The sequence below is a fragment of the Corvus moneduloides genome, chromosome 5, assembly GCF_009650955.1.
Source record: "Corvus moneduloides isolate bCorMon1 chromosome 5, bCorMon1.pri, whole genome shotgun sequence".
In the NCBI taxonomy this organism is placed as follows: domain Eukaryota; kingdom Metazoa; phylum Chordata; class Aves; order Passeriformes; family Corvidae; genus Corvus; species Corvus moneduloides.
The window spans coordinates 43,707,420-43,851,598 of record NC_045480.1 but is presented as its reverse complement, the minus strand read 5'-3'; the positions used below and the strand labels follow the sequence as shown (position 1 = coordinate 43,851,598).

Sequence of the window (144,179 nt, the reverse complement as noted above, 5' to 3'; positions counted from 1 at the left end):
CACACACCTCAAGCCACTGAAGGGCACTACTCAACAGTGAGAGAGAGAAAGCCATGCAAAGATTTCTCAGGACAAGGAAAGTTATTGGGTAGGAAAAGATCCCTGTGCTGCTTCTTTTGCCTTTTCCAAGAAGTTTCCTGCTGTCAGCTGTCTGCAAATTCCAGAGGACTGGAAACAAGCTGATAATTGCACCTCTACCACAACACCTGGGGGAAGACCCTACTCAAAACCTTACTACGATGAAGGAAATCCATTTACCGGTATTGATCGCCAGTACACTAGCAGGTTCTGATTCTCAGTGTGAACAGCATATATTTGAAGGCACACCAGAAATTCTAATAAGCACTTACTTCCAATTTGCTAACCATGCAATGGGGAATAGTAAAAGAATGACTTCTGTAACTGTAAATATGTCTCTCTCTCTCTCTTAAATTTCCCTTTCATTCAACTGATGAGGTTGGTGAAGAATCCTTTTGGCCTCAGAAATGAAGTACTATGACACCGGAAAATTTTTCTTTTTTTACGAAGTGAGCATTAGAGACCCAAATTTCAGAGAGAAAACTACAAAAAAAAAAAGGTAATTTTCGACTGTGATTCTAAGGCAGCTTATAATTTGGAACAATTGGAGCTGGTCATACTGCAACCTGCTGTAAGTGTGTACCATTCTGTATTCAGTCCTCAGGCAGCTGTATCAGTAGGGAGGCATGGTACTGCTTTTATTTATTCTAATCTGCTTTGTTGTTCTCTGTAGCACAGAGATCATTAAGAAGTTTTTCAGATACAGAAAAACATAACCCAAGTTTTTAATGACCTCTATCTCAGTTCCTCCCTGCATATGCAGCTAATTATTTTTATGTTGCACATTTGCTGGGCCTTCCTTTGTTCTGGTCAGTCAAGAACACCTAAGAGCTACTAATAAAAGGTGACCATTTCTCTAAATATTCTGGCAACTGGGGAGAAGGGACACTATGCATCCAACCTTCTTCTGCTCTTAATCTTTGGAAATTTTGAAGACAATGGAACAGAGGTGGCATGTCCTCTAAAATCAGACTTTCCTGTTTGAATTTGGATTCCAAATCAAGGCAAAAAGACCAGAAGCAACTGCTCCTGGGATTTCCCAGCTGCACCTGGCTATATATCTCCCTCGGCATTCATTCCATACACACAAGTGAAGAGGACAGAACATGAGGCAGAGGAGGCTCTTTCGGAGCAGAGGGGAATTTTGCAAGCATTTGGGGGAATAAAAGTCACAAGCATTATAACTCTGTCAATAATGCATTATACTTGAAAGGGTCTGGGTATATCTATCACTTAGCAAGTTACAGTCTCCCTTCTAGGGAGTTTCTGAATATAAAACCCTTACCTGATTTGATGGACCAGTGCTTTCAAGCCAGTCAGCACCTGCTCTCCAACTTGATATACTCTCAAACTGTTTTAAGTGAAGCCAAAGGATCAAAACTTAATTAGCGGTGAAATACTTCTTATACTGATCGGTTTGCACCAGATCTCCTGAGGGACATAGATTTGTCTCTATCTGGAATCCCCACCCTACCCTCAGCTGCTCGTTAGGAGGTTTGTGTTTTGTCATTTGGCAGACGCTCACCTGCCGCACTGCTGCGACGGAAGAGCGCTTTTGGCAGCAGAGGCTGCGTGGCTCTGGGAGCAGGGGAGGCAAGTCGTAGCAGCTTCACCTCTCACAAGCACTGTGGCTCTGCCAAGCCAAACAAGACAAGGTGACATGCTTTTCTTGCTGCTCCTCTGTAGAAAGACTCACGAGTTATTTGTTGGTCCCATGAGAGGGGTTTTATTTCTTTTTCCTGCGGGGATAACAGTCATTCAGGTGTAAGACTTCGATTAAAAGGCTTTCCTTCTCTGGAGCCACAGCAGTGAGAATCACACCTCTGCTTAGGAAAAAGGCTTTGCTTCCAGCAGAAGTGCAGAGGTGAAGGCATTACCAGTGGGATTTTCACAGGTGGTGTCAGATGCCTGGTTCAGTCTCTCATGAGGCCTAAGCAAACGCTTTAGCAACGCAGGCAATACAAAGGTATAATGAGTTGTTGTAAAGAGATGACACTGGCAAGAATTCAGGCCATAAGGGTCTTAACACCTCTGTTGAACAGAGACTGTTACTACCAGAAAGAAGAAAAACTCCAACCACAGCCTAGAACAGCTGGCCCCCGATGGCTTCCTCACTTGCTGCAGCAGTGACTGGCGTTTTTGGTCACTTACACAACAAAAAGCTAACCTTGTCAATCCCTTATTTTTTGCAAATCTCTGAACACATCTGTCTAAATATCCATGACCTAGAGGGGAAAAATAATATATTTAAAATACGAAATTGGTGCCAAATCTAACTCATCAGTCTCTGCTAGAATTCCTGAAAGTCTTGGGAGGTGGGACCTCAAGCAGTTTATTTTGGCATACTTCTCAGCTAGGGAATCTTTTGATTGTAGTCACTCTGGAAGGGACCTGTGCTTCGGAAGAAAGCAGGGTAAGCACTAACATGAGAGCAGAAGAAAGTCTTATAGTGCAAAAGCAGGGAAAAAATGATAAAATCGATCTCAGTGTTTTTCATTCAGGGAGAATAAGAAGGCAAGAAAAGGAATAAAACAGTCCAAAGTTGTGAGAAAGTCCTTTTCATCTAGATAATCCCTCTGACCACACAGGATTGCTCTTGCCACTATTCAGGTGTTTTGTCCCTCCTTCCCTTCAGACTTCAAGGGAAAGGAAACTTTAACAATCTATTGGTACTATCTCTGAGATACATCTCTGATTAAAAATGCTTCCATTGCTAATATCATGCTACTTGCACTGACTCTTCTAGCTGTGCCCCAAGATTCAGCCCCAAACACAAGAAACAAGGGAAATAAATACAAATGTCCTCCTGCAAGTAGAAAGCTCATTTACCTTTTGTCTTCTCTATTCATTTTATAGTCCCAATGTTTTTCATACACTTTCTGATCTGACAAGAAGGCTAGGACCATACTGAAGTTCAGTTTTCCCTTCTTAAGCAAACAACCAAGAAATCAAGGTAACTATTAGTTACCTTTTTCAAGTTGCAGTTGTGACTAGGACATCAAAAAAAGAACCAAGCAAAGGGTTTTTTCAGCTAACTGTGGTTTCTTGTCTTCCCACAGCTATTTTTAACATCAGGCCAATATTTTTAGCTTTGTCTGGTGAAAATTAAAAAGAGAAAGAAAAAGTTGTTGCTACATTTGTAAGTCTTCCAGGGTAGCTGCAGTGCTGTCACTCAGGCACTAGGCTGACCTGGGTACCATCTCTGCTTTGTCTGGACAGTGTTTGAGCCAGAGTCTGCAGGTATTAACCCACCTGCCGGGCTGCCCGTCTGGGCTCACACAGCCACAGTCTCTCCTGCTCAATCTGCATATTTAACATAGAATAAAACTCTGTTCAGGGCCCAGTGAGCAAAACAACTTCATCACTAAAAAGCTAGATGAGTCATGGTGAAAAAAAAGAAAAGGTTTGCAGTCTCTGCTCCAGGAGACATTTACACACTTAAATTAAGTAGTCGGTGTAATGCAGCCAGAAGCACAGATCTTATTCCTCCCAGGTGAGTGCACTAAGCCCCACAATTATTCTCTCAGTGGCCTCCAAAATATTTCAAGTATTTTCCCAATAAAATTACAGCACTAAGAGGAGTTAAGAAGTTCTCTCTCCTCCACTTAAATAATGCCCTTATATCTGAGTGATATCAATTCAAATGTCCTCAAGGTGAGGAAAAAAATGTAATCCAGGCCTCCCACACACAAATTAAGGGTCTTAATCACCAAAATCTTGGATGAAATGGATTGCATTTACTTTGTCATTTCCTCTCCGTAAAGAGGCCATTAAACAAAATGTTACATTTGACACTATTTTATCCTGAATAAGAAAAATCCATTTACATCCTAGTTGAAAAAAAAGATTGTCCTGCAGATGTAAAACTTTTGTTAAAATTTTCAGTTAAGCTGAGCTGAATTTCTTCTCTAATTTTTCCCCATTTAGTTGCCAACCCAACTGGAAATAGCCGTCACTCACATAGGCAGAGACCAAATTTTTGTTAATCAATGAGATGATTTAACTAAAACCTTCTGTAAACAATCTGTTTGAAAAGCTAACACTTTTCTGTGTGGATTATCTAGCCCTCCTTTCTTAGGGACTTCTGTTTGAACATGGGAATTAAAAAAAAAAAAAAAAAGGCAGTTCTTGATTGAGTCTTGTGCAGTCTCAGTTTGCAAGGAATTTTGTTTAATTAATTGGCTATAAATATATATAAATACGTATCTACATGTTGCTTTAAAAGAGAGATCAGCTAGGAGCGCACCTGCCTTCCCTGGTTCCCATTGCTGGAATCAGACTCTCATTTCCATCCTGTCCTTGTATGGACTGCTTACATTTGTTTCACCAGGTTATAAAGCTCTCCTGCCAGCCAGCTGGACTCGTACCATTAACTATACTATGACGAGCAGGAAAGTTTATTTTTTTCAAGACACGTGGGTTACACCCCTTCACATTTTTTTCTCTCATTGTTAGCACTTCCATCATGGCCTCTCACCTGTTCAGAGACCCTACCTAGGGTCTACTTCAATTATTCTCTGTTACTGGCCCATCCAGCAAGACATGGAAATCATAGAATCTTCTAGGCTGGAAAAGGCCTTTAAGATCAAGTTCCTCAGCTCCCAGTTCTAGAATTACCCACTGGAATGGCATCTTCAGAAAGATCATTACTAACTCACGATGAGGCCACAGGCTCTTACTGTAGATATTGACGTTAGACGTTCCATCTCATTAGAAATATTGTCCTTGAATACCAGAAATTGCTAAACATTCCCAGTTATTAAATCAGGAAGGAACAAGGGCTTGGACAATCAGTACCAGTAGAAACATCTGGGGAAATTTGCCTTTTTGTGCCTTGTTTTATATTTCTTCTCCTCTACTAGGGGTAAAAAGAATCTGGAAAGTCTTGAAAATTTTGTGTTCTTTCCCAAAAACAAAGGAGGGTTTCAGAAAGAAGACTGGTATTTTTCTTGCTGTCCTTGGGTAGCCAAAACTAAACTGAGTTATTCAGCACTTAAAACAATTGGCATAGTTCACAACCACTAAAAAGAAAGAACTCGAGCTTGCTGAAAATGGAACTTCCATTCAAAAATGCTTTTGTATTTTAAATGATGAAAAGAGAAAGAAGAAATGAAAAATTTGCCTATTCTTTCAGGTTGGTCGGAGTTCCAGGCAGGGACCTGACACCCCCAGGGGCAAGCTATTGGGAATCTGGGATGCCAGACTGTCAGGAGCAAGCCTTCCTCCCCATCTATCAGCAAACAAAATGGGTTCTTAAAAAACCCAGCCAGCCTGTCCTCGCAGCAAACTGCCAAGTTTGAACATCATTGCTTCACAAATCCCCAGTTCCTTGTTCTTTCTGTATCTGGCTTCTTGTGGCCAAACAAGGCATTACATGGGGCAATTCTGCGTGCTACCTGTACCTTACAATACCACAGAACAATGCAAATGTGGCTCAAGAGGATGCAGGTAGCTCATGCAGAGTATTTGAGTGGAAGAAAAAAATTAGAAAAGTTATTGCATACCTAGTCAATGAATTATATCTTTCCTGGAAGGAATTACCTTATATTTGTCTAGAGACCTCAGTCAATATCTGATTCAGGCTGTGCTTAACATAACAAGTAGCTGTGTGTGTGCAAGCAGATACAGACTTGTTTGTGTGTAAACAGAGCTGCAGCCTCTGCCCTGAAGAGCCCACATTCTTTTAGTGCTTTTAACATCCTTCATCACACCTATCACATAACTCTCCCTCTTAGCATCCTTCTGACCTCTGCAAACTCACAAGAGCTGGCCTGCTTCTTCATACCTTCTTGTTGTAACAGTTTGTCCCCCTAGGACTGTGGTACCAGGCACAGATAGGGATGGCATGCCATGGACCTCAGAAGTGCAAAGAAACCAGTGAGCTTGTGGGTTTATCAGAGAGACCTTTAAAACCCAAAGACAAATCTGCCAAGCCACCTTTTTCCAACCATAGCTTCCTGTGGCCTGTGGTTATTCACCATTTAGGCCCATTCAGCAGCAGAGCTAAAATACAGACGCAGTAAATCCCACTGCCATCATCTCCATATACAACACACTTTATTGTAACAGAATAAGGGGTTCTGCTCTACTGGACCAAATCAAGTTGGTCAGTGTTAAGTATCACATTTTGGATTCAAATCCCTGCTAAACCCTCTGCTTATGCTCGTGGTTAACATTATTTTTATATCTGTCTTCAGAAATGAAAGACAGCAGCAGCTCACACATAGCAGCAACAGCATCAGCAGCTTTTAAAGGCCAACTCTATAGATTAAAGGGTGATACACTGAGCACCAAAATCCCACCACCCCAGTGTCTACTGATTAGGTTGGGAGAAAAGCTGAGTGACAAACATGTTTCCAATCTGCCTAGCCCATGCAGCGAAATGGAGCAATCTGGCCTGAAAAGGGATTTAGACTTTTGTTGTGCACAAGGGGAGAAAAAGCTGATTTAAATCCATCAACAATGCCCTCCCTCTTGGTGATCTCAGAGATAAGGAACAGCGTCTGGACACAGTTCATATCCTACCTCTCACCAGGCCCCACACTTCCACTCAAAGACAAAAGCTGGCAGATGAGGGCAAACGATGCTGCCTTGCTATTGAGCTGCCTGCTCACATAAAAACATGTTGTACAATGCATGGAGCCTGCCCAGGGCATTTGATCTAGCAATTTTTAAAGGGAGAGTGAATCCCCAAGCCTGTAGGAAGAGAAATATACAGCCTTTTAGTTCGTCAAGACCATTGCTATTAATACGTGTATAGCACTGATGTGTAAAAAGGATATTTACAGACACAAAGGTCTTGTTCTAACCTGTTTACAGCCTAAACCAAGCAGGCATTTACATCAGAGAACAACAACATCCTATAGCTGATACAAGTGGGGTAAGCAAAGAAGGGACAACCTAAAAATAAATAAAGAAAAAGGAAATAAGGTTTCTAAAAGAGAGCTATTAGATCCCCTTACAAGGAGAGCAGATCACATGGTTTCCTTTATCCTGGTTGTTTAATATATGCCATCCCTGTGCATTTCACTGTGACTGCCATAAGGAGTGAGCCATTACATTCTCTCTTTATCCCTTGTCATAAGGACTGAGAATGAGGTGATAACCCATTTTTCTGAAACCTTTCCAGACCCTTGGAAAAAAAAAAAAATTTGCCTTGTTTTATCTGAAAGAGATGAAATTATAAAAAAAACCCAACAATTCTGATTGCCTGTAAGTAAATCTTCTCTTTGCACATCTTTAATTATACTCATTTTTCAAAATAAAAGTGAAATGAAACAGCCATGGGGGGATGCATGTGGGGAAAGTCAATCTGTGCAAAAAGCAGAGTCTTGTTTGTTTTGTGACAAAAATATGCCTGACAACAGTTGTGAAGAACACCAACAAAATGGTTGCTAGAAAACAGCAGCAGCAACAGCAGCAGCCATCACCTCCATCACTCTACGGATGCCCCTCGTGATAGACATTAGTGCGGAGCTTCCTCCTTTACAGTGATTAAAACAGACTTCAGCAAGCCCTTATTGCCACCATCTTTGGAGAGCAGTATTCAGATGCAGATTGCCTTAAATCCCATCAACCTATTCAGGCGTTCGTATGCGAGTGTGTCTGCCCCTGAGTGTGTATGTGTGCGAGTGTTTAGATGCATTTATGCACACACACAATTCTCCCTCTGTACACACCTTTTCTCCACCCTCTCACTCAGAGGGAATGAGCTAAAATTGTCAAAGATGAGAATGTGTATTTTCCAGGCTACTTTGTCAGATGTTCATGTGTGCATCTTATAAATATTTCATACCAAATATTTAACATTATTCCTTCCCCAATCGGATCAGCTTTGAAATGCTCCTCAAAGTGAATTCTCCCCTAACAATGGCTTGACGCAAAAGCCTTTTTTCTCTCTTAAGAAGAGAAGGCTGCACATGGTCTGCTACCATAGCAGCATGAATAGTTCTTATTTAATGGAAAATAAAAGATACTTTACATTAATTCAGTGGGGGATGGAAAGCTGGGCACATGCGTACCTTGTGCTTCAAACATGGAGGAAGGAACATCATACCTTGACCTCCCCTCTCCTGGTCCCACGATTATTACCCAGCTTGCATTAGAACCATAATGGGAAGTGACAAGTTTATGTAAATGATCCACACAAGGATTTTGCTCTTGTAAAACAGAGCAGTTACTCTGGGCTTTCTAATTATTTCATGCCTTGTGGTTCTGTGATGGGGCAGAGATGACTATTACTTGAAAAGTATATTGTGATTGACAAGCCACTGTCCCCCTGGAACTCATTAAGGCCTGTGCTTTGCAAGAGCGGGTAAAAAAACCCTACCAGGCACACCATACACACACACACATCCTCACCCCAGTGCCAGCTGTTCCTTCAGATCATTTGTTGGGATTTTTGCACTGATAGAGAAAAGCACAATCTGCATGTATCTCAAACAAGTACCACCTCCTGGCTACAAATTGACCAATTATCCTCTGCTTTCGCATTTTCATTTTTAAATCTGTAAGATTAGAAGCAACATACCTGTCCAACATGCAGCGGTGTTTGGATTTCAACACACTGGATGAAAAAGTCAGTTGTTTCACAAGACACTTTTTAACAGAACAGGGAGGAGAGGGGCTGGGACAGGGGACAAGGGCTACCCTAAAAGCTGCCACCAGTGCATTTCTGCTGCTCTGATTTGTGCCAAGTGCCTTCTAGAAAGGCCATTCTGCTGCCATGACCTGTTTGCTTTTCTGTCTTAATTGATTTTTCTGGCCTTTAAACTTGCGAAGAGAAATGACAATTTCTTTGGCAAAAGTAGAGCCCTTGTCTTTCGAAACATACACTATATGCTGCAACCATGGAGGGAGGAAGAATCCTATTCAGGCAGCTGCATTGTTCCCCAGTGTAGAAGTGGGTTTGAATTCTGCTGCTGGTTTGGGACGTAACACAGTTTGGCATAAAATCAATTCATTGTTAACTCCATTGTGGGTGGATCTTATGGGCATGCAGCATTTCTTACTTTTAGCTGTGTTTGATTTGTGATTGAAAGAAATCCTCTGGAGATACTTATGAAAGGCTCTTGGACCACTTCAATTCTTCCAGTAGAAAACACTGGCACTTTGGTTACTTCAAGCAACCCCAGTCTTTGCAAATAATTAACAAAACCAAAAGACCAATCGGCTTTTCAGGGTTTCAGTTTCAATTTGACTACTTTGGTCCTTAATTCCCAGCAACCACCTGACTATATCTGCAAGTATTCAACAGGGGAAAATTAAGTTTTTAGTATTATGTTCCATAATAGCATTGCATTGAAATAACACTACCCATAATCAGTAATACTTTGTTGTGCCTAATTTATCAATAGATTTCCCCCAAAAAAATCTGAGTCACAGATATTCAACAAACAAGACAAATCCTCAGGATCCAGTTTATCAAGCTTAGGCCAAAACCTGTATGTCATTGATGATCAATCAGCACAATGATAGAAATACAGGGAGAGAAGAATAAAAACAGGGAAAAAAAGAGGTGGGGAGAAGACATAGAAGTGTTTCTGTGCCAGCTACATTTTGGAGCAGTGGAAAGTGAATATGCTGGGGACTAAGGAGGGTGTTCAAACACACTCAGCACTGGTTTGATTTGCCTTCATTGAGGGGGACTCTGTGTTACAAGTCTCATAAGCACAGACATAGGTTAGTGTAAGGATTGTTGGGCTGTGCCTTTTGCGTGTGTGTCGTTTGCAGGCAGCTCAAACACACTCTCAGGCTGAGGATGAATCTATCTCCAGGGACAAAGCTCAGCAATCAAAATTTCTGTGCCAGTCCAAAATGGCATCTGTAGTGGGACATCAGTCAGCAGGGAGGGCACAGGCCAGTATTGCCAAGTTTCTCTGCCATGTGGTTTTATGCCATCCATTCCTGGTTTTGCAGTGAGAGGTCACAATCACGATCATGTAGTGAACTGCATGCGCTGCTTCCCCTTCCTTAGGTCTCCAAGATATAGGCTGGATGGCTCTCAGACACTTGAGAAACTCGGTGTGCAGTTCATTGGGAAAGTTATTCACCTGGTGCATATCTCCATTCAGTCAGACTTCTTGGGAGCGAGAGCAGGAGTGTCATTTGGCATCTGACAGCAGGAAAATACAGTTTTACATGTAATCTGAGGAAGTAAAAACTGCTGGATTCATTTTATGTAAAGCAAAATTGTCCACTAATCATTTAGCACCAGCACAGTACTTTTTCTACCTAGCAAATATTATCTTATCTTTACTCAAGCCATTCAAGTTAACACCCCAGCAATATCTCAGCTCTCTCCTTGAGCGTCCTTCAGAGGCAGCACTGGAGAACTACTGGTTCTTTATTGAAGCATTTGTACAACAGCTGAGAATCTATTGCTTATGCATCTCCAATAGCAGAAAATACGCAGGATGCAGATACACCTTGCGCTGTGATTCCCATCCCCAACTGGATTGTAGGGCAATTCTTGTAAATACCTATTCTGAGACCCAAACTCCTTGAAGGAAGGCTCCTTGAAACTGAATCTTTGTTTCAGGAACTTGGACCCTTCTGGCTCCAGGGCATAAGCGGACACTTTTTCAGTTTTATTGAGAATTGTTTGTCACTTCTATGACCATTAGCCTCTGACCACAGAGATGTAGAAAGAGTGACAAGTACCTTCAACAGAAGATATTTCTGTAGACAAGAGCACTGCAGTCACTTCTAGACACCATCAGAAATTTAACAGGTAGAAAACGAGCTGAACAACAATACAAAGAATCACGGAACCAACAGAACATGCAGAGCTGGAAGGGACCACAAGGATCATTGACTCCAACTCCTGGCCCTGTACAGGACCGTCCCCAAGAGTCACACCATGTGCCTGAGAGCATTGTCCAAATTAATCTTGAGCTCTTTAGGCTTGGTGCTGTGACCACTGCCCTGGGGAGCCTGCTCCAGTGCCCAACCACCCTGTGGGTGCAGAACCTTTTCCTAATATCCAACCTAAACCTCCCCTGACACAGCTTCAGGCCATTCCCTCAGAAGAAGAAGAAAAAAAAAAAAACAAAAACAAAAAAACCTCAACTAAATCAACCAAATTACTTTGAAGAACAGGTAATTTACACTAAAAGGCCAAAATCTATCAATTATGTTTATATTCATCCAGCCTTTATTTTAACACCCTATTGCCCTACAAGTTTTCATTATCATTTTGAAGAAATGTTGTGATCACAAAGACTGAGCTCTGGGAGCTCTTGATCATGAACACGTAGCATCAGCCACAGCCACTAAATGTGTGGAAAAGGGAACAAAGAAACCAGCAGTTCATTCAGAAAACATCTTGGAGAGTTTGACTGTAAAGAGACTCAAAGAGGCTGAAGCATTTTCTTCAGCTCTGGTGGTAATCAGGCCTATTATGCTACACAGGAGCACTGTTGTCAGTGAAAGGCATGGCATAAGTGCCTACAGCCTAGAGTTTACTGAGTTTATATGATTATCTGTGGAAGGAGTTAAGATGGCTCGGTTCATAAAAGTACACTAGTACAAATATTTATGTAAACTGTGCTTGTAATATCTCAGTTCAAATGCAAGCAGTTATACTTCTGGTATGTTTATCTAGTCTCAGTGGAAGTGCCTGACCTTTACCTCGCTTAATGCAGATAATGCAAGCTGCTGTTAATGACATATTTTAAGTTAAATTCAGCTTACTTTGGAATGGAGCAAATCATATGGTGGAAGTTACATCCTATATTTTTTCACACTGGTCAAGCCCAAGGCCCTGGTTTTTACTAGAAAACACTACACTGTTTATTAGGTGCAGCTTCAAATGCATGCATTTTTATACTGTATAAGTATTTTTATGAATAACTATATATTATAGAGGTGTTTATGGTCTTGAGATGTTGCTACTTCAGGTTATGCAAGTTGGATGATCTTCCACAGGTTGTGGAGCTTGGGGGCCTGACTTCTGTTTTTCAATATTTAAGTAAACCCAAGGGCTCACTACCCAGGGAAAACCCCATTCCCTCAATTCCATAAAACTGGGTTTAAAGCCTCCCCATGCCATTTCTACTTGCCTTTTTCTCATGTAAATTTTCTTGTTTCTGAATTCCAAAAGGAAGAATCAGAATGAATATAAAGAAAAGCAGACAGGAGCAGAGCAAATTTTGATTTCAGCTGGGAAGAGCTGCCCCCTCCAAAAACCACAGAGAACATGGCAGTTCTGTGAAGCTCATGTGGTCAAAGCCTGTGCCTCTCTTTGCCTCAGAGAGCTCAAACCATCCACACAGCACAAGGGAACACAGCCAGAGGAACAGTTTTAAGCTTGAACCATCCGATTAGTTTAAATACATTATTAACAGCAGAGGCGACAGCTAAATGCATCAATAACCTAAACCTTACCTAAACATAACAAGAAAAATTCTGTCAGCTTCATTTGCTGAAGGTTACCTGAATTCAGTATGACTTACAACTATATCGTGAAGGTCTCAGTAAAGAACATCCACAAAATACCAGTCTCAAGCGCTTGCAAGCACAACAGACTGTCCCATTTCATCACAGAACAAAAATCATGCAAAATTTCAAACCTAGCTGCAACTAAATAATTCGGATCTAAAATCCATAACCGGCCTTTCCTTATACAACTCTGTTCTTTACCTTGCCCCCATCCTGCTGTGAAATGTGCAATAATTGCACAGCAGATGACTTTTGTTTTCTAAGAACATGACATGGCCATTATTAATGTGGCCTGGTATTAGCCTGTTTTTCTTTTCATCTTTATCAGACATCTATATCTCTCTGAGAGGTCTTGTTTACATAAAACAGTGCACTTGGATGCATGGTGCTTAATGAGTTTCTGTATAACCAGAACAGAGTGAGTAAAGTACACTACTCTTTCTAATTATGAATCATTTGACTGTGTTAAGAGAAAGAGTACTTCAGCAAAAGGTGCAGAAAGCTTCTTTCTGATTTTTTTTGTTGCTATAAAGAACAGCCATAAATTATAAGTTAGGAGAATGTTACAATGTTGCTTTGGCTCCAAGCAGCAGCAGCAGGAAGAGAAAAAACCCCAGCTGTGCTCGTATTTCATGCTCCCTAATCAGTGGTTCCTTCCTCCATTTACTAGTCTCTGCTGAGGATGGTATAATGAAGTTGACCAAACACTGGTCTCAGTGGGTCTGGCTACTCTCAGGGAATCCTAAAAGCACTTTCCACTTCAGATTCACATTTTACCTTGGATGCTGATGAGCCTCAGGCTCACTGTCCACCTGAGGTTGTCCACTGTCCTCCTGCTGTCTATCAAAAGAAAACCCAGGTGAAGGGCAGCAATGGAGTTGTGCTGGGCCCACCACAGTGCAGCCCACCACAGAGCTTGCTGGCCTCAAAGACAGAGGCACACAGGCAATCCATGACATTTGAATGGCCCTTGGCAATTTACTGCACACTCAAAAAACTGAAGGTTTGGTATGCAAACATGCAAGACATGCTCACTATCATCCACACACCTAGTAGAGATGCAGCAAAGCTGACTGGCTCTGTGCCCTTCCCAAAAAGCACAGTTTCCACAAAAACCTACATCAGAGGACATGATTTTTAGTCGCTTTCTCTCAATTTTGCCAAACTAGCTAAAAATGACTGAATTCTTTCCACAGGTAAGGGAGGCAGTGCAATGTTTGCTGGTGCTGATTCCCTCGAATGAGCCCTGCATGGCACAACTACAAGCTGTCGTGTGCAAGCTCCTGTGAAGCCCCAGCACAAACCCATACCACAGGTTGGAGGGGCAGAAGCAAAGTCCACAGTACATGCTCTTAAAGATTCCTCTGGGCCACCTCACTGGGACACAAAGCATCATGAGACACCACAAGAGTGGCAGGAGCAGCAGGAAAACAGAAGGCATGAAGTTGCTTCCAGGCTGCCTTCATCTCCCTCTACCCTCCTTTCCCTTCCCCTACGCTGGGCTGCATCCCACAGGAGAGCCAGCCTAGTTCTGCAGGATCTCTGATGGAGTCCAGCACTACCAGGGTGGCCAGGGGCATACTTTTTTTAGTATATTTTGCAATACAGTAAAATGAATGTGTCAGATTAGTTAAAATTGGCACCCTCAGCCCAGAAGCCCAAATTGGATTTAACAGTGAATAAGAATAGCAATATCATCCAGTAAATAATGGAAAGCCAACTTGCCTGAACCAGAAAATTATTTCAGAGTATTATGTTGATACTTACTTTGGAGTAACAGAAAGCTGCCATTGCAAATCAGCAATAAACTTTGCTTTTGTCATCAAAATAAAGTAGGAAGTTTCTCACATTTTGAATTTTTACATGACTGGTAGGTAAGGCACTCCTTCCTCCAGCATAATTTCCTGTTAAAAATCAAAGCCTTGGCTAGATGTGAGAACAAGGTAGATAAACTATCCTGAATTCCTATTTAACTTGCAGAGCATTATGCCCTTGTTAGGAGGTCAGACTGTTGGGAATATCATAGGTCACGCTACATCTAAGCACTCTGGAGTAAGAGACATACTAAAAGATGTCAGAACAAATAAGGGTCAATAGCAGAGAAGGAGTTAACTCAGTCAGCTGTGAGAGAATTAATATGCTCAGTGTTTTAGGAAATCTCTTTGGATCTGCTTGTAAGTGTAGTTTGGCCAGGACATTGTCAATAACAGGTTAGAGCAGTATCTTTAATAAAAATTATTTTGGTTTATTTCTATGTGTACCATCTTTTTTAGATTAAAAAGTTAATTTTTTAAATTTAGCAATACCCAAGTTTTTTCCCTGTCTGAAGACCAATACTTTGTAAGCATTCAGGATTACAAGGCATGATACATTCTTGATAAAATAAGAACATGTATGCTTTTTATGTATGTTTTTATATTATCAAGATATTTTATCAATTCCAGATAGTCACAAAACATTAAAATTGAACACTATGAGTGCATTTAAAACACTCATCTTGCCTTGCAACCGAGAGTGTCAGCATAGTGGAGATAGTGCTTGATATTCTGACTGAGCAAGGAACACAAAACAGGCAGTTTCCTCTAGAAAAATATTTAGAGGGGTTGGAGCTCTCAATGCCATCAGTCCAAAAGCATGGGAGAAAAAATGCCTGTAATCGCTACCAAAAGTTAGAGCTGATGTAGGGAAAAAAAAGCTGATGGAGGGGAAAAAGAAGCAAAGCAGCAATGAGTTCAGAGGAAAAAAAGTCTTTCAAAAATCAGAAGATTTTTCAGAAATCCAAATTAGTAAAGGAAACATCATAAATAATAAAAATAAACAATAAAATGGTCAATTTTTTTAACCTACAGAAATATTTACTTTGAGTATGAGCTGATGCTTGTGGAACAGGAGAAAGCAGGTTTTTTGTTTAGCTAACAGCTAATTCAAAAGCAAGTAGGAGAGAAAATCCAAAAGCAACTAGAAGAGAAAATCCAAGTGTATTAGGTACTTCACATGTTCATTTTAGATTCAAATACTCCTGAGCAGTGCACTGCCCATTTCAGCACAGAAAAAAATCTTAGGCTTTCTAGTCAAATAGGATATTTATTTCTGCAGCACACAGTCTGATTATTATGGATCTGCTTCCACAGGCTTCATGCAACCCCTTCCTTAAGACTATTTCCTATAGCTCTGTAATCCACAACGCGGTTCCACATAATAGCAGGCTAATCACTGCCCTACTTTTAAAAATGCAAAGTTTTTGACATGCTGTGTAATGGTGCATCCCAAACAGTTCATAAACCTGTCCAGTAGATTCCTCCTCCAGTTCCTTGCTTGCTGTTATCTCCCTAAGCACCTTGTATTGTAGAGTTTCATTCAAATTGCAATGTCTTTGGGCCAGAGGCTGTGCAAATCACCTATGGCACTGCACAGATATTAAGTAACAGCGAAATCTGACTTTGAAGCCATACAATGCCTTCCAAATTTTAAGTCTAAGAAGAAAGCTCACACTTTTAGGCATTCCTAGATGGACAACTCAGAGACCGTACTCCATGGGCTATCAAACAAGTGAGAATAAAAAGGGAGGGAAACAGAAAGCTTTCCACAGCCTTCCTGAGCATTTTTACCACATTGCACAATTAAAGTCTTTGAGCTATAACTGTAAGTTTCTGGTCATATGGATATATATCAGTAACTCAGTTCTCAGCTCCTTTATGAAACTAAAGCTTTATATCCTGCTTCTGCTGAAGTCAAAGTAAATTTTGTACTGTCAGAGTGGGAAGGTTTTGTGTCTAAGTGACACAGGACTCTCACAAAGGGTTGCCACCATGAACTCTCTCGTTAAAGCTACTAATATTCACACACTGAACTTGGCACCTCCTTCACAGTCGCCTTCCTTTACATCATTAGGCTCTATAGGATATCCACATTTATCTGATAAAATTATATATTACATTACAGAAACGGCTACAAGTCCAAATTTTACCAGGGTCTCCAAAGAGTTGTGGCAGGGAAAAAGTAAACTGAAGCAAGGAATTGTAATCCAAATACACAATAAAAGCATTGAGATCCTAGGGAGGAGGAAGTTACTTACACTCCTGCATTACCGTGTGGTACCTGAGTGCCCAGCCACATGAAATAAGGTCCAGGTGAACAGGAAGAGCAAAATGAGGTCATTCCATCTTGAACAAAACATTTGATTGGGGAAAAAAAAAATACATCCTGCAGTGTCCAGACACCTGTTTTACCCATAATGCAATAAAAACTTACTCTAGTAACTCAAGAGGGCATAAGAGGAATAAAAAATTACAGAAGTTAGTTTTGAGAGATTTGTGGAATGCGTGAATTAAGTTTGATCAGCTTTATTCAAAATTTTTCCCTGGCATTAAACAAAGGTGACATTCAGGGATGAACCTCACTGGTCCAGGGCAATATGCAGTGGGGTCTGTAGCTGTGGCAGGAGTTGAAGCCCCCTGGTCCCTTTGTATCAGCTTAACTGAGCTTCTGAACAGCATTTTACTATCTGGAAATGAAATACAAGGATGAAGTTAGGAGTTCAGCCCCTGGCTTTACTTTGCTCTTCAGTCACAGTTAGGTGGTCACCCACCCACACCCCAAGCATGACTCACAGTGCAAATACAACCATTGTTTTAAGCTGTCCTAGGGTCTGGAATTGCAAAGTCCAGATTTGGCTCTGAAGTTTTTTCCCCAAAAAATCAGAGCTGTTTGGACATGGAGTTTAGTTTTGTTTGAAGCCTGTGTAGAAGAGGTCAGTCCTTGTACACCACAAAGACCTCATGTCTCCCTAGGGAGATTTCCACCCTTCAGACTGTAATACCCAGGAAACCAGGAGAAGAGAACTGAGACAAGCAATGTCTTGTGAGGTTGGACATACACAGACTGCTCAGTCCTTGCTGTGCGTTGAACTGCGTCAGTATGGGAGCCCAGTTTCCCAAAATTTTTTACTGCCATGCGAAAAACAAGCAGTGGAGGCTGATACAATGGAAAGAGAACATGGGTTGGGTAATTTACATCCTTCTGCTAGAGCACAAGTGACATTATTAATAATGTGTCTTCTAGGCTCAGCCCATTGTCTTGGGCAGTTCTGCTTAACACAGTCTTATCCCACATAAGCCATTTTTCATCAAAATGCAGTTAGGTTTATCAGCATAAGCTGTATGGATACAGATCAAATAAACCTTGTATAACAGGGTGTCCAACCCCTAAATTCCTTGCTGTGAGATAGAAGTTACGTATTCACCCCAAACACATTAAAGTATTCTATTATAGAGCTCTCCTATTACTAATGAAATATGTACTAGTACCTATTGTTGTTGGAGTGAAAGCTCCTCTGGACTCAGGCCCAGAGGGAAGCCAAAGCACAGGGGTTGAATTAAAACCTTTGGACAAGCTGAGATACATGAAGCCACACCAAAGTGAAATAGAAATACAGAATTTTAACTTTTATTAAAAATATATGCTAAGTGCCTTGAGCATTAAAAAGCTGCAGCAGAGACCTTAAACACAGTTCTTGCTGTAGCAGTGTTACCTTTTCACAGAATTCTTTATTTTAGACAAAATATAGATAGAATTATACTGTTCAGATTTTTTAGATAGAGTGTTCACATAAACAATAAGAGCTGATAGAAACTATATATGCAAATCTGTGTAATACCTATGTAACATGCTACATGCTTGGGGTCTCCAGTTTGAGATAACTGAAAAATGCAGATGTACATGCTGTTTTTTCTTCTTAGCATTTTGGAATTGTCATGGATATTTGGTTCATTTAATGATGCCCCTTAAAGACAAACAGAATTCACCTTGGATACCAGGCCCCTAGAAAGGGGTACATGTAAATGGTGCTCAAAGAGGCGAGTTCTGACATTCAGCTCCATAACTCTGCAAGTAACTGCAATTTTGATCTGCTCTGAAGAGCCGATACCGTGCCTGGCTGTCTCTTTGTTGTAAGAGGCTGGGAATTTCCTGCAAAGCATGTAACATGCTTGAGGCATCAAGTTTTTTACATTTATTTGCCAAAAAATGGGTGTATTATTTGGCATTTTTCCATGGTGACTTAATTCATGGGCTATGAGCAAAATGGAAATGCAAATGGAAAACACCTTTTAGTTACAAAATGCCACTCGCACGCTCTCTGAATCTTGATAGTGTAAACCACAATAAGCACCAAAAGAACCAAGATAAAACCTCAAGGAGATTCCTAGCAGTTAACTAAGCAAGTTAAGCTAAACATCACTTAGCTAAGCACAGCAGATCCTTTAGTTCCGTAGCCAGTGCAACAGAGTGAGGAATAGTGGGGTTTGTCCCCATGCTGTGATCCTGAGAGGAACAGCATGACCGTGCCTTGTCTCAGCTTCTCTGTCACAGGTGAAATATACCTGCCTCATTTCAACCACAGGGTAGAATATAATACATAGTACTGCAATGTTATTTTATCTCAAGTCCTGAACTTGAAGTTTCCTATGGCCTTTTCTGAAGTTACAAGATTGTGTAAAAGATTTCCCAATTAAGAAAGGTTTCAGTCTTCCTTTGTCATAAAGTGTGATGCCATGAGCCTTGAATTTTCAGGCAGGCTAGAGAGGTGGCCATATTAGCTATGAACTAATCTAAGAGCTTGCCTTCCTTTGAATGAAGAGATTGCAATACCACATACAGGAGAATTGGTTTTGAGATTCCTAAATGAAACACTCTAGAATCAGATCTTCTAGATATTTTTTTTTTTACTTGTGATTTTTTTTGTAATAAACTTGAGATACCTGCAAGTATTAAGAAGGCCAGCATCTGAGTGTTTAGCTTTTTTTCCCTTTCATCATCCTTCTTTAAACAGACTCTATAAAAACAGAGGCATTGTTATTGCTAGCAACTTCAAGAAAAGTCTTGGTCACAACCTCAATTCATGTTTTAACAGGCCTAAACACCGCAAATTCAAATCTTATCTACTAGGATAATGTCAAGAATGCCTCCAGTTTGTCAGAGAGCCACCTGTCCACAGTCAAGCCAAATACAAAAGACCCTGTTCCTGAAGCCCTTCAAAGCCCCATTTCCTTTACCTTTTTAATTTTATAAGCAGGGGAAGTTCATTTCTCTCCTTAGAAGGGCTAGTTTTCCTAGACTGCCCAAACAAGTTGCTCTTGAATTTTGTAGCATCCTTGAGGCTGAAATGGAGATATTTCACAGAAGGGTCTGTGAATATGAACAATGTACAGCTGAGTTGATGGTGTCCATCTGCAGCGATAAGACTTCAGCACTATTGGGGAAGCACACCCAAAAAGCAATGTAATGAAAACACGATGCTTCTGCATGCTCCTGGGACCTGCCTATTTGATCTTCAGCCTTGTTCCTATGCTGATGATCGCTTCATGGTCAGAACCACTTATTGGGTCTATGTGAAGTAACATTAATGTAACCAGCTGCTTCTATCTGGAAGAGCTTTCAGCTTAGTGGTGTTTTTAAAAAACCTGTGCAGTGTAAGGAATAGGGTGGTCCCACAATACGCCTTCCCCCTGGAGAACCTGAACTCTCTTGTCTCTTCCAATCTTGTTCCTCAGATTGGGATTTCCTGCAAGTGATGATGAAACCTGCTCAAGTCAGCTACATGGTCTGGTGAAATTTTTGCAGTCAAATTCTCACTTCTGAAACCTCAAGCTTAAAAACTTTGAGCATCCTGGGACAGATACAATGCCCGTAGAAGCAGACAACAATCAAGCTTTTGTAAAACCAGGATTTCTTACATGGTTAATGCCAGAATTTGTTTAAAAGTGACCCTTTCATGCAAATGTTGAGTGCAGATTTCCTTGGGGTGATGTAACATTAAGAGTTCACATGCGGCAGTAGCTAGACCGATGATTAGACAGCAAAGGAGGAAAGAGCATCCTCAGACTTTCTACAAACTAATGCTCTTTTAGTTGTTATTTTTGTTATATTACCTTCATATTGGACATGCTATAGTACCTCATCATACACATAAGTGTCTCAAAACCTTGATTGAGATGCAGTTTTGTAGCAAAATGTTACCGATTTTTAAGTAAACTGTTAAATTGTTGTTGTCATTGTCTTGACTTTCGTTGTCTTGTATTTCATACAGCCAGCTGATGCCCAAATGTGTTTTGTGATTTTAATCTTCTCCCTTAGGCTTACCCACAAAACTCTACCACATACTTATTCAGCAAATTAACTAAATTATTTCCTTCCCAAAGAAAAGCTTAGATCTGCATGGGGAAGGCTGATGGGTTTTGGCAGAAAAGTCTGGAATTATGGAGTCACTGACTAACTGCAAATCAGCTACAACTATGGATCAAGGAAGTGTGGATTCAAAGAAGGCCATAGTGAGACAAATTCTGATTTTTTCATAATTCGTACCTTCAGTGACATGAGCTGAACTACGATCAGACTCCTTCAGTTGCTCATGTCCACAGTACACCTAGTTATACACATACAACACTGGTTATTTTCACCACGATCAACCCATTTGGTCAACTTCTTCCATTTACTACCTATTAAAGGTAGAGATTACAAGTAATATATATTAAAGAAAATACATAACTTCACTATGATTCTTTAGAATAAATTGAAGTTCATTACAACAAAAACGAGAACAAGGTAAATTCTCACTCAACACGTTGGGATTTGAGGTACTGTGGTTAAGTGGTAAGCAACCCTTCCTAGAGCTGTGAGGTGAAGCATGTGAGTCTCAGACAGCCTTGGAAGGACAACACTTTGATGGTCATACATGGTCATGCCAGTTGTTTGCCTGCCTTCCTTACAGGAATGCTTTATGGCCCTTACTTCCTAGGCCCAGCCTCACTGCCTGTCCCACTTACCAAACCTCAGCACAAGCACCTATTCAGTCCTCTAGAAATAACACTGACCCACACTGCCCTCAGGCCAAAGGTGCAGAACCTCTCAAGCTAAGATTGCCTTTCCCCTGAGATTCCCCTTTTCCTCGGGGAGCCAACAGCTCTGGGTAGACCCTGTGGGACTTGATGGGGCCCAGCTGACTGAATGGGGATCACTCTTCTTTTAGCAGTGGTGGGAGAGTTTCCTCACTGCACCTCAGCCATCACACACACACAAGGGAAGAAGAGAAGTGAGAGTGCTGGGTGTCACAGAGCTCACATGACCCCACACAGTGCTAATTTCAGTGCTATTCCAGGGGCTCTTGGATGCTAGTTAAGGCTTGTGCCTTAACCAAAATTTTCAGTGCCTGTTGCTCTTCAAAACTCCACAACTACTGGGTGGCCTTTTAGGCAGATGCTGGAGAACATCCCCCATCACATATATTGGTGGAGAGATTGCCTTCCAGGGCAGGCTGTCTGCACCAGTGCTGGGGATGGTGATGGAAAGGGTCTCTGTTTTCTTCATTTTTAATGTAGGGATTTGAGTGGGAGCCGAATCCTGTCAAGTGTTTCCTGTCCTGCACACACCCTTGTCAAAGTGCTCTTTGGAGAATACAGAAAGAGGATTAATGCTAATAGCTATCTGCCTGTCATTTGAAAATCTCAAGCAGCACTTTCTGGATTTTCCCCATGAATCTCTAACACTCAATGCTGCAATGACACCTGAAAGGAAACTTTGCAGGGAGTACTCTCCCACCAAACAACAAGGTGGACAAATGACCCTGCAGGGTATGGGTGTGGATCGTAGCCTACGCACCAGATGTGCCGAAGCCTTTTGGAGCAGGAAGAAGGCATGCATTTGAAGTCATTTTGCCATCAAAGTAGGTTTGCCCAATTCATTCCATTCAGTCATGTACTATAACTCATTCCACTATGTGTTTTAGACACAGCCCCCTGGGACTGCATTCGTGTAGCATTGTTAGTAACATTGCTACCCAGACAGTCCTCCTTATCCTGCACCAGCACTTGGACTTGAAACCACGTACCAGATATTAATTTTTTTGCATCAGGCTAACAGCTTCATTGGTCAGACCCTAACAAAGGATTCAATCTTAATCCCATAGGAACCCTCTGTAGGAATGATTTCTGTGTTTTGCTTGAATAAATAAGTAAAAAAAAAAAACCAAATCATTGTCATAGCCTTTGAGATGTTTCATATAATCCTTGGAACAAGGAAGCAGGGAAAAAAACAAGGCAGAAAGAATTGATATGATGACCAAGAGGTCACAGATCCAAAACATAGCCCCATACAAGCTTATACAAAGCAAGCTAACTCTATTGCACCTAGCTGCTCTAAACTGTGCTTTTTAACCACAAAAGTAACATTTGTAAAATAAGGATTTGTATTATACTAACAGCAAAGAGTTTCTCTTCATTTCATTTCAGATTTATTTAGAGGTTTTGGGGACAATGTTTTATAATGTTGTTTGGAGATTTTTGTTGTTTGTGAGTTGGGTTTTGTTCAACCTGCAAAAAATAAGACTTTTTTCTTCTCCCTTTTGTCACATGCTTTAAAATCATGAAAAAGGTCTGTTATATTTTCTGCTTAACGTTCTTCAGGATGTATGTTTTAAAATAGAGAAGTCACCAGCCATTGAGGTTCCTCCGCAATTAAAAACTTCCATACATTTTGCATGCCATGCTTTAATTACTTGCATGAATTTTAACAAAGAAATGCAAAAAGTTTTACAAAATTTGCATCTCCACAAATCTCAATGCCAGCCAGACTAGGTGCCAGAAAGAAGCATGTAGATATATTTCTAGAACACTGCTGAAAGCAAACATTTCATGAAGTAATCAATCAGGTACGAAGTGAAAAAAAGTGTCTGAGCCTTAACTGTGAAAAAAACCAGAATATTCCAGCTGCGTCTCTGTGAAAGCAAATAAAATGGCAGAGAGCAGAGAAACTTGCTGGACTTATAGCTGTGAAGGCAAGCATTCCCAGCCAGCCCCAGGCCAGCTGGTTTTTACTCTTTAATGGCTTCATGCCCTCTAATTAAGGTCTCCAAGTACAAGCCCTTTGAACAAATGTTTACATTTGTCTTGCTAATTCCCACTACTTAATAATCAGAGGCCCCTGCAGTTACCTCAACATGGGGAAGATAAACCAAAGACATCATTGTATAAGGGGTTTTGACACTTAAATACCTGATCTACACAAGTGTGAACACTTGCAGGTGTAAGAAATGAGTGAGCAAAACTGACAATGCACTTTTAAACTGCACGTAAAAATCTGAAAACACAACTGGGTGGGATTATAAACTCAGGTATGACATGGTATTCTCACAACATTTAGTGCTTTTTAAAGATACCTCGCTCAAATTTTTCTTTAAAAACAATGAGTAACCCAGAAGAGAAGGAAAGGTGCCTTTTCCTTATGACAGTCATTTGCTGTCTGTGCTGCTCTCCTTTGAGGAAGTCATTACATCTTGTTTGGGCTATCTTTAGTCAAATAAATGGGTCCATGTCACCAGAGTGCTGTAAATGAGCAGGCCCTTCAGCAGATGTGAGCCAGTCAAAGCTGGGTTTAGGGGACTACAAGAGCACCTGGACAGCTGAGATAGAGACAAGAGAGTCAAGCAGATGACAACCAGGGAAAGACCTTCTTGTTCTGAATTACTCCTTTCTCTTGAGAGAGCACATAAAGCCACGCCTCTAAGAAAGAGAGCAGGGAGCTACAGAGAAACAGAGAGGTGTGTGGGAATTGGTAACACTGGTTTGTTGAACATTTCATTTGTGAGTTCTATTGATGCTGAGAAACATCATAAAACAATTCTTGTTTTGCCTACTTTGGAAAAAGAAAACCAAATCAAAAACAAAAGATAAAAGCAGAGGGAAAAGACAAAAGAAGCTAAAGGGGATGGAAAATGTGTCATGTCATCTCAGACAAGAGCTGAGAGTATGGCAATGCAGTGGAGACATGAAATAACTTGGTCAGAGGGCTGTATCACAGCAGATGTGGTAAGCACAGTTCAGCTGAGGGCTAACACACCAAAGTATGCCAAGTACGACTGCCAGCAGCCATTCTGTCCAGGACAGCCAATGTGAGAAGCACACAACCCCACCACCATTCACCAGCAAAGACCCTCCTCTTCCCACTCAGTCAGGAGAACAAGGGTCCCAGCTCTTCTCAACAGCAGGCATACCTTTATTTCCAGTCTACTAGGTAGGGCCAAGCCACAACATTTTCTTCAAAATCATGATGCCCACTTATAACTTAACTTGTAATGGGTATTTGCATTTTTTCCTTCCTGCTATCTTATATATCACATACCTGCCTAGAGCAAGATTTTATGGACAAATATAAAATTTAGATAATGAAGGTTTATTGTAAAAATGCTGGCACACTGTTAGGAACACTGGACAAGCTGGCGCCACCATAATTGAGCAGACATTTAAATTGGCTGTAGCTTGTTCTGTAGGATGGCCATTCGGGTGCACAACACCTAAGCCATTTCTCAACACCTCTTTATCCAGCCACTTTCACAAATTAAGTGCAAAAACTGCTTTTTGTAGTAGCAAAAATGAAATACTAGCGCTCTCACACTCTGCTCACATGCTCCATGCCAGGGGCCACATGTTCACCTCTACTAGAAACAGCCCAGCAAAATAGCTATTGGTCCTTGAATCACAACTTTTAAGGAGTCCTTCCTCTAACTGAAACTTGTGTTATGACTGTGGGAAGATACACCACCCTCTTCTCTGCTCTTTTTCCAAGGGACTTGCTTATGTCTGTTCAGGGCAGTATTTCTCAATTCTGCTGCTTTCAGCAGTGCCAACACCAGTACAGCTGTGCCAGCTGTGACATGCTAGCACTAATACCAAGCTACTCCAGATCCAAACACAAGGAGATCAAGATGGGCTGCTACAGGTCCGCCAAGAAATCCAACTTTTATGTGCACAGCAGGGGCCATGGCTCCTGGGATATCAGGCAGCCAAGCAGCTTGCAGCCCAGTGCTGGCAGCATGGGGAAGATGCATTATTCTGATGCACTTGCTGTACTGGCTGAAAATACTCATTAAAGCCTCTGCTCTCATTTACCAGGTCCAGTTCCCAGCTCTTCCATCAAAGTCAGACCACACCTAGCCAGTGATCAGTCTGACTCCTTTTAAAACAAAATCTGTGGTAGCTTTTTGAGGAGGCAACTTCTAAAGTACTAAACCAACTATTAACAGCTGTACAGACTGATTGCTTGCTGGAAGATCCAAGAGACCTTGCTCCACATAAATCCCCTTATTTTTATTACTGAAGTGAAAAGCAAAGGCAAGCAAAAATCAATTTACTTGCCTGAAACAATGTCTTGCTTGAATTATATTTTCTAAAGCCTTTTGATACAAAATGGCAATGTTTTAAAATTGTCTTAGGAGAAAACATTATTTTACAAATATTTTTTTAAACAGCCAAACAGGACAAAAATAAACTTCTGTAATACTAATTGACATCACTGAATTCCCATTGTAAGGCACACTGTGAAGTACACCCAGCTCTGCAGAGCTGGTATGTCCACTATCTGCCTACATGCTCATTTCCTCCAGACACTAACATGGGTAAGCTCAGTTTGCTCAGACACTGATATTCAGTCTTTTTCCAGATAGGTGCTCTAGGAGTTCAAAGAGCCAGCCATCCCTCTGTCTTGAGATGCTGGACTTTTTTCTCAAATGCCACTTCTGCATTTGCTTGCTCGTTCTTGAGGAGCTCTGTCTCTTTCTTCTTTTGGCATTTCTCCTTATTGCATCTTTTTCTATCACCTATTTCTCTCCATCCCTCTGTATTGAATTAAACAATATCATTATGCAGTAAACAACCCAATAACCCAAGTCAGCATATGGCATTCATAAGTTTTTATTGTGCAGCCCTAAATCTGTGACTGCCTCTGTTGAAATGTCCTGAACTTTGCAAAGGTCTGAACCATGTGATAAAGATAAGACCTCAACAGCAGTAGAAAACCATCCCATTGGAGCTGAATAGTCAGCCAACAGTCAGACACAAACTGTGAAGGGCAGGCAGGAAAGAGGCTGCCCAACTTTTCTGGGTCTACTTGGTATGCATGTAAATTAAGTCATACTCTGCACATGTTCCAAGTCTGCTCACACCACACAGAAAGCAGCCATAAAGTGCAACCACCTTGTAGGTCCAAGCTCATCAGTCCCCCTGGCCAGAACATCTGGGCACAGCTGCTACAGAGCACTAGACACGTAGGACAGCAGCATAACACAGCCTGCTCACCAGGATCACTGTGATCATGGGAGAAATCCTTACTTTTCTCTTCTCACTCATCAGTAATGAAGGAAGAATATTCTTAAACCCTCCCCCCCAAGAATTATGCAAAACATTTTGTTATTGATCATTAGATGCGAAAATCCTCTCTTTAACGTGGCCGTTGAGTCTGACAGCTAATCTAGTTGTAAACACATTGAAAGTGGCAAAAAGAACAAGGAAGAAAAGCAAGGCACAGTCAATTCCTGTTTTATGCTTGGTGGTGCTACACAGGTTACACTGGGAGCTGTATTAGCATATGACCTACATTTTAAAATTAATTTTGTTCTCAAGTTAGGTGTTCAGGGTTTTTTACTCCTGCAGGCGATCGGTGTTATTGTAAGTGTATTAATATATCAGCTCCACCATGTGTTTCCCCTCCTCTCCAGTGTTTGCAAGGGAGATTTTAAGTAGCAGGGGGAGGGTCTTTTCATAATCAAGGTCCAAGCATTGCTGACTCTCCTGTTTTGCACACTGCAACACTCATGTCAGCAAAGCAGCAGTAACAACAGATGAGTGTTCACATGGGACCACTTAAAGCTCCAAGGACAAAGAATAATCTGTATTGGAAATAGAGGAGGAGGAAGAAACTAAATGAGAAGGCAGAACCAGTTAAGGTTTGCAAGGTAAAAAAAAAAAAAAAAAAAACCTACAAAAAAATCAAAAGGAGTAAAGATGAGAGTTGGAGGAGGGTTAGAAGAAAGGTTTCAGCAAGTCTTTGAAAGAGGTGAAGCACAAATTTTGAGAGGAAGTTGATATGCATAGCTAAAACTATTACCATAATAGATGTCTTTTTGAAATACTCTAATGAGAAACAAACTTTGCGTAAGTGGGACCTAGTACTTGATTTCTGTTCAGTTATTTTACAGGCAAGGTTACATATGGAAGTGTTAAAAGTCAGAATGACATTTATTTTCATAAATAAATGGTTTGGGGGATTATGACATAAAGACAATTAGACAATCTCTCAGAAGCACTTTTAAAGACCCCTCAGGAAGTATGAAAATATCAGGAGGAAAACACAGATAAACCAATTTTGAAACCTAGAAGAATGAGTGATTATAGCAGCTGTCACCCAGCAGAGCACTTAAACATGACTTTCACTTCAGACACTGAGAAAAAAATTACAGAAATTAATACCAGTGACCAATCATCAGAGACAACACCATACTCACTGAATCAGTACTTCATAGGACGTTAGAGGAGCTAATACAAACTGAAATAGGACCCTTCCACAACAAGTAAGTCTTTTCTCTGAAGAAGAAACCCCTTCCTTCCCTATCTGGGAAACTTTGCTCCATCTACTATGCATGTTTCATTGCACATTGTAGTATTTGCATTACTTGTAACCAGCTCTAGAAAGTTTCTGTTCCTCATGTTAGGGAATTACTACCTCAGGTGTTAAATAGATGCTAAAATTATGTCCCTGGCCAACATGGCATCCTTGTCATTAAACTGGAGAGATACGGGTTTGACAGATGGACCACTCGATGGATAAGAAATTGGTTGCACGGCAGCTGTGATCAATGGCTCAAGGTCCAAGTGGAGAGCAGCAATGAATGGCATTCTGCAGGGGTTTGTTTCTTGCAAAATTAAATCAAGGATTTTTATTTTGCATTTGTAAGTTTACACTACGGTTTTTCTCTCTGTGGAGGAAATAGACCATAATATTAATGCCCTATTATCATAAATGCTGAATTTAGTGGCTAAACTATATTCAAAGTGGATAACTTGTTGATGCATACTGGCTGTCATATTTGTGGCATCTACAGCAGGACACATTCCCTGTGGTGTAACCAGAGGTGTAGTACCCAATTAGAGGTATTCCCTAGGCAGAGACAGTAAGGACTGTCAGGCAACTCGGATCAGGCAACCTAACACAGAAGAACACGTTCCATCATATGGCACCACAAGAGCTCCTCATTTGAGCAATGTTGTTCATTGTGCATCTTGTTCAAAGTGCAGGAGCAGATCCCCTAGCTCACGTGACAGGAGGGGATTTGCACAGTTCTAAAGTTGGGGCAATAGGGAATAGATAAGCATGACCAGGGGACTGCTCAACAGGGAGCTCCAGCAAGCCATACTCACCCACAGGCACTGGGAGGATTTTTCCACTCTATACAATATTCTGTAAGATGGGATGCCCTCTTAATCTACATGGTAAAATTATTTATCATCTTCATTCTTCTCTTGCCTTTTTTTCCCTCCCAATAAAGCTTGAATAATCTCTATGCCTTTTGTGGGAACTATGGGTATTCTTTAATTTTCTTTTCTAAGTTTGCATAACTCCAAGATAAATTTAGCAAGAAACTCCTTCTGTAATGCCCTCAGGACAAAAAGAAGAAAAGTGAGATTTAAAAGTAAATGAAAGATGACAGCTGAATCTTTAAAATCATAGAAACACTAATCCTTGTTAACTACAGCATCTCCAAATCACATGAGTTCACTGATCAGAGCATACTATTTGTCCTTCTAGGTAGAGAGATGTATTTTGAAAAGCTCCAGTGTGAGCCAGTAGTATTGGACTTAGAGGAAATAATTAAAATAACTGTAATCACTACCCAGAAATACTTACAATTTAATTAAAGGCAAGGTTCCTTTGTCAGTGTCTAACTACAGCTCTCTGTGGATGCAATTTTCAGAAGCACTGAAATTTCAGAGGGAATAAAGTAATTTTGGTCATTTTCTTTGCCAAGCTTCCAATTCATGAGAAATGCTGACTATATACAAGTATATCTTGTTCTCAAATGGTTTTTTAGGTCATTAAATCCAGTCCCTTGTTCCAGAAGTTAAACACATAATTCAACATTTTTTACAGATATGTACTGAAGCCAGTGCCAGCTACAGAGGTGTCCTTCAGCAGCAGCAGAGAAGGTGCCTGCAGCCAGGTGGTGATGCTGGGTCACACTCGGTCAGCTCTGTAAGCACCTAGTGCCACAGAAGTGAGAAGGTGAAGCTTGACTCTGAAAATGCTCCTTCAGAGGTTTGAAACAAATGCCTTTCCCTGCTTTTAAATATCATGCTCGGCAATGCAAACCAAAGCAAGCAACACTGCTGCTCTCACCCATTATCACAGCTGCTCTTGTCAAAAGATGATCATTATCATTGTATATGGGAAGCCAAATGAGCATTAAACAAATTCAAGCTTAGGGCTCTCTTTTTTCGAAGATAACATCAGATATTAGCCACCATTTCTCGCCTCATCACATGCTGATCTACTCAGTAATCAGGATTTTAATTACAGAAATCTGTCTCTGGGTATTTTCTTGCATAACTACTGAAAGGCATGAGCACACTGAACTTGACTAGAGTAGGGATGTGTTATTGACAAAATCCAAATCAGTATAAGGTTTTCAAACTCTCCAAAGTTCATGTGTGCTGAGATCCTTAGGTTTATATCGAGGTGTTTAAAAATACAGGTTTGTGGCTTTCTTTTTACTCTGACCCTGAAAAGATTTTTGGTAATTGGAGACATATGCAAATATCTGCATATGCAGACACTTGCCAGCATTATATGAAAGGAGATGTTTATGTTGGCAGTTTGCAAAGCGCTGGCTCTCACCTTTGAAAGCTTTTTGCAGGGAAAGCTGATGAAGGATCTGACCTGTGACCTTCAGCTCCTCACAGAACAACTTCAAGCAGTTCCGAAGTCTGCTTACTTCAGATAAACACTCTCCAACTTGATGGCTTAATAACCTCTGTCTGGTGAGCCTTCAGCCTGAACCAGGCAACCCCTTGGGTTCAGGCCCTCTCATAGGTTTCAGCATTTTCCCATTCACGCTTCCAGTCCCAAACAACCAAAAAGAGCCTGACATTATAAAGATTAAAAACACAGATAAACTCAGTTCTGCTGCAGCAGGGAGCAGAGGCAGTGGTTTAATCTTGCTCAAGCATAAGGATCTTGCAAACCTCTCTACAGTGTCCATGTTCCTGTCTCTCCAAGGTACTGGTTTTCACAGTGATACACGGGCAGCAGCTACTTAGCTTTCAGCAGAGTATCCAAAATCAAAACTTGGACTTCTTTTCTCAAAACCCAAAGTCTTTACCTGATATTTTGACAGCCTATGTGAAAACACTACTGTTTCCATGCTTCAGCACCAGTTAACATGATGCTGTCAAAATGCTTGCTTCTTCTACTTCTGTTCCATGAGTAGATGCTGTACTAAGTCATTTTCTCTTACATTAAGTACTTTGTTAATTTGCATTAATTTTTGCACAGGCTTAAGTTACGATGGAAAAAAATTAAATAATGTTTGCTAAGGTTGGAGCCAAAACAGTTTCAGTCCTTGAGATGCATAAGGCTTACTAGCATACCACATGAGCAGCTGACAGCACCCTAATCTAGGAAAAGCTTGGAACAGAGCTAGACTCTGAATGACCCAGTCCAAGAAAACATGATGTGACACCAAGCCCTTCCCACTGCACAAAAATTAGTTCAGTTTAACTTCTTCATTAGCCAGCTTTTACTACCAAATACAATATACAGATTGAATTAAGATCTTCAACAAGGTGATTAAAAGATAGATTCAAAGAACGTGGGGAGGAAAAAGCAGACAGTGACAATTAATAGACAAATACCCATGGAGACAACTGAGGAACAGTTTTTGTGATACAGCATAGTGAGTTTGGAAGGCAGAATGTTGTGACACAGGGAAAACAAAAGTTCCCAAGCTAATTATTCTCTGCAATTTGCAATATTTTACACTTTATTAGCTTCCATTATTTCTCTCCTCAGTGCCATCTCCCATCTCTTTCAGTAGTTTCACAAACAGGAGTTTTTCAGGTCTTAATATATTTAGGAACATTGTTCCAGATGCTGTAATTCCAAAATGCAAAAAAAATTTGCAAGAGATGAGCTTCTAGTGTAGGCTCTCTGAGTCTCTCCTTTGAGGAGTCTGTCCCTGCATTCACTGCAAGGGAGGTTAAGCTCCTAGTCAGTACAATTCCAGTGCCTGAAGCCAGCTGATGCAAAGCCTCCCTGCTCCAGCACCACTCCCGTTCTCTTTAGCACATCCCATGCACAGCACTCCACATGCCAACTTGGAAGGTCACAAGGAAGACTTTCAGTTCACATCCAAAGACATGACTTAGAGCAATGCTGAGCACTTGCCAGCTTACATCTCTGATGGCAAGGCAGAGGGACTGTTGGAGATAATTCAAAGACAAAATTATAAACAAAGTTCAGAAGTCTTTTGCAGCAATACCTTGCTGATGCAACTGCATCTTTCAAAACTGACTGAATGACATCCCCACTTCCATACTGGGAGAGCCAAGCAGCAAGCAGGCAGAAAACACAACTCCCATCAAAGCCAACTTCTCTGCAGTAGAGCAGAACTCACAGAAAAAGCCAACAGTCTTGGCTTGCTTTTAATTTTTATAACATACAGCTTGTCCTAGTTTATACAGGCTGCAACATTAGACAATTAGACATGCTGAAGTATCATTATTCGCCTGACTTAGAACTGAACATCCTCTGTCTTGCTCCCCTTCCCCCACCAAGTGTGGGCCCTTATCCTCATTTTTGCAACTCTCACAGAATAGCTGCCCCACAAGGATAATTATTCCTCTGTTTATTTGTTTTAATAGCTGTATTTTCTAAATTAAAAATGACATTATTTCTCAACAATCTTATTTGCAAATTTTTGCCTAGCAGATTTCTTTCATTCAGTCTTCTTCTATTTTCCCTCTTTGTAGGGAAAGGAATTACTTGAAGTTAAGATTGCCAACTTAAACCTCACAAGCTAAATATACCATAGAATTATGATGTTTCTTGAAAGTTACTAACCTTTTGAAGAAAGTGTCAAAAAACAGGAGAAAGGGGGGGTTGGAGAAAAATCAACAGCTGCAAATACTTTATAAAGAAACCCTACTAGAAGGTTTACAGCTTTTTCCCAAGGCATAGAAACAATGCTTCCCCTGTGACCTTGAATAAAATTAATATAACGGAAGGATCACAAACCACCAGATACTTGTAAAATGTCTAACTCTTGATGAACTTCGCCAGAAAGACTGCACTTGTGAAACTACACAATATCTAGCCAAGCACTGAAATGCTGTACATACAGAATACTTGAGAATGCACATTGGAAAACCTTTTTCTTTAAGTTATTTTAAATTATATGCTTTAAGGCAACATGAGTATCCCATACTCATGCCAATGAATCAGGTCATGTGATCATGTGTTCCTATTTATTTACAATATCAGATAATGTTGGAAAGACTTTAAAATTGCTTTGCTGTGACTTTTTGTCTAAACCTACACTGCATTAGTTACCATTAATACTGCTCTGTAGCACCAAATGGCAAGAAAAATAGCCACTTATTTTGAAAAATGCCTAAAAATGACAGTACTTTAACATCCATCATCTTGCTCCTTGAAGCCCTAAGGAGTTCTTAGCCTGCTTTGGGAGGCTTAGAACAGCTGTCACTAATAGCAGATATACCCTATTTTTAGATCCACCTGTTTGTGACATATAGCTTCCTAAAACTAGTTTCAGTTTATCCTTAAATTTTTTTCTTTTTTGAACATCAGGCATTTGTAGTAGAGGGGCAGGTATGAGAAAGAAGAAATCACCCAGGGTACAATTTCTGAGCTAGGTTCTTTTCCTTAAGATGCACAGGTAAGTTTTGGGGACTTTGTTAATGTAATTGCAAAAGCAAAGCAAGTGAAATAAACCTAAATGTGATTTACCACATGAAGTTTATTATGCTAAACACTGGAATCCGTGGAGCATTAAAACAGAGAAGTTACTTAGCCTGCAAATTTAGTATGTTTTCCTATACATTAAATAATACTAACTGGCAACTAGTTTATGAGCAACCCTTGTGCTAGGATGAGCCTAATCAAGGTACACCTTTTCTGACACGACCTGTGCATTAGGGCTCTATCACTGCTGAGGATCAGTATCCCTGAAACTGAACACGTGTTTCCAAGCTGCCCAGACTAGAAAAAGTGAAGAGTTCAGCATATCCAGCCCAGACAACTTCAAGTTCTGCTCAGGGCCCTTACAATTACTCCAGAACTGGATTAAACTATGGATTTATTTGGAAAGTTCACAGCTTTCCTGTCTCAAGGGAGACTAAATAGCTCATGCTCACTGTATAGCTCAAGAAGCAGTATCTTCTCAGGCAAAAGCTGGTGAGTCTGCTGCAGCTGAGCTTAGCATTTCAGAGCCTCCTTATTTCTTTATTCCATCCACCCAGACAAGGCACAGTAGTATTTGGAGTTGAAATCTTCAGGGATTTCTTCTCCAGGTTGAACAATTGTGTTGCTTTGAAGATCTGCTATATTTTTACTCACATTTGTCCAGTAGAATAATCACATTTGAGCAGAGATATGGTCACAAGGGACCTACTTTTCTCCAAAAAGCCATAAAAATTTCAGACCATGAGTTAAAATGGCCAACCTCAGAAAACTGCAGCAATTAGTTAAAAAACAGTCAGTCAAGTTGCAATTACCCACAAAGCATCAGGAATTACATGGCAACCTCTTGTGTCATTCCCAGTTTCTGGAAGCTCAGCACAGTGCTGCCACTTGCAGATTCTGAAGGGTGGGGAGCCCAGCAGGCTGCCCTTGCATCTGCGCTCTTACCTCTCCTGTGTGGACTTCCTGCAGCATGAGGGAACAGGATGTTCATCCTTAGTCAGCCACCATCTGTAGCCAAAACATCAGATGGCAAAGAAATAGGAGAGGGGAGCTACTCTTCTCTTCCAAGCCTATTTTTCCAACAAAATGGAGGCAATATTCAAGGCATGAGATGAAAGAAAAGATGACTACTGTAGAATGAAATTTCTATCTACAGATTCAGGTGGCCAAATGTTGCTGAAGTTCACAGATGGACAGACTCAAGGATTCTCTATACCCCATTCTTGAACACCCCTTGAAAGTCAAATATCAGAAAAGCTACATTTGTCTGCAAGAGAAGTCATTGTTTGAGGCAAAATATATTTTAATATAAGACACATCCCAGAATAAAAATATGCAGACAATAAAGAGATATTACGCAGAAGAGAGAAATAGCCCATTAAAGTGAAACACTATTTCAAAGTCCCATATCATTGAGGATCATGATTAAAAAAAAAAAAAGCCTGCTCTGAGTCAGTTGGTGCAGATTTTTTTTCCATAAGGATCTCAGTAGCCAGTCCATGAAACTGTTTAGTTGCCATAGGAGGTTAGTAAGAGTTTAACTTAGAGACTATTTTACAAGAAAACTTGTTTCAAAAGACCAAGACAGAAGAACCCAGTGAACAGAAAATCTGATCTTGTGTATTTCACCCACAGCCTTTCTAGAGCATGCAATATGATGTGTGATTGCAACATGACTTAATGTCTCATGTGAACATGCACCAGTATTACAGAATCCTTCAGCCCCAAAATTTACCTGCAGACAGATAACCAAGTATTCAGCAGCTTGAGCCCTGTATTCTTCCAACACTACACAAGTGCTCAAGGAAGTTAACATGATTTGGATGATAGGCCAGAATTTTTTGCAGGTTCACAGACCTCTGGAGGAGAGTAGCCTTGATGGCCCGTTTACCTGACACCATAGCCTACTTCACAGAAATGGACTGGCCCAAATTAGTAAAAGATAATAAAAAATAAATTTGGAAGAAGTATGTCAGCTCCAGGTTTACACTGGACTAGGCCATGGAAAGGAGTGCACTAACAGAGACAAAAGAACTTGGAGTACCCAATTCATTCTTTTACAGCTTTCCTATCTTTAAGTGTTATTCTTGAACCAATTTTAGGTATCCCAGACTGTCTCCTGCACCTCTAGAATTTAATCCTTCTTATTTAGGGCTAATCTCTAGCATGTCTGTCCTACACAGCAGTGTAAACAAACCTGGAGTCAATGGGACTTTTCCATATTCTTGGGCAGGCAGAAGCAACTTTGTATGCTTTTAGGAATCCTTTGATGAAAGTCATCCCACAAACACAGAGTAAGAAAACAGGAAGTCAATGTAGTGCTCTCAGTTGTGCCATTTGGCTCATATTCCATCTCTAGTCAATATTCTTCAATTAATATTACAGGTTTATCAAGCATAAAAGAAATAGTTAAAAACTTCCAGTATATTAGAATTCTATGTATATGCAAAAGTACATATTAATGAAGTAAAAATTAACCCTTAGCAGAGACCATACATAGCACCTAAAAAGGTATCACTTCTGAATTGCATTGGAGATTGATAGAGTTTTATACAGTATTTAGTCATGGATAAATAATGCAATTAATCATGTGCATGTGAATTTGCAGAAGAGAGAAAGAATATTATCCCTTCATGTTCTGTAACAGTGGCAGCCTTAGGTTAAATATAATTTCAAAGTGTTCCTTAGCTGAATCTAGTATTCCACTCTTTTGAGGAAAGTGGTTGGATCCCACTTAAAAGACCAATAATCCTGCAAAGAGGAAGACCACATTACCACAAGCAACTAAGAAACACTCCAACAATCAATTATTAGGAAACATTCACCAACAGGCCTGGCATGCTCTAAAATAATTTTACATTATTTTATAGTAGTTGCAGGATATGTTGCCATTTAAATCACACACTAAGCATGAGAGAACAGCTCCCAGCAAGAAAAGTCTCTTGGGAGAAGCTCCAAGGCCCTCACCACAATAAGACACTTCAGAATATGTTCCTTACATTTGACATTATACTGAGACTTGGATTACAATTTTTCAGGTTGACAACAAAACAGGGAGAACAGGAGAGGATCTTGACTGGAACCCCTCTGAAACTTTCATTTTTCTTACAACAGTCAAAGCAAGCCTTTGGGCACAAAACTATTTCAGTACAAAACATTTCATTTGCGGGGGCTTGGAGACAAATCAAGTGAAGAAAAGGGCCAGATGCACAGAACTGCAGAAGACTGCATGTCCCACTCACTGAGAAGTGGTTGGAGCACTCAGCCTGTCTCAGATCCCTTCTCTGCCTGAGAATGAATGAATACTCATCATGTACACAGGACTATGCTGGCTAGAGGCACTTAGAGGTACCCCGGCACTACAGGAGATGGACACCCAGAAAGGTGGTGCTGTGGGTCACTACACAGTCCAATATAAATCAGGAACAAGTTCACAGAGGCAGAGAACAGCTCTGTCTTAGCAGTCTCACAGTGGCGAGGGAGGCTGCCTCTGACACGCTTAGCTTGCAGCTTTCCCCAAATTACAAGTTTCACATATAAAATACTTACATACCAGAAGTAATCAGTGGAATCTGATATTTTTTCCTCAGTCGGGAATCAGGACAGTTCCCCCAGAGATAGAACCTCTTGATTCTAGACTACATCCTCTTAGCATCAGGAAGGAGGACTGAGGGGTGCCCTTGTTCATCTTCTTGCCTCCTCCTCCCCACATCTAGCAGGGTGCTAGAAGGCAGCAGCTGTAGGTTGGCATTTCCACAGCACCATCTCCTACAGCAAACAAGTTGAACAAAATCAACTCCTTGAGAGCAGCCCTCCACTTAACACTTATCCCCACTGCCACCTCAACCACCACTTCCCCCTGCCATACATCCTGTCTTCCCAAAAAGTCCATTATAAGCTGGATAACAAACTTTATCTAGGATATCAAAAACTTCTAACCTGGGGGAAATATGACCTTTCCGCTACATTTCCTCCAGTCTGCTTTTGGTGCTCCCTTCTCTGAAGGGGTGACTAATTTGGAGGCAAACTGAGGGCAGGGACCTGCAGGCCACCCCTGAAGAAGGCAATGTCCACAGTTTAACAAGTGAACTGGCTGAAGACTCGCTTGCTCATGTAGCCATCCCAGCCTCCTGAGGCCTTCTGCTTCTGTTCTCACAGGAGGAGAGGGATCAGCCTCCCCTTTCTATGCTTGGGAGATTAAGCCTTAAGGATAGACTGTTGTGCTGTGTTATTGAAAGTATCAGCCTTCCAACTGTATCACTCACCACAGTAACATGTTCCTGCTTTGGCATTCCAAAAAGGCTTCTGTGACCCTCCCTCAGCACGTTCTGCACCCCAGTACTCTGTAACCTCCAGAGAGCATTGATGTCCCCTAATGAAAACAAGCCCTTCCTTTTCCTCACTGTGGGGCAGGCACTGTGACTCAGCACAAGCTACTGTGTGAATGAACATGGTGGGACAGGTCCACCTTGACACAGATAGCTCTTGGCACCTTTCTGGTGGTGCCAGAGAGCACTGATGGGATCTCAAGTGTTCCTTATGCCTGATTAAGGGTATTTTTGTGGTGCCAGGGACATGTAAAGTAGCCTCAGAATAAATTAAATCAGGCTGAGCAAGGACAGAAATGCTACCATGGTATTTCTGTGGGAACTTTCCCAAAAGTCATCTCCCACTGAAACTCTACTCTGCTGATGCTGGTTCTGCTGGTCACATGTGGCTCCCAGATCTTTTCAGCTCATCAGCCTCTGAACATATGTGATGGCGTCTCTGTGTGGTGGGAAAAAAAAAAAAAAAGGAAAAAAGAAAAAAGGTGGCTCCGCTTCCAACTCCACAAAGGATATGAGCAAGCTGTGTATGCTTCTGCAGCCCATGTCAGCCAGTAAAATTAGATCCTTACATCCCTCTCCCTTGAAGACAAGTAACTAGCTACACATCAGGCTGTACAGGGCTCTGTCAGAGGCACGAGTGCAGCAGGGAAGAAGAATGCTGGCTTGGTTCTGCCATTGCCAAGCTCTTTCCGACAGCTGGTCATCTTGGAGAGCAGCAGTGAACAGTCTGCAAGGGCTGTTTGGAGATATAATGAGCACTTCTCAAATTATTATGGTATAAATATATATATATAGTGCTTTCTTTTAATTATGGCTCTCTGATGAGCTTTTTTTCAGTAAAACACAGGAATAAAATACCCGCACATTTGTAATTATTTTAAATTATAGATTTATTTTCGTTTGCTTTTTATTTGTTTTAAGATGAAAGCAAACAGTCCAAGGTTATCCTGAAGAGAATCTAGGTATGTGAAGCTTTTGTTAATTCTATCTACAAGGACAAAATAAACTTCAAACTTTTTAAAGGATGTTTCATACCCTAATAAATGCAATAGAATCAACTGATTGTTTGAGAAGGGTCAGATTGGCTAATTTTCCATAGACATGGCCAGTACTGTCTCTGGTGTCTATTCTGAAGGCTATACTCAAGCCTTTTTACAGAACTGCTACCATTCCATGCAAATTCTTTTGCAAACTGTATTAGAAACATTCACTATGATCTTTTTACCCTCTGTACCTGTGTCCCCAGTAAGAGGGAAGTTGATTGGGAGTGCAGAGACCAATGAGGACTTCTATGGAATATAATCTGAGGATGCCCCAAAGATTGTGTCAATCCAGACATTTGCTGACCCTGACCCTTTTTTTCCCCCTTTAAATTAAGTCCAGAGCACTCAAGAAAAAAAAACCAGTAAAAATCCTCCTGAAAGGGTTAAAGTTTTCCCTTACAGCTTCTCTAAGTGGAACTTATATTCTCAGTCTGACTTAAGGATATGGAATAGAAAGTCTGCCAACATATGTTGTGGTCAGAGACAGATAAAAGAGACTAATTCAGAGCTGGAAGAACCTATGTACAGTATTCTGTGTTGCATTACCCTTTCCATAAAAGCATGCAAAACAGTATTCAATAGTATGGGAGATGGATGCTCACCTAAACTTCTTCACTGCAGAGACCCAGGAGTTTCACATGTTTATAGGTACCCCCATCATCTCACAGAGAGCACAACATGGAACATTTAACTTCTAACTGGGGAATACCAAGCTAAGAATACTTCAGAAACACTGAGTATGTAATCACACTGCTATGTAATGGGGGTGAAGGAAAGAAAGAAGAGAGACAGGTGATTTATGAGCCTGCCAGGGATGGGAAAAGATAGCATGGAAGAGATTAATATTCTAAGTAATTTTGGATGTGGATTAGCCCAAAGTTTATTAAGGTAGCCTGATCAAGAGTATCCACATGGAGACATGAAGAGAAGCTAATGCAGTTTCTTTCACACTAACTCAGTTATTAAACACACTTCATGTAGACAAGCCTACAACTTACTGAGATCAGCAACAGTTTACAAAGAAGCCAACTGCATTATGACAACACATGATGGGCACACAGTCAAAGCCAACTCAAAATCTACACACTGCAAAACTACCATGTCTGTCTTTACTTTTGCCAGAACTGATTTTACTGTAGGAAGGGAACTTCAGTATCTGAAGTGGAATTCAAATAATAGCTATTTTACGAAAGGAAGGGACATTACAGGCAGGCAACTTGATTACATTACAAGCGAGACTGAAGCCCACTGTTCAGTATCAAATGATTTGGTGCATGCTCTGCTGTCTTTATTCCAAGGAAGCAGCCAGTAAAGTCAGTAGAAGCTCTGCCCAAGGAAGGGCAGCCAGCCTGACTGTTGTATTATAAAACAAGATCTATACCTCACCTTTTGGTTGCATCTGTAGGGAAGATTCAGGCATAGGACTAAAATTCCCCAGGGCGGGGGGACCATGGCATGCAATCTGTCAAAACCTCAACAGTTTAGATAAATTCTCTTCTAGATACCTCAACCATTTTAAAATTCACTTTGCACTTCTTGGTCTTAATAGCCTGCAGAACCTCACTGAACATTTATCCTTTGATACTGAAAACTCAGTTGGCATGGATATACCAAGATCCTCCAGCCCAACTGCCTGACCAAAAGTTAACACACATTAATGGCATTGTGCAAACACCCCTTATCACTGACAGGCTTGGGACACAAATCACCTCCCTAGAAAGCCTATTATGGTGTCTGGCCACCCTCTCAGCTTCCTAATGTTAAGCCTGAAGCCTCCCAACACAGCTTTATCAGATTATAAAGCACTGGTTTGCACCCAGCACTGGATCAATAATTAGGAATTCTTAATAAACACCAGTTTCTTCTCATTTACTTTTAATTGCATATGCCTTTCACTAAACAGGTGTAAATTTAAAGGCTGGCTTTGCTAGCTCATCTACCACATTGTCAAGCTTTTTATTAAATCAGATTTTTTTTTTCTACTCAATAGCACAATTATGTATTAAATACAAAGAATTGTTAAATCGTATTTGTTGAGGTTTTACCACCATTGGAGACACATATTTTGCTACATTAAAAGCTTCAAAATCTGTTTTAAATTATTTATAAGTATTTATTTTGTCATACTGTTTGGTTTTGGTTTTTTTGCAAATATAAATATGTTTTGAATAACTGATCTTTACTTTAGATGCATGGAAATCAATTATTTAAAACATTTTGAGGTTTAAACAACTATACCATATCTACCTCTTCCATAATCTCAGCTTGCATGTATTAAAATCAAGATGCATGCTGCCACTTAAAGACAACTTGCTACAGCTAAATGAAGTATCTGATGCAGCTCTTAGATCCCACTGACTGTATCCCAGTTAATAAGCTCAGGAGGCTGATAGCAGCCTTTGTGCAAAATGTGATCCAGTAGGATTTTGCCATCCCAAACCTGCCAGGCTCTAGTCTGTATTTCCATGACTGCGGTGGCAGGTCCTTGCAAAAAGGCAGGGTCTGAGCAAGAAATAGGAGGCTTTAGCACACCACACAAGTTCTTCATGTTCCACAGTCCAAACCAGGCTTATCTGGAGCCAATTTATCACATGTAATTTATAGCAGACCCTTGCTGGAACAACTTGCGCTCTTGCAGCCCTTCAGATGTACGTCCAATAGCGAGCTGCCACTCTGGGTGAGTGTTAATACACAGGTCCAAGTACAAAATCCAGCACCCAGAGACACCAGGTGGCTCTTTAGCTCTCCTTGAGACAAGCTGAGCCCACAGCTCAACAGCTGGGATACATACATCCGTGGATGTACCAGGATGCATCCCTCCACAGGTTATTTTCTTCTTTTTAAGACCTGACAGCATTCTTCAATAAATACTGAGATAAAATAATTATAATGAGGTTTTCAGCCTAAGAAATTTGGGGCTTTAGCTTAACCACCATCCTAGAAGAACAGACCTGATCCTTAGAGATGTTGAACACTGGATACACATAATGGAAGAAATGCATGAGGAATGTACAATTTTCTCATGAATCTGTAGGACCCTGCTAGCCTTTCACAGTGTTTATGAGCATGAAATTCAGAAGGCACTATCTAATAGTCTCTTATATGTTTCATGCCCAATTGCAGTTGCACACCTGAACCTGTGAAGCAATAGCAGCCACTCAGGAATATCTGCCACGCACAAGGGAGCAGTGTTTTGGAAATCACACACTAAAGGCATGTCCCCAGTGCACCCTGCAATGCAGTGCAGACACCCAGCTCCCAGAGCAGAAGCAGCCCAGACTAGGCAGCATCAAGCTGAGCAGTTGACCTCTCTATCAACACTGAAAGACACCCAAAATAAGCAGAACTTAGATAATTTTATTGCAATTACAGCATCAGAAGTCCTTAACTAAAAAAACTAAAGTAACATTCCTGTTAATTTTTCTTCAGAATGGTAGGAATAGCTTTTGTTCAACCACTGCCAAGCTTTCTAGATATTAATATGCAGAAGGTAGATTATATTCCTCTGCAAGTATACACCACTGTAGTATCCAAAGGCAATCTTTAGCAGTCTCACACCACCCCTGTATCCTCACTATTTTCAACAGGGAAGCAAAGCCTAACAGCAAACAGGCAGGGAGCAGAGTGGTGAACATAAAGCTGCCGTGTCCTAGATCACCACCCGAATGTCTAGGGCATCCTTTTGGCTTGAACAGAAAGAAGCAGCTCCCTCACACTGCATGGCCAGCAGTTCCTGAACTGCCAAGCAAGACACCACACTTGCAGGACAACACAAGCCTCACCAAATTTAAAACAAGTAGATTTTCCTTCGCTGGATATGCAAATGGATTAAGCCAACTACATGTCAGGTTCTTAGTTATTCATTTCAACAGGCCCCCTCCCCTCTAGGAAAGGACAAGAGATCTTTCCTGGATAGTTTTTGCTAAAGTAGCAGAAATTGTTACAGCATCAAGTATTTATGTATTATCAAGTATGTATGTAAGTATATGAGTTATAATATCAGTATTTAATGTTCTCATATTGCAAACCCTCAGCCATACACAGCAGTCTCCCCAGCTTTGATATTTATCAGTGATAAGAAAGTTCTTTTAAATCCTCACAGAGTCAAAACACCCCACCAGAGAAAGCCTGGAGGATACCAAGGAGAAAGGACAAAGCTGGATTCATTATTTTTTTAACACCAGCCCACTCTTTCAAATCAGCTGATACTTCTGAAGGCTGTTTGAATGGTAGAACTGTTTCTAGGCTATTAATTTGGTGTAAGTATTTACTCTGAATAATATTTTTGTGATTCAGCTGCCAGATCTCTTTTATCTGTAGCAATTTCCAGTTAGTAGGTGTCATTTGCACATTGCTTTACATATATTTAAGGTTTTATGGATTAGCCGTGTGTTTCCCAGCTTTGGAACAGATTTCCAAGCCTCTTGCAAGAGCTGATTCAGCAATAGGACACCATAGGCTACAATATTATCTAACAGATCTTCGGCAACAGATACGTATTTCGACTTTATCCCTGACACTGCATCAGAGGTGTAAAGCATTAAGAATACCAGCTTTAGGAAAAAAAGCAGAAGGTTTTGCTCCCATAAGACCACATATTAAAATATGAGTTAGTAATGGAGAACATGCCTGCAGCTTTCCATGGACTGCCACCATTTTAAACAGCTAAAATAAAGGAATGCCTTTTCATTCTTTAGCCCTTGCATCCATGGTTTTTATGACACTTTTTACAGTCTGCCTCTAACACCACCTTTACTTGGCACCAAGCAGCCACACAAAGCAAGAACCAAGCCTCAAAATGCTTACAGCTAAGCACAAAAGAAAAATTATCTCAGGGGAAAAAATCTTGTAAGACCAATAAATTCTATGTTCCCATTTCACAGATGGATAGAGAGACCTCTCTGTGCTATATTTAACAGACATAGCCTGCAAAGTAATATAGCACAGGCTTTATCCAGGCTGGGGATCCACACAAGTCAGAAAACATAGAATTGACTCAGTTCTTTAAGCAAGCATTTTTAAAAAGCCCCAAACTTCCAGTTATAACAGACTTGTACCAGTTTAGATAATGCTTACCCCCTCCTCCTTTTTCAAAGCCTCAGCTTTCTCCATTGTGCATCGAGGAGGGCAGCAATCACCCACAGCAGCCCCTACCCACAGCACAGCAGGAAAGAAGGGAAGCCACTTCCCAACCCCTCAGCCCTTTATAGTTTGTTTTGCCACCTGGTGTGAGACCCAGCTGGGATGAATCCTCTGGAACTGCTCCACCCAGAACACCAGGCTGTGTAATTCATGCAGCCTCGTGGCTGTCAGAGTAGAAAAGGAGCCAATCCATCCCCCACTGCAGTAGCAATTCTGTCTGCTAACCAGGGCAGCAGCAAATTCTGCATCAGGCCCAGAAGAAAAGTGTTGTGAGCTCCTTGCAAAGCTCCTGCAGAAACCTTTCCAATATTCTTCAATTTAAAAAAGCTACTGCCTCTCCTCCATGAATAACACCTTCCTAATGAAGTCCTGCTTGCAGTCAAAATGACACTGGTACTTTGTTGGCACAGACCTTTCACAAAGACCACAAAAAGAGTTGAAAGTCTTCAAATTATAGGGAAGCACCAACATTTCCCCATGGAAGAGAAAAAGCTATCAACAGCAGCCTAAAAACAAAAGGGTTGACTTTTGTTTACAGTACTTGACTGTGAGAGCAAACTGGGCCACACACACATTTAGAGCTGGATCCTGCTCCCTGACTGCACAGCTATTTTTAACTTCTGTGTTCTTATAACAAGTCTGCTATGAGCTCTGCTACAGTTCCTCATACAAAGAGGATTCATAGACTTTCAGCAAGGCTGCCATGTTTTAGATTAGATGGCAATTTTATCTGAAAAAATGACAAGGCAAAAAGTGGCTTCCCTTACTTGGCAGATACATGCCCTGTGTGTATTAGGTTATAATTTTTTCATGCTGGTGATGAAATACAGTCCCCTTGTTTTCAGTTGTTCAGCCTGCAGAGCTGGTGGAGCTCAGAGAGAGAGAGCATCCATATCTCACGGCTTTCCAGAGCACATCTGTACGAAACTTGAAGGGTTTGTTTTCTGGTTTGGGTTTTTTTTTCTGGGGGAGTTGTTTGTTTGGTTTTTTTTTGGGGGGGGAGGGGGGGTGGTGTTGGTGTTTGCTTGGGTTATTTTTTTATATTTCTGTATGTAACAAGCACAGGTGGATCTGCCCTACAGCTGCCCAACCGCACAACTGTGTTCCCAGAAGCTCGTCCCATCCAGGACCCTCAAGATCTGTTCAGCTACCAGTAGACAAAACATCATGGAACTCACACTGAAGTTAAATTTATTATATTCTCACATAAATCCTTTGCCTCCAACAGCTAGGGCTTTGAACAAAATTTGTGAGATTCATGATAAAAGTCACCAGGCATATAAAAATGCCACTGAGGTTAAGCAAAAGTTTGTCAAGAGGCAGGCCTGCAAAGCAAGTGTGTATTTTGGCCACAGCATGACCTCTGTCCTCTGGGCCTGTTGCCACAGCAGCCAGCTTTGCCTCCCCCCGACAGTGAAGCCCAGTGCAAGCAAAGGTGTCACAAAAGCCATGGTGGTGACCTCCACATGTATTGCACAGTGCATTGCTTCTAAGAAAACCTGGCAGAGGCGGTACAGGTGGTCCAGGTCCAGGTCCAGGTCCCTGCAAAAAAGCAGAAGAGGAGAGAGGAGGAGCAGCCCTCCCTGTCCAGGGATATGTGGGTCAAACTGGTCTTGAAAACGAGCAACACTCCTACAACCTCTGTTCCATGTGTTCGTTTGGTGGCATGTACAAGTAGAATTCCTCAAAGCTGGCCACACCACAGATGACAGATGCAACTGAGAACTCTGTTCCTTCCCAGTGGCTCCCTCCAGAGTGTAGCTTTTAGCTTCCGGAACTTTAGGGGGAAGCTTTATTTGGGGGACAGTTAAGGTGTTGATAGCTTGGGGTTTTTTTCACTATCTATATGATTTCATTAGATTCTCTAAGATAGAAAACTTTAGAAATAAAGCAGCCAAATACATAAATAAAAGTAGAGAAAAAAGAAAAAGAATGATGTCACCCTCAAGCAGTTCCATCAAGGGATGACATTTTAAATCACATCATGTCTCACACCCATTTCTTAGTGCAAAATAAATCACTTGAACAGAGTGCAAGCCAATTTTTACTTTAAAAAATGTTGTGTCCTAAGGCTCTCTTCTTGAACTTCAAAAGCATACTTCATAATTACTCTACCTATCAAAGGAAACTCAATATTTCACCTCCAACCTCCCTCTGCTTGTGTTATAATTTTTAATTGTTAATAAATTATATTAATTTTAAACTGGTTATTCTCTCTTGAAATTACATCTTTCAAATGGGTATGCAAACTTATTTTAAATTAACATATTTACCTGAAAATTATACATCAGTAATTTGTTTATGACTTTTCTTGCCTCTTAATTCTTGTATTAGGATTTCAGTCTTTGGTTACCTCATTTAATTTTATTTGAAAACTGTTGTCTCAATTTAAGAGTCAAAAGCTATTTCATAGAGCTTGAGAACTCCGGCAAAAAAAACTTTTATTTATCTGGCGTATTTATATATGTTTATTTGGAGTCATCATTATGCACTGCAAGGTCTTTTGTCATTGCAAGCTTTAGACAGATGGAAAATGTGGAGATCTTGTTTGCAATCTAAAATCTGCTCCTACAGCTGCATGCAGTCACTCCTAAAGAATACAACACATTGGTATTTTTAGCGGGGCTACATTATTTTTCTTTAGACAGCAGGTGTTTTACTTAATGCACAGTCCTTGCAAATACATTCAAGAAGGTCCGGCATGGCAGGTAGGGTATTTTCTGTAGAGGAGAGCGTGCCTCTGGACAGGGAAGCAAGGTGCTGTGCATATTCAGGTGTGATCATGCAGGCATCATTCTTTGTAGATTCCAGCAGTCAGCATTTAAGAGTCCTCACTTATTTATCAAGGCTGGTCACATGCTTAAATGGATGAATAACTATTGCAAAATGGTAGAAAAATGTCAGTACATGGTTGCCAAAATGACATAAATCAGCACTCTTAAAAACTCCAGCATGCAGAAAATACCTTCATGGCAGGACCAGCCAAAATAGGTTGCAAAATCTTGTGCCTGAGAGCAACCTGTGCTGGGAAACAGGCAGGGAAGTTCACACCCAAGCAATGTTCACTGGTTTCCAAGGCTCTCAGCGTGGATCTAGGCATACTGGAGCACACTGCAAAGGAAAAACACATCCAGTTGGCAAACTCAACTACGTGGCTGAATGAACCATTTCCCCATTGAAAGAAAAATCTTCCTGGAGATGCCTTTGTGATTTCTGGGCAGCACACAGGAAAGAAAAGCAAAACAGAGATTGTCCCTGTCGTCAGTGTTTTGTTAAGATCAGTGCCTACAGGATGCTTTGCAGTACCAGGTGGGTACTCTTTAGTCTGCAGGGTGATTTTTTAATTAAAAAAGATAAGGACTGTCTCACCATTCTACTAAATTACATATCTACATACAATTTTATTTTTTTTTCCAAGTATCAGAAGATGACTACTTTTTTTTGCCCATGCTAGACGAACTCTGGCTATCAAATCTATGAGACAAATAGCCTGTATCTCAGCCTGCTACTCCCCAAACTTGACACATTTTGTCATCTTGCCCTCATTATTATGCATAACAGTCTTCCTGTAGGAAAGAAACCTGGATTTTGCTCTTCCTTCAGCCAAGCTCCCTGCTCACAATCAAACCCACTGAGACAATCGCCTTTCATGAGTCCTGGTGACACCCTTCACCGGTAGATGGACTAAATCACAGGAAGATGGAAGAAGTATAAGCACACCAAAGAAGAATAGTTTCAGACCAGATTCACAGTCTTGAATAAATCTCAAAGCAGGCTCCCAAGTCCCAGCTCATCAAGATGAAAATGTAGCTCCTAATTGTCCCCATATGTTTCAAACAAAATTTTATGAATGAAAGATGGATCTTCTTCCCAGTTGCTCCCTTCTAGCACAACCCACTCAATTCCAGATTAACCCACCTCCTTCTAGTTCCATCTCCTTTGTGTGGTCGAAAACAAAGCAGGGAGCTGCACCAACAGAGACACTGTAATTCTCCTTGCCAAAGGAGCAGGCACATGAGGTAGAAGGCAACATTTGCTGGAAACTCAGATGTTGAAACACGTGTTTTTCTCCAGCAAAATGAAAGAGGAAAGAATCATGTGGAATGAGGCAGCGCAGTTCCTCTCTTTTATGTTGCAAGAGCTTCCAAAAGAGAAGCTTCTTTCAAACAAAAGTGAAGCATGGGTAGTTTTCCAAATGTTCTCGTTTATTTATGATAGTTGTCTTCATTTAATGAGCAACGTGTTTTCTCTCAAGTCTGGCATAGCCAGTGGCTGAAGCAACAGATGTACCACACTGATGATCCTGAAGAACAAAAACACATCTGACTGCAGTAGCTCTTTTGGACTCTGAGGACCAAGTGTACAAGCCTGTGGGAACTTCACAGAGACTTGAAGTCCTAATTTATTCATTGTTGATTTGTTTTTATACCTTTATACAAGGGCTTTAGTGCTACCTGATAATGTATATAGAAAATTTTAGGATATAAATTACATTTTTTCTGTATTTTAATATATCAAGCAAAAAAAAAATAGAAGAGGCTTTAGTCATCTATGAAATGGCATGTTGTTAGATCTTTGTGTATTGAGGCAGGCATTGGACATTTTATAGTGTACACAATTGACACACCTGGGAAAAAATGCTACACTGCTAGCTAAAATGCCTAATCTCTTCTTTAGCACATTTGCGGTTTAATTACAAAACCTACTGAACAATTAAAATTCAGGGCAGCACACTGCCGCAGTATCAGGCTTTGATGTGGGGTCAGTATTGGTCACAGTCCTGTACTCATTACGTAGGTTAATCAATTTGGTGGAGTAAATATGACAGGACTGACCAAAAATCTATGTAATTACCATCGCTCTGAGAGCACAGGCAAGCACGGCTGGTTTATGTGTTTGATACATGAGTAGTATTGTTCCTAAACAAGCAGAGATCCAGAGCTATTAGTGTAAAGCAGATTTGTTTCTTCTATGAGCAGTCCCTCTCATTGCTGCTGTCCATCTGCACGTGTGAGGTGCAGCAGGGTGTGCACCCCTGTGCCAGCACCCTCACACACACGCAGAGGGAAGCTGTACAAATGGGTTGGTGACAGTGACCGTCTCTGCCGCTGCAGTGTCCCCCTGGCCGGAGCTGATGATGGTCTGTGCTGAGAGGCAAAGCCCCTGCACAGACCTCGCAGCAGCAATTAAAGTAATGCACACATTGCCACTCATCTCTGAAAGATAAAGGCATCTGTGTGGCAGTGGCACTGAAATGGGCTGGGAACATATGTTTGTCACTGCCCCAGCCATCTTCACCCCCAGCCCAGCTCATGAGACCTCCTTTCAAACAGGAACTACTTAACAGAAATGGATGGCTACAGCCAGACCAAGGATTGCTTTCTCTTGCCCAGACATGGATTCTTATCAATCCCCAAATAACACAAACCCATCACAACCTTCACACAGGTCACTATTTGTCCAGCTTGAGGCAAGTAAAAAGCAAAAATGTCAGACCCGTCTGAACTGGAGAAGAGAGATTGCTGCTGGTTTTGAGTAGGATGCACAGAGTTTGCTTCCTGCCCTGAAAGCCAGGAGTTATCAGGTTGTTCAGCCTGGGATTTTTGCAATAGTCACTGAATTTCCCCAGAAAACAGAGTGACAGCAAGAAGGTTTGAGCTGGGATTTTTGCAACAGTCACCAACCTCCCAGGGAAATTCAGTGAGAGCTGAAGAGTTTTGATCCCTCGCATGGAAGTTGATAGCAAATTAATATGCATTTCCATGGGGGCAGGAGTAGGTCTGGATGCCACAATCCCATAAGCTCTTTTGAAAATCATAGCCTTAAATGGAAATATTCTGATATTCCAAATATGTGGGGTTAGGTAATTTTTTTTCTAATTCTTAAAAATATGTTAGTCATAATTTTCTTCTGCCTTTCAATTCCTATGAGATAAAAAGAGTCTGGCTTTACAAGCAGCAAGATTTACCAAACTAGTTCCAGAGAAGTTTTAAACCATTTTCTACAGTATTTCCCAATTTTTTTTCCCGATCTTTTTTTCTGTAAAATGTGTGCCATACAGGGTGTAGGACCGGGAGCACTGTCCTGGCTGGGCATTTGCCTGGGCCGACTCGTGGGTGTTTGCAATGGGTGGCACCTCAACCCTGTTGATCGCCCTGGTGGCGTCGTCCCCAGGAGCGGGCAGCCAGCCCCAGGTGACAAGCTACCAAGGGAGAGGGCTGCAGGAACACTCCGGAGGGCACACCCAGCCAGACACTGCATGGCAACAGGGCACAGCACGGCGTTTTGCAGTGGCCTGCTGGGTTTTCATTAGGGTGCGTCAAAATATTAAAATACGGCAGTAAAGAAGAAAATGTTTTTTTAATAAACCATGGGTCATCCCTTCGTAAACCCAGTTTGACTGCTGTCGAGACAAGGTCTGTGTCTCCTTGTGCTTGTTTACTGGTGCCTATTTCAACAGCCTCTTTAAAGACTCTAGGAACAACAATAACAGAAGACTTTAACTGTTGCTACAGTGCTAATGCTTACTACTAGCAAAAGGCGTTGATGAACAGATCTTTACTGCTCATTTTATGTTTGAGTCCTACTCCCTACAACACTCTGCTCTCTCATGCTCCCCACCCACTGCACTTAAACGAACAAACCACGTTTTCTTTATGTCATCTCCAGCCATCCCAAGAGCTTTGATCACCAAAGGAAACATGTCAGAGCTGGCAGTGTTCTCATTCTGGGGAAAATGTTGATATTTTGGACTTATTTTTCTTGTGCATCAGAAGACAGCAAGTATTTTCAACTGGTTTCGTTTTCCAAGGAAGAAAAGCACTCTGGTCAGGATAGCTTATTTTGCTTAGTTTTAATGTATCATTTGTAGGGCGACTTTATTTATTTTTGAAAACTACTTTATAACAGCCTCCTAAAAACATATATATAAAACAAGCCTTCAAGGAAGAAATTGCTTGGAAATAAACCACTGAAGCTGCTTGTTGTGGCAGTAATCAAAAAGGACATATTAACATCTTGCTTTTATATTTTCAAATAAAATTCACTAAAATGGCCACAAAGCCACTATACATTCTCCATTAATAAAAAAAAAAAAAATAGGCATTTTGAGTGGAAAATCATTCCGAGCTATTTTTCATGGACAAACTGAAGCTGCCAGGGACAAACACAATGTCTTTTTGCTCTCTCTCACTTCCTTATTACTGAGTTTTACTGCCATCTGTTCTGTGGACTTCAGCTGGGTCACTGCAGAAATGTGAGAGCAGGCAGTGTGTTGCCCCTGAACTGAGTTAGTGGAGTACCAACACTCCATTAGGGACTATATAAATATTATCTGTAGCAGACTGGGAAGTGTCAGTCACTGGAGCCCTCCCTATCTCCCTTCGCAGCAGCAGAGCTGGTCCCACCATGACCATTTTCCTCTATCTCGAGAACCCTCATATGGCTTCCTTTTTTATTCCCGAGGTTGGGAAACGCAGGCAGTCCAAGGGCAGTGCAGTGCAGAGCCAGCAGGAGGTGCTCCTTTAGCAAGGAAATCTGTCCAACAGAATAAATCCTACGTCTGTGCTACCAAATTTCCCCTCCACTGTAGTATAAAACACATTTGGCATACTCAAAAAAGGGCTTTTGGCATAGCAGGGAAACCAGTTTGGGGTCTCCTACTGCAGAAACCTAGACAGATGCAATATTTCTCTTGTTTTTAAGTTACTGTAATCAAGCATACTGCAAAGGAGAAAAAAATAAATGAAAATATGTTGTTAGGTCCTAGTAGACTTGCAATTTCTGAATTTCTTTTACAAATGCCCATAGAGTATTCCATCTTTATCCTCCCAAGTCACTGAGAATAACACATCAAAGAGCATGTTTGCATTTCTATAATAGATAACAGCATTGACATAAGCTTCAGGGTTCATACAAACTATAAACTGAATTACCAATCGCCTGTCTCACATATTTATAAACTGTAAGTCAAGCCTGGAGAAAAAAATTCCAACCACGGGTGAAATAATTATTCCAAAGCTTTTAAAGAGTCACTTCTGAGCTGCTGAATTCTGGTGGATGTGAATTATCAGTTTGGTTTGTACGAGCCTCTGCTTGCATAGCAGGAGTCAAACAGCAACCTGGGCTCAGTTGCTCACTGCCATGGCAAGGCTGGCATGTTGGCATCATCGTTTAGACAAGAGATTTTGTAAAAGCTGCAGGTCTCTGTCTCCCCTGGCTAAGGAAGGGATTTTCTCCTGCTATGCTCTTGCCTTGCCTCCAAAGACCACGAGAGCTGGCTCTCCCACAATCTTCCAAGACACCAGAGCCAGAACAGAGCAAGCCCTGATGGCCCAGGGCTTCTGCTTACAAACCTGAAAGCATTACAGACTATGACACTCCTCCTCACACCTTAAGGAGGAAGAAGAAAATTCTCCTTATTTCTGTAAAACTCACCCACCCAGCAAGTGCCCATTTTGGGAGAAACAGTAGTTCTCAGGTGAGGATGGATGTCAGTGGAACCCAATGTCGGTGAGACAGCACGAGTCATTCATGCAGCAGCTCTCTGTACAAACACATCGAGGGGTTTGTGCTATATTGTAAGAAAGGAAGACAAAGTAAAGAGGGAAACGTTGCTAAAAATGCTTATGGTGCTGCCTCATGCAAAAATATTAGAAGAGAAATTGAAACCCATAGGTCAATACCACTTCTGGAACTCCAGTACTGGTCTGAGCTATCAGCTCCTCCCCAAAACTACCCAAAGCACCTCTGCTGCTGCTGTTGCTGTTCAGCATGTCCAAAAGGAGAAGTAACAGTAGGAATCAGAAGAAATAACAGCATAGGATTTGAGGTGGGATGTTCTTTCCCTGGGTACTTTGACAAAGACCGACTGGAGACTAAGTTGGACATGTTTGTCTCTTGACCTCACACAAAAAAGAGTAGACCCAATATTTTATATGAACTTCTCAGGAATATATGGTTCTGGAACATACAATAGCATGTAGGCATTTAAGACATGCAACATTAGGAGACTTTAATTATTACAGTTCTGTTTTGAAAATTCAGACCTCTCCTCTTCAGGACTTAAAAAACTATCTTGTCTGAAATTACTCAAATTTTTCATCTTAGAGACTTTATATTGCATCAGCCCTAAGTTCTTCTCCACAATACAGATAGGAACAATCCATTTCCCTGTGGATTCCCTATTGCACTATGCAAATGCTGGAAATTCACTAAATCCAGTATTATTAATGACCCTGCAACTGAAATGATTACCTGGGATTTTTTAGCCATATGACAAGAGTTTTCTTGACTGTGTTGAGCATTTGCTTATTTAAAAAACCTTTTCTGACAGACAGGAGTGATTCCAAACCAGACCAGATGTAACATACCCGAAGTTTTGCCGTGTGGTGACAAAACCAGCCTATAAAATTACTTTCTGGAGAGTCTCTTAGTTTTGTCAGCATGATTGATTCTTGTTCACTTTTTACTGCACCAGAGCTGGCGTTAGGATTTGGGGTCAGACCAGCGAAAAGGATTCTGGTGACAATAGCAGCATTCATGAGCTCTGTCAGTGCAGCATGGTTTATTTAATTCAGCAAACACTTAGCTTTGGCAGCAGAGAGAGGCACAGCAATGTAGACAGAAATATTAAGGTCGAAGCGCAGAGAAAAAATATTTCTCCTGGTTAGACCACGTTTAGATTCAAAGGAAAGTAGAGGGGGGAAGCGAGGGAGTGGGATTTTTTTGTTTTGTTCCTGTGTTGTTATTTTTCTGAAATAGAGTCCTGTTCTTGTGCTTCAAGAAACATGAGGTGAGGATCATTCAGTGAGGAAGGCTCTGCAGCTGACAGGTTATAGGGCAGATTAAGCTCAGTTTCTTTAGCTGTGCTTCTCTTCAATCTGAAACACTCTCTCCTTTTTCTCTTTGGATACATTAGCTAAGAGGACCAATACATGGGAGTGAAGACAGCTCAGCTTTCTCAGAAACAGACGCAGCACTGAAGAGACACTCCAAAGAGCCCTAAAAAGTACTTGACTCTTGAATAGGTTAGTATTTAAAACATTGCACTGTGTAAGTGAAAAATGAAAAACTGTTCAGTAGAATATGCACCAACACTTTAAAATCGAAGTTTACAAACAAGAGACCCTTTGTTCAGTGGCACCATTTCCTTTGGTGTTAGGAGGCTTTTTTTGTTCCTTTCTGGCTCCAAATTCCCTTAAAGAAACTGAAAACAAATCTTGCTCCAAAATCTTGATGAAAAAATTACATCTAGGTTAAAACACAGAAAAACCCACACGAACTTGATGGGATGGTATACTTGACCAACTCTCCTGTCAAACAACTTCAGAGTTTGGTAGCAATGGAGAAGGGGGGAAGATCCTCATGCACATAAGGGAAATGGCCAACACAACCCCAAAATGTGGCTGATAAATAACATGCAGGTGCAGTTATTATTGAGTGCCCCTGATATTCCCAGGTGACATTATACTGTCAGGTGTCTTACTTTTTTTTTGCTCCAAATGGCTCACAGCTTTTCTGCATGCACTACTCCACAACCATCACAGCTGACAGAGCTGCTTGTGTCAGATGCTGTGAAATTTGAAGGAGCAAGGGCTCCAGGGTACTGTAGTTGTTGTGAGGCTCCTTCAGCTTTATGGAGAGCTCGTCTCACCTTTCCCAGGATAGCATCAGCACAGGCTCACCATGCACTGTAAATCATGTGTATCTAAGCTGCATTCAGCAGAGGTGGGTTTCTGAGAGGGCAGCTGGGCTGACAGAGTTGAGTGAGTAGGTTTGTGTTCTTCTAATAATTTCATTTGGTTTAAGCTTTTAAAGACTTACAAACTTAGAGAGCTGTCCCTATAGTTTTTATATAAATTAAATAAATCGGTGTTCCTGCAAAATGCCTACTGATAACGCCTTCCAGTTGTATTGGTGTGTCTGAATGGCCAGACTTACCTTTACTAAAGAGATGGTGCACCGTTTACAGAAACCCCCCTGGGCTAAGCACTATGGTTACTGGTACAGCCCAGCACCATAACTTGCACAGAAGAAAGCCTTCCATCGCTGAGGGAAAGTGCAGCCAACACACCAGCCCAGCTAGGTGTGCTCACATTGTCCCACACCTACGTGATCTAAACTCAGTCAGGGCAAGCAGGCAATAACAAATAAATGTCCTGGTTTGGCAACCTCTTGCCTTTCCAGGAAGAGATTGTTTAAACTGCTTCCAACAATCCTGCCAGGGCACAGACACTTTCTTCCTTGGCCTGATGGTAGCCCATGTCTCTCTCTGGGATTCTCCTGCCACACAACAATTTTGAAGGAAGTTCAGCCCTTGGGTCAATCTCAAGCCATGCATTTTCCACATCATCCAGGTGATGGCTGGCATTTAGACTCCTGACAGAAGGAAAGGGGCAGAGAAGTAAATTGTTAACAATTAGACACTTACTAAGTTATATTACACTAATGTCTATTATCAGAGGAACTGGATACTGGAATGGGCTACCCATGGAGGTGGTGGAGTCACTGTCCCTGGAGATGTTTAAGGAAAGACTGGATTTGGCACTTGGCGCCATGGTTTAGTTGACATGGTGGTGTTCAGTCATAGGTGTGACTCGATCATTTCAGAGGTCTTTTCCAACTTCATTGATTCTGTGGTTCTGTGGTAGGGAAGGATCTCAGGACCAGTGTGAAGACTTGCTGCTGCCATTGCCTCCTCTACCAAACAGTAAATGGGTGTTTGTGCTTTTGATGGGAGTAAGGTACAAAGGATGCTTTCCTTGCATGACAGATGACAGCCACCACAGGTAGAGACCCCTAGCCTGGTGGGAAGACACCCAGTGGGAGCTCTTGCATCTCTGCAGGGCCCCACTGAACTGACGAACAGGCACTGGCCCAAGCACGATGGTTACAGGCGTTGCTCCACACTGAGTTATATTTAACACAGGAGCCTAAATTACACAGCAGATCAGGAGGACTCCCCTTGAAAAGGCTAACAAGGTGCCACCTGTTTCCCAGGTCAGAGCCAGGATTTTGAAAGCACATGTTTGACAAGACCCAGGTCAACTGAACAAAGTAACATTAATAGGGCCCCCTCCCCTGCTTGGGCACTGGGCAAGAGGCAGCTGCCCTGGTGCCTGGCTGGAAATCAGGAGCAGCCCCAGGGAATCTTGTAGGCTTCCCAGCTGTGGAAAGAGTCCACAGGGAGGATGTGCAGCAGTAACAAGGGAGACAAAAGTGTGACCAAGGGGACAAGGATCTTCTGAGAGATGAGAATGAGCTGAAGGATATTTCATTTCCCCCGATGAGGATAATTCAAATAAGTTCAAAGATACGAACTTCCTCCAGAGCATAAGCTTCTCTGGGGCAGAAACCTGTTAATTTGGAGAGCATACCATGTGTAACAGAGGCTGTGTGGGCAGCTCCATAAACTGTGGAGTGGAGCAGGAGGGGAGACCTTCCTGCCCAAATCAGACACTCACTCAGACAACATCAAATCCACAGCCCGGGTCAGGGTGAGGATGAAGAAAATCCATCTTATTGCAGCCCTGTGCAAGAGCTTGCATAAAGCAATGTACCTGGATATCTCCAAGAGCTGCCCTGCACCCTCCCTCTGGATCCACCTCTGGAGTTTGCTTCAGCTGTTTTTTTCAAAAGATCCATAGTAGTTCCACCATTTTAATACCTACCTACAAAACCTCCTGATGCTCTGGGTTTTAGTGAACCACAAACTACCTTAAAAATGCAACATAAAATTAAAGAATTCACTGCTCATAGCTCCAAGTAGGGAATCAAGTAATTAATATACAGCTTAATCTACAGCCTCTGCTGTTCTTATACAGCTCCAGTGCTCTGGCCTGCAGCCCCTTTGCCTTAATTGCTCTCACTAAAGATAGCACTCTTCTATTGCAGAATAATCTGGTGAATCCTATGCCCATATCAGGGCTAAATGCACAGTGTTTAAGAGGAAGAGAGCTCAAAATAACAAGGCGTTTGTTTGCATTCAAGGAAAAATAGAAAAGTTTACTGGAATTCAAAATAATATATCTCATTCTAAATGAAATCCCATTAAAAGCTAACTTTTCTAATTATCTAATATTATTCTGGCTATGGCTAATATCTCATGGATGATCCTTTGCTAACTTATAATGGTGAGCCACAGCCTGTCTGCATGCCAAAGATACCCTCTTTAAAGAAAAACAAATACCACGGAATGCTTCTGATCTTTCTCGTGTAAGGATTTTTTTTAATGAAACACTATTTAGATGCTTCACAGCCAGCAAACGTAAATAAATGTAATAAAAAATACTCTTCGCTGTGAGAGAGGTCTGAAAAACTGAATTCCTCAAGGGACAGACAAATAAACCAGGGAAAGTTTTATTTCATTATCAACATAGTAGTGGCACACATACATCAGCTGGTATCAATCTTAGTTATAGCCTGAGGCCAGCGACTGACGGCATGCTGCAAATTCAGATTCTGACTTTTCCATCACAGCATGCACTTGAGTAATTTTCTGCAGATTTTGGTTTTCCAATCTGCACTCCTCGGCTGCATCACCTTCCCTGTGCCCGAAATGACTGCCTGCAATTGGAGGTTCAGAGACTTTTTAAGCTGGAGGTTGTATCCGACCAGTTGTTTCATAGACAAAATGAATTTGCCTAATCCTTTTCTGAATCCATTCATCCTGTCAGCCTCCATAACATCTTGCAGCAAGAAACTTCATAATTTAATTACACATTGTGTAAAAAGGTGCTGAAATTAGTAAAAGTCTTTTAGCCAGGAAGAATATTATTATCTGGAGTCTCTTGTTTTGTTGAAAAGCCTTGCTACGTGGGCAAGGACTGCTGGCTCAGCTGCCGACTGGAGGCTCACCCAGACATGCAAGTTTTGCAGCTGCTCCTTGCTTCTGACCAGCACCAAGCAGCAGAGGAGGCAAGGTAGAAGCAGGAGAGAAAGCACAGCTTTCTGTGGAGATGTACAGGCCAAAGGTTGACTGATAAATCATGGTGGAACCTGGCAGATGAGCAACAAGGGCCACAATCTGAACCCTTGCTTCAACCCTCTGCAACAGCCCAGCCAGCCTCAAAGGGTCCCCCTCTCTCATTACCCTTCTTCAGTGGGGCAGGAACTGTTCCCCCCTTAGGCAGGGCTTATTTGAAGAGAGCTTGAGCACCCATGCTCTGGCTGAGCTCAGCAGGAGCCACAAGCAGTCTGGGAGACTCAGAGCAGCATCGCACCGGGAATTTTGGGACTGTAAGTGCAACCATTCACTTACAGTTTTCTCCTCTACCCCATACTGTCCTTAGTGTCATACCTCATCAGCTCTTTTTCAGCTCAGGGTCTCATCTGTAGGTCCCTGCTCCAGCACGATTATGAGTCAAGGTCTGCAGAATTTGACTGAAACCTCCTTGTGTGTGATGTTCCCTCTCCTTTGACAACTCAGCCACACCAGCAGGACTTTTGCTCACATCCCTTTACTTCCCTCAGCCTTAGAGAACTCTAAAGTGCAACTCTAAATTGAAACTCTAAATTGCGAAACAAAACTGCCTGTTTCCCCTGGACATGGACACAAGTTATCCATGAGACCCACTCAAAGGAAAATGGAGCTAAAGGTGAAATGGCCAGCTGCAACTCAGACTGATCTTGCTCTTCATCAAAAGGTGAGACTAACTGCTGTCCCTATAGGTCACGCCTCTCTGCCTTCCAGCCACCATGAAGACTTGTATTTTCAGATCATTACCAGACCTGAAACCATGAAGCTGAGATGCTGAGATCACAAGGCCCTGAACAATACCCCAGACTCCTGCAAACTGCTCTTTCTCTGGCACTTCCCTATCAAACACTGCTGCCTTTGACTGGCATTCAGCTGTTACTGTTTAATACCTCTGTCGGGCAAATTAATGGCAGTTATTTCCATGGGAAGTGAGAAATGGTACAGTAAAATAAGACCCACCTACAAATAACTTTCTCAGCAAGAAAGAAAACTCGCCACCTCATTACTTGCCTTAAACACTTTCCCTGGGGGAGCACCGCATGTTTCACCGAGCACAGCAAGATCCTTGGTACAGCCTGGCTGCTGTTCCTCCTCCCCATCCAGCTGCGTTTCAGCGATGGACTTGGTCAGACAGAGGTCAGGGAATTTAAAAAAAAGTAAATAGGAGTCATGTACTGGGAGCACACATTCACTGCATTGCTGAACTGTCTTACTAACCCGGGAGTAGCCTCCCACACTCCCATGCCGTTAGTGCACAGCTGCTGCTGGAAAGTTGCCTGCAGAGTCTCTGTCTCCTCCCACCTCTTTCAAAGGACCTTGTCTGGAGCTACCAGGCTTCTGCTGGCAATATTTGTCAGGGAACAGAGGACTACTGTCACTTACAAACAAGCAAAGGATTACAAGATGCTTTGATTTCATTGGGAGCACAGAAAGGGAATGATCGCCATTTCAAAAGCTAGAAGGAAACACTGGTGCACAGTCAGCTCTGCATGTTCATTATGTATTTGGCAGAATATATCAATTGGTGTATGCTGAATTCCAAAACAGGTCTAGCTAGAGCCATGCCAAGTGCTATTGTAAAAGGGTGACTGCTCCACAAAGCACCTCATATACTTATGGGGCTCCAGATACTAATTTTGCACTGTACAAGCAAGTACAAACAGAAATAAACATTTTCAGCATAAGGCTTCCAACGGCGCGTCCACAAAACCCCCGGCAAAAGGCCCTCAGTGGCCTTCCCTGGTGCATCCAAGAAGTTGCAGCATGAGACACTCACCAGCACTTCTGAGTCCAAGCTAGAGGTGCAGAAGCAGGACTCGGTTGGAGGGGCCTTTGCAAACCTGCCCACAGACACTGCCCAGGGTGCGGCATCCTGGCTCGTGGGGATGGAGAAAATCTCATCTGTTCTGGGACACGTATAACATTTATTTATTCAGGAGCAGGACTTCCACCTCTAAGAAAGTAGGAAAAGTTGACGTAAATGGGCAAAACTGCTACTCTGAAATTAAAACACATTTCTTCAGCCAGAATCTCACATTAATGTGGTGCCCCACAAAACTAGTAAAGTTTGGATTTTCAAAGGCCCCTTCGGGGATATTTTACTCTACTCCCTTTGAACATCTCTTTGGTCCTTTCAAAAATGCCAGCCTAAAAATCCCTGCTGGGGGGCAGCATGTTGCCTTGCTCTTTTCAGGTCTTACCTTTAATACAACATTAACCTCATATTTTGCATTTTTCCAAGCGTGGCTTTCTGGGTTTGGTACTGAGTCCTGCGTCCCCTTTTATCCACATTCTGTGGATTATCTGATCTGATGAGTCATCAGAAATAATCCTGCAACGGCACTGCTCGATGTAAGAGTTAGTTTGCAAGCTACTTTGTGTCATCATTTATTTGAGTAAACCATGCCACCTGCCCTGTATTTTATCTTGCACTTTAAAAAAAAAGAAGAAAGCTGCCACTAACTGCTGACTATTTTAATCTCAAAATTAGATAACAACACATTTGTGAGATCTGAGCCACCAATGCCTTTCTCTAAACAAAAGCTCTTACCGTAAAAATGCCCTGGTAAGATTTGCCCACTCAAATCTCATAAAGCCCATGTTGTTGCAAGAGCTAAGAAAACCTAGCTCTTTCAATAGAGTAATTCTGGGCTAAGAACATTGATGGCATCCCAGAACTGGAAAGCTGGATGTGTAAATTAAAAAGCAAGAAAGCACATATAAACTCTTAATATCCTAATACCTATTACATGTGATCTCTTTCAAAGTAGCTTTAAATGAGAAGTGCAGTTACTCTTTGATATAGCTGCTAGAAACATAGCCGGGATGCCCTTTGTTATAAATTTAAAAAATGAGTCCACATTTCATAAAGGCTCATAATAAACGAGTCTTCAAAACCAGCACATATTATTCCCTTTTTGATTTTTTCTCCATTTAAAACATAAATCTGCACCAAATACAGAATAGTTCCCTTCACTCGGGAGAATCCTTTTGACCTGACTGTTGGAAAGGATCCCTTTCAGCCACCGTGACAGAAATGATCATACGTGCAATGAGAAATCCCCTCCACACCACACGTAAGTTCCCTCAGGGCTACCAGGAGCTGGCCTCGGCGTCATCTGGAGGCCACAGCAAGTGACCCATGCTGATAAGCAGCTGTACATAGGCCATGGAGTGTGAGCCACAGTGTCTGCAAGCCAAACCTGGACCCAAATCCAAAGGTATGTACCTGGTCACCTCTGAAAACACTGGAAAGGAACTGCACCACCAAAGGGACCATCTGCCTGGTACGACACAAGAGTGAGGGAGGACATTGGGTTTTCACCCAAAAAAATCCTGATCTGTTATTTACAGCTTTCCCTAAGGCACTCATCAGAAGAGCAGAGAGCCTCTTTAAACACAACAGTGCATTTATTCTCACAGGGTAAAAAAAGAGTCTTAGAAGTATTATCCTTGTTTTAGAGGCACAGAACAGGTCCATATTTCTAAACACATCCATACAACCTGAGGCAGCCTGGGGCTTGCTCCCCAGTGATGCTGTGCAGCAGTGGCATGTGCAGGACGCCACAGTGATAACTGCAGAGCCCGGGCTAATCATCACATCCCTGCTCTGGCCCTGCTCACCCCACGTCCTGAAGGAGGAGGATTTATTTACTTCAGAAAGAATTTGGGAATTCAGCCTATGTATTCAACTTGCACATAAATCACGGATGTTATCTAAATGGAGTGGCAAACGCAGACCCAGGGAACACGCATGACTCAGTCACGTTGCCTTGAAAAGGCACCGAAAAGGCTCGATTCGAGAAATTTTAAAACGCAACATTCTTTGTTGTGCTTTGCAGCCCTGAGGGAGCAGCGGGAGCCGGGTGACCACCCCCGCAGGGCCGGGGCGGCTAGGGTGTGCAGGGCGGCAGCGGGGCCCCAGGGGTTCCCGTTCCGCGCCCCAGCTGTGCCACCCCTGCACCGCGCAGCTCAGAAGGGAGTCCCGCTGCCCCTCAGCCGCGGGGTGCGCGCCTGGCCCGCCGGGGAGCCGCGGGACGCAGCGGGGGCTGCCGCAAAAGGCGCCGGCCCCCAGCGCACCCACCCCTCGGGGGACCACCCTCGACATCGCTTCCCAGGGGGAGAAAAAACCGCAGGGGGTTTGCCTAGAAAGACTCCCTTCGAACATCCGAACTGCCTTGTCAGGCGGGAGAAGGGGATTTTTGCCGCCGTTTGTCCGTTTCTCAGGCAATAGAGGAGTTCTGCCCCGCGGGCGCGCAGCCCTGGCCCGGCCGCGCTCGTGGACGCGCTGTCGGGCGGCTCTTCCCGGCGGAGCCCGCTTGGCTCCACAGCCCGGCGGCTTTAAACAAAAGCGTTCGTCTGTTGGTTCGTTGGTTGGCTTCTATTTTTTGTTTTTTTTCTTTTCAGAAAACAACTGCAAGCCCCTTTTGCGAGAATATTTTTCCCCCCTCCCTCCCGCCGGTCCCCCTGACCACCATGTACTCCCCCTGCTCCCCCTTGCCTCCGACTGGCATGCGTCCAGGACTGAGGAATTTTTTTTCCTTCCCCTTTTCTACTATTATTTATTTAATTATTTAATTTCACTTTATTTCCACTGCGCATTTCGGCTCCAGCTCCCCAAACTCTTTGATCTCCCCGGCTGTCTCCTTACCCGGAAGAAAACCCCGGCTCTCTCAGCTGGGAGCTCAGCGCACACGTGGGCGCCCTGGCGCGCCTCCATGCTCCTGCCAAATTTAGTCACACAAAGGGCTCGGGGGGGGACCGGGGGGGGATGAAAGGGGCCGCCGGCGGGACATCAAAGGCGCCGCCGCCCCGCCCCACTCCCGCCCTTCCCTATAAAGGGGGCGCCGGCGGCGGACGCCGCTTCGCACGCGAGAGTGTCCTGTGTCCCCACGCCCCGCTTATTGCGCCCGGAGGGATCGTCAGTGGCACCGCAGCTCCCCCCTCTCCCCGGTCAGCACCCCTGAAGCTCTACGGGGGTCGTCCCGCTGCCCCGAGTGCTGGTGCTCAGCTCGCCCGGGGCCAGTTTCCCCTCTCTGGGTTCGACACCCTCCCCCCCCCCCCCCCGGCCCTGAGTACGGGCAAGCCGGGTTGGGCGTCGGGGAGTGCTCGAAATGCGGGTCCCTTCAACGTGAAATGCAAAAAACCCCAACAAACAGAAACTCCACAACTCCCTCTGAAAAGGCGATACCCACTCAAACAACCGAAAAAAAAAAAGCAAAACCTGCCCAAAATTAAGAAACAAAGCAAATAAACAAACAAACAAAAAACCAACCCAAACCATGGGAAAATATAAACTCACACTAAAAGCAAAAGAGAAAAAAGGAAGAAACTCCTAAAGCGAAAAAATCACCCCTACGAAAGTACCAAACGGCGCGGTAGCCGCTCCGGAGCCGGGTGCCGGGCACGGCGGCGAGCGCACTCCCGGTGGCCCGGGGAGGCCGGCGGGTCCCGGGTCGAGAGCAGGGCCACGGTGAGGTGTCCCCATACCCCGGGCCTTGTCCCCCCCCCACCGGCCGTGCCCCAAGAACTGCGAGTAAAGCGACAGCTTTGTGTTGTCTCCAGTCAAATCTGACGTTGGAGTTGAGGTTTCCTGAGTTTATCTTCTTGTCATAAATCATTACGGTTTCCACACACACATTCCCCCGCCCCGGTCCCGTCGCCCCCACCCCGGCCCCTTCTTGCCTTCAAAATCCTTCCACCAAAAAAAAACGATCCGGGAAAGACTCCAGCCCACGTGAAGGGATGGCGGAGGGGCGGGGGGAGGCTGCTTTTCCAGAGGGACCCGGTAATGAAACAGAGGAGTGGCCGCGCTGCCGGCTCCTCCGGCGGGGTCCCTGCCTGCTCCCGGGCCGCACCGCCCCGTCGGGGGGAGAGGGTTGCCGTGCTCAGCATCTCGCCGAAGGTCTTTTTCAGAACAGGACCGTCCCGGGGCAGCTTTGCCTGGCCCGGGTGTCCCGTGCCCGCCGAGCGCCAGGAAAAGGAAGAAGGGCGGGAGGGATGCGGAGATGTGCGTCTCCGCTCAGGAACTCTCCCTGAGCTGTCTGTCGTTTTCCGAACAACCTCTTCCCCATCGCCTCTCTGCAGCCGTCTCCGAGAGAGAGGGGGTCTCCCTACATCTGGGGAGCAATGCACAATTAAGCCCCTTCCCAGGAGTTACATTTCTAATTTCTTTCTTTCTCGATTATTTATTTCACGCACTTGTTCAACTTGGCAAGTGCGTCCCCCGTTTCCCGCTACCTTGCTCCCTTTCTCGGGGTTTGGAGGGTGTCATTTCTCAGCTGGATTTTAATTACCCGTTCGCAGACGATGACGCAGAGCCGCGGGCGGCGGCGTGGGCAGCCGGGCTCAGCCCGCCCGTGTCCCGGCCGGCGGTGCCGCCGTGCCGAACCCGGCATCTGCTGAAAACGGATTGAGCATCCACATATTCCCGTTCCTCCGGCTGCCGGAGCTTGAAGGTTTAGCAACCTGACGGGGCATGTGCAAAGCACCAAGCACACTTTTCCGATGCCAAAATACTGGGAAGTTGTTTCCTGCAAAATGTGCGCCCATCGCGTTCGCAAAATAAAAGTTGCGGATCCTGACGTTTCCCAAGCGCAGCGTCTGCTTTTGTCTGGATGATTTTTTTTACTGTGCTCGTGCCCTGTTGCAGGGCGATGCCGGATCAGCCGGGAGCTAACGGGGCAGCGCGGTGCTGGAGGAACGGGACAGGGTGGAGGAGTGAACCTCCGTTACTGCTCTGGCTCCATTTACCGGTCCGAAACTGGGACGAGCTCACCGCGGCGGGTTTCGCCCTGCCTCTCGGGGGCTACTACTCGTTTCTGCCGGGAACTTGCTGGATTCAATGGGGATGTCTTAATTCTGCCCTTCGTCCGAAGCGGGCGTGGGCAGAGCCTGGTCAATCCCTCACATACTTCCCACACCGGAGCAGCGCCATGTGGCGATGGGGAAGGCTCAACAAAGCAGCCCTAAAAAAGCAGGTCTGTCCGCCCTTCCCGGGGATGCAGCTAGTGCCTGTGCCCTCCTCGGCGGGCTTTCGGCTGGGGAGGGACAGGAGCGGCAGTGCCCCGGTGCACCCCCCGCGACCCGGACACCCGTACACACAGGCACAAGTGTGCATGTAGACACACACACGGACACAGGGACACACAGAGAGGCTACTCCGCGCAGCCAGAGCAAAGTTTGCCCGGGGGCAGCCCCGCTCCCGCTCCCCCCCGCCCCCTCCTCCCTCCCCGCTGGCGCTGGCCCCGGCCCCATCCTCTCCCCGCCCCCGCTGCCCGGCCCTCCCGGCCCGGACACGGTGTCAGTCACGGCGGCGGTTCCTTTCATCTCCACCGCCCCCGCCCCGCCCCGCCCCGACGGCGGAGGGAGGGAGGGCGGGAGCGATGCTGAAGTTGCGCTGCCGCCGCCGCTCCGCGCCCCACCGCTGCCCCCCGTGGGGCGCCGCGCCCGCTGGCTGCGGCAGGAGGCCCCGCACCGGGCGCTGAGCGCGGAGGCGGCCGGGGGCGCCGCGCCGACAACTTTTTCCCCTGCCCGCGGGCGCGGAGGGAAGCGGGGGGGACATCTCCCCTCCCGCTCCATCCCTCCCCTCTTGCTCTCTCTCCCTCCCGGGGCTGTTTCTTTCTCGGCCCCTCGCCCCTCGCGGTGCCGCCGAGTCGAGTCCAGCCGTGCCCGGAGCCGCGGACGAAGCGGCGGACAAAGGCCCGGTGGGTGCGCGGCACGGGCAGAGCCGGCCCCTTCCCCCGGGACGCCCCCTCCCCCTGCCCGCCTCGCCCCAGCCATTTTAACTCGGTCCCGCCGGGGTGGTGGCAACTTCACTCAGAGGCGAAACGCGGGCGGGCTCCGCTTCCCTCCGCGTCTCCTCGCCCTCAGGGTGAGCCCGGGTCCCGGCGGGGGATGGAGGGAGGTCGGGTCTCCTGGGGGGCGGTCCCTGGCGCGGTCGGGACACAAGCGGGCGTATTTCGACCTACTCCGGCCGTGCGGCGCGTCGGGGCGAGGGTCCCCGCGACGTCGGTGTCGTGCGGAAGACGGGGTACCTCGGCCCCGAGGGGGCGGGCGGACAGGCGGGGGTCTCCGGCTGCCGAGAGCAACCCCGAGGAGTTCACGGGATTTTTCCTTCTTCTCTCCTCCTTCTCCTCCTCTCTCCTCCTCCTCCGCCCTCCTCCTCCTCCTCCCCCCGCTGCTCCTCCCGCTCCCCTTCCCGCGGCGGGCCGGCGGCCGCAGCAGACGCCGCGCTGCCGTGAGGATGCCGCAGCTGCCGGGGGCCGGGGGCGGTGGGGGGGACCCGGAGCTCTGCGCCACCGACGAGATGATCCCCTTCAAGGACGAGGGGGACCCCCAGAAAGAGAAGATCTTCGCCGAGATCAGCCACCCCGAGGAGGAGGGCGACCTGGCCGACATCAAGTCCTCCCTCGTCAACGAGTCCGAGATCGCCCCCGGCGCCAACGGGCACGAGGTGCGCGGCCGCGGGGGCTCCGCGGGGCAGCGCGGACGGAGGGGGCGCGGGATGCCGGAGGGCTCCGGCCGCCCTGGCGGGGGAGGGAGCTTCGGCGGGGCACCGGGGAAGCCTCTGTCTTCCAAATTTCTCAAAAGAAATCATCCTACCCCAAAGCCTGTCTCCAGAAGTGCGTCGGGCAGAGCCGGGCGGGCTCCGCGCTCTGGGATGCGCTGGAGGGGCTGGCCCCTTCCGCGCTTCGGCCCGGGACGAGAAAGTTGCCGCGAGTTCCCCGACGGTGCAGTGGTATTAGACCTCAAGCAGCCATGAAATTTCCTCAGTAAAATCAGCGGGGTCGGAGCATTAGCTATAAACTCTTTAAGGGATTTGCATAAAACTGTTTGGGAAGAAATTCCCGACTCTAAAACAACTTCAGGGCGAGCAGACAACTTGCCTTTTTAAAAATCTTGTTTAATTTTTTTCTTTTTTTATTTCCTATTTTTTTTTTCCTAAAGATCTGCTAAGGAGGGCAACCTGATTTTCATCATTATTTTTGGTATCTTTTTACCAAGAGCGTTTTGACCGCCAGAGTGCCAAATATTTTCCAGAAATGATCCACTTTCATTAAATGCAGGGTGCTTCTGCTCGAAATGCTTTGCAAAGCCATATAGTTATTCATGTTGTCATAAAACAATCGTTTACACAAACATTTCTGGTACAGTTGCCTTCCAAGTGACTTAAGAGGAAAAAGAAAGATGTTTATCTCGTGCTCTTAACTTCTTTCTTCCTTCAAGGAACTGTAGCAGTGTGACTGATAAACGAGCATCCATACAATGACTTTTCTTCTTTTTCTTCCTTTCTGATGGTGGATTCCTTGTGGTCAGGTTTCCAGGCAGACTCAAGCACAGGATTCCTACCATGATAAAGGCAGAGAACACCCCGAGGAAGGTGAGACGCGCACAGTCCTGTCTTGCAATATTGTCCCTCTGTGACCCTCCACACAGTCCTCAAACTGAACTTGGTTTCTTTTGGAAAACATAAATTTAGTGTCTTTTGGGGTAGAGGGATGCCAGAGCGCTTTCAAAGCGTATTTAAAAGGGAGATGAACGTGCAGCGCGTTTATCTTGAGTGACCAAATGGTATTTCTGTTGTTTAGGAACTGATAAGTAGGCCAAATGGATCTTCACTGAAGAAATAACTATTTTTAGGATATCAGCTTAAACACATCTATCTCTTTGCTCATACAGTGTGCAGTTCTTTTCAGAAACCCTCTGCTTTTCTCCATTTAAGTGACAGCCAAAGTCTGTCACTTAAATGTCCTCTTTCGAATCTAAGTATGAACAGACCTCCTACATTTTTTAATGTACCGACTGGTTAATTTTGATTGAGAAGGACAGAGGAAATAGCAGAGTTCACTGAATATCATTTAGGAAGCTGGACACGCGTGCAAAGAATGTGTGCTTTGAAGGATGGGAGATTATGTTTAAAATCAAATTCTTATCATCGCAAACTAATCCAGATTATAAATTCCATATAAAGACAGATACAGTTAAGTCCTGGTGCTTGCCGGCACTCTGTGGCCATCTTCCTCCAAATTTGTCATTAAACAGCCTAAAAGCAATGATGTCTATGCTCAAAGCATTTTGGCAGTGAAGGGGAGGTGATCAGCTCTGGATAGTTTTCTTTTCAGCTCTGCATCTTCTTAAAACCTCACTTTCAAACAGTAACCTTGTCAATGGGCATGTAGGTGGGAGACTTGTTCATCCCCATTTGCAGGACCTGAACCCAAACACTTTATTTTCCTACAAATAGCCTCCCTCATTTGGCTTCCTTCTTGACTGTAGTACCATGTGTGCTCAACAGCCCCCCTCCCAAATTGTTAGGATCTCCTTCCAAGCCACCCCCTGCCCTTTAATTGTTCCCAATGAGCATAGCCAGAATGAATTGTTCGCTGCACACACTGGCTCAGCAAGAGAAGGAAACTATTATATCTAGTTATCACAGCCTTGTCCTCCCTTTCCTAACAATGATGTTGGAAACCCACACTGGCAATAATTCTGAATCCAAAAATCCTAGAGGCATGTGTAAAATCGGGGAAAGCTGCTACTTGAGAAATGTGATGTCATTGCTAATGTGTCTACTTTGATTTGAATGTGTACTAGCAAAATGAGGCTATTCTGTGTTTTAAACATAAACTCCTCACTGAGAGTACTTGCTCCTTTAAGAATTAACTCTTCCTAAAAAAAAATTTATTACAAATTGCTTCGTATTGCTTTCTGTCAGCAGTAATTTCCATGAGTAAGGAAATATTTGCATGCAGAACATTTTTATATATGCACAGTACCTATTTAAGTGCTCTAACTTATGAGAAATGCATATGTGGGGAATAATGTAATCATTGTTTCGTCTTCCATAGGAAAGCATCCAGACAGTGGCTTATACAGCAAGGGACCATCATACTCTGGTTATTCTGGGTATATCATGATGCCAAATATGAATAACGACCCATACATGCCTAATGGATCTCTGTCGCCACCCATCCCCAGAACAGTGAGTTATCTCTTCCAAAGGCTGGTTTTGGCAAGCTGGGTTTCCTCCTCTTTGGTCTGCAGAGTCTGTTTACAAGGGGGTCTTTTGAGTAGCTTCAGTGACGATGAAGGTTGAGCTTCTGCTGTTCAGAGCCTCTGTCCAGTGGAGTTTGAGAGTCTTAGAGGTGTTGGTCGTGATCACGGTGGAAAAGCTGAGATTAATGTCTGTGAACAGGGCTGGGGGCTTTGTGGGGGGAGCCCTGGTTTACGACTGCATGATAATGTATGGCAGAATGATGTAAATGCCGTCTTTGTAGTGACTGGGACAGATGTGAATTTTCTGGCTTTAACTCTTCATTTGTTGAGGAAAATCAAGGGCTGGAAGCAGAACTGCTAAAGTTGCATGTCAGTAAGATGAGAAGATTGGATTTTTTTTTTTTTTTTTGCCTTCAGATGTGGCATTGCTCTTTGCTGATTGATATTTATTTCCACCATCAGTTGGTCTGCGTGAAGGCTTTATCTATCTGGCAGCATTGCTTTGAAACATACCCTGTATCTTCAGCCAGAAATTGTGAAATGGTCGTTTAGGAATTAATGTCAACCATGATGCAGTAGTTACAGCTTTTCCTTACATTGTGGCGAGCACTGATTCTTCCAGGTTGGTCCCTCTGTTTCCATTGGTGCAGATGCATGTTTAATGGATTTTAATGTACTTTTAATTCTGGATAGTCAATTCCCATTTGTTTTTGTAAGCCTCTTGGTATGTATATAGAGCAACGGAGAGGCAGTATTAAAATGAGCTGTGAAAATTATATTAGTAGAACCGGAGTGGAGCGGGAAACAATTTGCTTGTAGGCATCCTGCTGGAAAAATGCCGCTGCCGTTGTGCATGCTGTGATAGGAGAAGTTGGATGCTGTACCTTCCCTGTGACAAAGCAGTTTTCCCTCGCACTGGATCTTTGATTTTTTACTTGGAGGTCTCTGTCATGGCATTGTTTTGTTCTCTGATGTTCTTGATTTTTATTCAGGACTGTGGAATTTGACTTCAAAAACAAAAAGAAGGGGGCCTGATCTGTACTGGTAATTTGACAGCAGCAAAAAGTGTTAAATCAATGTATATTTCGAGTTGGAATGACAGGGTGCTTTGGCACTGAAAAACACACGGATCTGCATTTGAAAGACGCAAGAACTCATGCAATACATTGCCTTCTATAGCTGTGGGGGGTTTTTGTGTATAAATTCCAGTTCAGAGGCCTACAGCCATTTAGGGTGAAGCATGATGATCACAGTCTGTTGATATTTGTTGTTGTAAATGCTGTTCTACAGAAAACTTCTGTTTGGATGTATCATAGGGAAAAGCATGCAGCTTTTCAAGAGGCCATTGAGACTCAAACCTGCCCCTTGGAGGACTAGGAAACTTCTGACTTTTGGTTTTTTGTACCCCCTCTTTGCCATGTTACCTTCATAAGAAAGTCCTGAGTGCTGGTGCATGGCTTGGAACAGCCAAATCCAATTTAATTGTTCTCTGGGTATTTTTTCCATATATGCATGCCGTGGGGCTGCCACTCTTTGTAGATCTGGCATCAATGCCCTCAGAATATCATCTTGCGGAGGCTCTTGTCTCAGGTACTTGAGGAACTGCCCTTTGTGGGTACGGTAAAGGGGAGGAAGGGGAAAAAAGCATCTTGTTTTCAATTGTAAAGCTGCCTGCTGAACATCTGAGGGTCTAATTTAGTTCAGTGCTGCTCTTGCATGTTACAGCAGCACCACTATTTCAATAAAACAGCGCTGTTGCAGGGCTGCAATGTTGACATAAGCCTGGAGTTCTTTCAGTTTAACCACAAGGCTACACGCTTGAGTTATTAAATAATTTTTTTGTTTAATTGAACTATAATCTTTGTTAGGCTCGTAGCTGACAGTCGGGTTTTGATGCGCGCGAGATCAAAACGCGGCATCCCGGAGGTGACATGCTCGCTCGCTCCACGCCTTACCACGGCCCCGGCGCCGCGCCGCACTCACCTCTGTGCGGTCCCAGACGCTGCCCTCCAGTTTGGCTCTGCCTCCCCTTTCCAGGGCAGCGTGCCGGGGCTGGGGGCAAGGAGCAGCTGAGAGCAGCAAGCACTGGAGGCAGAGGTCTCCCCTGGCGTGTCAGTCCCCAACCATTTGTGCCTGGTGTGTACCTGCGCCCTGCTATTTGCATGACAAAGACGCTTCTTGTTGATGCATCTGTTGCCTGGAGGTGTTAGCCAGGATTAAAAAGGCGCCCTGGGGCACTGAATCTTTTTTTCCACCTTGGAAGGACCCGCTGTCGGCAAACTGCCCCGGGGATGCACTCCTGGGGAATGGCGTCCAGACACAGGGCAAGGATGCTCTATGAGGAGGGAGAGAAAAGCTCTAATGGAAAGGGGAAAAGTTACTTTCATCCCCCATATGTAGGGGAAAAAAAACCCTTTCCTTTTTTAAAAAAAGGCAAATGCTGTAGAAGCTTGCTTCGTAAAATTAAAAGTACAAATCTACAGTCAGACACAACTTGACTAATAAACCAGAATAAAAAACCATGGAAGTCTAATTTCAGGGCAGCTTTTGGAAGGGAGAGGGTGTTTGAGAAGGATTTAGAGTCTTCCAAAATCTCTGTGTTAGAGAGGTCTTGTCCTCCCCATTCTCCTCCTCCAACTTTTTCTTTTTTTTCTTTTCTTTTTTTTTTAATTTTCTTATTTTACTGGCAACTGATTTGCTTTTTCCAAGTTGTATATGTAGGAGCAGGAGAGTGTTAATTGCGAGTTCAGGTAGGAGCCTCGTGCCGCAGTATGTGTTCTTATCAGATAGGTGGGTAAGTGGAAAAGTGAAGCAGTTGGTTGAGGTGGCTGCAGGAGAAGTGGCATGTGATAGTACCAAACCGCAGTAACACCTGGTGAATGTGCATCCTGTGTGTTCGAGATATCTTTTGGTGGTTTCTGAGCATGGCAGGGGTACTGAAGATGGGAGATGGAGGCAGATGTTTGTTTTTTAACGTGTGGGTTTTTTCTTTGGTTAGCAAAACTAGTTTTGGGGTGGCAAACCTTTCTTGTTTGTTTGATGGGAACGTGGGAACAGAGGAGGTGACTGAAGAAGGATCATTTCTCCATGTTGTAAATTCATCCAGAAGATAACTTTGTTTCTCCCTCATTCCCCATGAATTAAACTTCCTATGGAAAGATAAGAGGATTTCTACAACCTCCCTTTTGTCTGTTCTTATGTGTTCTTGGGGTCGGGGTTTCTTTCTCCATGGCTCAACCGCCTCTTTGTAGCAGCTGGATGTGTTAAATAGGTCCGAGGATACAATGTACAAACATTTTATGGTAACTTGCAAAACGCAGCACATCCATTTGAAAATGACAAGGAATTCTTCTAAGAGTTGGATTGCTAGGAACAAGGCAATTGAATTGTGGATATTGTTTCTGCATGTGTGTTTCTGCATGGCAGGGGGTATGGAGTTAGTTCGCATCTTGAAGAGCTGATGTTCCAGAAGATTGGGAGATTAATATGTGCAGAAGGAAGGATGAGGGTAGAAATAGCAAAAATTAGTGGCTACAGAGCCTCAGTGAGAGGATTTCATTTCCCTAGCCACATCTTCTATTCCTCTGAAAGCTGGCTGATTCACTTGCTTGTGGGGAAATTTTGGAGCTCCAAGGGGAATGTATGGGACCTGCAGAAGGATACAAACCTGATTTTTCATTGTATTGTCTTTCCCTGAGAATTTGCTTCTGCTTACTATGCAGTTGTAGGGAATTGCTGGGAGCTGTGGTCAGCTGAAAGCTCCCTGGCCCAATATGAACTAGGCTTTCGCAGTATAGAAGTTGTGGCTCAGCTCCTGCTCCCATATCACCCACCAGAAAGCTTTGCTCTGATTCCCAGGTTGGCATTGGAGCAGGATGCTCTGGGGGCCTTGGGCAGCTGTGGTCCTGTCACAGACCTCTCTCTTCCCTCCACAACCCCAGACCCTAGCTGGAGGAAACGTGCAGCCGAGGGGCTCCACAAGCCAGAGCCGCTTATCCAACACCGGAGCTCTGCGGCTTCACCCTGCGCGGCGCACAGCTTCTCAGTGCAGTTGAATGATCCCATTTAGCCCCTAAATAACTTTGAAATCAAGCAAAGAGGAGCACAAAGCTTCCTGGCTGTATGGAAGCAAAACTTGACAGAGTGTATTAGTGTTTGCCCAGGGAGGAATTCTAGCACTATTTTCTGAGGAGCTCGGTGAGTCGTGCCAAATGGCAGCACCGGGAAAGAACAGGAATCTGCTCAGCCCTAATAGTGGGACCTCATTGCTGCAAACGCGTCTCTCAGCTGCTCTGACTCAAGCAATCATGACTGATCAGTCTAAGATAGGAGTCAGGCCACTGTGAAACATAAACCCAAGCCATGAATGGTCATGGGATGAGTTTTGGTGCTGTTTTCTTTCTCCCACTTAATGAGATGAATCCTCCATTTGGAAAAGGGGGCAGAAGAAGTTAGCACAGTGGCTCTAGGCTGTCCTTGTCTGAAGCTTGGTCTGGTTGTTCCTGACAAGAGCTCCAGGCAGTCTCAGGTATGTAGTTCATTGTTACCGAGATCTTTGGCACATACTGGTGAAGAGAGCACCTTTTCAGCTTTTGCTGCCTTCTCCTTGTCACATTGATGCAATTAGCAAATCTATGTGATTGTGAATGGGCAAGGGGAAAACAAAATGTTCTCCTGATATCCCAGTGCAGAGGCAGCAATTGTGTGTGTGTGTGGCTTGAGCAGAGGCATTATCAAAAACCCCACCCATTAGAAATCATCAGTTGGAGCTTTTGTAGTGCAATACATGTGTGTGTGTGTGCGCACGCGTGTGTATGTTTATGTTCTAAATATCCCTTTTTTTTATATATCTAGGAGCTAATTCAATATAAACTTTAAATGGTAGGGCTGCTGCTTACTTTTTAAAGTGGTTTAAGCAAAATGTCATTCCTGTCTCTTTTCCAACTTAATCCCAGCACAGAAAAAATGTTAATAAGAATAGCTTGTTATGGGCTGCAAGTGCCAAGGAGGATATGGCTCAAGAAGAAAGCCTGAAGCTCCACAGGTTCAGGCATCAAAAGAGGAAAAGGCTTTTTCCAGATAGTTGCAGCACTGCATGGCTGCAGGCATTGGAAAGCCTGGGTACCGCAGGCCTGGCTTCTCATGAGTACTTAACTTCTGTTTATAGTTAGCAAAAATGCCTCCTGATATGGGAAGGAAATAACCCACACAAAAGCATTTTACTGCTGCTTAATATTTCTGAAGTCCTATCAGATGCATGTGCTTTTTTTTTTTTTTTGCTAGTAGTAAAACACCACATCTCTCAAGAAGACGAACGTGCAAGAGTCTGTTTTAATATGGACACCAAACATCTTGCGGCCTGAGGTCTGTGTGTTGTGTGTCCCTCTGTGATCTCCCGTGCTGCTTTCACATGGATGGACAGTGATCCAGCATGTGCCTGGTTCAAGGGAAACACTGCTGGGAGCCAGACAGTCTGGCCTTGACCTGGTCAAGTCAGGTTGTCCCAGCTTGTGTCCTCCCCGCTGCTGCAGGGAAACCATGTGCTGTGACGCTCCAGCTGTGCATGTATGGCTCCCATTTACCCCAAACTGCCCCGTCCTGGGTAGCAGGCATTTCTCCAAGCTGGTTTTAGTTGTAAGACATGTTTGGCATGAGGCTGGTGCTCATCTGGCTGCTGGGTTTGATTCCTTTCTGCAGGGCACTGGTGGCAGGAGGTGCAGCTGCTTGGCGTGCTGCTCCTGCCTGGGCACTTGGGAATTAGTGTCTCTGTTGCTCTGGCCCTTCAAAAGCATTAGATTCACTTAAGAAAACTGTATTCAGAATAACTTAATCTAGCAACCCAGTGGCTTCTATTTGAGACCTGGATCTTGTGGATATGTTTATTTAGTTTGAGATTCCCACTTCAAAGGAATCTGTCCTCTCAGCAAGAAAGTGATTGAGCACTTAAATAAAAATACATTCATTGAATCTTTGGGATTGAGCTAAAAGTGCAGTAAGGAGTTAACATGTGCACCAACTGTGCTAATCAGTCAGGGATTGCCTGCTCTCCTAAAGGGGAAGAAAAGGGGCCTGAATGGCCTGAGAAAAACTGGCTGGCCTTCTGTGGCTTCTGGTAGTGGTGCTGCTTGCTGGGGCTTCAGGATGAGATGAAGGACCTAGAATATCTTCACTTGTGATCTTCAAAGTTACCAAGTCCCTTGTGTAGAAGAGCATTTTTATGGAGCTGAAAGGTCAGCTCAATGATTGTTTATTTTCTTTAAATGGCTGTGGATATAGGTAAGGTTGAGGCATAAAATCAATAGGACGAGCTTAGTCAGCGAAAATTACAAGTGTAAAGTTACAGGGCTTTGATTGAATATTTATAAAATTGGCAGCTGAACTTAAAAAGTAAGTGTAGTGCTGTCACCAGCTGTAACACATAAACCAGAGAACTGCTTTGGCTAGGAGTTATTAAGCAAGCCAGAGAGGAGTTAATTCCCAAAAGCGTCTGTCTATCCAAGCACTTTCAGTACTCCAGCTCCGTACTTCAAACAGTGCCGCACGAGTCAGCGGGCAGGTCTGCTTCACCCGCACCAGGGCAGGGGGAAGGAGTCCCGTGGGAGCACAGGACTTCATGCAAGCGTTTGCTGTGAAGTACCTTCTGACAGTGCTGGTACTTCAAAGCAGCAGGGTACATGTGCAGGTGCTCGTGGTGCAAGGCAGCCCCAGTAATGCTGCTTTGGCAAAGAGCAGCAGAAAGCTGCTTGTGTGACCTTTTCTTCTTCCTTTCCCCTCCTCGCTTTCTGAATAGGGAAGCTTTAAAACAATTTGAAACAGGCTGGTGCTGCATGTCCAGCACAGTGCCAGGCACTGCACATACCCAGCAGCCCTGCTCTGAGAAACCTGGAACTTGTGGGAGCTGCAATGAACCCCACAGTGTCAGCACAAGGAGCGAGATTGCACAGAATTGGAAGGCATGATGCTGAAATCCTGTGGATACTGATGACAGCTCAGCTTCACCTCAGCTGACTTGAATGTAGGTCCGGATGGGGATGCAGTCATTTTCCAAAAAAACCAGTCTGGAAATGGTTTGATTTATCATGTATGTTCAGAAAACAGGGAAAGGGATCATGGAACTTTTGTTGAACAGTTGAGTTGGCTCAGAGGCAGAGAGCAATGAGCTCTAAAATGCTATCCCTGTAGGCTCTGTATTTCCGAGTAGGCATCCCAGTGACACTGGCTCCTCAGAGCTCTGTAACTGGTCACTTAGCTATGCTATAAGGCTCTATTTCTTCAATTTTCTGCCTTTTTCTGTGTTTCAAAACTGCCTCAGAGGTTTATCTTTGTGACTGTCTGTTGTCTCTCCACAGTTCTGGCATATCTTCTTGCCTTGATCTTTCTTCATCCCTATCAACTCTTGCATTGGCAAGCTTTGTCTAGCATAAAAAAAGTAGAATGTGGAGGTGACGATTAAAGGTGTCACCGCTTGTCAAACGCAGACCACGCTCTGGGAGAAGGCCTTTTGCCTGCCGATGTGCTAAAACGCAGACAAACTGTGTCCAGCAATGCAAACGTGTTTACTTTGCTAAAATGCCACAATCCAGTGATTCGTTGAGGGTCCCTCTTTTCTGAAGTTTGAGTGATGCTGTATGGGGTTCAGGAAGCCACAGTTACAAGTGGTAATTGTGTTTTTTTCTTGCTCTTTATTTTGCCCCCTGCCAGTCCTGTACTTCCTTCACTGCAGTTTTGTATCATTGCCATGTGCCCTCACAGTGAGCAAGGTTCTTGCCACCAACCCATGTTCTGTCCCATGCCACAGAATGCCATGGCACATCTTCCTCAACTAGTTTTTAAAAAGTGGCTTTGTTCTCACATCTGTGCCCTCTCCTCAGTTTAGGCTTTGTGGCAGTTTGTTCCACCCTTGTGGTCTGGTTGGCAGCATTTCTGTATCTTAAGCTGAAAAAACACTTGTGCACAGAAAAGCTGAGGTGAAGCAGGAGAATAGCTGTGCTTGACCCAGTGCAGGGACCCCTCCAAACTGGGGGAGCCTGACTTCTCCCCTGAATGTCTGCATGTGAGTTAGGCCCTGCCAAGTGTAAAAACTGTCCCTGTGTTCACATCCAGGTCCTCCTTTTTCAAATACAAACATTACGTGCAGATTCCGCCTCTCAGGGAGCTTTTGGGAGTGGGGTGGGAGCTCACGGGTAGGCGAGGGTCAGGTCTGGGAGCCCAGGGTGGTGGGGCAGGCAGGGGCAGGCCCAGCTCCCCTCCAGCCTGCTGGAGATCAACACAGGAAGAAGCAGTGAGCTCACCCAGCTGACACTGGGAGAGCTGGTGAGGATACTGAGGAAATAAACCATACGTCGAACATTCTACTGGAAGACATTTTCAAAAACTCAAGCGATTATAAAATAGTTTACCCTGAAGAAAGCCCCTTGTTTGGCTGCCCTCTGACTGTAGCATGCCAAGCTGTGTTTTGGTCTGGTTTTTACTGCCTGTTTGCCTCCTGCACACAACTGAAATTCAACTTGAAAAAATAAGTTTCAAATGAACGTGTTGGATTTGAAAAATTTGTTACTCAAAACCTACTCTCTCACATATTTTCATGTCTTAAATACCCTTGCTATAGGAAGAAAAGGAAGCTGTGCTGGATTTAAAGGAGAAGAAAAAGAAATAAAACTTTAAAAAGCTTAGCTCTTACGTGTGTGGATTTTTCAGGTTTTGTTGAGACTTTTTTTTTTCCTATCTCAGTTATTTTGAGGATATTTCTAAGATAAGAGTGCAGCAATCCTGTTTTAGATGTAAATCTTCAGAAGGAAGGATTGGAATAGGAGAACCACAAGTAAATGCTAATTTATTAGGTGACTCCCCAGACAGTTTGACAGCAATATTGCAAACATTTTTTTTTTTTAATAACTGGCAAATATAATCTTACCAGAGTGACCTGTAAGAGGATGACTTCATACTTTGTAATGAGGAAATACTAAGAGACTGTAGGAGAGCTGGTCAAAATGCTGCCTTGAAACATTTTTTAGTTCAAGGGTGCTTCCAAAACAACCTGTGTAGCGAGCTTTCCCTCTTTCTTTGACACTTTAAATCCTTCCTTTTATTGCTTTTTCTTTCCAAGGATATGTGTGTAAGTGAGAATAATGCAGGCTAATGGGGCAGAACAATAAATATTCAGTTGGGAAATGTGGTTGAATCAAAGCCGGTTCAGAAACCCCTGTGTTGAGGGCACAGGCAGACTTCCTAGGAGAAGGAGATCTCAGCAGTGGGTTTGTGAAAATGCCCTCCTCCATTAAATTAATCTCTCTGGCCAACATCTAGTGGACAAATTATTTTTTCAGGTTCATTAGGAGAAGAGCCTACAGGTGGGTGTTGCATTTTTTATCTGGAGGTGGTGTGTCACAGTCCAGGAGCCTGTAGCTCACAAATCAGCCATGGGCTGCCGTTGGCCTTTCTTGTGTTACCTGCGCTTCCTCTGTCTCCTCTGCTGGGTTCTCCCAGGAGGGGAGGGCTGGTTAAACCAGTGGCTGCGATTTGAGCCTAGGAGGTTAAGCCAGGACTGGCAGAGGTGCCTGTGGTAACAAAAGTGCCGCCGGTAAGTTATAGCTGCATTGAGGCTGGAGCAAAAGTTTGTGCCTGTCCAATTAAGCATGAAATAGGTAAATTCTGTGCATAATTGTCCAACCTAGAGTGTAGCATGAGGACGTGACCCATGGAAATTGCGGTGCGTCAGTGACTGCCGGCAGATTCCTGGGAAGTATCCCTGGCGCCCACGCTGGCACTGGGGTTGTGTGTGTTTGTGCGTGTGGATGTCCTCTGCTTCCCCGCACTCTGCTCCCAAAAGCAAAGGCACAGTCTGGGAGGAGGCTTCTGCAAATGAGAACCTGAAAAAGCAACATTCATTCAGGGTCTTAGAGGAAGGTGAAGGCAGAGGTGGGAACAAAATCCCTATTTCCTGAGTTCACTTCGGGAATTCACCTGAAAGACAGCTCACTTATAAACATATGTTTCTTGAGTTGGTTTTGGTTTGGTTTGGGTTTTTTTTTTTTTTTTTTGGAAAGAAAACGAGAAGCCTGAGAAAGTAAAAAACCAAGATGTGTGTGTTAGAGGGAGGAAAATAAGAGTATTAAAGCCAGTGCAGATAGGAAGAAAGTTTGTGTCAGTGCTGGCTGTGGCTGTGTTTCACACCTAGACTTTGAATGAAGGAGCAAACAATCTACTGAAGTTTCTAAGTAAAAGCAAGAAGGGGCCTAAGAGAACTAGCCCAAAAAAAGTTTTGTCAAAAAACAGACTCTGTGTTTTCTCATTTTCCCCCCCTGCCGTACAACAGCACCCATATCTTCCCACTTGGTTTTCTGTTTGCTCTCCCCCCCTGCAGGGGACCAGGCTGTTTGCCCTCAGCACCATTATTTTTATCCTCCACTTTTGTCTCCATCCCTCTCAGAAGTTCAGTGCAAACACAATTAGATAACGAGCATGGTGCACTCCCTCTCCTGGGAACCTGCCATTGATTCACGGCTCTTGCACACAATGTGCTGGGGATGGCTGGCCAGGGCTTCTCTGTCAGCTGCCCTGGCACCGGCCTGGTGGGACTTTTGTTGTTTACTGTGGGGACGGGAGGACCTCAGAGCAGCTTTTTGGGATGGCAGCTCAGCAGCAATGGCATCTTCTCTTCCTGTTCCAGCCATGGTGGGCACCTGCTGAGGCCTCAGTGATGTCCGTGCCCTGTGCCTCAGCAGCCTCTGGTGGGAAGAATGGTTTACAAGGAGGTGCTGGCTTATTTGCAGCTGGAGGCTTTAAACTTTTTCCTGGGCATCCTGAAATATCTTCTGTTTTAATACACTACAGTGCAGCCATTCTGTGATCACTGGAGCACAGCTCTCAGCTTCCTATCTATGCTTCTTAAGCAGTGTGCCCTGGTGCCATTGCCCTCCCAGGTCATTGGTGGCATTTTCTTTTTGTCTTCACAGCTTTGTAGCTGCAGCCTGTACACTGTGACCACAGCTGGTGGCTGCATGGTCCCCAGCACCGCAGCCAAACCTAAAACTCAGTTTGTTGTGGTCCTGAAGGTAGTTACCTTGTAGGGATTTCAGTTCCTGATTTCAGGAGCTGGTAAGGTTTGTTTTAAGGGTCACTGGCTCTCCCTAATGTGGTTACCAAAGAACCCTGCATGAGGAGAAGCTGTGCCTCTGACTGGGCACGGAATGATGCCTGCGCAAGTTTTGGAGTGGGCTGCACGGGCTGAAAACCTGACGGACAGCCTTCAGGTGCCTCTTTTGGGCTAAATAGTGTCTCTTGAGTTTCACTGAATAGCTGCAAAAAAGGAGCAAGCTTTCAAGAAAGAGTATCAAGTAGCAAGTGAGTCCTCTATAAATGAACACAAAAGTCCCCGGAAGGGAAGAATTAGCAGTAATTACAGTAAAACATACTTTTTCATCATAGTAATGGTTTGACGTTGAAAGGTAGGGTTGCAGCATCATGTAAAAGTTATTTTTCTGCTGTGTCTTCATAGTGGTGATTGTTTTGGAGACCTTTGCAGTGCTATGCATGTTACTTGCTCAGTTTCTGGAGGCTGCCATTCGTTTCCAGATACTTGAGACTCCTTGTGGGATAGGAAGAAGTTGAATTATCTGCCCTGCAGATAATGGCAGCAGATCTCTCTGTTTACAGTGACTGCTTCAGCTCTCTGTATCTTGCCACTCTTTCCTCTGTGTTGCTTTATGAGCATCCCTCTGCTTATCAGAGTGAACACCAGAGCCACAAAGAATTAGTCCTAATTTTAAGAAGCAGGCTGTGCAGAGGAAGCAGTAAATTTGCTGGGGACGGCAGAAGAGTAGAAGGGGGGAAAGCTCCAAAACCTTGGATTACCACAGAAAAGACTTCTGTCTTGATACTAAAAAACGATAAGCTTTTACATCTTGGTAAAGAGCTTGCTACGTTTGACTCTAATTTCAGCCTCGGTATGGTTAGTGTGTTAAGGAACAGTCAAAGTGAAAATGAGACAGTTTACCAGCCTTGAAATGACAGGGACATAAGCTCTGCGTCCATAGGGAGGGAGGCCAGATCCCTTTGCTGTTGTCTTTGAGTCGGGGTTTTAATGACTACAGGGAGGAAAGGAGTGTTAGTACCGCAGAACAAAAATGATACAGCTAAGAGGAAATTATTTTTATTGCTAATACATGGGTGCTCGTAATGTTTAATTCTTTACAGCTTATGCTTTATTTGCACATTCTTCCTTCCTCACCACTCTGCACACTGTAGCAGCAGGACCATATTTCAAAATTACTGCTCTTAAAGGCTCCTATTCAGTGGTTTTACCATGAATAAACATATTTGTCAAAGTTGCCCTGGTGGTCAGACTGGGCAGCACACGCACACAGAGTAGTTCAGTTGCTGTGTCCTCCCAGGCTCTTACTTCTTGCATCTTTCTTATCCTCCCTCCTTTCAGCTGATAGGTTTTTAAAGTTCCCTGAAAATATTTTCTCGGGGTAATGTAGATGTACGTTTGATTAAAATTCAGGACAGTCTTTTCTTGATAGAAATTTACTTTTGTTTTCCCTAGCAAAGCCAGATGAGCAGAGAGGATGAGCATGGGAGCTTTTGATGCCCCTGGAAACGATATTGTGGCAAGAGTAGTTTTAAGGCAGCCTAAGAATTGTCTGCATGACTGGAGGAGAGAGAGTCTTAAATAAAGCTTTGCAGTATTTTATACTTTTAGGTCATTATTTATCTTTTTAGATAATTAATGGAGATTTAGTGTTTGTCTGCCATGTGCTGTGTGTCTGGTTTAAGGTAAATGAACTACTGTCAGTTTGCTACAAGGAGCTGCAGAGACAACAGCTTAGGCGTCTGCATTATTTTCCTTTGCATCAGGTGCTAAAAGTCACTAAACGTACTGTGAGTCACAATATTTTTTCCCAATTTGACTCGCTTGCCCAATCGTATTTTTACTTCAGCCTTTAGGCTTGAAAAAGCATGTGCATAATCAGTTCATTTTGTGTGGTCTAGGCTATAAAAATGCCCCCTCTGTTCTTTCCATATGAAAAACGTGTTTTTAATTTTGGGGAACTTATATAATTTTCTGTGCTTTCTTTTGTATCTCAGATTAAAAACAAATGCTCCCTTCCCCTAACTTTGCATGTTCCAATTATGGAGTTGTGAAAATAAGTCATCCTTCAGCTTTTGTTACTTTAAAACAGCTATCGGTGATGTCAGAGTCAATACTAAAAGCATTAAGAATGCTGGCAGAATGTAATGCAGCTGCAATCCAACATGATGTTGGAAATGGGGTTGAGAGCATAAAGGCTTTCCATATTCCCAGGGCGCACAACTGCTCGCGGCCTTGGCTTTGATCTCTTCAAAGGCTGCTGCCTGCTCCTAGATGGAGAGACTTGGCTGCCACTCGCTCGCATTGAAAAAAGGCAGAGGTCTCTATTCAGGCAGAAATCAATCACTGTGCAGAAACAATTATGTGTAATTCAACCATCATGAAAACAGGGTGAGATTATGGGTTTGTTACCTGAGTGACTGCGTGGAGATGGGGAGCAGCGGACGCGGGAGTCCTGCTGACATGCCACATCTTGATGACAATTATAGACACATGAATGATGTGGCGGGCGGGGGCGGCAAGATGACAAATGCTGGTCACGCTGTCCAGCAGAGCAGAAAATGAGGTTACAATTGGGAGATAATGTTTGCATATGTAACCATATTTCAGCAAGCTGGGCAACTTCAGGGAATAGCAGAGACTGGCGATCGTAAACAAAGTCGGTGTGTGCCATGACTATCGGCTTTCTACGACACAGAAATGTGTGTGTGCAGTGAGAAACCTGGGTGCCACGTCCTGAGGAGCTGCTTGTTTAAAACAGCCCAGAGGCATTTTTGTCTGGGAATGGGGGGAGGGAAGAATTGCCTGGGAAAAGGAGAAATCTCCAGAGTTTGGCCCTCAGAAGGCAGAAGAAACAAGCAAAAATCGGTGTCCATCCCTCCGTGTCTCGGGACAGGGTGGTATTAACATGGCAATGAGCAATGGCTGTTTATGAGGAGCACTGAGGAGCGCATCTCCATCTCCTACCTTCCCCTCCCAGTGGGGATTTTCGCTGGCCTCATGGCAGTGCATCTCTGAGTGAGAGCATTTCTACATTTGCATGGTAACATTTTGGCTGCAATAGGCTGTCGGTAGTGTGACGTGATGCTCAAAATATCTTCTGATGTATAATGGCCTCCTTTAATTAGGAACTTTTTTTTTCTTCCCCTGAGTGGTGAGCAATAGCTGTCCGTCTTTAAAAAGGGAACTGGCATGTGCAGTATCTGCCATGAGAATATTTATTTAAAGTATTATTGCCTATAAAGTCTCAAAATAGTTTTCCTCCCCAAAAGGCAAAATAAAACACAGATGACTGATTATAAAATGGTATCCCTGCTCACTTTGGTACACAGGATGAGCTTTACCTTTTATACTGCTCGGGCTTAGACATCAGAGGCGCAAGAAGCTGCTTTGAGTTACAGATCTTCAAACAATAAGTCAAAACAAAAAATCAATCCCTCCAGTCCCTGGGTGCAGTTAGCTAAAGATAAAAGAGAAAAATAAAGTTATGCTAAAGCAGATAGAGGAAAGGAACAGATACGCCAAGGAAACACAGAGGACAAGTGCAGAGTTGAAGTGGGCCTAGTGTGAGCCAACATCAATGAATTTTTATCTTATCAAAAAGTTTTAGGGTTGCCAATTCTTTTCAAACTGGATCCACTCTGCTCCAGGGCTGCCTGAAGCGTTGTCTTCAATAAAAATTGCTTCTCCCTACCCCCCGCATACCTCCCTCTCACTCCTAAATGTAATCACATGCAGGGATTAGCCTGCACCTAACTCAAGGTATGAAACTTCACTGCAGACTTCAACAGTAAATCAAGGACTCTGATAGTCCCTTGTTATTACAAATATGAACTGAAATTTCTTTTTAAGTGTTTGGTGAAAGATGCATCATCTCAAAAAAAGTAAAACTGTTTTCTTCTGGGGTTATTTCTCCCCCCCACACCTCGCAATAAATTTAAATTACTAAGGAATTTCTAAAATTGATTTTTTTAAATTTATTGGAGTTATTTAACCCTTTTTAATAGCTGATACATGAAAATTTTAATGCCAGTTAACTGTCGGTATTGAATCAAGTATGTGGCTTAAGCCTTAACCTATAAAGAAGAAAGCATCACGCCTCAGTGTTGCAATATGCGACCTAAATCCCTCTGTGTGTCTCTTCAGTACTGACATCTCTGGGGTCTAATCAAACCAAAAAAAGCCTTTTTTAAAAAGAGATCTGTTGGCTTTGAGTTTTTTCTGTTTCTGTTGCATCTTTCGAGGTGTTTATAATAGGGGTGAGCACGTGTTTCTGTACTGTTGGGAGGAGATCGAAGTGTCTCTTGGCATCCCTGGTTCAGGACAGCTGGTGCTGGTACTTGGACATAGGCACACAGACAGACAGGAGATGGTAATGCTTCAAGTAATAGCTATTCCAATAGCAGAAAACACCTCTATCCAACCAAAAGTGAATAATAGACCTAGGTTGTACCTTGTGCTCAAAAATACCTGAAATGAACTGATATTCAATGGATTTTGGGAAGTCTTGTTGATGCAAAACTTCAGCTCAGTAGCTAGTGTCTCAGGGCCTGTTTCCCCATCTGTGGTGTGGCATAATATCTGTTTCAGAGGTGGGGCAACAGAGCAGAAGAGGAAGAATAAAGGGTTCAAGCTATGCAGATTAAAGAATGCTAAGGCAAGGGTATTGATGTTAGGTCTTGCTCTTCAGTGGGAATTTGAGGGGGCGATTTCAGACAGCTGCCTGGTAACCCGGGGCTGGATCTTCTCACTTCAGGCTGTTGAACTGCTGCCTTCGCTGCTTTGAGAAAAACAGAAAGCACTCTTTTCTACGTGAACAGTTGCATGAGCTGCTACAGAGGTGTTTATGGGATTGTGAACTGAATGGGAAAAGGGTTAGAGAGTATAGATGTTACTGTGAAATATGGTATGGAATACGTGGCCCACACTGTGAAAAAAAATGGTATCTCTAGTCTCTCATTTCAATGAGGTGGAAGTTACTGTAGGTAACTACTTAGAAGAAATGTTCAGCCAGTTATTGCCTTAAAAAACCCACATAAAAATCTGCAACTAGATAATTATTCCCATTCATCTCTGGGTAGATTACATCCTAAAGATAATATTTTTTTAATTGTTTTAATAGCTCTCCTTATGGTTGTCTTCTTTGAAGTGAGGAGCAGGATGGCACGATACCTCTCAACAGCAGCAGCTGCACAAGGAGCCAAACTGAGGCTGGAGGCTGCCCAGCTACAGCTCGGTGTTGCAGACCTGCTTTTGTCCTTTACCAGTTTTGATTTCCTTCAGTCCAGCTGTAGGTGAGGCCTTGTCATCAGTAATTGTCAGCCTCTCAAAAGAAACATTTTATGTTTTTTGGAGGCAAAAATGGGCTTGGTACTCAAAATGCTTGGTATTCAATATAATGCCTGCTGACTGGTGTAGTTTTGCAAAAGCCAGTGAGAAGACCAGCAGTCCTTGGGATGGCTGATACAGAGCAGAGATCTGCAAAATAATAATCCTACCCAGAGGAGGGGGATGTGTGAGGCCTGTGGTGCATTGTGATCTTTTGTGTCCGTCCTGAAGGATGCTATGCACAAGCTGCAAAGTGTGTTGGTTTGAGTCAGGATGAACTAGGAGACTCACAGGGCTTAAGCAGCTCACTCTGAAATGGAAAGTGCCTTAGCTTGAACTTATGAAATATATTTTGCTTTTTTGTGTGTTTATTTTAAACATTTGTTGAATGGAAACAATGGTTGGAGCAGAGGTGAATGGTAAATACAATGCTCTGCCTGGCCCCTCTGCCCCTCCTGCCCTAGGAAAGCAAGCTCGTACCTAGCTGCTTTGGGAAGCATCAGACATTTCCCTTTCCCATTTCAAATACTTTGATTAAAGTATTGAAGACAAATGTGTCGATTTGGCCTAGTTCCTCTCAGTGTGAGGCTTTTCTTTCTTTGTCTTTTTTTATCTGGCCTAGCTGAGCAACGCAGCAATAGCAGCTAATTGACTTAGCCTGTGTCAACTCACTGCAGTACAGAGACTTGGTTGTTTCAGCTCTCCCAGTACAGCAAGCAGGAATAAAACCAGCAGCTAAATGCTGTGCCAGGCTAGGATGGAGCCTGGGCTAAGTGCAGAGCGAGGCCATGGCACAGAGGTGTGTACTGAGGAGCCCCCAGGGAGCCCCTGGGAAACCTGTGGGATGGCAGGGCAGGCACAGTTTCTCAAAGCTGGCCTACTTGGCCTCTAAAGTAAACACTAATTTGTGGTCTCTTAGTAGGGAGGGAGCAGTCCAATAACACCGGGATAACTTTCTTGCCAGCAAGGCTTGTTGTTCAGGGCAGCATTTAACTTCATCTAACTGGGACACTCAGGTTTCAACAGCCAGCCTGCAAAACTGGCAGACAACCTGAGGGTGCCAGATGATTTGCTAGACGCCCATGATGAGAAACATCTTGCTGGGTCCCCGACAGGTGACACAGGCCCTGGGACCTGCTCATTGGCATGAGCAGGTTCTTCTGGTAGAGAGGGGGACAGAGCTGACAAGTTTTCAGTGGCCATGCCTGGCTCTCCTGGCACCTGGATGAAGCAATGTATTTGTAAGTGCTTTATGAAAAACATCCTTGGATGGGAGTGGGAGCATCAGTGGGTGCGTGGGGAAGGGCTCAGAAACATGAAGTTGCTTGTGGCTGCAGGAGTGAGGAGTGACCAGCTTGACCTCCTGTTGGACATGCTTCTGCCCCGGGATGTCTCTGGCAGCAAGGAGTCCTCCACGGACACCGGCTCAAAGGTCTGCCCTGTTAAGTTCTGTCCCAGTGGAGCCGAGCCTTAAATAACAGGCAGATGTTTGCAGAGCATGTATTATGGAAATCAGACTAGTCATAACTTGACTGCTCTAAAATAATGTGTGTCTCTTCTAAAGAGTGGCAGCTCAGTTTTTTTTGGCTCGAGGCAGAGACAAATTTGTGTGCGCAAGGCAGTGGCCTGTGTGGGGCGGCCGGGGGCCAAGCTGGGCCATTCGCATCCCTCGGGGCACTCGGGCTGTCCCAGGGTGGCACCGACCTGGCAGCACATCCCCTGCTCCCGTGGGAGGGTTTTACTCCTTCCAGCTCCTCCTGGCTATTCCCAGCCCCTGCCCCGAGAGAGCTGGGGGCGCCGTGGCAATTAGGAGGTTGTCGGTGTGGGTGTGGCCCCGCAGCTGCTGATTTGCATGTCTGCCTACATCGGGCAACTTCCATGTTTCTCCACATTCCTCCCCAGGGCTGCCAGCACGTGGCCGTCTCTCAGGAGCTCCTTCCCACGCCCTGGCAGGTGCTATCCAGCATGTGACACAAGTCCTGTCCTCAGTGCCCCGAGCTGCTGGGTTCAGCTTGGTGGGGTGGCTCAGCAGCACACAGCAGGTTGGAAACCTGTGGCTGCCTTTCATGGTTCCTCCTCCTGGGAAGTAGTTGTGGGCAGAGCTTCTTTGTCATCGGCGCTTACACAGGGTCACCTGCAGGAGTAATTCAATGTTAAAACTAAGCCCTAGTCTTGTTGGAAACTTAGTTTATTTTTACGTTTCCTGTCTTTTCAACCCTTGGGCTGTTCACATTGCCCTCGGGCAGGTGTTGCTGGGGAAGGAGGAAGGCTGTCTCCTGCTCTCCCTTGGCAACCTCATCAGCTGGACCTGGAAAAGTATTGAATTAGCTTTATTATGCCACTGATTTGAAGTCATTACTGGTGTAAGCCGATGCAGTTCCATTATTGTTGATGGGATTGGGACTCTTCATGTCACAGGTGAATTGGACTCAATTAACCAAAGCCGTGGTCTTAATTAGAAGCTTGGCTTTCAGTGGCTCCTCCCGGGCCCCGGAGGTGGGACGCCCCCTGCCATGTTGTGCCACTCCACAGGGCTCAGCAAGTCAAGGGGAGAAGATGCCACTTTTTCCCATGCAGCATCTGCATGAACTGTGTGGCATCCTCTCCTCGTGCTGCACATCCCCTCAGCTTTGCTCTGGGGGAGAGGAAACCCAGCACAAAATGTGGAAAGGGAAAACCTGCCCCTTTGGGCTCACGAGTGCAGACATCGGTGCCTATGTCACATCAGCTCTGGATCTGCCCCCATAGCCTCAGTAGTCCAGTCAGGGGATGAGTGTTTTGCTCTTTACTTGATAGTTAGTCAACAGTTTTGACAGATAGTTGGCTTGACAGGCAAAGTGGGAGGCTTCATGTTTTCACTAGCTGACAAGTTTTCAGTGGCCATGCCTGGCTCTCCTGGCACCTGGATGAAGCAACCTATCTGTAAGTGCTTTATGAAAAACCTGATGCTCATTACTGCACTTAGATAGATAGAAAAACCCGGGCACAGGGAAGGAAACATCCATTTGTGGGACTGGCCAGCAGCACAGATCCCAGGGAGGTCCAGGGTCCTGCCTCCCACTTGCCCTCTGTGGAACAGGGACCTCTACCCAGTGAGCTTGCAAATGGTTTCCTGCACCCTGTCTTCACCTTTCCATAGGAGAAGGCGGCTCTCCCGAGGCACGCTCGTGCTGGGGTGCCAGCACGTGCTGCTGCAGCAGGGCTGGAATGCAGGACCATCCCAGGGGCATGCCTGGCTGCCTTCCCTCTGCTGCTGGAGGGGGCGACAGTCTTTTTTTGAAAGCGTGCACCCTCCTGCTAAATATAGCATCAGTGCAGACTCTATTTTTAGTGTGCGTTTTAAGTGCACTTTTCAGCAGAAGCCCTGCAGGATTTCAGCAACAGACCCCACAGCTGGGTGTCCTGGGGGGTTCTGTCCTTTCCCAGTGAGGAAGGATATGCTGGGGATGGAGAGCTCATGTGGTGCACATCCGTGGCCCCGTGTGCCACATGCTCACCGTCCGACTGCTGCAGAACAGGCAGTATAGCGGCTGATTGCTGCCTCCCGCTCAGGAAGATCTCCTTCCTCTACCTGGCTGCTGGGTTGTTTTGTCCTTTCTCTTCCCTCCCAAAGCTGGTAGGAGCGTAGTAGCTACTTGGAAACCTCTCCTCCAAGCTCAGGTGTGGCTGTGGTTGGCCAGCTTGCTCTGGAGTTAAAAGGGACTGAGCCGTAAGTGTGGATGAATATTGGTTTAACCTGCAGCCTCACGTAAATCCCTTTCAGACCAGTCTCCCCACTGCAGTAGGATTTGGTACCGTTGCTGTTGCACCCTGTCCTGTGTCTAGCTGTGGCACTCCCTCTAGATGGCAAAGAGGGGGTGAGAAGAGGAAGGCCTGGGCAGTGGGAGATGGCTCAGCTCACTGTGGTTTAGGCTGGTTGTAAACTGTGTTGCTCTAAGTGCTCGTTCATCTGGTTGTATTGCAGGTGGCAGCTTTTCTTGGGCCAAGCAGCCAACCCACTAGCAGCCTTGGGGGACTACCCTTCTCTGCTCCACAGATGTTAGGGAAAGGCTTCCTTTTCTGGTAGCCATCCAGAAGGACTCAGTGGTTCCCTAACCAATGTCTGGAAGATACGTGAGAGGAGACCCATGCTTAGCACCTCTGAGTTTGTGATGTGCAAAGTGTGCTTGTAGTTGCACATGCTGTCAGCACTGTCCTGCATGTGGCCTGTGCCTGGGGGAGGCAGGGGAGAGAAAGGTGCTGCTATTTTTGTTCCAGTGGTGGTTTATGATGGTTGTTTCGTTGCCTAGATATCTTACAGTGGGTGGCATTCACATCAGACACTACCCCACACCTGAAAAACAGAAAACAAACAAAAGCTGAGATAAGCGGTACTTTAAGGAAGATCAAAAACTTGCCTGCATGTTTCTTCTTCTTGGGGAAGCCTACAGTACTACTGACAGATCAAATGCAGGTTTAGGTGTGTATTCATGGGGTCTTGGTGGGCCCCACTGTTCCCCTCTAAAAATAGCAAATGAGTGGTATTGCTTAGAGGATATGACAAGTTTGGTATGAATCATCCCATCAACACAGGAAAAAAGTATTCTCTGAAAAGATTGTTTTTGACCCTACGTATATGGTCAAACATTGCCTCAGAAGCTGCTGGGACAGTGCAGTGCATGGTGGGGGATGGTAAAATGGCTGTGTTTCAGGCCATGATCACATGAAACACACTTCTTTTTACTTCATCTATGTAACAAACTTGCAGTGGTGCACCTGGCACTTTCTGAGCCTGTTCTATTCTCCTTTCAGCTTGGCTGTGCTGGAGCAGCCCTTGCTGGTGCTCAGCATGCACCTCTGTATTTCCAGCCCTGTTACCTCAGACGGGTTGAACCCCAATGGCCGAATGAAAAGTGTAGCATTGCCGAGCTGTGCTCCTGCTGAAGGTTTATGTGCATCTTCATTTCACTTGCATAACTTGCATATGTAGGGGCTACTCTCTGCTGCTATTGCTATGCAAGAAGTCAGCCTCTAAACTTAGCTCTGAGCCAAGACATCTTCCCCCGAAGATGCACAGCACTTCTTTTCACCATCACTGCTGACAGGAGGGGGTTATATAATTCAAAGTTCCTCTTTCAGTGCTCTTCAATGCCTGTGCTTGCGTTTTGCCCTTCTCATTTCATGCATGGTGACCCTTCTGTTGCAGCAGGGTGAGCGGTGCCAGGCTGTGCCGGTGTCGGCAGCGGGGCCAGCGGGTGCCTGGCATGCACGGCTGCGGGAGCTGCCACTGGTGTTTCAGAGGGCACCGAGCTGACTCTTCTCCGATCTAAGCAAAATCCTGTGCCAGCTGGGTAATGGGGAGAGATTAATGACTGCCTTGGAAGCCAGTTTTCCAGCCTACTGGCCGGAGGGCAAGCATCATGATAGTTGTAGCAGCTGGTTTGGAGAGGAGGGAAATGAAGGGAAGATAAAATTGCACACCCAGAATGCCAGGGTAGCCTGTGTCCATGCTTTGATGTCTTCTCCCTCCACACCCTCCTGTGGGTTAAAAATGAAACTAGACTGCATTTATAATGGGTGTGTGAATATCTGTATTTAGCTGCTGCAAGCAGGCTCCTGGACTGAATCCTTGTATGTGGAGAGATACAGTTTGGCCAGATTTTTTTTATTTTCTGTGCTCTCATTGTGGGGACTCACAGACACATGTCATCTCATCAGTTCGGACATCACAGAACTAACAAATTCTGACATACATGTACGTGCTGGGTTATGAAAAGGGATAAAGGGAGATTAAACACATTTTAATTCCTCCTTAATGGCCCTGAAGTGTCTAAGTCATGGTTAGGACTGTGGAAAGATGGCCCATTCGGGTCTGCAGTGAGGACACAGACACACATGTTTATTTCCAGTGAAATAAACAAATGTAGCTGCCTCTAAACCTCTGAAATCGATTTGCACATCAGGGAGAAGCAGGGCTGAACATCCTCCCCGCAGTGCCCATTGCAGAGGGCGGGAGCCATCCTTGCACCCTCAGGAAGGCCAGGACAAAACACGGGGTTCCTCCCGAGTGGCAGATGGGGTTTGCATGTGGAGGCAGGTAGTTCAGAGGAATTGTTTGCCTCCTGTTACTGTGCATCACTTCTGCATCCACTTCTGCATGGCGTGCTTTAATCAGCAGCCCTCCCCTCTTGGCCCCCAGGCCTTGAAATTCCACAAAACCCAATTAAGAGAGATGAGAGAGCTCTAGCATGTATACATATGAAATTTCAGAAGGCTGAAAAAGAGACTCTTAATACCATAAAGCCTGCCCTAAAGTAAAATTTGCATCTGAAATCTACATAGTTAACCCCGTGAGGAAGGCAGTGTAGATGAGTACAACTTCTTTTCCCCCCCAGAGGGGTAACTTATCCAGGTCTGCTCGGTTTGGCATCAGCCTGCTTGCTGAGGAGTGCTGCAGAGCAAGCCCTGTGCCTCATATACAGCCTGCAGAGAGCATCAAGGAATTATAGCTCCAACTTCAGAGGCTGTACTGCAGTGTCCCAAACAGAACTGAACAAAAAACAACCCCAGCCTGAGAAGACCATGCAAACTTCTCTAGGTTGGTCACCAAAAGCAGGCTGGGTGCACGAGGTGCTTGTGTAGACTCACTAAAGGAAGTATTCAAGACTGATCTAATTATCACATACAGATTCAGCACATTCAGCCCAGGGTTCCAGGTGTTTCATGCTTTACTAAGCGGGTACTACAGCAGCTTGTTTAAATTGCCCATCATGAACTGCCCTGAGAAAGACACCCATCTTTAAAAGAATCACAAACAAACAAAAAACTCTTGGCAAATCCACTCCTTTCTGTATCGCTTGAGTGTTCAGAGGGGAACTGGGGATAAAGCTTTATTCCCCTTCCATGCTTTTATCTATCTCTTTTGCTATCTTGTTTGTATAAGATACAAAATTTCTCCTCCTATTATCCTACTTACAGCTTAATCACATACTAATTGGAGACCTTCCTTCTGTTGCTCTGATCTTTTTTGAGTCTCTGTATCCTCCCTAAGAACAGTGCACAAGTACCCTCTTCAATTAAGAGAAATTAAACAAGAGCTAAAAACTCTCATCTGAAGGCTGTCCGTGATTCCCTTGGTTGACAGCCATGGGTTTGGCTGTAAAGTGGCTGAAATCTGGGGAGGATGGTGGTGGGGACTGGGCAGCGTGCTGGGAACACAGGTAAGTATTTCCCTGCAAAAACACGAGGCCTCAAAGCTGCTTTTTTTATTACCTCCGGATTCTGCAAAGGGCTGGTTATCTCACGCTGCGAGCCAGCATGATCAAAGCCCCGGGAAAGGTCAGGCATTCCTCCAGGAGTGACACTCAGCTGCCGGCAGCGCTCCTCCAGCCCACAGCTCCCACAGCCCGGCTGTGGCACCACACTGAAATCCTTTATCTCGTTAACGAGTGAACCTACAGATTAGCCAGCCTGGCCTTAGCTTGATGTTGAGAGCATGTAACACCTGGCCTGGCCCTTCTGAAGAGGAAAGGTGGTTGTTTTTTAAAAAAATAATGTTGTGGGGGAGGCAGCATTTCCTTCCTCTGACTTAGAGTGAGAGAGTTAATGCTGATAAAAGCTGTGCTCTGTCTCTATGCTACACCGAGGGGCTGCGCTCTTCACGTTCTCAGCTCCTAGTTCTGTGCAATTGATAAAAATGGTGAGTGCCAAAATCCTGGGTGTATGAGAAATCACCTACGGTGTCTTCCAGTGAGGGGATATTGTTTTCTCACTGTTTTGATAGACTGGCATTCAATTACTCACTTTGAGCTGGTTGTCCCCCACAAGCAGCCTGTGCATGGACAGGGAGGTTTGGGAGGGCAAGCAGAAGGAAGAGGTGTTTGAGATGAGCAGATCCTGTCTGTCTCTGCTGCCACACATGAGGTGCCATATTTTTGCATCTCTGCTAGTTCAGTGGCATGCTGGAGCACATCCCTTGAGTAGGGGTGACAAGGATTCACCCCATGGCTCACAGTCCTGTCTCTGGCTGGCTGGAGACTGGCTGTCCTTAGCTTGGTTGGTTGGAATAGGGTATTTGCCATCCTTGTCTTCAGGCACGGGTGCTGAAACTCTGAGAAAAGTAAGGGGAATTCTGCCTGTTTAGTGGTGTGAATAGTGTCTTGGCTGTGAGATGGTGGAATTATGTTAACTGCCTGGAATTTGGGGTAATTTTCAGTTTCCAATGAGGTTAAGGTATCCTTATACTAGGTGTAGGATAGAAGTAAGAGGGACCATGCTTTCTGTCCATCAGAAAGGGTACTTTCTGCCATAAAGCGGGAAATAAATATATTTTTTTGGAGCAGAGCACTTGATTCCTTGATTAAAAGGTTGAAATGAATGTCCCTTAATCTGTCTCCCAGCCTGTTCCTTGAAAAGAGGGGCAGTAAAAATTTGCCTCATCTGCAAATAAACGTGGCAAACTGTGTAGCTGGCTGTGGACATGTGGCCTCTTGAGCAAACTCAAAATGTCTGTGCGCAGCATCCATGGGGCCTGCAGCAGGAGTCCCTGTGTCTCCCACCTGAGAGCCAGATGATCCTCAGATCATCCAGCTAAAAAGTCTGCTCCCTGTGCAGGAGAGAGGTGAGGGTCTGGTCCTTGCCTCTGAAATGCTGGCAAAGGGGAAGGAGTCTGCCAGTTCTGGTAGGAGCAGGGGAAAGAGAGAGAGAGGAAAGGAGCAGGAGAAAAAAACCAAAAAATGGTCTCCGGTATGTTGTTGCCGACCTCGCCCACATTGCTGGCTGGGGGTGGCAGCAGGAGGGGTTGCTGGGTGGGAGGGTCGCCAGCGGAGCTTGCCCAGCCCCAGTGCCAGGCCAGGCTGGCCACTGCAGCAGTTCCAGGGTTTGCTGCCCCTCAGCAGTGGATGTGGCATGGGCAGGTCTCATGTAGATCCCTTATGTGTCCACACCAAAAAAGAAAAGGATTAGTGTTGCACTGGGGCATCTCTGGCACTCTTGACCATTTGCCCTGTCAGCAGTGGATGGGGGTGAGGGGCTGAGTGCTTCCCCAAGCCCTCCTGGCATGAGCTACTTTTTTGCCTGATAAATTGTTTAGTGGTGTTTTGCAGAGTCTAACGCACTGTGTTGCTCCCAAGCGCCGCCTTTATTGCAATGAAAAGTACTGAGGAGGGATGTAGTTACGATAAGAAATTGTCCATCCCGGCCTCTGCCATGCTTTGGGGGGGGGAGTTAATTGCACAGGGGGAGACTAATTGAATGAAAAACCGAACTGTTGGTAATGACAGGGTGATGGTAAACTTTGGAAGTGCCTCTTTAATGCAGTTGAGCATAACTCTCATATAATGTTTGAGTTTAGCAGGATTGAAATATAATTGCAGGGTGACCCGTTGCTACTAGTGGGGCTCTATGTGCAGCTCTAAGCCCATCTGGAAGGGTGATTTACTGGAGGCTTGGGCAATCAGGCAATTTAGGCTCTTTTTTTTACGATGTTTAGGCTTCTACCCATGTTATAAAGCACAGCCCAGGGCTTTTATGAGGATGTAGGTGCCTGCTGCACAAAACTTAGGTTGTGGGCTGGGTGTATTTTTTGCTTTTAAAAGTGATTTTTAAATTTTAAAGGGCAGTTCTTGAATTTAAAAAAAAAAATCAAGTCTAGCAGGAAGCAGAAATATCCTATGCAGGATTTAAAAGGCATCATGTGACTTGTGCATACCAGCAACCTTTTCTTAAGCCCTGTGGCCAAGTGGGTGAAGGTGCTTAGATATAACAGACCAAACTGAGTGGGGTGGGAAGAGGGAGTAGGTGAGTCCCATGTTTCTTCCTGTCTCCCCCCATCTCATGGGCTGCCACCCCAGCCACTGGTGTGTCTTCAGGTCCGTGCCCAGGACAGCCATGCACCTGCAGGGGTAAGGCCTGAAAGCTGAAGGAAATGCCTGGTTTTAGGGAGCCTGAGGGTGCTGTGCAGATAAATGAGCCAAGCAGGGCCGGGGGACCCAGGAAGCTTCCCAGGGTGAGTACAGGGTGATGGAGCAGAGGCAAGGATGAGTGGTGAACAGGGCTGGTGAAGAGTTAGAGGAGAGCCAATGCCACCAACACAGGGAAAGATGCATTTTCTTAAAATCATAGAATATCCTGAGTTGGAAGGGACCCACAAGGATCATGGAGTCCAACTCCATGTCCTACAGCATAGGACACCCCAAGAGTCACACCATGGGCCCCAGTTTGTGTCCAATCGCTTCTTAAACTCTGTTAGGATTGGTGCTGTGACCACTTCCCTGGGGAGCCTGTTCCAGTGCCCGACCACCCTCTGGGTGAAGAACCTTTTCCTGATATCCAACCTAAACGTCCTCTGACACACTCCATTTTGGGTCCTGAGGACTCCCTAGGTCACAAGTGTGTGTTTCCATGAGGATAGGCAGCTCTTAGGGGCTGATCTAACTCCAAACCTGATGTAGGAGCATCCCTTCAGGGCTCTTTTGTTGGATTCCCTCTGCGTCTGGAGGCAGGGTTTTCCATGAGGTTGCTGTATCCACTTTTTGGGGAGCAAAAAAAAATGTTTCCTAAGCTTCCCTGGGAGACACAACCTGCAAGCACAATAGTGGGGTGCTCTATATTATCTGGATATCCTTTTTCCACTCCTCCTGCAAACAGGCAGCTTGCACAGGTCCATTATTATTACAGTCCTCCCCTCACTGGAGTCATCTCCCACTGTCAGCCCACCACTGGGAGGTGTCAATCCTGGCTTTTTGTGTCTTCTAAGAAGCCTTTTGGCAAACAAGACTAAAAATAATGAGCATTTAGATTTTGTCTCAGTAGCTCAGCATCCAGCAGTGTTATGTGGTAGGTTTATTGCTCCTCCTTATTTCAAGAGTCCAAATGAAACATTCAGCCTTAGTGGTTTGGGCCAAAACCCAGTGTTTCCAGCCCTGCTCCTTTGAGCCCATGCCTTGTTCGGGTCATTCTTTGCTTGTCCTTAGCTGTGTGCTGTGATTTTTGTATTTTTAGCTACATAAAAATGTAATTTTAGGGCATGTTTTTGTGTCTCATTGATGTGACAAACCCTCGTGGGAATGATCTATAAAATTAAGTTAGTAGCTTTTCAACACTTTTGTTTGTACTGAAATCATCTTGCACAATGTGGTAGAGAACTAATTCCTGTTGTGACCTTCTACTGATGGTTCAAATAACCTGTCTAAGAGACATCCTGTTTCTGGAGGGCCCTATTGCTTTAATTCCTGTTAAAATTGGTTTTGTCTTCTGTGGAACAGTGCTGCTGAATTTAAGTACTTGCAAATGCGTTTTACCTCCAGATAAACGTTGCAGTTTGCATTTTCAATCCCAGTGAAGCTTTAGCAGACTGCTACTTTTGGCCTAATGATTTGTACGTTTTTAGGGATTTTTTTTTTTTCTTTTTTTTTTTTAGTTTAAAAATGAATATTTTATTTTAAGCCTTTGGACCATCTTGCCCACATCCAATGATGGATGTCTAATGAGATGACTTTTTGCCTCCACTAAATGGTTATATTGTTTGCACTGATGTATGCTAAGACTTGATGCGTTAAATCTTTGGTCATTAGCCGATGCCATTAGCAGAAAAGTCCAAATCACTTAGAGCTGGGACTTAAGACTTTTCATTAAAACCCAAATTTGCATGTTATTGGATAAATCTGTTAATACGGTTTAGCCGGACTCAAGGAAGTTACTTGAAAACTTTTTACAGTGCGTAGGCAGGGTCAATGATGCCTGAGAGCCTCAAATTTGGAGAAGATGCCCCCTCTGAGGGCATATGCTGAGCAACCCCTGCATCCCTCCCACCCAGCCCTGCCTGCCCCCGCAACCCCTAATGCCGTGCGTGCAGCCCCAGCTGTCAGCACTGCACTTCATAATGGGATCAGGTCTGCTCCACTGCTGCCAGGAAACCCCCCTGAAGGAGCTAAAATCCCAGCAGCAGGGTCTCCTCACCTCATGGCAAATCGGGGCAGCCTTTCCTGCCACTTTGGAGCCAGAGGCAGTTTGGCCTTGGCACTGGTTTCCCTGCAGGAGTCTTCAAGCAGCATCAGTGCAGTGGGGAACAGGGCTTGCCAGGAGCAAAGGCCAGCTGAGAGGAGTCATTGACATCATCAAATTCATCACTCCTCCATCGTCACATCCATTTCGATGGTTTTTTCTTTTTGTCCCCTGTTTTTTAGAGGGCAGATGAGGCAAGAGCACTTCCCAAAACATCAGTCATGTTGGGTAGCTTGACCAGTCCAGCATGATCTCTGCTTTGCTAGAAGTAAGAAGTTGCTGCCTGGTCAACCTCTAAGTTGCAAACTTAGCTGTGGTGAACAGAGGTTTTGAACACGTAAAGGTGTGCCACGTGCTTGGACAGGTGTCAAGCCCTTGTCCTTACCTTCTATATGTCATAGCTAAGATTTTTTTCCCCAATACGTGTCATACTCTTGCATTTTCTTAATCGCGAATGTCTATTCAGTGCACCTTGAAAACTGCAGCTCAGAGAGAAGTTGACCCAATTCTCAGTTTTCTGGGCCTCTGATAGTCTTTGTTATGACATATGGTATTGAATAGGCTGTAACATAGACTTAATATAAATACATTTAAGAGAGGTCCTATTTCAAGCACTTTTGATCCACTGTGTGTGCAGTGCCGAAAGGCATCTTCCTGTCACCAGGGTGCAGGATGGATTTTTTTCTTGGTTCCCTCCAGGAGCCTGGGTCTGTATCCTGTGGGACCTGAGGAGGCCGATGAGGAAAAGTCATCCCATCCTGTGACGCACGCTGTCTGCCAGAACAGAAAAGCTGGGCTTCAGAGGTTGTTGTCGTCGGACAGCCCGCTTTCACACAACACTTGTGTTCTTAAGTAGTAGAGGGTGTTTTACTTGTCTGAGCCACTTCCAAGGTCTGAATATTGGACTGAAGCACATCCCTCTGCCTGTGAGAGAAGCAGGGGGTCTGAGCACACTGGAGAAAATGCCAAAGTTGTTGTGAGCAGGGATCCTGATAACCTTGAGGCAAGCAAAACAAGCTCGTGTCTTCATCTTAACTCAGCAGACAGCTCTGGTGGCAGAAACCAGAGAGGCTTTGTCCCCAGGGAAGAGATGAAGATGGCACAAGAGGTGGCACCAGGATGGACTCCAGCTCCCTTCCCCCCACCCAGACCCCCTGGGGCTCCCTGTCACGTAAGACTGTTCCCCCCCGGCAAGTGGCTTGGCTGTGGCCACTGGCTCCTCTGATGTCCAGCGGGCTTCCTCTGGTGGCTTAGGACAATTGTCCTTATTGTCCAAGCAATCAATAAGCCAGAACTCTGCAACCCAGAGGCTCAAGCTTGGGCTTGTTAAAACATTGCTGGGCCTCTGTTCTCTTTAGCCAATAATGAACCAAAAGTGTTCTGGACAGGTCAGGAAACAATGGGGGAAAACACCTTTCCAGCTGATGGGCGTATGTGACAAGGATGCACTAGGCAAAAGAAGGGATGCTGCACAGGGTAAAGGCCCATGGGGTGTGTCACCATCCAGAGTATTTGTAGTGGCAGCAGTCCCATTTACCAGGTTTTTGGGGGTGCTAAGAGATTCCTGGGGTTGAGTGTGTGATTTGATGATGCAGGTTCCTGTTTGTTGGGTGTGGGGCTTGTCTTTATATCAGGAAAAGCGTTAGCTGTTCAGGATGGCCAAAGTTAAAGGACCATCTTGCAGAAACCAGAGCTTAAAACAAACACTGGCTGTCAAATTGTGGAGTGTTTGCTGGCAGTTAATCTCCATCCAAGAGAACCCATTGCTGAGTTTAGAGAGTGAAATAAGATGCTGCCAAATATTGTAACAGGGAAAGTTTTTTCTGTGAGAGTGTACCTTTTCTGCCAGTTTAATGCCCTATCAGTCATATTTCTAAAACCAATGGGCTGTGTAAAACTAGGTGTAATCTCTGTATATGTGAACTTGCAGTACAGAAATTGAAGTGGGCTTGTCCTCCCGTGGTCAGAGCCTTACAAGACCTGCCTGGCTCCCCACATGGCTCACCAGCACTCCAGGTCTCCCCACAGCCTTCCTGAGCAGGCAAGAACAAACAAATTAAGAAATCATGGGAGAGAAGAAAATGGAGATAGCAGGGGATTTCTAATCAAGCTATTTTAATACTGGGTGTGCTTTAATCACTTACTTAATGGCAGCGCTTAATGAACACTTGAAATAAAGCATGTTTCTGTCAGAGATTCAACACCCGTGTTTCTAAAGCTGTCTTGAGGGAACTCAAATGCTTATTACAACTTTTCAGCAAAAAAAAAATCACAGTTGTGCTATATTAATTTCCAAGATTGAAGGGGAGGGAGGGGTGAAAAAGTTGGAAAAAGACAAGAATGTAGACAAGGCAATAGTGGTGGTTGCTTACTAGCGTTGCAATTAACCTGAATTTAGTGACTGATAGTAATCCATCCAGATAGATACTTATTCTAGGCTTTGTCAAATCACATTTATGCTTTCCTTTGCAATGCTCCCCTGGCTGTTGCACTGAATTTTTTATTGCACACCAACCCTTTGGGCTTCAGGCAGAACAGTTTTCTCCAGCTCCTCTTGCCTGCCCCTGTACACTGCCTTGTGCACTTCCAGCTGTGACACCCTCTTGCTTCAGGTGCTGATCTTTGCGCCTGTGGACTGTGGCATGATACTGTTGGCCATGAAGCTGCCTTTCCTGTGCATTGCAGACAGAGACACTTGCTGCTGGGCTTCCCAAAAAGGAAAGTGGTTTGAGCAGCTGGAAAAAGGTCACAAACTTTTCCTGCTCCCAAATAACCATGGGAAGGTCTAGCAAGGGTCCTGTGTGCCTCCTTCACCTGCTGATGTACTGGCAGCTTCTTCTCTCCAACTCCTGAGGGCTCCTGGCATGCTCTGACTCTAGTTTCATGATGCAGTGTGTCCTGGGGAGATGGGGATACTTTCAATGACTGACTTAGAGTAACTTCCTTGTTCTGCCCTTTCCTGACTCCCAGCATGAAGTGCAACTTAGTTCAATGGTGAAGAGTTGAATACAGTACGTGAGGAAAAGGGGGACCAGGAGGATTTTTTTCTGACCTTGTCAAGCCATCAGTTTGCCCCCTGAAACATGCAGTTTTGATTTTAGTTTTGTTCTGAGTAAGTGTTAGCAGCTGTAAAGCTGTAAAGTTTCACATCAGCATCTATGCAGCATTTCACTTCACCTCCTCAAAATGGCGAGTCCCTGGGGTGTCCCCCCTGCTGTTTGTAAGCAAGAAAGGTCAGTGAGATAAATGGCCTCCCACTGCCCAGTGGTGAAGCAGGGTTAAAAGACTGCACCATTTTTATTTGTCTTTCATAAATCACAGTATTCCTAAGCCCCTGTTTCCTGTGAGCAGTGTGTTCCTATCCTTGTTCCTTTTAGCTTCAGGTGAGGCTAAAACCCCCCACCATACCCACTCTGGCATTTTCCCAACTGCACTGTCCAAGGATTGGAGAAGATTTAGAAAATTAGGCATAAAATCATCTCTGCTGTCATGAGCCTAGAAAGAAGCTGGACATAAAACTCTTTTCTCTAAAAAACGGTTTGGGGCCGGGGGAGTAACCTGAGCTCCCTGTATCTTGACCTTGCTGCATCTTTGCAAAGTTGTCTATGAAAAGGAACAGTACAATAACTCCCAGGGACATGGCAAATAGTAATTGCAATTACTGCTGGTGCTGATGAGCTTGTTTCCACTACTGGTAACTAGTCTTGGCCAAAACACCTTACTGCTACCGCCTCCTTTTCCACCACTGGTACTCCTTTGCTAAAGCCTGTCTATGATGAACCCAGACATGGGCCTAGTTTTGACATTTCTCCAAAACTACTTTCCTCTTGATCTTGCATTTTTATTGCAACAGCTGGTCAGCAAAGGCATAAATGCAGAGTTAGTTTAGCCATTAAAATGCTGTTGGTACTTTGAGAGGACAGCTGAAACTGCTGTCTTTCTGGGTTTGCTAAAACCTTCAGCCTAAGGATGATTTCAGGGCTCCAGAAAAGAGAATAGGCTAAAAAAGGGATGAATTTTTCTTATCTCTTCAGATCAAGGCCTCAAATTCCTCCACAATAACAGGACCATTTGGTCCTTTTACTTTGAGGTACTGCTATAGCAGTAGTGGAAAGGTTTGGAGATGTTTTGGTGGTGGGGTTTTTTTGAGGAGCTGTCTGTTGTATCTTCCCCCTAAATTTAACACTTGTTGTCAAGAAGTTAAAGCTGTTTCTTCAAATGACCTCCTCTTTCAGGAATGAAAGGTAATGCATGCATTTATTCATCCTTAAGTTGTTTTTTGTTTTGTTTTGGTTTTTTTGTTAACTTATTCTAGTCTTAATTGAGAAGATCATCTGCTAGTATCTGTAACCCATGCATAACTTGCTGACGGGAGAGGAAGAGTGGACACGCTGGGGCATTCTTTTGGCTTTTTAGAAGCGACTTTGTGTTTAAAGAAAAGAGGAAAAACAAAACAAAAACCAGCCCAGCACCTCTTTGGGTGTTGACGAGGGATGCTCGTGTCTTGTGTGCAGAGGCTTGCTTGCCTCACAGTTCTCTGCAAAGCTCCCTGCCTGCCTGCAACCTCCTTTGTAGATGTGTGTCCTTTGAAGGGTCATTAATTTAATATCTTTCTCTGTGCAGCAGCTGGAACAAATGGTGGCCCAGCTTCAGCAGGAGCTCCCAGCTGCCTGCCTCGCCCAGCACTGACCTACAGGCATTTTTGCCATGGCTGTCTCAGGCTTTTTATAGTTTTTGCACACTTGTTGCATATAGGATACCTTACAGGTGTGGGCCTTCACTGAAGCATTAGCTGGCTGTTTGGGGAGGGCGTGAGGTTTGGTTTTTTCTGCTCTTGCTTTTCTTTGGAAGCATTTCAAAAATGAGGGAAAACTTACTGGATTCAGACTGAATATGAGCTGCAGCATTTCACCACCAACTCACTAGAGATTAATCTGAACTGTCTCATAGTGTGCTCCTTGGATGAGAGGGCAGGCACATGTCTGAAATGGTGAGCGGCTCTGTGCGTGCAGGTGCGGCATTGCCAGTGCAGGGCCTGTGGCAGCAGCTGTGCCAGGGCCACAGCCAGGAGATTTCTCACCCTGCTCCTTGCCCTGGCAAAAATGCCTGAGTAGGTTCAATCTTAACCACTTGCAGACTGTGATTGCTGTTTGCAAGGGAAGTGTTTGCTGTTGTACTGACCTGTTCCTGCGTTGCTTTAACAGAGCAATAGCTTTAAACAGGTGTCTGGTGTATAGCAAAGCTCCTGTTGGGATAACGCCTACTGGTGGGTCAGGGCCCTCTTCCCTGCAAGCTCTTACCCTTTGCCCACCAACATTGTACTGGGGATCTGGGGGGTTTTTTCAGGTCAGTCATAAAACTGAACAGCAGTTTCATCTTAGCCCTAACTGGCCAAATAATTTGGCTTCTGCTGTTTCCAGTACATGTATGCTCTCCCAGTCTTGGTGGTATCCTTCAGGGGACTGTCCCCTGCCTGCACTGCTTCACTTCAGCCTGAGAGCACATGCATGGGAGAAGTAAAAGAGACCAAGCTGATGAGAAAATGTGCCCCAAGGAGGGCCACAGAGAGTCCAGTTCCCAAAGGATGCTGGTGTGGTCTGTGCTGCAAGACTGTGTTCTGGGACTGGAGCCCTGGTGGCCTTGTGGTCTCTGAGAAGGAGACCACCAAGGTTGAGTTGCTCAGGAGTGTCCCTTTGAGCTGAGTGCTGTGGGGCACAGCTGTATGTCCCCAGGCCATCAGGAATAGGCTATCCCTTTCCCATTAGCCTTTAGTGTTCATAACAGGTCACACATGCATGATAAGGTGTCCAAAAACAAAACAGGTGGTCTTCAGGTTGTAAATAACAGGTTCTCATATTTAGTAATTTACTTCTTTCAAATTGAGTGTCTTGAGCTATGCTGTATGTCCCATTTCCTTTACTTTCCAGGTTGCGTGAAGAAGCTTAGGCACAAAGAATGGAACTTCAGTGGTGTGGTGTGGTGCAGTGTGGTGTGGTAGTACACCATGTATGCAGCATCAGAGCATGGGACAGCTTCAACAAACATTCAGCTTCTCCATATTGTCTTGGAAATGAGAATGGAAATGGAAATTTCATCCTCATTCACTTTATTGTGGTTTTAGAAGCTGCCTGGGTACCTACTTGCACCAAAATGCTATGTTTTGGTGGGTGGATGAAGTATAATTTCTGTACTGAAATACCAAAGAACCTCACATAGGACAGTGTGTAATTATGTAATTGTCTCACTCAAGGCGTGTGGACTGATGGGGTTTTGCAGGAGATTTTCAGGCTGCGCTGAGGAGAAAAGGCGCTCTGTGGACCATGCCTGTATTAGATATAAATGTCACCAGTGTGCCAGGGAGAGCTGTGGTGGTTGTGGGCTTGGTCAGCAGGTGCTCAGTGAGCCATGGGGAATGGAGTTCCCCCTGCATGGAGGTCATGTTGACCAAGATTGTGTCTCTGTCAGTCTCTCAAGTTTTTCTGCAGTTGTGTGCATTGTCTTTGGAGGATTCGGGGAGACAAATCTAGTAGGGATGGCATGTTTGCGGGAGGAGGAAGCCAGTGGGTAAGGACTGGGATGCAGTAGAAGCAGTCTCATCAGCACAGTCTTGTACCACAGTGTGAGGCAGGATTTGGGCATGCCTCACACCCCTGGAAAGCACTAGTGCCCACTGTGAGCAGTAGGTGGTGGAAGGGGCTTTGGGAACATCCCCAGTCCAGATGTCCTCAGGGCAAAGGGTGCAGGGCAGTGTCCATGGGACTGGATGGGGTGCCTGGGGACAATCCCTCACCCCAGCCGGGGTTGGGAGTGCTGAGAGGGTGGCGAGAGGGGCATCCAGGCCTGCATACGAGGTCTCGGTCTCCTGCCCTGAACCCTCTCTGTGAGGAAAGCCCAGATAACCCATCTGGGTTGCCTTGTAGGGCAGGTGCTGTGGCAGAACCACTTCAAGTCCATAGGGCTTTTGGCAAATACGTCATCAGGCCTTTGCCCTCCTGGTTTTTTATCTTGCGTGTGTCACCCTGTGCGTCCTCCCGCTGTCAATCACTGTGGCCATCTTGGTGGGACCAGAGGGAACAGGGAGGCTCAGCCTGTGCCCAGCAAGCCACTGTCTGGTGTTATGCTGGGGTGACCAGCAGGATTTAGCTGCCAGAGCTCCCTGGGTCTTCCCAAAGCAGTGTGGGGCAGGCAGGCTGGGAAGCTTTGCATTATTGCTATTATTTATCGTTACTTTTTTCTCCCAGTTTCTGGCTCTGCAGACCCCCAAATGCTCTTAATGGAGATATGGCCCGTTTATATGTTAATTTTAAGCCCGCTGACAAGCGGTTTGCTTTTCTCCTGACTTCTCACGGTTCCTTCGCCCGTTGAAAGCCGCTGCCATGGGCTTAGGGGATAAGGTGCCGAGAATTAGAAAATAAAATCAAATCTGCAGGATGCTGGAGAGCAAGAGGGTACAGGGATTGGCATGCTCTAAGTATAAACGCGTGATTTCTGAAAGCAAGGAACCCTGATACCAGGGGCGTGCATGACAATTACATCCAGTACAATACAAAATGTTAATTACTAAATTTTGAGAAATTAATGCTGATTAGCAGCTGTGTGTGTGTGACCTAAATACATCTATTGCTTATCTTTATTCATAATATTCAGTTTATTGTTGATAAAGTAATGGCTGAATGGTGGGCTGGCTCATAGCTAAAGACTGAGGCCCGATTTGTAAATCATCTGAAATTTGTTGGCATCTGTTTTTTGTGGCATTTATACGGATGGAGAAGATGAATAGGAGTCTGAGGTATCCCCTTTTACAACTCAACTCATAGATATTATTGAGAATTCATATTGCTTTTATTATTTGGTCATAAAAATGGACCTAATGCTTGTTGGCTTTAAAACACCTACTAGTGCTGCTTTCTCTCTCCATCTTGCAAAATATAAGACAAGGCCGAAGCTTAAATTAAAATCCTCAGGTTCTTATCTCTTTCCCACAGGAAAGCAAATCTGTGTTGAAAACCGTAAAATTAAGAGGAGAGCAAGGATAGCATAATTTAGCAAAAATTCATGGCACCAGATTCTGAGCTATATGACTGGAGGGATAGGTCAGACATTAAGAAGATAGTGCCTGCTAAGGCAAGTTCCTTAAGGTGGTGCTCTGGAAACAAGGAAAATGGAAAATGCTGCACTGGTTCCCGTTTGCTTCCTTTCCTCTACTCCTACCGGCCTTAACAATAAATTGAGTTGTCCATTTAATAACCTGTCTGCTTCCAGAAGTCCAGAAAAATCATGGACTTGTGCATGGAGCTATGTCCTAAAATCTGCTTTGTGCCAGGATTTCAATAGTGAACTCAATGAAAATTAATTTTATTGGCCTCATAAATTATTTTTTTTCTTAATTCCTTATGTGCGACAGGCTGTCCTTGCTGTCAGTGTGTCTGCCTGAAGGATAGCTTTATTTTTTGGGGGGGTTTATTAAAAACCTGTTTATTCCATAATTATTTGTGCTAAGGGGCAGGGTAAAGTGGCAGGGTACAAATGAGGAGTGCCTGGTACATGCTGGCATCATTACTATGGCTTGTCCCACTGTGGAAAGAGCAAACTGAGTTTCAAGCAGTGTTAATAATGCAGGATTTCATTGGGATTGAGGAGTTCTGTTGTCTTGCAACCTTGATCTAAGGGCATAATTGTGGACAGGATCCTTCCACCATGCTGCCTGCCTCCTCCCCTGTGCCTCCGCACTCTGGGAAGTGCTGGTGGGAAGTGTGCATCTTTCCCTGCATGGACATCACCTTATGGCACCCATTTCAGAACCCTCGTGGGTGTTTGTAGCACTTTGAGTTCTCCTTGATAGTCAGAGGCCTCCCAGCTGTCCCCGTGCACTCAGCAGGTCTCCCCTCTCACTGACCCCCTTGAGAGGCCACTGCCAACTGCTTATGTATGAAATCAGGCTTCTAAGGGTGCCCTTTTAGTCACCTGGTACACAGACCAAGAGTTTTCATCCAGAGTGTGTAAAACTGCAAGGGACAAACTTGCCATTCCTCTGGTGATGGTGGGGGTTTGTCCCAGCTGTGCTGTGCCACGGCTGTGCAGGAGAACAGTGGAGAGGAAGAGGGAAGTTGAGGAAGCTTGTGTTGCTCTTAAGGCTGGAGATATGGCAAGCCTGTACTTTAAGCCTTCTTTTTTTAAATGCTGTTCCTGTAACCAAAGGGTTTCTTCAGCACTGCTGCTGACTCTGCTGTCCTTAGGTCACAGCCCTTCATGCACAGTGCCTGCCTGCCCAGCACATTGCTCCTCCTGCCCTGCAGCTCTCCATTTGCCATTTCCGCAGCCCTGTCTCAATGTGTCCCAAATGCCTTTCTTCCTGCTCCCGGCCCCCACCCATTTCCCTGCATTTCCTCAGTAGCTGCATCCCTCCTCGGGTGCCAGTGGTTTGAGGATGCCAATTCTGGCAGCAAACCTGGTTTCCATCCACTAGCCCCAATGTCATGTCTGTCCATCTGTTTCCCCCGCTTCAGCAATGCAGATATTTTAAAACAGCATTTTGGAAATGTCGTCTGGTTTTTTTTTTCAAAGCAGAAGCCTCACTAACACAATTTAACTTTTGTCCTTCTCTTGCAGTCCAACAAGGTGCCCGTGGTACAGCCTTCTCATGCGGTTCACCCCCTCACCCCTCTTATCACCTACAGCGATGAGCACTTTTCCCCGGGGTCACACCCATCTCACATCCCCTCTGACGTCAGCTCCAAACAAGGTGAGCCCATCCTTTCCCAGCACAGTGGAAATGCAGGGTGGTCCTGGTGCCCTCCATGCTGCTGACAGAGCTTTATTTGTAATATTTTAGAGGGAGGCTTCCAGATGCATATGCCCACTTTCAGAGATGGCAGTTCTGCTGTGATGCTGATATTTAAATTGGCGACTTAAATTTTTATGCTCTTTCTAATGTGATAATTCGGGCTTGTTTTTCTCATCAAAATCTTTCAAAATCTCGGTAAACAACAGCCAGTCTTCACCATCTCCTGTGGTGCCCAAGGCTTGCAGCATGCAGATGCAGAAAGGGCAACCTTCCCTCACCTTTCCGAAAACAGAGAGACAAGTGCTTCAGAAGTGGTGTTATTGAAACTTTTTCTTTCACTTTATTTTATGTCCTTGTATTCTAGCTGTCCATTTTCTTCTATATGTCACTTGGCATAATCAAAGCATTGCCCATAAAAATAGTTTTGAGCCTGTGCAAGTAAAAGCTTTACAAATGTGACATTTTTGAACCTTCTTGTGCTGGCTGCCTTCTGCAGAAAGCATCTTGTTACATGTCTGAGTCATGGATGTCAGTTTTCTCTGCACCTCTAGGACTCCTTAAGGCAAACACAAAAGCCTCCTAGATCCACATCTGGGAATGTCAGACCAGCCCTGCTCAGAGTCAGTCTGCAGGCCCCCAGGGAAGAGCAGACAGTCTCCAAGGTGTCAAGCCCAGCCTGTGCCAAGAGCTTTTCCCAGTACTCAGGAGAACCCAAGGGATTCCTGGGAAGGGTGTGCTTGCTTGCAATGGGTTGCAGGAGCTGGGGAGGGATGTGATGGATACTGGCGAGATGCAAGGGGAGGACTGGCCATGGCTGTCGCGGGTCTGAGCCAGGGTTTGGGTAAGCACCTGTGCAGAAGAAATCTGCATGGGAGACCTGGTGATGAGGAGGAAAGGAGCGAGAGCAGAGGGTTTACAAAGGCATTCACTGTAGTCTGTATATCTGCATGGGCAGGAAGCCTGTCAGTGCCATGACTGGTCCTGGAGGGTGCTTCTCCCTGCCTCTGTCTGTGCTGGCATGTCCCACCATGTGCTGTGACACCCAGTTGACAAAATCGTGAAGCTCTGCTTTACCTGGGCACACATCCACATGCACAGTAGTCCCATTTATCTGAAGAGGCTTCTAGTCATCACTGTTCAGGGAGAGAGACTTTTTCTTCTGTCTTTCCCTGAATGCCTATGCTTTATTTTGGCTGTGCTATGGAGATAATAACATGGGCTACATCCAGAAAATGCTATGGCCTGTTGGTTCTGTGTGTCTTTTGCTATTTGGTGGTTACTTGTTTAGTTTTTTCTAGGGAGGGAGAATACAAAAAGCACTCTGCCTGGAAAGCCTGGCCTGTAGATACATATATAATACCTCTTTCAGACTTGGAAGAAGCAAGTGGAGACCTCCTGTCCTCATTTGTCTTCTTCCTTTGCATCAGTGCCCAGGAGAAGGATATTCACACTCATTCCTTGAAATCCCAGGGGTGCCACGCGTTAAGAGAATGGGATTTCCACCTCTTGCTGAAGCTGGCTGTGACAGCTGGGGCACAACCCGCTGCTGCAGTTTGTGAGCTCAAGAGGTTTTTGCTTACTGCATGCTGAGTTTGCCCTCCTGTGCCCCATTTTTTTGCCTTTACCCCAGTTTATTTTTGTATTCCTGTACAGCAGACCCCAACTAAACAACATCTGGTTTGTTGTTGCTGCTGCACATCCTCTCTTCTGCCGCTTCTCTACCCTCTCCCCTGTCCAGCACCCCACCAGTCACATCCCCATCCCTGAGTGCAAGCCTGCCGAGGGGCTCTGCCAGGAGGCACAAAGCTCATTGCCCTCTGGTGTTCCTGAACGGGCTCTTGATCCCTTTGCTCGGTGTCTGGCAAAGATGGCAATGGATGATGTGGATAATGCAGCCTGGAGACTGCTGGTTTTGTCTGGGATGGTCTCCTTGATGTGTGTGGTCTTTCCGTCCATGCTCCCTGTTTCGGCGCCACCGGCATGTGGGAGCAGCCGCACTGAAGTAGCCCATGCAGTAGCTGCAGAGAGGATTTTTCTTTTCCTCAGGTCCTCTGCCAAATGCCTCCAACCATTGTTTCTGTCCTTGCCTCCCACTGTGGGTCTGGAACAAGGCAGTGCCCTGGCTCCCTAGCCCTGATGCCAGGATGCCCTTCTCCCACCAAAATCCTCCAACAAGGGGGTCTGCAGCAGCTTGCCCTCAGCACTGCCTCTTGCACCCAAGGCACTTTGGGATGGACACACAGAACCACCTTCCTAAAGGCAGTTACTTTTTTTTTTTAATTTTTTATAATTTTTTTCTTTAACCCTCTTGGGAGAACTTGCTTTGGAGAGTAGTGGCCATGTGGTAGCTGTGTGTGCTCCTGTGGGCATTAGGTGCTGGTAGCCGTCCATAAGGGGCCAGAAGTTTTGGATTAGCAATAACTATTGTGCATTAGTTAAGAGAGAGCAGTGTTGTCTCCGTGGATCAGAATTGCAGATTCTGGAGAAGAAGTGGCCCAGTTCCTTGTGCAGAATTTGTTCTGGCAGGGGCAAGGTCATGTCATCACTTCCAGGAGCATCAGTCATCACCAGAGATGTGAGAGATGAGACACTGGGCTTCTTTAACACCTTGTTTGGTTTTCTTTTTTTAACCACTCGCAAAGAGTGTTCCCTCTCATGTAAAAGCCCTGGGATATGTAAAGTGTTTCCTTTCCTGTTAGCTACCAGCTGTTTTACACCTTTGAAAAGACAACTGGTCAGAAATTTGACTCTCTCAAGTTGTGGTTCCAAGTCTGAAAATTTAGGTTTTTTCAGACAATAACACCACTGGTATTATTTTCCATGCTTTCCTGTACATGGTCCTGACAGATATTCTTCAAATCTTGTAATTAAATTCAGAAGATTTAAATACAAACTGGGAGGGGAATAAATCAGTAACATCAATCTATAAATTAAGTGTCAAGGTAGCATATGCTCAGTCTTGGACCTTTGGAGTGTCACCACATTAATATTTAATACCCTTTTAAAGCAGCTGATTTAACATGTGAAGTAGACTTAACAATTCCTTCTGCTTCACCCCCTCTTCCCTAAACACATTTAAATAAATCAATGTCTTTGTGGCCTCTGCAACTGTAATTCCATGTCTCCTTGGGGAACAAGGTTTAGGTGAAGAATGGAGACCACAGACCCTTTTGGGATGAGGATTAGCTTTAATCTTGAGGTGATTCTTGCAGTTGTAGGACTCTGTGTTCTGGGGAATGTGAGCTGATGGCTCATTCCTGATGGGACTCTTATTTTTCCATGAAATACTACCATTGCAAAACAGATTGACCTTGGAGCCCACAGGAGTCAACTTGATGAAGAGCTTAGTTGGAACTGGAGTGACAATTGGAAGCCAAATGAATCATATCAAGTGTGACCATTACAGGCCTGAAAACGATTCTTAATTAACCACTGATCCTCTGTGGTAGCAAGTTTCCAAAATCTGTAAATCCATAAGGGAACCCGTGAAAATATAAAAGTAGCAATTTACCTAATCTAGTAGCTCTGCTGTGCTGCCTCTTCAACAACGCTTTATTTTCCCCTTGTTTCATGATGTGTTAGAGGAGGTCCTCAGGTTCCAGTCAGGTTTGGTGAGACCATTGAGAGGACAGTAGCACCTAATGCACTTCACAGGAGATCTAAACTTGCACAGGTCCTTACCCATACATTTATTTCCTCCTTCCACATTGTTTTTTCCAGTATCTCCCTTTGAATTGCAGTATTGTGTGCAAATTGTTTGAAAGGTGGCCCATGGAATCTTTTGCTTTTAACACAAACCAAGAAGGTGGTTATTTCTTATCCAGAGTATTAGTTCCACTGTAGTATTAGCTGGGAACTGTAGGTCATATACGGAGTATTTTGAGGAGAAAGTCACTCATTCTTCTGTGCTTTTTAACAGGCATGTCCAGGCATCCTCCAGCTCCTGATCTCCCTACCTTCTATCCCTTGTCTCCAGGGGGGGTTGGACAGATAACACCACCTCTCGGCTGGTAAGATTTTTTAGCTTCTTTTCAGACAGGTGCATGTTCACACCATTTGCTATTGTTGAATCAGTCGCAGCATTTACAAAACAATGTCATTCCAGTAAGAAATCCCTACTTTATTTTAGTTGAAAAGATGAAAAAATGTCGATCTTTGAAATGAATTGAATCTGTTTTTCGAACACGTACAGAAATTGAAGTGTACAGATTTCACTTTGAAGTCTCTATGTTTCTTATGGCTCAGATTTGTGGCTCTTAGCTTTTGGAAAGATAGCAGAAAACAGTTCTCAAGGAATTAAATGTAAATTTTAATAAACAAAATTGCAATTAAGCTTTTGGAAAGATAGCAGAAAACAGTTCTCAAGGAATTAAATGTAAATTTTAATAAACAAAATTGCAATTACTCAGGAGAGGGGAGGTAAGAAGGAACTTTGAAGTATGTATGCATGGGGAAATCTTGAAACTGCCCCAAATGGAGAACAAACTTTTGTGGTCTGCTGCTTTTTACAGTTTCTGTATGGAGAAAAGCCTCTGTCACTGGGATCTGGCTGCTCTTGCTAATACTAGCACTCTCATGATCTCTTGCTGCCACTCAGGGTGGAGGAAATGTGGTATTTTTGGAGTAACAGATTTGGCAGGGTGCTTCATGTCTACTTGGGGTAGATATGTACTTGCCTTCAGTTCTCTTGGAACAGGGAATAAGGAAACTCGGCCATAATTTCAGTGCTTTAGAATCTGTATTGTGACTAGTCTGTGCCCACGCAATGAGGGATGCAGATTTTTTTTGGTTTTAATGTCTCCATGGGAGGGAAACATGATCCAGATGACAACAGGCAGAGAAAGTAGAGAGCAGAAGATGGTGAAATGCTGTATTGCCGGCATATCTTTCAGGAAAGGCCACATGCCTTTTTGGAACAAATAATTAGTAGATATCAAACTAAAATATGGAAGTATCTATTTTTTTGATTTTCCCCCTCCCCCCCCATTTTGCTGCTTAGCTGTCTCCTCACTTCCACTGCCACCAAGCAGTTGCTAGCATGCGCTTTCCAGATGTGGTCAATCCTTTCTTCTGAATGGTTTCTTGGTGCAGAAGTTGGGGGGAGGGAAGAGGGAAAGAGAAAGGAGAGACAAGATCCAACCTTACAAGACTCTGGATGCGTTCAGCAGCACTCACCAACAGCGGGACGTACTCAGCTGTCCCTCGTGCTACGGCTCCCTGCTGTGAGGTAGCACTGTTGAGACTTCCTTCAACTTTTTTTTTCATTTCCTCTTCCCTTTGAGCACTGCTCATTTCCAGTGACATGCTCCAAGAGTGAAACCTTACTGTGTCCTGAACCTTACAAAGGCCCAGTTCCATTTTTTCTCGTCTGATTGACCAGTCAATAAGCATCTGAATAGCATTGATGTGTTGATGTGTGTGGTGCCCCTCTGGTTGGAAGAGGTGTTTGGGCTGAACTGGTATTTGCTTGCATTACCATTGCATGCTACTCCAGGGAGTTCATTGTAGTCATGACTGAACCATTGCAAACTGAAAGTAATCAAAATGTAGCGATGATCATAAAAATTAAAGACCTCAACTGACAGACTGGTGGCAAAATATTATGTATATGTGGGAGTGTCAAGGAGGGAAGACCTTCACACAAGCTTCTCTTACTGGACTGCAAAGTTTGATCTTTAAGTAGTAAGATTGACTTGTGTCGCTGTGGCCTTTTATGTGGTTGGGTTGGAGTTTTTTAATCAAACAAATTTCTGCTCAGAAAAGCTGTCCACTTGTACCTCACTATAGCATATGCTAATGGAGAGAGTCCTAAGTTTTCAAAGACTTAATAAAACTGTTCAAAAGGCTTTTTAGCTTAATAATTCACCATCTGGTGTTCTCGCTCTGATCTACAGTAGAACTATTTGGAATAAGATGCTTTTTTCCTAAGAGCTTGTTTAACAAATCTGATTCCAGTGCTTCTAAAACTAGGTGAGAGAGGGATAGAGATAGAGGAGTGTGCATGTGTGTTATGTGCCCTGGGGGAGGAAGGCTGGTTGTTTTGCTTTCCTTCCCAGTGGAAACTTAGATTGGGAATCTTTCAATAGCAAGGGAGAAAGTTCAAAGCATTTAAGTACTCATTAGTTTCACTAGGAGAACTCTTGAAAGTATTAGCTCTTACTATTCATTTGTGACTGAGTTCCCATCAAGAGCTTGTAACTCTAGAGTAACCACTGAATACCATATCGTATGATTGATGGGTTCCTTTCTTCTGTGACCTCAGGCAAGGTCAGCCTGTATATCCTATCTCGAGTGGATTCAGGCAGCCCTATCCATCCTCACTCTCAGTCGACCCTTCCATGTCCAGGTAGGTGTAGGAGGTGAATGACTGACTGGGGAGTAACTGCTGGCATTAGAGGGCAAGTTGCTCTTCTGCTTGCATCTTGGTCTGCCTTTGCTTGCTTTTCAGTCAGCTAAACCCTTATGCATACATTTTTATTTAACTTATGTGTTGTATATGCAGTTTGCCTGGATCCCACACTGGTCTCATTCAGCATTTTCTTGTCAGTCTCTGAAGTGTTGCAATGAGGAGCACCAGTGAATTGTCAATAATTAATTGAGCTGTTTCATCTGAAATGAGTCATTAGTCCATTTCTAGATGCAACACATAGTGTTGTGCATAGCATCCTTGGGTTTTGCTCATGTCAGTATGCAGCCAGGTGGATTGTCACTCTAGTCTGCGTTCTCTAGTTCCAATTTCAAAGCTGTTGGTAATTAGTCTTGAATCACGTAGGTAATGCTCTGTATGGAAACTTGCTCGCAAGTAGGTATTTCATAGCCCAAAGCCACTAATGGCAGGGGATGCCAGCACAGTATTTGTACTGGTGTGTGACTCAGGCACTGTGTCTTTATGTCTAAGTGCAAGCAAGCAATGCTAATTGAGACTTGGGCATGACACACTCCAGACCTCCTATGCTCTGCTTTTGCATTCTAAAGACAGCTTCTGCATCCTGTGCTTGGTGTACACGAGGTTGCAATATACCATTCTTGGGGTTTTTTCTGTGACCTGTAGAAGACACACCCTCTTGCACAGGGATTTAAGGCAGGCCATTTGATAAGTGGGGGGTCCTTTTGCCTCTTTGTGTGTGGGCTCTTTTGGATTATCACTGTCCCTGCACTTCTTTACAGGGGAATGATAAGCATGTGCCTGTCAGGGTGTTTGGGAAGAAAACCCATTCTTCCTCTAAGATAAAATCACTTGATTTGGTTACAGGGCTTTGTGTTTCCTTTATTTTGATCACATGAAGGAAAAGGGCAACAAGGGGACTAAGGCATGGTGAAAGGAGAGGCTGGATGCCATTCCTTAGCCATCACTCCATCAGCAAAACTTTGGAGCATGAGCTTGTTTTTGATGTTAACAGTACTTTCCACCAGTTTAAAATACAGCATGCAGGTTTTCTGCTGCTGCTGAGCTTGCAATGTTCAGCACCTTCAAGTTCTGTCTCAGCTGTCCTTAAGAGTGACCTGGGTTAGTAGGGTGGGATTATTCAGTTAGTGGTATTTTGGTTTTATTTTCCATTTTCCTTCTTGTACAAATGAAAGGAAGCTTTAACTAGGACAAAACTCTCTCCCTGCTCCCAGGGATGCAGGATTTTCAAAGTTTATTTTAAGCATTTGAGGTAAGAATAGTCGGTTCAGATGAAGTGATGTTAAAATCTTTTACCATAAGTACCTTGAAAAGTAAAGAGAGCCATCAGGGACTTCTTGAAAAGACTCTTCTTTCATTTTATTTGTTTCTGCATGGCAGTTTCCTCCTTTGCATTGGCTGGTGGTGGATATTTCAAGAACGTTTATATCTTGGTGTGGAAATACACTTTTTTGGTTAAGAAATGTGTATTTTTATTTCTAGACAGTGCAACAGTATAAACATTAAATATTTCTTGCATGCATTGCTAAAAATGTTTGCCTGAAAGGTAATAAAATAACTTCTCTACAACCAAAATGTTGACTGATTTGTTTGTTTTTCTTGAATAATTGGGCTACAATGCACAAATCTTAGCCAAATATTTTTCATGTGCTCTGTAAGACTTGTCTTCATTGCAAGCTCTGTAGCATTTGCATTCTTAGAGTGTCCTGCTGCTGTCATACGTGTTTGATGCCTGTCTTCAGTGGAGTTACAGACCTTGCTTTGTTTTCTCTTTTAGGTTTTCGCATCACATGATTCCTGGTCCTCCAGGCCCTCACACAACTGGAATCCCTCACCCAGCTATTGTAACACCTCAAGTAAAACAAGAACATCTGCACAACGACAGCGAGCTAATGCATGTGTGAGTCTGCCTTTCTGCACTAGCTCATAATGAATAAATGTTTGAGAACTAACTCTGTCTGGAGAAGAGTCAAGGATGTTTTAAAAAAAGTGTCTTTCATAATCTCTCTGAATTTTAACTCTTCTCCTATAACTAAAACTGGAGCTGTGAGCTACTGTTTGGTAAGGGTAATGAGAAGCCATTTTTCATTCCAGTCCAGCATTTTTAAGCTGTTGGCAACAGCCATCTTGATTCAGTCATAATCATGGACCTGTCCAGCTGTGACTCGTGCTCTTTCTGCTAGAAAAGTCCTTACCTGCAAAATTCACTAGTAAAAAGCAGTCTCATTGCTTAGTACTCAAAGGCAAAAGGCCTAGGAAAGAAGGGGATGAGAAGGTATTCTCCTGCCTATGGCAGTGGTCTTTTAGGGTACCATGGATAGCTTTTCAAAAAGAGAATTGAGACAAGTGATGAATTTGGAACAGATTCACAGATTAAATGTTACTTGCTAGAGAATGTCAACCTGACGTCCTCCCTGAGTATTAAACTAAAAGATGTGAAAGTGGATGGGACGTGACCACTGAAATTCTCATTCTTACTACTTAAGTGCTACTGTAACCACAAGTCAGTAATGTTCCATTGGATCTTTTTTATTAATGCTTTTTTTCCTTTCCTTTCCCTTTCCCAACCACGTTTTAGGAAGCCTCAGCATGAACAGAGAAAAGAACAAGAGCCAAAAAGACCTCATATTAAGAAACCTCTGAATGCTTTCATGTTGTACATGAAAGAAATGAGAGCAAACGTCGTAGCAGAGTGTACTTTGAAAGAAAGTGCAGCTATCAACCAGATCCTTGGCAGAAGGGTATGTACCAGGAGGGTTTGTGAGTGCTCACGTGTGCTGCTAATTTGTGTTTCGCTTTAGCTGGGTGTGAAGGCTGACTTTCTGCTTGAGGTGATAACTGATGTGCAACCATTAAATTAGCTATAGAAGATCAAACATGCAACAAAAATAAAAGTAGTATCTTGATTTTCTTTTTTCAGCATTAGCAACATCATCAAATTTGTGTCTGTTCCACTCATGTTATGGTGCCAGCAGCTCAGACATGAAATAGCCTCAGTCACACATGAAGGAGCATTTTAACCAAGTTCTGGGTCCTCCGTTATGCCGGTGTCCATCAGAGCAGGAAAGGATCATTCAAAGTTGAACACTGGATGCCACTGGAGATGAAACTCAAAAGTGAATATATTGTGGTCCAATTGTAAAGTCATGTAGGTTGGGAGGGACCCATGGAGGTTGTGTAGTCCAACATCTGCACAAAGCAGGTCCAGTTACATCAGGTTGCTCAGGAACCTGCCCAGTCATGTTTTGAATGTCTCTGAAGTCATCAGCCGAGTACTGATGATCCCAGTACATGTACCAGAGCTTTGCTGAGAACTGTTTGCTTCTGTGGCATTTTAGTTGTTTTGTACCTTCCACACAGAAAAAATGCTATGGAGGCCAACTCACAGTACAGCCTTTGTGTTCTCTGCCAGTGTTATTCTTCCAAGGGAAGGCAGCAGAGGTAAATACCCATTTTGCAACTGACTCCCAGAAATGAGAAAAGGGGTGACTTTTGTATCAATCTGAGTAGGGATTATTCAAATTCCCAGTGAACACCTCTTTTTGATCACTGACCAAGGCAGTACTGAGAGGCATTGTGACTCTGAAAACCCTGTGCTTTTAAATGGGAAATCAGCACATGACCTTAAAGTGCTCCTTTTGTATTACAGTCAGAAGACTTCCTGCTCCAAACACAGCAGAAATCTATTGGTACTTGTCCCAGTTCATGCAGTCTTCTGCTTTGTTGTTCTTGTTACCTCCCCTTAAAGGACATCTTGGTGCTTGCCTTTTCCATGCTTTCATACAAGTCTCTAGGATCATATATGGGCCATTTGCTTAAGAGTTGGACTTGATCCTTGAGAGTCCCTTTAAACTCACAATATTCTGTGACCTGTGAACTGCTCTTTACAGGTGACAGCAGTCCCAGATGATTGATCTTAGTTGCTTAGTATATCAGCCTAGTTTTCTTGGCCTGAACAAGGGCAGTGGCTTATTTATCTCTGCTTTGGCAAGGAATCAAGCCTCAGGGCTCCATTGCCTGTTTTTTCTGCAGCTTGGACTCCTCTTTTCAAGTTGCTGTTCTCCATGAAAGTACCTCAAATTCCACTTTTGCTGTCGTGCAAACGATGCATGAGTTATCCAATATAATTGCTTGGAGATTAATTAACACTTGACAATTCAAGTGTCTCATGTTCAGTCATCCTGGTCACTACTTACCCTGTGCTACCCCAGAGCAGGAACCACCTCTGTTCTCATGAGCTGACACTTTGTCTGCTGCTGGGCTCTCTGATGCCACAGCATTGTGGTCACTACCTGCCAATTTTTGAATGTGCATGTGGAGTTTGAGAGTTGCAGACAGGCTGAACTGCTGTGTTCTCAATAACACATCCAACTTGCCAAGTCAAGGCAGACGAGCTTTAGTTCACGTCCTCTGACATGTAACTGAATAACATATTAAGTCATACAAATGCGATCTGATCTGAAATCTTAGTTCTGTATGTAATTCTTGTATGTGTGTCTTAATGATTTCTTAAGGATTTTTGTCTGGTTTTTGGATTTTTTTAATAACTTCTCCCCTCACTTCCCCATGGATGTTGTCAAACAAGAAGATGCATCTAATGCTGCAGCAGTGGAACTTAATTCAAAATAAAAGGCCTTTACTCTTTCTGGTTCAGGTCTATGATAGGTGTTTCAAAAAGGACAAAATTACTAGATACTAATGTAGCTTATGCCTTTTCAAATTTTTAGGTTGTGAGGTTTTGCGTTTGCATTTTTTTTTTGGGGGGGGGGAGGTGGTATATGTTTTTAAGTACATGAAACCAGGAAATTTATTCCTGCTTGGCTACAAAAGTCAACTCATGTAATCTGTAAGACTGTAGTTCTGTGATTTCTTTATCTTAGAAACTTTTGCAGTTGCCATTTACTTTTTCAACCAGAAAGCAGGTACCTTGAAGTTCAATACTTAGAAGTTGATCTTGGAAAGGGAGTGCTAGTGCCCAGAAAGCCTTCTGTGTTGGCATTGAAAACTTGAGTCTAGCTGCTGCTTGAAACCAAGACAGCAGACCCCTCTGTCAAGGGGAGATTGCTGCCCTTCAAAAGCAGCACAAAACCCTTCAGTTCTGTCAGGAGCTAAAGGCTGGGTTTTGTTGCCGTTTTTTTGTTAGGGTTTGCTTTTGTTTGTTTGTTGTTGGTTTTTTTAAGTAGTGTTGGGAGAGCATGGTTCTGTGAGCAGACTATTCGGTGAGCCCTGTTTCCATAAATAATTTTTGTCTTGCTCAAGGCACTTGGCAGTTGCAGAGCTGACAAATGCCTGAAAGTCAGTTAATAAACACAGGTGCTTGTAATTGCTAATGAATTTCATTTTTGCAGTGGGGAAGGACTGAATCAAAGTCACTAAAACACTTGTTCAAGTCATCTGTTGCCTAGGTGTAAGTTAGTTCCCAGTCTAAATTTGTGTTTATTTGTTTGCAGTGGCACGCTCTCTCCCGTGAAGAACAAGCAAAATATTATGAACTAGCTCGTAAAGAAAGGCAGCTACATATGCAGCTTTATCCAGGCTGGTCTGCAAGAGACAACTATGTAAGTCACTCACTTGAAGGTTCCTTTTTAAAATTCACTTTCTTTTTGTAACTTTTAAAATTATTATTATTGTTTCTTCTTTTTCTCTATAACTTGTGGCAAGTCCTGGGTGAAGGGATGGTGAACATACAAATAACATAAACCTTATATTTGTTTTCACTTCAAGCACCCAGAAAACTTGAGATTTTGTTGTTGTTGTTGAGATGCTTCTTATGAAGTTCACAGTTTTTGCGGGGAAAATATAACTTGGAAAGTTTTTTTCCTAAGACAGTGGCCACTACTCTCTGGAAGCTCATGTTGTCCTATACAGCTGTGAATTTTTTATCATTTTCTATTTGATTGCTTATTATCCAGAAATCTTTTTTAGACCTGAGAAAAAAAGGGGTGTCTTGCTTTCAAGAGAACTGCAAGCCCAGGGGTCTCAATGCAGACTGAACTTCAGCTGAAAAGAATTCAGAATGGTCCATCTGTGCAAATCTTGTATAAGTAACCTTCATGGTAGAGCCTTCTGTTATACATGTATGTGTGTGTGTATAGTATATATATATATATATATATATATATATATATAAGTTATACATGTATGTATCTATATAGAAAAGTTTTCTTAAAGTTACTCTTGTTTTATAATTAAATATCTAACAAGTTCATAGCACATCACACAGCTTGCAGTGCATGCTTACACTATGGTGCCTACAATGAGCTGTCAGTGTTGCCAAATGTGATGATATCAAACTCAGAAGCTGCAATCCTGAGAGGCTGATCCTAATCCAAGATCTGGGCTCCTTTCTGTCCCTCCCTTAGATGTGACACCATCTACTGGGATAGGAAGTGTACATGGTATATCTGGCTCAGTTTTCCTTCTGCATTAGGTGGACAGTAGTTTTTCTCTACTTTGGTGATGTCTTTGGGCATTAAGGATTGAGGTACCTAAACATCTAGTGTTAACAGAAACTGTAGAAACTGGCACAGAATGCATTGACACAGAAACTATGTGATTATCTCTGAAGGAAATGCCCTGGTCTGGCTGACATGCATGCCCAGTTTTGTAAGCACAGTCACAACTGTAAGCCCTAGCAGCTTCTTTCTGTCTGTTTTACACAGCCTATAAACTGTCCTGACATTACACAGGTAGGGTTTATTTCCAGTAACCAGACTGTGTCAACGGAGCTGTCTTGAAATATAGGTGGGAACAAACAGGGTCTTAGGGAAAGACTCCCCGGAAATGAGGGGATTTTTCTTGTCTTGAATTTACTTTCTGGAAAATCACACCACTTTGGAGTCTTGTCAACTTGTGCTTACTGGACATCAGGCTTCAAGATGGTCCTGTGATGTTTGGTCATGTTGGCTTTGAGAACCTTGTGTTCTGCCCCAGCCTATGTCACACAGCACATGCAGCGGACCTGCGGTTTCTTAAATGCCTTGACAGACATTTGGAGCGTGTGAGGTGGCACGTAAGAGGTATCTCTTTGATGTGCTTCCAGCCTACATCCTGTGTGGAAGTATATCTCTGACATACTCCAGTCCTGTATGTTACAATGAAGAACTCTGCTAACTTCCTCTTGCAGCCCTCCCCTCTGCCTCTCCAGGAATGCACACGTTCTGCAGTGGTGGTCAGACGGTGATCATAGGAGAGCACAGCTTATTGCTGAAACCTTTTCAGATATATGTCATTTTTCTTTTTTTTTCCTCTTTGGTTTTCCTAACTTTAGCAGTCAAAAAGTGAAATTGTATTAATTTGGCACAGGTATTACTCCAGTATTTTGAGGGTTGGAAGTGACTTGGGGGAGGTTCTTCTGTTTCACAAAACAGTACGAGTGAAAAATACATACTGCATGGTTTTGGTTCTTCTATTTTGGTTTGTCTGGTTATTCAGGATTTTAGGAATATGAAGAAAATGTTAAACATTATTATTCAACTCTTGACACTATCTTTTTCATATGTTTTTACTACTGCTACCCAAAGCAGTCATGCAAAATTGTGTGATAGACATGAGAAGCACAGTGTTCTCATAACGTGAGGGTGTCTGGGTGTGCTGCAGTTGTCAGAAACTATCTTAGTTGGGAATGCTGACAACTAGGTTTCAGCCCAGTCTTCCATTCCTTCACTTGTGTTATGTCATAGGTAGATCTCAGATCTGCTTTCAGTTTATGTTTTAGCACTTGAAGTCAGCCTGATGTAGAGAATAAAACAAATTTTCCTCCCATGACTTTTCCATGTTAACATCTGCACTAATGCAGTTTCCTCTCTAAAAGAGTATTGCCTTGGTGCCCAAGTGATAAAGTATATTGCTGTGAGTTCCCCAGAGCCCTTGAAATGTGCTTTCCAACTTCTAGTCTTGGTCCTGGCTTTGGAATCTTGCTCACAAGGCACTGCCCAGCCCTGTTGCCAGCCTTGGGATAAAAAAGGACAAGAGCTTGAGAGTCAGGCAGGCCCAGACTGTCAGAGCAGAGTGCAGGCTACTTAAGTTCATGTGCTGGAGCTTCACCATAGCCTGTGTTTGGAGCCCTCACTTGCCGTCCATCAATCAGTGAGCACTGCAGGGGTTTGAGGTGGTTTCTCACATCACCTGCTGTCCATCCCATCACCTTGCAGAGTTAACTCACGGAAAGGTGTGTCCCAGCACCCCAACCCTTCCACTCTGTGGCCACTGTGTGTGTGGCATGCTCTGTGCTGGGACATGCAGCTGCCAGCCATGAGAGTGGGGGGCCAGAGGATGGGCAGCAGGCTGCAGCTCTGTTCACAGCAACCATCCCAGGCTTTGACAGAACTCATCTGTTACAGCCTGTCTGGAGGCTTCTTTAAAATATAAATGGATATGATTTTTCCTTAAAACACACAAAAAGCTTTCACTGACTATACAGGGCAAAAAAGACAAGTCATATGGAGGAATATCAGTGGTAGGGTGGTGCAAGATGATTAAGGTTTAAAATTGTGGGTCTAAGCTGACCTTTTGTTTCCTGACAGACTGTGTGAAGCAGGAGCTGTGGCCGTTTCCATAGATGGGGGTGCGGGAGAAGGCTGAGTGTGTGGGTTGGCATGCTGGGGCCAGTGTGGTCTCCCAGAAAGACAGGTGCCAGGCATTCGTGTCCTGCACCTCAGCTGAGGGTGCTCTGCTGTACAGTCTCTGCTGTTTGGTTATTGCAGAGTGCACTCTCTGGGCACAAAAGCCAGACTTGGCTTTTGTTCAGGTACGAGCATTATCAGAACAGTTTTTTGGCTGGTCTGCACCCTGGGGACAAGTCATGGTTGTCCTAGGTACTTTCAACACCCTGTCAGCTCCTACCATGTATGACAGTGTAAGTATCTGAATGTGTGAAGAGTTCTTGTAAGAGCCATAAATGATGATATCAACATACATGTCATCAGATTTTTGAGCGTGAGAAGTCTTCTAGGTGCTTGAGGCTGCCAGTGTTAGTTGAAAAACTCCCAGAAATTGTAATTCCATGTGGATATAAATATAAGTATTGCTGGTGTGCATATTTCTTCATAGACGCTCAGAGCAAACTTTGTTAACATTGAACCAGTTGAAAGTGGGATAGAAAAGCTACACTGAAAACAATTGGGTTTTTCCCTAACAGCCTTCTCTGTGTCCACATGACTTTTGCTGTGAGGGAAGAGACAAAAAAAAGTTCTGTGCATGTAATAGTATGATAAAATTTCTTGTTTTTCAGGGGAAGAAAAAGAAGAGGAAGAGAGAAAAGTTGCAGGAATCAGCATCAGGTAGGCCATGAGCACCTCTTACTTGCCTTTCACCTCAGGTGTATTTTAGAAACCAGAGCTTGCGCTATTTAATTTTTATGAGCTTATGTCTAACACTTGCTTCTGATGGATGTTTTAAGATATTTCATTTGGAATGTGAGCTTGTGAACATGCACACAACCCATGCCTCCTTTCCCTTACACCTTTCTGAGCAGCAGTCCTGATGGCATCAACATCTTTGGCTGAACTTACACATTGCTGCAATCACTGTCCTGTTTTACCTTTGCTTTTCTCCTCAATCAGTGTTGTACCATCTTTAGACTTAACTATGTCTCAAATACTGTGTGGTATTATTGGACACTGGAAACTTTACACAGATCTTTTGTAGTAACTGTATTTTTTTTTCTCAGTGTATTTTACGTTTCTTTGTACACTAACAGCTGCCTAGTAGGTTGGCTAAAAGCATCAGTGAGGTCTTCTCTTTGCCTGTAAAATATATATAAAGAAACACCCTGTTTTCCCCAAGAAAAAATGGCTGGTATAAGAACCATAAAAAAACCCAAACAACAAAACCAAAAAACACACAAAAAAGTCCATGTAAGACTGTAGCAAACAAACTTATTTGGAATGTGCAAAAGCTCTGTAACAGAAATTTGTTAAAGGAAAACAATCTTCTACAGGTACAGGCCCCAGAATGACAGCTGCCTACATCTGAAGCATGGTAAGAACATCTCTAAAGCTTTCCTGCTGATAAAACTGAATTGTAAAATAAGCCTTCTTATAAATTTTATGCAATAATATGAATTTAGCAAAAATTGCAGAACTACCATATCCCAAAGCTAATGTTACTTTGATTACTGATGGTTTTTATACCGGCTATCTATTAGGTGTTCACCATTTCACTGCTTAACTGTAGTATTTTCAAATTGACCACACCTCACTGACTCGCTGCAAGTCTGCCTGTGAACCAGGGATGGGTTTATTAAGCAGTGCAAGCCCTCCCAGACTGTCACAGCTCATAAGAGCAGGTTAGAGGCTGGCTTTGGAGCACATTTTATGTGCTGACATCAACAAGATGCTGCCTGGCTGGGTACACCTTTTAAAAACAATTTATTCACCTGTATACTAACAAAACACCTACTAAGAAGATGGGACTGTATTTCAGTTGTTTCAAGAATTTCTCCCACAACTGTACAGTGGTATTTCATTTGTGGTGCAGGTTGGGGTTTTTTGTGGTTGTTGTATTTCCAGCATGTGTTTTCTTTCTTTATATCATATTATCTGCACTGAGGGTGGAATGACTAGTGATTACACATGTGTAGTAACACCATCTAGTCAGCTTGTGAGTGCACACTACCGCAGAGAGATTCTAATTTCTCAGTGTCTGTGTTGGAAGGCTGGTCCTTCTCTTTCTCTCAGTGTGATGCATTTTCTAGTAGAAATGGCATTAATTTGAAATAATAGTTGTTTCTAAACTATCTAATTAACCCAGATTGCTCTTGGGAGATCCCCAAGAATTCCAGGAATCATGCAAAAAAATAAGACTTTGTAAAATGACCTACACACTGTATCAGAAATGGGCTCTATCCTCTCTTCCTCTGCCTTGTTTGGCCACAGGATCCCTGTGGCACTCAGAATAGTCAGCAAAGCAGGCTCCTGTTGGCCCTCTGCTCTGCTTGGACTTTCAGCCAGAGAAAGCCAACTTCAGTTTCCTGTGTGCAGTGTGTCAGTCAGCAGTCAGCATGACTCAAGCCTCTTCTGAAGTTATGCCATTATGCTGGTTAGTCTAATCTTGGTTAAGACAAGACTTTGGTGGTTTGTTTGTTGTTTTTAAAGCTGAAGTAAAGTGTAAAGGCAAAATGTGTGCTCTTTTTTTCTTCCTAATAAGCAGAAGTTTTTCAGGCAAGCAGACAGCCTTGCCCTTTGCAACATGCCTGAGTTATGCTGATTTGGGATGTGGATTGCAGTGTTGGAGTTCTGTAGCCTATACAACACGTAGCTGTAAAGCATCTTTACTTAGAGTATTATATCTACTGAAAAAAAAAAAAAAGTGCCTTAACCTTGAGTTTTATAATTGGTATTTCAGCTTAGGTGTCCAGGTCCATGATTGTTGTGAATATTTTTCCCTTTGATGCTAACACAGTACCGGTAGGCAAAACACTCATAATTTTATCTGAATTGATGCAGAGCAGTTGACTGGGATTGGAATACAACTAAGGTTCAAGTGACAGCTAAAAAACAGGGAATATTTGGTTTCTTGGATGCTTTGCAGTCTTGCCTGTGCTGACCTACTTTTGTTGGAGTTTCTCTGCATTTTCTGTATTAGAGGTTGAGTGTTCTAAATGTGGGGGTTTTCTCTCCCTTTGACCTTTACATTCCTGCCTTTCTATGTCCTGTCAGGCTTTGCAACAGTGTGGAAACTGTTGGCAATACCTGTCTCTCTGTCTTGAGGCAATTTATACCACAGAGTGCGTGAACAGTAGTATGTTTTCCAGGGAAGGAGAAGCGTGCTGTTGACTCCATATATGCACATGAAGCCAGCCTCAATAAGTGTTTCAGGCCGAGTGTATGATCTGCACTGGAGCTGTACAGATGTGCTCTTGCTGGAAGTAAATGCACAGAATGATTTAGGGAACCCAAATCAGCCACACTTCAAAGTAAACTTCTGAAGGTTAAGACTCTTGCCCTCTGCAAGCCTAATCCAAAGAATGTTTTGCCCACAAGCATAGTATCTTACCAGGCCCACAGCAGAGCTGTTGAAGTCTTTACTGGATGGAGATAATAAGCTTGGGAACAGCTTTCTTACTCGCATGGATGGTGTAAGGAAGAGGGGGAAGGAGGGTGGGAGGTCTGGGAAGGAGACAAGCGTTCTGTTATCTGAGAAGAATCAGAAATGAGTAGGTGGCAAGACCAAAGAAAGAATCTCAAGATCAGCACAAAGGAGATCAGCTAGGGCTGTAATTACAGTGATGTAAGTGAGAAGGATGAAATGGTGGGAGGGTTGTGTGGTGGGATGTTCAGAGGAAAGTAACGGAAGAGACATGCAAACAGAAATGATTTAAGATACTGTGAAAGTTTTGGGTGTGGGGTTTTTGTTGGGGTTTTTTTGTCCACGAACATTCAGCAAGTAACTGATTTTTAAGGTGGACCTCTAATCCTGCTTTTTGACTTGGACATGATTAGAGTGGTAAAGTCAAGGTGGTTGCATTAAGTTGCCCCTTTTCCAAGGATTGTATACAGCAGCAGGCATCTTAAGGCTTCACTGCTTCTAACTGAGTTCTGTGATCTCCAACCTACTGAATGGCCAATTTGTAAAACACTTCAGAATGCTTTAGAAATACTGTGACCACATGCACCAGTCTTTGCTGTATTATCCTGAGGTACTCCAAAGCATGTCTTTCAAGAGTTGTGGAACTGTCCCAAGAAGGATTTTGTTTGCAGTTGACATGGCCCAACACAGTATTTGAAATAACTTTGGTTTATTGAAGAAATAACTCTTATTTATTATCTTCTTTTGGAATCAACCAAGAGTGGAATTAGACCGGATAATGCTAAAAATAAATTGAGGAGAGGCCGGGAGGGAAGGGGAGATGAGGAAAGCTAAGATTAAGAACAATGTAGAGATCACCTGTTGAGCACCTTTCTGAAAGGTGAGTGTTTTCTTTTTACTTTAAGCACAGCCTTCTAGGGGATTTGTAAATAGGAGCAATTTTGTGTTGTAAGCGGAGATTTCTAATTTCTTATCCAGTTAGACTTTTGGAAGAAAGAAAAAAAGGGTGATTTTTAGCATCTCATGAGTATTTTGAAATCAGCAAGGAAATAGAAGGGTACTAACAAAATTTCCTCATTGTTCTGCAGCATGGAAATACTTAACTTCTTATAACTTGCTCTGTATAGAACTGTAAAAGGCACGTCATTCGACATATGGCAGGATCCAATTGGGAAACAACATAATTTAACATTGTGTTTTGGCATATCTTCAAGGGCTAAAAAGAGTGATAGAGAAGCTTAATAGACATTTGAAAACCTGTAAGAATAATATTTGTGCCTTGCAAAATTCCATAACAATTAGCATCCACATTAGCAAAGCTTTCAAAACGAAGAAAACTTGACTAATACTGATTTGCAATCAGAAGTACTTAAAGGGATCATATTAAGACCATTTAACTTTGAACAATGAATTATCTTAACATTTCAAGCTTCCTACATGGAAATTAGAGCCAAATTTCAGCAGAGAAGTGATTTTTGGGTAGTAATTTATGACTAGATTGTGTTTTCCCTATTACTTAAAAATAAAGTGGAGTGAGGCTGTGAAAGCAGACTATAAAGTGGACCAGTCCACAGCCAGAATATGGTGGAAAATAAGCATCTGATGACTGTGGTCATGGTTGACATCTGAGAAAGGAGATGCAAAGAGGATGTGGTACCTTGCTTTCTGAGGCATGTTTTCAAACATGGCTTGTCCAGTGCTCTTGAAATCGTTGCTGGACTAGTCCAAATTGAAACAATGAGCTATTCCCATAGCTCTTGACTGCTCAGAAGCTTTAAACAGAGCCTGGAGAACTTGCGTAGAAGTTAGTCTCTGTGAGAATGTGTGTGCTGATGGTGGTGCAGAGATTTGTCCTGATTTGCTTTAAAAATTGTTTCCTGTGTGACCCATACTTCCCTATTCCCTGTTTTGCCCATGAATAGTGGCCTTCAGCACAGGCAAGAGGGACAGAATGAGCAGAAGAAAATTTTCTGGATTGAAATATTTGTTTCATTTCAGATAGGCATAAAATTTCCAAAGAAAATGAGTATGCCCTCAGACAGATCATGGCTTGTCTTGAAAGGGACCTTAAAGATCATCTAGTTCCAACACCCCTGGGACATGGTCAGGGACACCTTCCACTGGAGCCTCATCAAATCTGGCCTTGAACCCTTTCAGGGATGGGGCAACTCCTCTGGGCCTCACCACCCTCACATGAAAGATTTTTTTTCTTACTATCCAATCTAAACCCATCCTCTGTCAGTTTAAATCCATTCCCCCTCGTCCTATCATTACATGCCCCAGCTTTCCTGTAGGCCCTCTTTAGGAACTGGAAGACTGCTATAATGTCTCACTGGAACTTTCTTCAGGCTGAACAAGCCAGATCTCTCAGACAGCTCTGTCTGCAGAGGAGAGCTGCTCCAGCCATCTGAGCATCTTTGTGTCCTCCTTTGGGCCCACTCCAACAGGTCTATGTGCTTTTACTGTTGGGGACCCCAGCACTGGATGCAGCACTCCAGGTGGAGTCTCACCAGAGCAGAGCAGAGGGGCAGAATCCCCTCCCTTGCCTTGCCAGCCATGGTGCTTTGGATGCAGCCCAGGATGAAACTGACTTTCTGGGCTGCGAGTGCACATTGCTGGGTCTCATCCACCAACACCCCCAAGTCTTTCTCCACAGGGCTGCTCTCAATCCATTCTCCACCCAGCCTGTATTTGTGCTTGGGATTGCCCTGACCCAGTTGCTGGACCTGGCACTTGTCAAACTTCATGAGGTTTGCACAGGCCACCTCTCAAGCCTGCCCACATCCCTCTGGATGGCATCCTGTGCGTCCCCTCCCGCAACTCAATTCTGACCTGATCTTGCCAGGGTGAAAGACAGAAGCCCTCCTCTCTTTCAGGCTCTCTGACATAAAGGAGAAGGTCAGAAGAGCAAACCCGAAGAGAAGCCACGGCCCCACGCAGGTGGCCGGTACAGAGGGGCACTGACACCTGCTGGGAGAGGTCCAGCAGAGCAGACCCAGGTCCCTGCTTCTTTTTACCATCTTGGTGGAGGTCCCTGGTGAAGTGCGGGAAGGAGGGAGGGAAGGAAGGCAGGAAAGAAGGAAGGAGAGAAGGAGTGCGGGAAGGAGGGAGGGAAGGAAGGCAGGAAAGAAGGAAGGAGAGAAGGAGGGAGGGAAGGAAGGCAGGAAGGAAAAAGGAAGGGGATAAAAGCTATTTTCAGTGCAATCAAGGGACATGGGGAGGGGTAAGTGAGGGTAGTAGCAAAGCATACATTTTACAAATTAAAGAACAGCAGAACACTTTCAACTAGACAATCAGCACAGATATGGGATTAGAAAAATAAGAAAAATTGTTAAGGATTTTTTCAAAATGGGTGCAGCATAGTCAGCTATGAAGCTGATCTTCAGTGTTTCATATTTAAAATTGACACTGACAAATGGAAAAAATAGGTAATTCAGGAGGTGAATGTATATGTTTGTTTTGTTGGAGATGCCCAAGTTGCAGAACCAACTGTGAAATTAGAGGTGCTTAATGAAGTTTGAATTTAACCACATTTACAAGTGATTAAAAAAATCCCAAATTGTTTCACTTCTGAGGTGTTAGCAGCAGGCGGCTTGGGCTAGAACGAAGGAGAGCAGTGGGACAACTATTGTTCTATCTCTTCCTGTGGGATAGGGTGGGGACAGGGAGTTGACTGCTGGTGCACCATTCTTCTCTGGATAAAAACGGTGTATTTTGGTGGATTTAGTAAACTCACCACCAGACTGAGAATTCTAAGGTCATGAGAAAAACTCTGTAGAAACAAACTGTTTCATAAATAAGATGTAAGGTTTGGAAATGTCATTTCATTTCCAACTGGAAGAAAACTTCAGCATTTTAATGTTTTTCTCAGGTTTATATTGCATTTTCACTTTTTTAGTGTATTTACATGAAAAATTTCAAAATGAGTTTTTGATACTGTGTTTCTGACCAGCTAGAAAGCAAGTTTTTATGATACTGTCAAAGTCTTTCCCAGTTGTTTCTGGAGACTAAGCTTGGGTGAAATCTGTCTTCTAATTTCAACAGAATTGTATTCAAATGCAATTCTGTCAAAGCTTAGCAAACCCTAGCATACCCTTGCACTGACTTTTGCTTCCATTTGCCTCTGATTTTAGAGATTGTGATTAAAGAGGTCTTCTGATATGCATTAATGCAGACCTAGCCATCCTGTAGACAAAACTAACCAAAAGGACAGAACAAAACCAAAGAGCCTGTCATGTTGCAAAAGTCACTGCTAATAAAGCAAACCTTCTCATACCAGTCAGTTCCTTAATCCTCTACTTTAAGAATTTTTTATGCAAGTCATCTTTTAAATCTCTGACTCTTTACCTGCTTGTTAAGACTGTACCATATAAACAGTTTTGAAAGCTTGCAGATTGGAAAGCTGTACAAGTAAGGAAGCCCATAGCACAGCCAGCTGAAGCACCACTGTCTGGTCACTTAAAACATGAGCCTGGCAAGTCAGTGAGACATTATGGGCTTTAGTCAGAGCTTCCAGGACATGAGCTTTCAGCTCCTCCTTCCAGTGGTAGGAGCAAATGTTGGAAGCATTTGTGCAGCAAAGGCGTCATTGGAACTGGGGTGTAGTGTGTGAGCAGGGTTAGAGGCAGCTGAAGAAAATGGTACCAGTGACCATCTCTGAATTGGTGTTCTTGCCACAGGCATCAGTACAGTGGGATCAGGGGTTAAGAGAACTATGTAGGCTTAAGTGAGCAGAGAGGCATAATTTCTGAAGTTGCTTCCTCCTTGCAAACATTATAGGATATGTGTTCCCTCATTAATATTAAACTCAGGAGTTTATGAGAGCCTTCTATCTATCTTTCATCTCAGGGATACCTGAAATTGCACGTGGTAAAATATTATTGCCAAAATAACTACACAGAATTGGTTTCTATGGTGTAAAGGCAAATGCACACACTAGGCGGTGGGACTACATTTGGATGAATAGCTGGTTTTCTTCCCATATGTGTGTCTTTTGAGGTACAAAGGCTTTCTGTTGTGTATTTTGGACCAGTAGAGATTTTATGATGAGATGACTTAATTGCATCAAAGTGAAGTTGGTATGTTTGAATTCTGAAACTAATCTGCTGTGGAAGTGGTTTCTGTGTACTGATGTCTAATGCTTGTAGTGTTGCTCTGTGGATGCCTGTGTGTAGAAGAGTTGATGGAAGCTCAGGAAGATATTCAGGTTATATCTGACTTGCCTTTGGTTTCATGAAAGCAACTGTTTAAATTATTCCATGTATCAGAAGATTTAACTGTTGAGATTGTCTTTCAAAGTAGTGTAAATTCTAACCTATGTTTAACTCTGGCAGAAAAAATTATCTACAAAGAAAACTGTACCTGTGTTATTTCTTTCTTCTGAAAGAATTTTCACTTACTGCTTTACCAACACCTCATGTTCTTCTCTGTTACAGCAGGTGAAAACTGAAGTAGCAATTTCAGTGCCCCTAGCTCTCAGTCTAGAAAACAAATAATTTAAAAAATAGTCTTCTGAATATTTATTATATGCCATAAAGATTCAAAAAGGAGACAAGCCTATTTCTTCCTCCCTCTTCCTCACCTTTAGTATACTGTTCCTCTTTAAGAAACTGCTAGAGACAGCTGTCTAGAGGCAATCTGGTTTTTATTATAAACATGGAGCCTCTCTCCCCTCCTACCCCCAACAGGAAAAACATGTCTTGGGTCTTCCAGTAAGACAATTTAAAAGATTCTAGCTCAGTGATAGAGCTTGTAGTTTTGTGCTGCCTACACTGGGGGCCTTCGATAAGAGCCACACCTGCTTGGCATCATTGCCATTAGCTGCACTAAATGGGAACCCTAAAATACCTGGGTGTTTTCCGTGCTTAAACTAATTTGCTCTGGAAGAGGTCTCTGGCTTGGGAAGGCTGGGGGAAGAATATTCCTGCTGCTCAATTCATGCATCTAGCTGAGGTCAAACTAAGAGGACAGAAGTTAGGACTCCAGGCTCCACCTGTAATTAATGGACAGGTATTTTTAGGGGCAGTTAATTCAGGGCATTTAAAACAGCAGAGAATAATTTGCTGTTGAAGTTTCCATTCAGTTACCAGCAGTGGACCAAGGTTAAAACTAGCAAGGGTGATGGAGGGGTTGGACAGACCAAGAAAAACTTCATACTGACACAGTTTCAACCTGGCAGCATCTGTTACAGTTTTAGGGTACAATTTTATGTCATTTCTTTGGATACAAAAGCAGCTTATAAAGTTTCCTCTACTGCCTGCTGGTATCCAGCTCTTGCAGAGAGGGCTTTTTCCTGCTTCCCGTAGGTCTCTCGATCCATGTTTTGTAACAGCTTGTGGGACCCTGCAGCAAATCGGATTACTAAAATGACTGGGGTTTTGTTGGGAGGTGCTTTTTTTGTTTAGAAACAACAAGGGTTGTGGAGTGTTTGTTTGTGTTTGCCCTGAACATCTCAAGGATCTGGTTTGGGCTAAACCCACAAACCATGGCACAGCTGGGCAGGAAGAGGAGCAGACTGCATCTATATGCTTGTGCCTGAAACCCTTTCCAGCTCTGCTATTAGAGAAAATAGAGGGACTTCACAAACAGCATGAACCACCCTGATAAATAATGACCTGGTTTTGCATAGCTGGGTTTCTGGACTATTGAATAAACCCTGGCTGGCAGTAAGTCGAACATGTTCATTTTGGACTTACAAAGAAAATGACAGTTTCAGCTTTTGGGTCCCTGAACTTGCCATGTTGTTTGAAGTACTGGATTAAAGGACAGGTTTGGAGATGGACTTTTTTTTTTTTTTATAAAAAATACGTGTAACTGTCTGTTATATATAGTCTTGTCTCTTCTTAGAACTGTATCCAAACAATGTGATAGGGAAAGGTGTAGAAAAAAAGTACCTCATTTAAAAAGTTTAATATCCCTTGTCTTCTGTGAAGGGTTAGGTGTCTCTTTTACTCCATACTTACTCCTGTACTGACTCGGACACTCTTGACTTTCTTCAAAAACCTTTTCTGATTAGCATGACCTAGATGAAACTGCATAATTCTCTCCCTTGTTCTAGAAAAGTTAAAAGACCAGAGGAGGAGCACAAGACCTTTGCAGACTCACCCTTCAATCCATCTCATTCCAAAGCATGGGGAGGGCTTCGGATCCCCTTGTGATCCCCTCAGCCACTGAGCCCAGGCTTGCTAGGAGAATTTAGTTTTACTGCAGTGATTCCTGGATTACAGTTTTATCACTTCAGTAGTAAGGCTTTTCTTTTTGCACTGTATTATTCTTGAATCTTATGTCTGTTTCTTTCTTGAGGTGTTATTTTCTTTTTCTTTTTCCCCTTTCCTCCTGTAGTCAGATGTACACTGCAAATGGCACAGACAGTGCCTCCTATTGTGGCTCAGGCTCAAGACTTCACATATGTAAAATGTGACTTGCAGCACTTTCTTTGAAGCCTAACCACAGCCAGGGAGCTGTAATTGCAGTCTTTGATTTGTGCCGACTTCACTTGTGGATTGGGCTTTGCTAGGGCATGCCTCGCCTGGCGAGACTTCAGCTGCAGCCCCCCAGTGAAGCCTTAGATGTGGGAAGTCTTCAGTCTCCTTAGCACATGCCTGTGGTTTCTTGAAAAGAATCCTGATTTGACCTGCTTTATATCTGTAAGGCAACACCATCATCACTCGTATTTTTTAGGTATTATTTGGTTTATCAGCAGCAGAAGCAATTTCCAGTGTGTAGCCTTAATGTGCAGCTGGGGAAAGGCTGGGTTCTAGATGCTGTTTTCAGGATAGCTACTGTGTAATTTGCTGTACTGCAGTATTTGCTCGGAAATAAAAATACGTGGAGCTTCCCTGTGCCTGTCCCCTTCCAGAATCACCGTGGTATCTGCAGCCTCTCTAGAGGAGCTGGGCACAGTTAGGAGCTATGGAAAGGAGGCAGGTGCTGCAAAAGCTGCCTCTGGATTGAGAAAGAAGCAATGGCCGCTGTTGGAAAAAGCTGAGGGCCAGAGCAAGGCCGCAGTCGTTATTTTAACCTCCTGACTTCAAAGAGAGCTTGCTGGTAAGGGAAGGGGGGAGGAGGCAGGGAACCATCTCAACAGAAGAGCATTTCATTTCCTTCAGTGAAGTAGACATTCCTGGCTGCTAATGGGGAGTAGCTCTGAATCACAGCGCTTGTATCAGACTGCTGTGAACTACTGGCCTGGCGCCTCAAGGCCATTCCTCAACAGGAAGCTGAATGTTTTCATGTAAGACTGAGAGGAAAACCTTCCCAGGAAGAGCAACCTGGACCAAACCTTTGAAAATCCGGGATGAAAAGGCACAAAATAAATATAAAGCTGCAGGGTGCTCTCCCCAGTGTTTCTCTGCTGTTTGCTTGGCCTCTCTTTCGTGCTCCTTGGAAAGGTAGAGCCCTTCGTAGCTCTTTGATCCGCACGTGTTACGGAGCACTGCGCTACTTTATAAAAAATAAAAAAAGAAAAAGGCAGGAAGCTCAGGAGGCTTTTTTTAGTTGGGACATGGGCTGGTTTTATGAGGAAATAGGAACTGAATTAGTCAATACAGACCACCTTTGTTGAAACTGCTGGTTTGCCAGTGGACTTTTAGCTATGCTGTTTAAGAGGCCTCAGTGGCTTTAAATGTCCTTTTGTGGCTACCAGCAGCAGGTGAAAGTTATTTCTTATGTATCAGGGATGGCAGTATTTGGGCAAGGAGGGAGTCTGCATCAAATCTAAGCTATAAAGAACAGTGTGCTATAAATTCATGCTTGTGTTTTCTAACTTAGTCTGCAGCTAAACTTCAGTACCCTCAGCTTTCCTTTCCACTATAACAATAGCCATGTGGGTGACCTCTGATAAGGAGTCAACTTGTTTAGTACGACTTTGAGGCCTCAGCTTATGTTGATTAAAATCAAAGGGTACAAAATCAGTTTTGGAGGCTTTCTACCCTGGACTACATGAGGCAGTGTAACTCCTTACGCAGGAGTTGCCCCTCTACTATGGGTGAAACGTTTTGCGTTGTAATGGTTTACATGGAAGCTGCAGCAGATGCCAGGTGGGTGCTCAGTCATAAATGGTCCTGGTTTAAATACTGCTGAAATTTAACATAATGTAAAATTTGCTGACTAATTCAGCCTGTGGCTCTTGCAGGCTTAAGCAGTTTATCTATAAGTTTTCTTCATAAACTTGTTCTGTCTTGCCTCTCGTGACTCAAGGTGCTGGCAGTGTATCTTCTTTATGTGACTAAGCATTTTGTGTTTCTTCTGGTGAAAATTTGTTTACCTTCTCCACTGAACTGCATTCTTGTGCTAATTTTGATCATTCTCAGAAGTTTTGCTCATTGAACCCTCTATTTGTTTAGCAATTGAGTGGTACATGGAGACCTAGAGGTTAATGTTGATTTTTCTGAGACACCATTAATCCCCAAACAGTTACTGGAGAGCATGTGTCCATGTGTTGAAAAACATCTGACTCGTTAGGGAGATTTTGGGTGGAGACCCTGTTATAACCCACTTGTCTGGATCAGAAGGGTGAGGGTGATGGTTGAGTTGGCAATTGCATAAATGAGCTGATGTAACCCAGAAACCTAGTGGGGAAGGACTGTTCCTCTCTGGATGAGCAATTCCTATTAGGCCTGTACTGTGGGCTATTTCACATGCTCTAAGAACATAAATCCTTCCAAGATCCTAGTGAACTTTACTGATAGGGATGAGGCCCATGGTTCTTACACAGCTGGAAGGTGTTCCCTACCCTGCTGAAGAGCAGAACAAATCCTCCCCAGTCATGAGGACGGATGGTAGAATCAGTGTTCACACAAGCCTCATCCACCACATTCCTCTACAAAACCGCTTGCAGAAGGCAGCATTTTTTCATTTCTGCAGGGAGGAGAGCTTGAGGCTCTGAAATAGAGGTTTAATTGACCTCAACCACTGCACTGCAGTACCAAAGCCTGAGGATGTCTAGTTTTGTAATGGTATCTGGGTCAAATGTTGTAGATAATTGAAATCCACTACAAAAGGGAAGTACTTCTGTAATATGCTGGATGCTTAAAACCCCATCTTTCTAGTTGGTATCTCTTTACAATCCAAAGTACTTTCCACAAACATAGTTGCAAACTTCAAGCAAAAGTAAGTAGTAATAAATTCTGCATTTAACTTTGACATTGTAATGCACATTCCACTAATACAGTTGTCATAAGAGTTACAGTGACCCATCATCAGCTTCTTTGAAGAATTTTTTTTTTAAAAGGCTTCACATAGTCCTTATCATACTCTCTCTCTCTCTCTCTTTCCCCCCCCTCTTCCCTGTAGGTGGGAAAAGAAATGCTTTCTCAACTTGCAAAGCAAAGGCGGCGACACCAGGACCCCTTCTGGAGATGGAAGCTTGTTAAACCCTAGGTGTGTCCTTCATCCACACAGACCACCCCCAAGGAGTCTGTCTAGGATGTCATTCACCCTGATGTCACTGCTAGAGACACTGAATCATAAAGACAATCACTGCCAAAATCCTTCACTATCACGAGGTCCAGCCCCGATATAAATAGAGCAAACGAGCTCCTGGGTCAGCAGAGCAGCTTTTGTCTTCACCTCTGCCTTGCACTCTCAAGCCCCCGTCTCATCTGTGCCCATATTGAGTCAGCAAACACAGTAGCATGGCTGTCTCTGCCTGCTTCAGCCAGCAGAATAATGTAGACCACAGCTGCCCCATACAGCACATCAAGGAACGGAATTTGCCTGGACCAGGATGACACGCTCAACCTTCTTTTTATTTAATGGTGCGACAGGATCAATTTTGGTTTTAGCTTTTTTTAAGAAACTTGAATGCTTTTATATTTTAACTTTTAGTTTGTAATTTCTTTGGTGTATATTTTACTAGGTATGAGCTTTTAAACAAGTGTCAGAAATCTGAAATACTTTTTAAATAAAATGAGTTTTTCTTTTTTTTTTTCTTATTTTTTTTCTGCCAGAGGAAAAATCTGTATGGAAAAAAGGTGGCTGTTCTGTTAAACTATTTGTAACAAATAGTGGCCTCTCAGTCTATATAATACAGTGTCCTATAGAACTAAATAAATGTAACAACAGTCAGCTGGTCAGTAGACATGTTAGTCTCGCATCATCTACTCTGTAAACATAAGCAATACATCCAGCAAATCTGACTGCAGTGAGTTCTCCTTCTCACCCATTCCCCTTCTCCTTGTAAAAAGCCCAGCACTTGAATTATTACTTCAATTGTTCTGTATTTGTATCTGTTTTTGTTAGCCTGTTAGTGGGATTTTATGCCAGTTGTTGAAATGAGCATTGATGTACCCATTTTTTAAAATAGTAAGGCACAGCCTTTGCCAAAAATACTGTCAACCATTTTTTTTTTGTCATTCCAGTTTGAGTTAATGTGCTGAGCATTTGTTTTTTAATAAAAGCTTTGTAATAAAACTAAAGTTAACCGTCTTTAAAATTTGCTTTTAAAAAAAAAAAAAAAAGAACAGTTTTTGCTAGAAACCCTCAAAGGTAGAAGCACACTCAGGCAGGCATAGTCACTTGTAAGGCTGAAGACTCTTGGCTCAGTCTCCTGTTGTAGGAAATGCAGTATGTCTGTTTGGCTGTTTGCTCATCTGAAGTGACTTTGGAAAATTACTTTTTCTTTGAAAAGTGAGCAGAAGTCTCAGTTCCATACCAGAAATAAGGAATGGGGAGGCTCAGTGTTCCCTTATGCTACTCAGTTAGCTTTGCCCAAGTGGAAGTACTAAGGATCCCTCCATCTTCATTTTCCTAGCAAAATCTTAGGGAGGGAGCAGTGGTTTTAAGCCGATGATTAGGAATATGGATTCCCTTCTTTCAGGATGCAGTCCATGCCACACAAGAGGTAGAGGCCTGAAGTTAAATTTCTTATAGCTGTATAAATTATCCCACAGCCAGGGACTGAAGCTGGCTGCAGAATCAGCTGTGGAAGACCTGGTTTCATGGTCTGAGATCCAGAGTCAGCATGGCCTGCCTACTGCCAATGGTGCCTGGGAGATGCTCCTGCCATAGCAAGCAGCACAGCTGCCTCACTTCTACTAAGGAACTTAAAAAAACCAGACACCGGAGGCATAGGTAAACTAGTCCACTGATTTGTGAGTGCAAAAGAAATATTATGAACTGCACATTGAATCATCATGCCTTGTATTCCAGCTCACAAATCTTGTTTGGTGTGAGACTGGACTGAGTCAAGCTTAAGCTACAAGAAATGACATAGGTCAGTTACTGCCTAAGGAAGCTTTGGAATTGGATTGTTTATAAATGACCCTTTAACTCTGTTGCATAAGAAATTTCATAATTAAAAATGTTATAAAACAGCTTCCTCTTAAACCAGCGTGCACTGCATGCATGCCCAGTTTTAAGGCTGTAACCAGCATATTAGTTCTTGCAATACTTATTTCTAGCAACTAGTGATTATGTTAAAAAAGAAGAAAAACAAGTGACCAGGCTCTCAGATGGCAGGAGAAAATATCTCTTGAGAGAACAGCAACTGTATGCTGGAATTTTGCAAGACTTGGCTATGTTTCCATTCAATTATCCCAGCCTTTGCTGGAAACCTGTCTGGCTTTTGGTTTGGGGTTTGGTTTTGTTTTTTAAAGGGGAAAAAGGCAAGTACTTAGTGCAGTAATTGCTCTAAATCAAGGATTACTGCAGTGAGATCTGCAAATTACATGTTCCAAAGACAACAGTTCTTTTTAGGACTTTATAAAACATGACTACTTTGTTTAGATTTTTTAATGGCTATTTAAAAAGCCATTTACCCATTCTGAAAAATTGTTCCCAATAGAAGTCTTGGCTTCATGTAGCACATTGTCCCAAATACACTGTTGTGAACACTTGCCTGTCTTAAAGACGAAAGGTCTTTCAGCTCTAATAGCAAAGAAAAAGAATTTGGGAGCTAAAAATAATATCTCTGCTGTTAACATACAGTGAACACGCACCACGTGTTGGACTCATTCATAGGTCAAAGACCTTTCACATGCAGCAGCTATGGGAAAGGTTAACTAATATGCAAGGCTTAGGATGCTGACGTGAGAGCACCTGAAACAGAGTAACCTCGCTGTCCTGTAATATCCCCTGTGACTTGGGTCTGTGTCCACTCCTGCCCTCCCCTGCTAACTGGCATTTGTTCCTGTGGGACCGAAAGAGCAAATTGATGTGGGCCCTCACTGTTCTGCCAGCTTGTCAGTGGAGACAGATGAGCCAGTAAAGATGGCCAAGCGATGATGTTGCTACCCTGGCAGTAAGACCAGGTTTAAATCCTTGTGACACAGAACAAATTATTTCAGGTGAGACTCAAAACCAGCACCAAAATTCCTGATGTGCAATTTAGGCAGAAATTAGAATCTAACCATGTCTCTTTTGGGTGCCTGAGGAGATGAATAACCTGTATTTCCCCCAGAAAATATCTTCAAGGATTTAAATGCTCCTACCTAATGGCTGAGTTAATTATCCAGACACTTCTGTACAAGCATTCACAAACCACTCTCTGCCCCCACACTTGGTTCTGTGCATATGCTAAAAGCAGTTCTTGTATGGATCACAGCACGGGTAGTCTAGTTCATAAACAGAGCTATCCCAGTACCTAGGAAACACACAGCCTTCCCCCTCTCCTCACCAAAAACAGCAGACACAGAACAGGGGAGTTGAGCCAGGATTATTTACAGCTGATCCGGCCAACATCACAGGATGGTCTGGCTCCTTAGGCTTCTGGATCACCTGGACCAGAGCCATTTTCCCTGTGTTACATAAAAGAACAATCCTTCAGCTAACTTTGGCTTCTTACGCAGCAAGTGATGACAGATTCACTAATTGTGCTTATAGGGACTCACCAGCTCTACAGAATTATCTTCAGTTGTAGTTTCCGCTTTGGATTAGCCAACAGAAAAGGCAGTAACTTGGTTGTACAAGGGACAGCTTGATGGCTGGGCCAATTTGCAGTAGGACCTTAAGGACCCAATCCTTGCTCCAGGCTCTAGGACAGCAGAGTCCACAGCATCAGTTGTCTGCACTCCTTTGAAACCACTACAGCGCACAAGGCTTTGAAGCAACCATTCTGTTTCCTGGTGGCCTCCTGCTCTGATCTGCATGGCAGCTAATTAGGCTAAAGCAAGACTGGCAGAAAATGAAGAACACTACTGAGACTAAGAAATGCCCTGTAACCTGTCCCATCAGGCAGCTGCAGTTTGTTCCCTTCATTTGCAAGGGGACGAACATGCAAAGCCGCCTCTCCTCCAGCACAAGGGACTAACACAAAGTAGAACATTAGAGGGGAAAGAAGTAAGTCCACAAATAGCCAGAAGTCTGTCAGCTATGAATACATTTCTTCTAAGTCAGGTCAGTGAAAAACTACTGGGCTAAAAAGGAAGTCAGCCAAAAGGAGAGCAGCTGTAACAGGAAAATGATTGGCTGTAAACACATTCCGAGATGAAACCAAAAACCTAGAAAGTATGCCCCAACGCATTCACTTTTCCACGACACATCAGGAAGAGAAACTCTGGATTAATGTATGAATTTACCCTTTGAGTCTCCTCACAGATACGAAGCTCAGCTTTAGAAAGCCAAGCAAGCAAATGGGCATCTGCCCAGGAATAGGGGTGTATCTGCCAGAAACAGGGGAAACAAACCTCTTAATCGCCAGGCTTTGGCCAGGTCAAAACAAGGACTGAAATACAGCTTCCCATCCTCCCAGATAAACAGTCATACCTTCAGGCCATGGGATTTAAATTATGTCTTCTCTTTGGCTGGGACACTCCTGAACAACCATGCCTTCACCGAATCACAGATGTCTGCTCAGCTGAGATAACAGTCACTGAATACCTGGTCTGGGAACCTTAGAAAACTAAGGTTAATGTGTTAATTGTTAATTATGAATGAAAAGGTTAATTGTGAATGATGTTCTACAAAACACATTTTGATAAACTCACCCATCCTACCTTCCAGAAACCCAGCACATACAAATAAGCAACAGGTTCACTAACCTGTCAGCTATGGAAACCAGCACAGACCACCAGAGCTAGGAGAAACATTTGTTTCACACTAGAAGAACTCACCCAAGTGCTCTGTCCTGTTCACTGTGCTGAGAAAAGGTAACTGACATAATAAAATCTTCAGCAGAATAAGAAAAATAACATACTTCAAAACTTAATGATGGTCAAGAGATTTATTTGGAGAGGCCATTCTTTGAATTCATATGAATTTCCTACAGCTAAGAAAAGCAGCTAAAAAAACCTACAGGATATCTATCCGGCTGAGTTAGGACATCTCTGTCTAAGAGAGAAAAAGCCACAGAAACAAGGACTCAGATCTTGACAAAGGAAAATACTATAGAAGGATTAAGTTTTCTTGGCATCTGCCTGTGAAAGCAAAGTGCTGGGTAACAAAAGAGGAGACAGCACACGGCACAACATGGGAGTGACTACAGCCCTTGACTAAAAAAAGCCTGAGATGGACAAGATTCTTACATTCTAGTTGCTGCTTTTGCTACCCTGAAATATGTTTCCTTTTTACTCTTCTCTGTGAAATGTTTAATTTTGTCATGACTAACATCAGCAGCAACAACTTCTTTCATTCTACACTCTATTAATGCTAAATTAATGGGCAGTAATCATATTTGCAAACAAATCATGTTCCAGAACAGTCACTACTTTTTTCCTGTAAAGACCTGCTAGCTTCAAACTGCACTCAACTTTTTATGACAATATCCTGAAAGAATTCACAGTCAAAACACCTTAATCTAATAACCCTCAATAAATTTAACCATGAATGGTTTTAGTCACCGTTTGAAAATTCTAATTTTATAAGGAAGATTTCACGGATGGTCTAAGTTTCCCTTTGTGTGGGACAGGTATAACTGCGTGACCCAGAAAGCAAACCACCCACAGCACTCAGTTAATCACTGAGCAGCCTAATTCTGCCAGTACTAGTACTCTAAAGCAGGGACTACCCATATTTAATTGTTTAGTAAATGTGAATTTACTGAAATTACATACTGAAACTGAATACCACATAGTTTCTCAATATTCAAGTAGTTTATTCCCTTCTTCCTCTAGTCCATTTGATTTCACTTCTACTCTAGGGTTTCTCTCTCCTCCTCCTTCTCTCTTGTATTTGACTGACTCCTCTGCTCTTGGCCTGTCCTCACTGGCAGGAAGAGTTCCCTGATGATGGAACAGCATTGCTAACTGCTCTTGCCCATTCAGCAGCAGTTTCCTCTTTCCAATGACCTAATGCTGGATCTCCTATGAACCTAAAAAAATAGACTTAAATCTAGCACAGGTCTAACACCTATACTGTATTTTCATTCTGTCCAGTTTGGAAATAAATACAATTTGAAGGAAGAAAGGGGAGAAAGACTCTTTTCTAGACAATTGAAGGAAGAATTTCCCTGCATATCTGCTCCCCAAGCACATTTGAAGGATGGTACTTCCTTAGCTCCCCGGTATGTTGTGAGGATCAGATACAATTATATGTAACTCATGTAAACCACAGACAGAAGAATTAAGGGATATTTTAAATGAGATGCATACAGCTACACTACAGGTATAGTTATGGTAACAGCTACCACACAATTATATAAACATGGAATATACTGTATTTATCAACCAAAATTCAAAGAATTCTTCAGATCACCTTACTCCAGCAGTTGTCTCACTAGCTTAACCCTTTGCCATTTTTGGGCGGGAGTTAGCTCACTTTCAGAGGCAATGGCAAGGAAACTGAGACAGAACAAAGCACAGAGAAAGCTGATGGGCGTGGACTTAAGGGTTTCACCTGAACTATTTTATCTTGGGTACCTACTGCTAGTGTAGCATTACCCTGCCACAACCCCAGGGAATTGTGGAGAGACCCACGCTCAGGCGAAGGGTGTAACTAAGCAGAAATAACAGCTCACAAAAAGATGAAATGGAAAAGTGCAAACACCAGTTCCAACTACCCATCACTTCCAGCTGAACCATGAAGACTAGGCAGGACTTTCTCACCTGTCCCTTTACCAGATTTCATCCAGTTTCTTTTAGACATTGTGGCCAATACTTGATTAAATTAAGTGACTTGCAGATGACATCTCCTAACCAGGAAAAGCCTGCCACATTCTTCGCAGCATGGAGTAGTTGGGGTTGAAGGATGTCCTTGCTAATTCACATTTTGAAATCACTTCTAGTCAAAGGTATCTAAAATCCTCTAACACATGCTGGATTTCCAGCTGCCAAATATCAAACTTTGTTACTTCTCTCTCCATTCCCTGGCAGATTCAGCAAGTTCTTCAAAAAAAACTTCCTTGCATGCAGAAGGTAGAGAACATGGCACTCCTTTTAGATTGATTTTTAGATTTTATTTCCCAATTTCAATATAAATCAGTTGTAAGCTGAGCTATGTGCCTGTGGACTAGCACTACTCTCATAATATGAATTACATGAAATTCTAAGTCAAACTGATACCAGCAATAGCCAAGCCCAGTCTTACCTGTCACTAAAACAGTTAATTCCCTAAAATACAATAAAATGTATGAAAAACTTGCTAGAAAAGCTAACTGCACTGTAGAAAAGCTCTGCCCTTTGCTAAAAAGCAATGAGCCTGGGGGTGAAGATAGTGCCTATTGTACGATCATTTGACACATTCATCATTGTTTGCCATTATTTTCCCCTTCCACTGCTACTTCAAATATCACATGTCAATAGGCTAAGCAATGGTTTCAGCTGTAAACACGTGCAAATAGCCTTTAGAATATAACTCTGGTCTTTGAGGTAAACTATATGTTCATCTTTTAATCTATGACAACCAAATGTCCTTACAAATTTAGATCCAAGTAACAATACTGGCTTCAGTTCATAGATTTGCCAGTTTAATGTCAACTTAGGCAACAATAGCTTTCAGTCTTGGCCAAAAATAAAATGTTAAGTCTCTAAGAAAGAGAAAGACTTCTTCCTCAGTTTTAAGTAATGCTTTTGTTTAAAGCAAAAAAAAATGGTATCAGGAAAACCACTTATGTGAAATTCACAGCACCTTCTCCCTGTCCCCTATATTCTCTTCTATTAAATGAAAAATTTTTAATTTTAAAACCCTCATCTCTCTAGTACTAAATAAACTAAATTCTCCAAGTATCTTGTCTCTTACTCAAAAGTAAGCTATTTAAATGCCCATCATCAATGTCACACTTCAGACACACTGCCATTTTCCCAAAAGCCCCCTGACTGGTTTTAGAATCCACGGCCTCATTCAAATCAGCTCCCTCTCAGCGAAACATTTCCCTGAAGTCTATTTTACCCATGCTCCTCCTCAAAGGACTCACAGAAGTTTTTTAGGGCACTTAAAACATTATTTGGGTGTCCACTGCTCACTCTCTGACACTGATGTCACAAAAGCACTCAGAAATCCATCCGTAAGCAGATGGGATAGCCCTTTGACTCCAAAGAAAGTGAAAGGAGAAGGTGAAGAAATCAGGAAGCAGTATTTTTTTCAGATGGTTAAAAGCACAGTCTGATTGCTACTGTCTGAAGTTACTAATTAGCAAGAGCAGAATTTTGTTCCTGCAAGTAATTGTGCACAAGAATGTAGACAAAGAGGAAACAGAGGAAGAAAAGTATTAAAGTTGCTCTTTTCTTTCATGTTCTCCCAAGAATTGATGGCAGGTGGGAGAACTTGCCATTAAAATCCATGCCAGTTCTTTTCTAATATCCCCCATTATTTTGGGAATTAAGTTCAAGATTTAAAAATAAACTAGGACCCCCAAAATCAGGCTCTTCAATAAATACT

The 144,179-nt window shown here is 43.7% G+C and overlaps 1 protein-coding gene and 1 long non-coding RNA gene across 11 annotated transcripts; one reads left to right on the top strand and one right to left on the bottom strand.

Moving 5' to 3' along the window:
• Nucleotides 1–46,241: 46,241 nt before the first annotated feature.
• LOC116443770 lies at nucleotides 46,242–65,868 on the bottom strand. Of its 2 annotated transcripts, none has more exons than XR_004240047.1 (5): nucleotides 65,780–65,868; nucleotides 52,272–52,403; nucleotides 47,750–48,134; nucleotides 46,797–46,942; nucleotides 46,242–46,707 (listed from the first exon to the last, which is right to left on the bottom strand). It is a non-coding gene; the product is annotated as an uncharacterized LOC116443770 (long non-coding RNA). The 2 variants fall into 2 exon arrangements; XR_004240048.1 differs by lacking the exon at nucleotides 65,780–65,868 and adding an exon at nucleotides 59,587–62,225.
• On the top strand, nucleotides 65,266–136,846 carry LEF1 (lymphoid enhancer binding factor 1). Of its 9 annotated transcripts, none has more exons than XM_032108308.1 (12): nucleotides 65,266–65,515; nucleotides 66,036–66,264; nucleotides 67,128–67,191; nucleotides 68,660–68,793; nucleotides 106,819–106,951; nucleotides 110,913–111,003; nucleotides 113,256–113,339; nucleotides 115,177–115,299; nucleotides 115,978–116,140; nucleotides 118,850–118,957; nucleotides 122,632–122,680; nucleotides 135,723–136,846. In XM_032108308.1, exons 2-12 carry the CDS (start codon nucleotides 66,055–66,057, stop codon nucleotides 135,800–135,802), a joined length of 1,239 nt encoding a protein of 412 aa, XP_031964199.1. In that variant the 5' UTR covers nucleotides 65,266–65,515; nucleotides 66,036–66,054; the 3' UTR covers nucleotides 135,803–136,846. The 9 variants fall into 9 exon arrangements, with proteins under 9 accessions (XP_031964199.1, XP_031964198.1, XP_031964200.1 ...); XM_032108307.1 differs by having other exon boundaries at nucleotides 66,033–66,264; XM_032108309.1 differs by lacking the exon at nucleotides 65,266–65,515 and adding an exon at nucleotides 65,587–65,682 and having other exon boundaries at nucleotides 66,033–66,264.
• The last annotated feature ends 7,333 nt before the right edge of the window (nucleotides 136,847–144,179 follow it).

What these genes read in the sequence shown, in the direction of transcription:
- LEF1 (XM_032108308.1), top strand. Translation starts at nt 66,055, where the DNA reads ATGCCGCAGCTGCCGGGGGCCGGGGGCGGTGGGGGGGACCCGGAGCTC. An exon ending in TGACGTCAGCTCCAAACAAG is followed by an intron (nt 106,952 to 110,912) that starts GTGAGCCCATCC and finishes GCTTTTTAACAG; the next exon opens with GCATGTCCAGGCATCCTCCA. An exon ending in GGTCTGCAAGAGACAACTAT is followed by an intron (nt 118,958 to 122,631) that starts GTAAGTCACTCA and finishes CTTGTTTTTCAG; the next exon opens with GGGAAGAAAAAGAAGAGGAA.